Consider the following 144,179-nt stretch of genomic DNA (forward strand, 5'->3'; position numbering starts at 1 on the left):
ACCTTCTGCAGATGTGCAGTCGAGAGCATTCTAACCTATGGGTGCTCAGTGTCTGTCTGAGCACCATCAGGCGTGAGCCCCTCAGCAACCCCCCCCCCCCGCCCCCGTGGACAGAGACACACCACCTGGGCTATAAAAACTACCTCAATCCACATCAATACCTCCTCCAATGTACAAGTGATACCATCAGAGAGACAGAATAGTCTGTCTCTGTTACATGAACAATTACTAGGTTCTGCATAAGGTTGTCTGTCTCACACTGGAAACAAATAGGACTCAACTTTGAGGTGTATAGTGGTGACTTTCTCATTTGTGTCCAGCTGTATGAGCATGCTACAACTTAGCTTTTCATTCACATCCGATCAAACAGACACTCAAATTCTGGAAAGGAATAAAGGAAATGACCTTGGGTTACAGGTTTAAAATTTCAAAGTAAATTTATTACAAAAATACATATATGTCACCATATAGAATCCTGAGGTTCATTTTCTTGTGGGCATTCACAGTAAATCGTAGAAACACAATAGAATCTATGAAAAACTGCACACAAGATGAACAAGCGTCCAATGTACAAAAGACAACAACTGTACAAAATTACAAAAGAAAAAAACAAAATAATAATAATTTAAAAAATAAGCAATAAATATCGAGAACATGAGATGAAGAATCCTCGAAAGTGAGATAAGTAGGCCATCATAGGTTTAATCCTTTTGTGGGCCCTAAATCGTGTGACTTTTGGAAGTGTCATTGTCTTTGGACAACTGCCTCCAGCCATGATTTTACTGTATCTATGCAAGTGTTGAATGTCTTCTTCCCCCAAGTTTTAATTGTATGAGCTAATCCTTACTCTACAGAGTCAGATATTGGGTTTGGTCCACCACAACAGTTGTTGACTTATGACTCTGACCAACCTAGTGCATTACATCTATTATGGGACCTTCAATCTTCACCTAAGGGGTAGACTCAACCTCTCCTTTACTAAGGGTGTGCGTGGCTGAACTGCCTGACATGTGAATCCCTCCTCATAATGAGATAGTTGCAGCAGTCAACCTACATCACCTCCTTTCATCAGGTCTCTTGTCATTCCTTTCAGTTACTTGTAGAATAGTCACAGCACAAAGAAAAATGTGTGTTGTCTGCAGCATTTTTGGAGAGTCTCTCTTCCTAGTTGCTTTTTGAGAGGAAGGTTTCTTCTGTGCCTGTGTTGCATTAGAAACTGATCTGTTATGTGTTGCTCAGTACTATGATTTACAAACTAATGTTTCTGGCAAGTGTAGCTTTGAGACTCTTTGACAGCAGAGCTGCACAGTGAATGGCTGCATCCATAAGATAGACACTGGCCTTTCAATATGCTGGATGAACTCAGCAGGTCAGGCAGCATCGGTTAGAAATGATGAGTCGACGTTTCAGGCTGGAACCCTTCGTCAGGACTGAGGAATGAAAGATGGGGAAGGATTTGAAGAATGCTTGTAGCTTCAGTTGAAAGACCAGTAATTTGAAAGACAAAAGGGTGGGGGAGGGGAAGCATTGACATCATAGCCCTGAAAACAATGGGTAGTAGAAGAAGGAGGCGGAACCATGAGGGAGCTGGGGGAAGGGGCAGAGTGAAATAGGGATAGAGGAAGGGAGGGGGAGGGAATTACCAGAAGTTGGAGAATTCTATGTTCATACCAAGGGGCTGGAGACTACCTAGACGGTATATGAGGTGTTGCTCCTCCAACCTGAGTTTAGCCTAATCATGGCAGTAGAGGAGGCCATGTATGGACATATCCGAATGGGAATGGGAAGCAGAGTTGAAGCGAGTGGCTACCAGGAGATCCTGGCTGTCGTGGCGGACGGAGTGGAGGTGCTCGATGAAGTGGTCCCCCAATCTGCGTCAGGTTTCACCGATGTAGAGGAGGCCACACCGGGAGCACCAGATGCAATAGATGACCCCAACAGACTCACAAGTGAGGTGTTGTCTCACCTGGAAGGACTGTTTGGGGCCCTGAATGGTTGCAAGAGATGAGGTGTAGGGACAGGTGTAGCACTTACGCTTACAGGGATAAGTGCCGGGTGGGAGATCCGTGGGGAGGGACGTGTGGACCAGAGAGTCGCAGAGGGACCGATCCCTGTGGAAAGCAGAGAGGGGTGGAGAGGGAAAAATGTGCTTACTGGTGAGGTCCTGTTGAAGGTGACGGAAGTTACGGAGGATAATGTGCTGGATCCGGAGGCTAGTTGGGTGGTAGGTGAGGACAAGGGAAACTCTCTCCCTGTTGTGGTTGCGGGAGGATAGGGTGAGGGCCAAAGTGTGGGAAATGGAGGAGATGCGGGTGAGGGCATCATTGATGATGGTAGAAGGGAAACCGCGATCCTTAAAGAAAGAGGACATTTGAGATATCCTGGATATCTCTTATATACCTCTTCCCACCCCGCCACATGCAAAAATGCCATTCTCTATTCCCAGTTCCTCCATCTCTGCCGCATCTGCTCCGAGGATGAGGCTTTCCGTTCCAGGACATCTCAAATGGAACCGCTTCGTCGAGCACCTCCACTCCATTCGCCACAACAGACAGGATCTCCCGGTAGCCACCCACTTCAACTCTGCTTCCCATTCCCATTCAGATATGTCCATACATGGCCTCCTCTACTGCCATGACTAGGCTAAACTCATGTTGGAGGAGCAACACCTCATATACCGTCTAGGTAGTCTCCAGCCCCTTGGTATGAACATAGAATTCTCCAACTTCCGGTAATTCCCTCCCCCTCCCTTCCCCTATCCTTATTTCACTCTGCCCCTCCCCCAGCTCCCTCATGGTTCCACCTCCTTCTTCTACTACCCATTGTTTTCAGGGCTATGACGTCAATGTTTCCCCTCCCCCACCCCTTTGTCTTTCAAATTACTGGTCTTTTAACTGACGCTACAAGCATTCTTCAAAGCCTTCCCCATCTTTCATTCTTCAGTCCTGACGAAGGGTTCCGGCCCGAAACGTCAACTCATCATTTCTAACTGATGCTGCCTGACCTGCTGAGTTCATCCAGTGTACTGAAAGTGTTGCTTTGATCACAGCATCTGCAGATTATTTGGTGTTTATAGACACTGGCCATTGTCCCTGATTCTAAGGTACTGTTATATCTGTGTGGCTCGTGAAACATGAAATTCCCTGACATTTTTGCCTGCCATTTCCATGAAAGTTACACTTCTATACCTAAATCAAATCCAAGTTTTAGTGCTCAACAGCACAGGCTTTCAATCCTTTGTCCAAAGCTGGCACTTCTCAGTGCACTTACCAAGTTGCAGTACATTGATAGGCTTTTCAGCCCATTTACACTCCTTATTTTCTTTTTGTGCATTGAATATAATGCTCTTCACTATCTCAGTGGCTGTGGGTTGAAGTACTCTTTGAACTTCTGAAATAAAAATAGAAAATGGTGGAAACATTTAGCAGGCCAGGCAGTGCATGGAGAGAGAAACCGTTAATTTTCCAGGCCCGACAGCCTTTCTGATGAAGAACTGTTTTCAGGATCCTGGACCTCATATTCATCACCACAGATACAATGTGATTTTCTGCATTTTCTGATTTTACTTCAGATTTCCAGCCAGCATTTAGTTTTTTTAAAAATTTCTGTCTTCTGAGTTTGGTACTGCATTGCAAGTGGCTGTCTGCAGGGGTCAGTCCGTGTCCAGTGTGGTTGATTGCTGATTGCTGAAAACAAAATTGCTTTCTTATGCTCCCTCACTGCCTGCACACTCTCCGCACTGTCCCCCCACCTCAGGAATGTTATTGGCCAAGAGAAATATCTCCATCCTTTCCCAGTAGAGCGTGAATAATTCACACACTACTTTATACACCCCTAGGCAGTCTGTGGGGGTGTATCTGCTTGAACTTAAACAGTCATTTCCTTTCATTCCACACTGAAAGAATGCCACAACACCCAAGCCTCCTGTCTGTTTGGACTTTACACCCAATAAGTTCTCATGGTTGCAGACTAGTGTTGCCTGTCCTGCTTTAAAATGTACTTTAAAATGGAATAGAACCTCTTTAAGACAAAATGCTGCTCTCTACAGCTCTGTGCCTTTTTTTCTCTCTCTTTCTATTTCTCCTTCTCTCCTGGATTTAATATTTCATGAAGTACGTGAATGGTATACGTCAATACGCCACCAGGTCATATGTGAGCGCCTCACTAAAGTACACGAGTGTCCCAAGCTCCTGTGTTTTGCTTTCAATTAGTTTTTGGAGTTACAAACATAACATCCCCTCTGTCCCTTCTCTGTCTCCACCGCACCTCTCCCTTCCCCCCGATCTATCTCCATTTCTACCCATCTCTCTAAAATGGCAGCAGACTTGATCAAATCTCTCGCTGACCCGTACTCAAGAACCTCAATATTTGGGGCTGTATTTTGATACTTCTGCCACCTCCACTTTCAAATCACAGTTTTCCCAAAGCACCAAGTGAACGATGTAGGAGTGATCTTTGGTGGTTCAAAGCAATTACTTATTTAGCGATATAGCATGGAGTAGGCCCTTCGGCCCCTCGAGCCACACTGCCCCAGCAACCCCACAACCCCAACTAATCATGGGTACGTCTTTGGACAGTGGAAGGAGGAAACGGAGCACCTGCGGTGACCATGCACAGAGACTCCTCACAGGCAGTGTTGGAATTGAACTCTGAACTCTGGAATGCCCCGAGCTGTAATAGCGTCGCACTAAGCGCTATGCGCTGGCTGATGGTGCAGTGACATCAGCGCCGGACTCCGGAGCGAAGGTTCCCGAGTTCGAATCCAGTCGGGGCGCTCCCGGGCACGCTTTCCATCCATGCCAGGTTGAGTGTCGAGCTCGCAGCTCGGCCTCGTAAAAAAAACTGCGCTGTGCGAAGGACGTGGGGGACCACTCACAGAATCTTTCCTCCAGACACCCACTTGAAAAGTGGTTGCCGAGGCTCTGGCAGAGTATGGCACACACACAAAAACTGCTTTGCTACCATGGCACTAATTTTTCTCCAATTACTTTTTCCACTGATGCGTTTGGAATGGAAGACAATCCTTATGGTGGACTTAGACTATGCAGGAAGCTGTGTGTGTGCGTGTGTGTGTGGATGAGGGGCTCTGAAACCAGGAGCCTGGGCAGTGGTCTTTACTCTGGTCTCACAGAAAAGCTCCTCCTGTTTATCAAGACACTTATCTCAGTCAGTACATGATACTCTTTCATTTAAACCATTTGCCATGACAAAATTAAAACTCTGAAATTAGCCTGTTAATTCTCTGCAAGCTCTGTAACAGCTGAGTACTTCATTCTTCAGTAGGGTGAACCCTCACGGGGTGTCAAATGCTGATCAATGGCTAGACGTCTGCATTGACCAATTGTTTGGAATGTTCAGAGACATCTTTGACCTCTCACTTCTGGGATATGAGGTTCCCACCTGCTTCGAGATTACATTGATTGCACCAGTGTCCAAGAAGAGCCCAGTGACCTGTCTCAACAATTTGATTTAGTTCTTTGAAAGACTGATTATGGCTCCCATCAAATCTTGCCTCAGTCAAGACCTGGACCCACTTCATAGAAACATAGAAACATAGAAAATAGGTGCAGGAGTAGGCCATTCGGCCCTTCGAGCCTGCACCGCCATTTATTATGATCATGGCTGATCATCCAACTCAGAACACCGCCCCAGCCTTCCCTCCATACCCCCTGACCCCCGTAGCCACAAGGGCCATATCTAACTCCCTCTTAAATATAGCCAATGAACTGGCCTCAACTGTTTCCTGTGGCAGAGAATTCCACAGATTCACCACTCTCTGTGTGAAGAAGTTTTTCCTAACCTCAGTCCTAAAAGGTGTTGAGCTCCCATCCCTGGTCACCCTGGAGCCATGTCTCTGTGATCCCAACTATATCATAATCATTAATAACAATCTGCACTTTCAATTCATCCACCTTATTACGAATGCTCCTTGCATTGACACACAAAGCCTCAATTCAACAATCCCCATGCTATCCCACTGGCTGTCTATTCTGCTCTGGGCCCCTGGTCAACAGGAATGGATACATCAAGCTGTTGTTCATTGCCTCTGTAGAGGGTTACAGAGAGGCAGAAATCATGCGGCCTTTTCCCCTCAGGTTGGGCAAGACTAGAACTAGAGGTCATGGGTTTAGGGTAATAGGTGAAATATTTAAGGGAAATCTGAGGGTGGACTTCTTCACTCCAAGGGTGGTGAGTGTGGAACAAGCTGTGGATGCAGGTTCAAACACTTAAGACAAGTTTGGATGAGAGGGGTATGGAGGGCTATGATTCAGATGCAGTTAGATAGGATTTGGCAGAAGTCCAGATTGGCACAGACTAGATGGGCTGAAGAGCCTTTTCCATGTTGCAGTGCCATATGATTCTGACTACCTTAGCATTCAACACCATCATCCCTCAAAATGTATCATCAGACCCCAAGATCTGGGTTTCTGCAATTGGATCCTCGACTTCCTAACTGAGAGATCACAATGAGTGCAGATCACAAACTTCAGTGACCATCAACACAGGCACACATTAGGGCTGTGTGCTTAGCCCAACGCTGGTCTACTCTCTATATACCAATGAAGTTCAAGGGGATATTAGAGGAAGGTTTTTTACTCAGAGAGTGGTTGGTGTGTGGAATACACTACCTGAGTCAGTGGTGGAGGCAGATACACTAGTGAAGTTTAAGAGACTACTAGACAAGTATATGGAGGAATTTAAGGTGGGGGCTTATATGAGAGGCAGGGTTTGAGGGTCGGCACAACATTGTGGGCCGAAGGGCATGTACTGTGCTGTACTATTCTATGTTCTATGTTCTATGACTGTGTAGATATCTCCAACCTGATTTACAAATTGATTGATGACACCTTTGGGGTTGGCAGAATTACCGATGGTGAGGAGGATTGAGACAGGTCAGTCGGTTGAGTGACGTTGTAACAACGACCTTGTGCTCAGAAAGACCAAGGAATTGACTGTAGACTTTAGGAAGGGAAAGTTAGCAGAACACACGCCAGCTCTCATTGAGTGGTCTGCAGTGGGCAGCTACAAGTTCTTGGGTTTCAACATCTTGTAGGTTCTACCTTAGGTCATTGCATAGGCATAACCAGGAAGAAGGCACATCAGCGCCTCTACTTTTTTAGAAATTAAGAAGGTTCGGCATATCATCAAAGACTCTGAGCTCTTTCAGGAAAGCATTTTGACTGCATGTATTACAGCTTGGTATGGAAACTCCAGTGCACAGGAATGCAAGAGAAACTGAATTGTGGGCTCAGCCATTGCCATCATAGGTACAGCTCTTCCCACCCTCAAGGTTATCTACAGCAGAGTGTGATGTTTTGTAAGTCCAGAAACTAATCAACAGAAAAACACGGTAACGGGTGTACTAAGCTTAAGTTTCTTTTTCTTTAGCGAAGCGCTCACAATGACATGGCAGCGTAATGCCATTCACGTACTTCTTATATACTACCCATAATAAACAATGTAAATATCTACAATATTACTCAAATATTAAATACACTACACAGTGCGACATCAGAGGTAATGTCTCAGGAAGGTGACATCCAGCATCAGGGACCCCTACCATCTAGGTCATGCCCCCTTCTCGACGCTGCCATCAGGTGGGATGTACAGGAGCCTGAAGTCCCACACTCCAAGGTTCAACAATAGTTTCTTCCTAAATGCCTGAAAAACCTTAACTCCATCCTCAGACTATATCTTCCTTTCTCTCTCAATCTTGCATTATGTTTTTTGTTGGTAATTTTGCACTTGGCCACTTTGCACTGAAGTGAACTGTTTTCTTTGTTTAGTGGTGTTTTCTTGTAAACATTGTGTATAATTTATGCTTAATTTATATTTTTCTCATGAATGCTGCTCCTATGATACTGTGACAGTGAGCATGGATGAATATGGCAGCAGTTCTGTGATCACCTTTGGCTGCAGAACTGTTTCCTTGCTGTGGGACAACCTGTTCAAGGATGGTGGTATTTATTAACATTGGTATCTGCAAAATGCCGCATTTAGAATGGGAAAAGTGGAAAAAACCCAAGGATGCTGAATTTTGCTGTCACATAATGGGATGCAGTCAACTGTTTGATGCCCGAGAAGACTATAAACACCGTTATCACTCCTTCCATCAGATTGTCTGCAGCTCATGCAGCACTCTTTTCCACCAACTTTCTGGCAGCAAAACGGAACATGTATCAGGGAGTTGTACAGAAAAATTCAAGACGTCCAGTGGCCAGAAAAACCACTTGATCAAAGTTCATGATTATCCATCTGACTTTAGATTTGACACGCCAAGGATACTTCAACACAATCCAAAAATTCAGGACAGAAATTACGGAAGTGGACGTGAATGTATAATGAAAAGAAACTAATGATTTTTTTTAGCAGTATGGTTGAAGCCAGTCTGAGTGCTGTGTTTTACAGAGTACACCACACAAAGGGAAAGTTGATGTCATTCTCCAACAGGGATGGTGACAAAAAGCACACTTTGCATCTGATTGAAGGACAAGGTATGGCTGAGTGGCATTTTGTGAATGCATATTCGAAATGTAGCAAGTGAGTCAAGGGAACACATACGCAGCAGCACTCATCGGGGGGGGGGGGTCAGCAGTTTCAAGTTTCTGGGTGTCAACATCTCTGAAGATCTATCCTGGGTCCAACATATTGATGCAATGACAAAGAAGCCATGACAGCGGTTATATTTCATTAGGAGTTTATATATTGATATTGAGCCTGATTCTGATTCTATTTCTGTTACTGCTGCAAGTAAGTTTGTCATTGTGCCTGTGCAATGCCCTGCTTAAGATTTTGACTGCTATGCTGTGATGTATTTTATTTCAGTAATTCTCTGTAAAAGCATTGTGTCCTGCTGGTAGGTGTTTTGGCTTTGGTTAAAGATGAAGAAGCCATGCTGTCCAACTTAGGAATGTTGTGTCAGCCAACTGTAGCTTTCTGCCCAGTGGAAGAGTTGCAGGAGCTGGGAGGGATTAAATTTCTGAAAGATGTTACTATGGTTTGGGGGAGCTGCTGAGCAGGGCACAAGGGAAGATGCCCCAGAATCCTGTTCAAAGGAGAAACCCCACGTAAGAAGGGCTTTGTGCAGATGAATGGCTCCAAGGAGACTTGATGTAGATTGGGAGACCACTTTGCCGAGCACCTATGTTCTGTCCAAAACTTTGACTGTTTACTCTTTTCCATAATGCTGCCTGGCCTACTGAGTTCCTCCAGCATTTTGTATGTGTTGCATGGGTTTCCAGCATCTGCAGATCTTCCCTTGTTGTGCTTCAGGAAGGGGAAGATGAGGGAACGCACACCTGCCCTCATTGAGAGGTCAAGAGTGGAAAGGTTGAGCAGTTTCAGTTTCATCATCTCTGTGGATCTATCCAAGGCGCAACAAATTGATAAAATCACAAAGAAGGCACGTCATTGGCTGTACTTCATTAGAAGTTTGAGATGGTTTGATATGTCACCAGACTTTAGCAACTTTCTACAGATACACAGTGCAGAGCATTCTAACTAGTTACATGACTGCCTGCTACGGAGGCTTCAATGCACAAGATCAAAAGAGGGTGCAGAGCACTGTAGACCATCACAGGCACAACTCTCTCCACCATCAAGGATTTCCTCAAGGGGTGGTGTCCCAAGAAGATGGCATTCATTGTTAAGGACCATCACTGTCCGGGACATGTTTTCTTTCCAATACTACCGAGGAGGTACAGGAGCCTGGAAACCTACAATCAACCTTTTAGCAACAGCTTCTTCCCCTCTGTCATCAGATATCTGAATGGTCCATGAATGCCACCTTGTTTTGAACGGTTTAATTATTTATTTCTGCTGCTGCCTCAAAACAGGTTTGATGATATACGTCATTGATTCTGATTGTCTTTGCTCTGTGTAAGCAGCCCTCTTCTGTTCACTACCCCATCTCTTGTGCCCAGCTCCTCCTTCCTGTCAGCCTGTTCGCCACCTCTCCAGCCTTACTCTCCCAGTAAGACCATAAACATAGGAGCAGAATTAGGCCATTCAGCCCATCAGCCATTCAATCATGGTTGATTCAGGATCTCACTCAACCCTATACACCTGCCTTCTCGCCATATCCTTTAATGCCCTGACCAATCAGGAATCTATAAACTTCTGCCTTAAGTATATCCACACACTTGGCCTCCCCCACAGTCTGTGGCAGAGCATTCCACAGATTCACTACTCTCTGGCTAAAAAAATTCCTGCTTAAAAGGTCACCCCTCAATTTTGAGGCTGTGCCCTCTAGTTCTGGATACCCCCACCATAGGAAACATCTCTAAATCCACCCTATCTAGTCCTTCTAAATTCCAGTGAGTACAGGCCCAAAGCTGCTAAACACTTCTCATATGTTAACCCCTTAATTCCTGGAATCTCCTTGTGAACCTTCCCTGGACTCTCTCCAATGACAACACATCCTTTCTGAGACTGACAATACTCCAAGTGCAGCCTACTAGTGTCTTATAAAGCCTCAGCATTATCTCCTTACTTTTATATTCTACTCCCCTTGAAATAAATGCCAATATTGTATTTGCCTTTTTACCACAGACTCACCCTGTAAGTTAACTCTCTGGGAGTCTTGCATGAGGACTTCTAAGTCCCTCTGCACCTCTGATGTTTGAATTTTCTCCTCATTTAGATAATAGTCCACACTATTGTTCCTTTTACCAAAATGCATTATCATACAGTTTCCAACATGATATTCCATTTGCCACTTTTTTGCCCATTCTTCCAATTTGTCTAAGTCCTGCTGCAATTGCATTGCTTTCTCAGCATTACCTGCCCCTCCACCTCTCTTCGTATCATCCGAAAACATTACCACAAGGCCATCAATTCCATTATCTAAATCACTGACAAACAACGTGAAATGTAGCGATCCCTGAGGAACTGCGCCAGTCACTGGCCAACCAGAAAAGGCCCCTCTCATTCCTACTTGCTGCCTGTCAACCATTCCTCAATCCATGCCAGTATCTTTCCTGTAATGCCATACGATTTTTTCTTGTTCAGCAGCCTCATTTGCGACACCTTATCAAATGCCTTTTGAAAATCTAAGTAAATGACACCCACTGCCTCTCCTTTGTTCACCCTGCTTGTTACTTCCTTGAAGAACTCTAACAGATTTTTCAGGCAAGATTTGCCTTTACAGAAACTATGCTGACCTTGCCTTATTTTATCATTAGTCTCCAAGTACCCCGAAACCTCATCCATAATAATAGAGTCCAATACTTTCTCAACCACTGAGGTTAGGCTAATTAGCATATCATTTCCTTCCTTTTGCCTTCCTTCCTTCTCAAGTACAACCATGGCTGACAAGGGAAGTCAAAGTTAATGTGAAAGCAAAAGAGAGGGCATACAACATAGCAAAAGATAATGGAAAGACAGAAGATTGGAATGCTTTTAAAACTTTACAGAGAGCAGCTAAAAGAATCATTTGGAGGGAAAAAATGAAATATGAAAGCAAGCTAGCAAACAATATCAAAGTGGATAGTAAAAGTTTGTAAAAAATTGAGAGATGAGAGTGGATATAGGACCACTAGAAAATGAGGCTGGAGGAATAATAATGGGTGCCGAGGAAATGGCAGATGAACTTAATGAGTATTTTACATCAGTCTTCATTGTGGAAGACACCAACAGTGTGCCAGATGTTGAAGGATGTGAGGGTAGAGAAATGGATGCAGTTACTATTACAAGAGAGAAGGTGCTCAAAAAACTGGAAAGACCTAAGAGTACATAAGTCACCCCGACCAGATGAACTGCAACCTAGGGTTCTGAAAGAGGTAGTGGTAGAGATTGTGGAGGCATTAGTAATGATCTTTCAAAAATCATTGGATCCTGGTATGGTGCCAGAGAACTGGAAAATTGAAAACATCACTGCACTCTTTAAGAAGCCTCAGGATAGAGGGGTTTCCATTTAAAACAGAGATGAGGAGAAATCTCTTCAGCCAGAGGGTGAACTTGTGGAATTTGTTACCTCAACCAGGTCGTTGGGTGTATTTAGGAGAGAGTCTGATCAGTTCTTGATTGGACACAACATCAAAGGTTATGGGGAGAAGGCTAGGGAGTGGGGCTGAGGAGGGGAAAGATGGATCAGCCACGATTGAATGGTGGAACAGTCTCGATGGGCCAAATGGCCTAATTTCTGTTCTTATGTCTTAAAGAGTGGAATGACATTTGCAGTTTTCCTGTCCTCTGGGACCATGCCAGAATCAAGTGATTCTTGAAATATCATGACCAATGCACCCATTATCTCTTCGGCAACCTCTCTCAGGACTCTGGGATGTAGTCCATCTGGTCCAGGTGACTTATCCACCTTAAGACCTTTCAGTTTTCCTAGGCCTTTTTCTTGTGCAATAGCAATGGCATCCACTCCTGACCGCTGACTCTCACTGGCCTCTGGCACGCTGCCAGTGTCTTCCACAGTGAAAAATGATGCAAAGCACTGAAGTGCATCTGCTGTTTCTTTGCCCCCCATTACTACCCCCCTCACATCCTTTTCCACTAGTCCAATATCAACTCCCACTCCTTTTTACTCTTTATATACCTGAGAAACTTTTGGTATCCTGCTTTATATTATTGGCTGGTCTGCCCTCATATTTCATCTTCTCCCTTCTTATAGCCTTTTCAGTTGCCTTTTGTTGGATTTTAAAAAAATCCCAATCATCCAACTTCCCACTCAATTTGCCTCCTTATCTGCCCTTTCCTTGGCTTTTAATTTCCCTTGTTAGTCATGGTTGCCTACCCCTGCCGTTTGAGAACCACTTTTTCTGTGGGACACATCTATCCTGTGCCTTGTAAGCTATTCCCAGAAACTTCAGCCATCTCCGCTCTGACATCATTCCTGCCAGTATCCTCCTCCAATCCACCTGGACAAGCTCTTCTCTCATGCCTCTGTAATTCCCTTTATTCCATTGTGATTCTGATCCATGTGACTTACTGCTCCCAAGGATTCCTTTACGTTAAGCTCCCTAGTAAGATCTGAGTTATTACACAAGACCCAATCCATGATAGCCTTTCCCTGAGTAGACTCAAGTGCAAGCTGCTCTAAAAAGCCATCTCATAGGCATTCAACAAATTCCATCTCTTACAATCCAAGACCAACATGATTTTCCCAATCCCTTTGCATACTAAAGTCCCCCATTACAATTGTGACTTTAACCTTATTACATGCCCTTTCCGGCTCCCTTTGTAATCTCAACCCCATATCTTGGCTACTATTTTGAGGCTTATATATGATTCCCATAATATTTTTTTCACCCTTGCAATTTCTTAACTCCACCCACAAAGATTCAACGTTCTCTGACCCAATGTCACCTTTTTCTAAAGATGTAATTCCATCTCTTACCACCAGAGCCACACCACTGCCTATGCCTTCCTGCCTGTTCTTTCAATTCAAAGTATATCCTTTGATGTTAAGCTCCCAACTACTGCCTTCTTCTAGCCGTGACTCAGTGGTGCCCACAACATCACACCAACCAATCACTAATTGTGCCATGAGTTCACCCATCTTATTCCAAATGCTATGCTCATTTAAATACAACACCTTCAGTCCTGCATCCTTCATCCTTTTGAATTTTGCCACTGGTACAATTTAACTTTTTGCTCTGTCTGCAGTTGTACTCAATCATTGGCTTGTCCTTCCTTGCATTCATGTAACACCCATCATCTATCTGTAAACCTGCTGGCTCATCCTCAGCTCCACCACCCCCCCACCCCGCCATATTAGTTTAAACCGTTCCCAACAGCACCTGTAAACCTGCCCACAAGAATATTTGTCCCCCTTGGATACAAGTGCAACTCATCCCTTTTGTACAGGTCACACCTGTCCCTGAAGAGGTCTCAGTTATCCATAAATCTGAATCCCTGCTCCGTGCTCCAAATCTTCAGCCACGCATTTATCTGCACCTCATTCTATTCCTATCCTCACTGCCACGTGGCACAGGCAGCAATCCCAAGATTACTACTTGAGGTCATTTCTCATCATTCCCAACTCCCTGTATTCCGTTTTCAGGACCTCCTCCCTTTTTCTCCCCATGTCATTGGTACTAACATGGACCACGACCTCTGGCTACTCACCCTCCCTTTTCAGGATATTGTGGATGTGGTCAAACACATCGTGGACTCTGGCACCTGGGAGGCAAACTACCATCCATTTCTCCTTTGCACCCACAGAGATGCCAACCTTTCCCTCCAGCTACAGAGTTCCCTGCTACTGTTGCCCTTCTCTTCAGTTGCCGACCCTCCTGAGCCATGGGGCCAGACTCAGTGGCAGAGGCATGGCTGTTGTTGCTTCTCCTAGGTGGGTACTCAAAATGGAGTAGTTATCGTTGAAGGAGATGGCCACAGGGGTGTTCTCCATTATCTGACATTCTTCCTTCGCTCTCCTGACAGTCACCCACTTACCTGTTGCCTGCAGGCTTTCCGTGATTCCTCCCTGTAGCTCCCGTCTCCCTCCTCACTCTCCCTAACAAGCTGAAGGTCATCAAGCTGCAGCTCCAGTTCCCTAACACAGTCTCTGAGGAGCTGCATCTCGATGCACCTGGTTCAGATGTGGCCATCGGGAGGCTGGTAGTCTCCCGGAAATCCCACATCTCACACCTAGAACAGAACACTGGCCCTGTGGACATAACTCTATTCTCTCGAGTTAATTCAGAAAAAAAGAAATAAGGAATGAACTACTTTGCCTCCGCAATACTCCAACCACAGCCTCCCATTGGAAAATTTTCCTGCTTTTTAAAGCTTTTTCCTGGACTTGTGCTGGAACACATCTACAATGTCACAGCACAATATTCCACTTCATTCAAGCGGAATCAGAAACTCCTCCACCTGCTCCATTGATATAGCCATCTCTCAGTCCCACTGGCTTTTGTGCCCACCCCCCTTTCATCATATCATATTTTTCTCTCCGATTCCCACCCCAACCCAGTAGTCATCCCTCAAACTCAACCAGAGCCACATCTCTCTCATGACTTTTCTTCTGGTGCTGGGCACCTCCTATTGTACTTTATGGCAGTAGTGTCCAATATCAGAAGCATTTGCAGTCAATATCCAGCATCTGGAATCAGTTACACAGCAAAACATAGAATTATGCTGCATATTCTACACAAAGGTTCAGCTCAATGTGCCTGTAATGTTCGTTCTCTGTACAACTCCCTCCAACCCATCACATTCTTTCTATGTACAGTAACTTTTTATTCCCTCACCTCGCACATACTTCCCCACTTTCCCTCGCAAACTGTTGATTTTGTGCCACTTCCTCTTGCAGCTCTGAACCACACACCCTGCCTGCTTTGACTACAGAAATTCCTTCTAGGTTCAAGGGAATTTTTGCATTGACAGGATTTTGCCAGTGGAAATATCTTTTCCACTTTCACCTTTACATGCATTTCCTCCATTTCCCAGACATCTGCTCTCACCCCACCTTCCCCCAGATGGAACAGAGGTAAATTTTCCTTGCTGGTCACCTCTTATCTCACCAGCCTCTGTATTCAACACATCACCCTTTGTTATTTCTGTCAGCTCCAACATGATCCCACCACCAGCCACATCTTCCCATCACTCCTCTTTTCTGCCTTCTCTCTTGAAACTCACTAGTTCACTCATCCCTCCCACCCACTCCTCTGAACTACAACAACTACTTTTAAAAGACAATTGGATGCCCTTACAAGGTTATGGGCCAAATACATCAGATGGGATTAGCTTGGTTGGGCATCTTGACTAGTATGGTTGAGCTGGGCCAAAAGTCCTGACTCCATGACTCTTTGTCCTCAGGCATTTATTTCCCTTGCAACCAGAGGAGGTGCAACGCTGATCCCCATACCTCCTCCCCCTCCACCATTCAGGGATCTAACGAGCTCCTCAGAGCTCAAGACATTGGTTCTTCTACAATGGAGGTACCCACGTGTACATCACCACATTGTAAAGCACTGCACTCCGTCCGCAACAGCCATCTCAGGCTTCTGGTTCAGCTCTTCCTCTCACTTCCAACCGATCTGTCTGACCCATTGCAAAGGAAAGGCCAAACACAAGCTGGGAGAACATCTCACATTGTTTTGGTATGAACAATTAAGTTTCCATTACATTGCCTGTAATCTTCCTTCTCACACCATCACGGTGCACCTGGGCTTCTCCATTTGTTCCCCTTTTCCATCCCTTCACCACCTGGTAAAATTAGCCCATCATCCCTTCCCCTACCTCCACCTATCAACCTCTACTCCAGCTCACATGTAATACTATCATTCTGGCAATCTTCCCTTTCCCATTCCTGATAGAGGGGCCTCCCAGCACTCCAGATTCCAGCATCTGCAGTATCATCAGTGTCCTTTGTAAACAGGATTAAGTTTTCTGAGGGACAGCTTGAAGGTATTTGAGGGGGAGGCAAAGGATTTAGCCTGGTCTATGTTGAGCCAGAACAGGTAACTGATTTGGAGAGTGCCAGACGTTTGCTGTTTAAGTTAAAGGACCTGAAATTATTACTGGAACAACTCTGGGATGAGGCGAAGACTGGAGAGGTAAGTGGCTGAAGGAATCGTCAAAAGATAGGATCTGCACAGGATATTGGCACTGGTGCAGGAAAATTCACTATACTGTACTGTACCACTGAGCCTGGCAATGTGAGAGCAACGGGCAAAGGGATGCAACTATCATCGCTCACCAGAAACACGACACTGGGGAATGTTTAATTAAGCTTTTTGTCCAATGTGAGCCCTTTGCTTCAATACCCTTTAAACAGACATCTCTGATCCCAAACCCATCCCACATCAGCAAGCAACCAATGGGACCGTGCCATGTACCCACCCCCTGCCCCCGACAGCATTCTTATCACTGTAGAGGAGTTACAGACAGAGCCGACGTGGAGAGTGGGAGCAGTAGTTGCTTTTGTAACAGTCCCCTGACAGATTTTATTGACAAATCTGCGCAGCTATAAAGGGAAGGACAAGAATGCCAGCATTGCATGTCTCTTTTTCAAGGTCCTGTGATTCCCTGTGTTGGGTCTAGGAGGAAGTGTCGAGCTGCCAGCTATCTCCACCTTATCAACAGAGCAGCACTCCACAGACAGGCCTGCCTTTAATGCAGACATGACCAAGCCACAAGGTGTTTTACACCACTAACAGACCTTCCCCGCTTTGAGCAGGGTATGGGAAAGGATGGCCATGTTTAGGAATAAAACCAGGACATGCATTTCCCACAAGGGGAAGTAAATTTTGACATTTGAAATTTATTTCCAAGAAGGTGAAGATGCTGGTAGCCAGCAATAAACCAAGTGACAGCTGAACTTCCCAATTTTCCTAGCAACTGGGGTCAGGCAGGAGCTCTCTCTCTACTTGGGCTAAGTATCACCCAGTGTTACTGAAGCTACAAGCAAATGGACCAGTCAAACAAAAAAATTTGTATTTGGGATAAGTATTACTGATACTTATTTCAGTGTTACTGAAGCTACAAGCAAATGGACCAGTCAAACAACAAGGTTTCTTTAGCAGTGAGTCATTTTATTTGCTAATCAGTCAACATCACCAGTGCAAAATTTAGATCACATCATTCCCCAATTTTAATCCAGTGCTGTCCACTTTTGATGCAAATGGCATCTTGTTTCGGTGTTTAAGGTCAAGCATGTGTGGGATTTGTTTAAAACAGTAAAAACAAAATCTGTGTAGTCACAGCTTGTGCAGAGGGGAGGCATTCTGGTACTTTTCTAAAGGGGAAAATAGCTTTTGATTTTGCTTTGGGGCCACAGTTGATCAAATATTCTGATTTCTCTGAAGCAGAATGAGATGGTCCAGAGTGAAACCAAGGCTCATTGAACAAGGTGATAAGTTACTAGGGTAACCGACATGACTACAGAGCAACTCAAATCATTGACTGTTTTGATGATTTATACACAATTAAACACACAAACATGTTGAATAATGCCTGAGTGAACAGACTGGATGGGAACTCATTCAGCAACTGTCGGTTTTCTACAGTGCCTGACATGGGTTGCTTATTAACCTCTAAGATCTTGCTTGTAACAGACACTGGCCATTGAACAACAGACAACACAATTCTTCATGCATGGACTTGTATTGTTGCACCTGCTTACAGATGGGAAATTATGGGAAGGGGAACTGTGGCCCAGCCTAAGCTGTGGTGTCAGGGTGGTACCTGTCCTCAACCTCCAAATTGTTCTAGCTGGTGAGCGGCCAATTTCTCACACTGCAGCAAATCTAAATCAACAGCTACTTTCCTCTTTTTAAATGCAAATAAGCTTTCACCCACTGAGCAAAAGTATTATAGCATACAAGGTAAATGGTTACCTTCCATCCAATGGCACAGGGCAGTACATAACTACTCACTTGAGTGGTGGAGGTGACACTGACTGGGGGCTGGAATGCAAGATTCTGGTGAAGCTACAGTGGGCCAAGGCATTTCTCTAATTTTAACTAGTGTTTTCGATTACCCGACACAGGAAAAAGAGATAGATTACTTTAAAGAACATGATGTGAACATAACCAAACTTCTAATATTTTGACTTTTGATTCTTCCAATCACAGGAGATGTAGAATGACTACATTTTACAGACTGTGGTGCAGAACAAGTCAAAGAGCAACAACTTTGGCACTTGAGTTTTTCATCCCTGGTGATTGTGAGAAGGGAGACAAGTAACCTTGACCCACAAGTAACCCTTGAATAACTTGTTGCAAGAGTTGAGGAGATCCAGAACCACAGGAAGGAAACAGCCTGCACTGCCAGTCACCATCCAAGATCTACCTCACCCACTGAAACCAAGAACAAAGCTAGCGATTACAATAGTTGGCAGCACAATACACACAAAGAGCAACAGGCCAACGATATTTCAGGGTACAGACTTCACCTGAAGAGTTTAACAAGATGTGGAGCAGGTTTGTACCCCAAACCCTGCAGCTCCTGCCTCACATCCCAGGAGAGACACTTACAGAGCTCTGTGTAATGTAACAATAGGAGAAAGACTGTGTGTACATACATTGAGGGAGGAGGGGGAGGTGGGGAAGGGAAGGGAAGGAAAGGAAAGGAAAGGACTGAATAGCGTGATAAAAATTCTACAAAATACAAAATTAAAAACTTTGGTCCACATTCAGTGAATCGAGCTCAGTCGACACTTGAAGAAGAGGATGATATGGAAATGTTGAGTCATGAACAGTCGGATGCTGGGAGTTCTGTTGCGGAACTCTTTACAAGTTGTGCAGTTCCTGTAGAGTTTGATCGAGGACCTGGTGCATACCTATGTTCTCTTCTTTTGCTCGAGTAACTTGCTCTATCAAAGCGAGAGGAAGAAGTGGCAGACCGGTTAGTGATGCTACAGTGCAATGAATTTTAAGACCCGACGTTCACGGTGACCCTGTTGGTGCACAGGTGGGGATGAAGTGATCAGCCCAAAATAACTTACGGAGTTAGTCAAGTTTCGAATAAGCTGATAGGCTACAACATGGGGGAGGGGAAGAAGAGAGACAGAACTAATGAGATTCCTCCATTGGAAGCTGGAATGAACCCAGTCTGGGAACATGCAAATCAATGCAACTGACGTGGCCCAGTGATAAAGGTTAGTTAAGATAAGTGCTGCAGACCTATTGCTAATAATTAGGGTGAGGATCTTCAAATAATTTCACCTAAACCCAAACTAGCAGATAACATAATCCAAATCACTTTGAAAGCAGGCTCCCAGAGAGCGTCCTCATGCCGAGTTACCTGGGGCACTGGGGTAAGAGACAAAACAGCTGAGCAAACTGTGGTGACAACATTGGGAAGCCATGTGGAGCTGGGCTGGGCTGGGCTGGTCTAGGCTGAAGCAGGTGGCACCATTCCATGCGAGAGGCACCCGAAAAGGAACACCGGCTCAGGAACTTACCCCAAATACCAAACTTAAGAGAGGCTTTATCCGAATGCTGCAGAGCCAGTAAACCAGAGGGAAGGTGGAGAGAGAGAAGCAGGGAGGATTGGAGAACAGGGAGAGAGTTCTAGACGACAGCAGAGAGTTCTAGAGCAGAGGTCAGCAGGACTTGGAGAAAGCCGAGATTGTTAGGACTATCACTCATCTGATCCGAAAAACCCCTTTTGAATCTCTTCATACAAAATGTATCTGGTAACAAAAAGAAGGAACATGAAAAATATCACCCAGACCTCAGCTTAGTCATGACTCATACAGTCTGAGCTTTAAGGCAGAAAATCTATGAAATCACTGAGCGGAAACACCATTACTTGCTCTCACTTTGAACCGGAGTCAGGGGCTAGTGAGCTTGAGATTATTACCCAGATTTAAGTCAGCACCACCACTTATTAATAAATAACAGGACCATGGGAAAATTGGTTCAAACACCCAAGTGTTCACCATGGCTGTGTTCATCTCTCTGATACGTGGTTCCACTCCAGAGATTCGGACATATCATCTCGGCTGGTGTCCAGTGCAATTCTGAGGGAGGGCTGTCCAGTTAGGGGTGTCTTTTGGATGTCCAGGTCTGCCCTCTCACTGGACGTGAAAGGTGCTATTATTTATTTTCTTATTTAGCGGTATAGTATCCAGCAGTCCCTTCTGACCTTTGAGCAGCACCACACCAGCAAGCCCACAACCCCGATTAACCCTAATCTAATTGAGGGGCAATTTACCATGACCAATTAGAACATAGAACAGTACAACATAGTATAACCCTTTGGCCCACAATGCGCCGACCCTTAAACCCCCCACCTTAAATTCCTCCATATACCTACCCGGTACATCTTTGGACTGTGGGAGGAAACCAGAGCACTGGGAGAAAACCCAGGCATCCCTTGAGGACGTACAGCGATTCTACAGAACGGCAAAGTAATTGAACTCTGACCTCCAGAACAGCTGTGGCACCAATAATAGTGGAGAGCCCAATGGTTTGGTTAGTGCTATCCAGCAGATAATGAGACTGAACAGATACCCAACCACTGTCATATTTTGTGCAAATCCATGGACAAAAGTGACTATAAATCTAATTGATTAAAAGCTCTGGGGAGTATGAAGACCTTGGGTGGTGCCTTCTAAATGCACTGATCATAGGCTATTCCATTTCCACAGGCTCCAGCAACCCACTATTAACATAAGACAGTAAGACATAGGAGCAGTTAGGCCATTCGGCCCATTGAGTCTACTCTGCCATTCCATCATGGCTGATCCCGGAGCCCACTCAACCACATACACCTGCCTTCTCGCCATAACCTTTGATGCCCTGACCAATCAGGAAATGGTCAACTTCTGCCTTAAATACCACGGACTCTGCCTCTGCCGTAGTCTGTGGCACAGCATTCCACAGATTCACGACTGTCCCGTCACACCTTCCCTAGACAGAGTGCAGCTCCCTGTATACTGTCCTATCACACAGTCCTCGACACAAGAGTGAAGTTCAGTGATTACAGACAGCCTAACTGGGGGCCAACAACGTGCTCCTCATGGGCAGTACAGTGGCACAACAAATACGGTGGCAGAACCAGACCCAGGTTCAGTCCTGACCTTGAGCACTGTTATGAGTGGAGTCTGCACTTTCTTCTTGTGACTATGATGGCAGAATATCATATTAATGGTAAGACTCTTGCCAGTGTGGAGGATCAGAGGGATCTTGGGGTCCGAGTCCATAGGACACTCCAAGCAGCTGCGCAGGTTGACTCTGTGGTTAAGGCAGCATACGGTTTACTGGCCTTCATTAATCGTGGAATTGAATTTAGGAGCCGAGAGGTAATGTTGCAGCTCTATAGGACCCCGGTCAGACCCCACTTGGAGTACTGTGCTCAGATCTGTTCACCTCACTACAGGAAGGATGTGGAAACCATAGAAAGGGTGCAGAGGAGATATACAAGGATGTTGCCTGGATTGGGGAGCATGCCTTATGAAAACAGGTTAAATGAACTCAGCCTCTTCTCCTTGGAGTGACAGAGGATGAGAGGTGACCTGATAGAAGTGTATAAGATGATGAGAGGCATTGATCGTGTGGATAGTCAGAGCTTTTTCCCAGGGCTGAAATGGTTGCCACAACAGGACACGGGTTTATGGTGCTGGGGAGTAAGTACAGAGGTGATGTCAGGGGTAAGTTTTTTACTCAGAGTAGTAAGTGCATGGAATGGGCTGCTGGCAACAGTGGTGGAGGCAGATATGATAGGGTCTTTTAAGTGACTTTTGGATAGGTACATGGAGCTTAGAAAAATAAAGGGCTATGGGGAAGTCTAGTAATTTCTAAACTAGGGACATGTTCGTCACAAGTTTGTGGGCTGTAGGGCCTGTATTGTGCTGTAGATTTTCTATGTTTCTACGTGGGTTATCCTGGTTTCCTCATACATTCCAAAAATGTATGGTTTGGTGGGTTAACTGGCCGCTGTAAATTGTCTCTATTGTATAGCTGAATGGTAAAATCTTTGGGGCAGGGGTTGGGGCGAGCTATGGCAAGTTGGGGAGAATATAAAAATGGTCAACAATGTGTAACTGGATGGTTGATGGTCAGTGCAGGGATAGTGGGTGAAAGGGTCTGTTTCTGTACAGTACTGACAAATACAGCTATAGGTACCAATCCACTCTACAAGTTGCCAGCTGAGTGAAAGAAACACCTGCTTCTTGCTTCAGTTCAATTATTGTCTTCACTGCAAGGAGCTACCACCCAAATCAGTTGTAAACTTACCTATTTTCTGTTATTAGCTCATAATAGCTTAGTACAGCAACTGCTTTGCATGTGACCACAAGACACCGTGGAGAGTTATGGACACAATTCAGCACTTCACGGAAACCAGCCTAACCTCCACGGACTGTCTACAATTCTTGTTGCCACAGTAAAGCAGCATAATCAAAGACCCCTCCCACCCTGAACATTCTCTCTTCTCCCACTGGGGGAGAAGATACAAAACCCTGAGAGCATGGATCACTAGGCGCAAGGACAGTTCTGTCCCACTACGAGTAGTTCCCTAGTACAGCAAGTTGGACTCTTGACCTCACAATCAATGTTGTTATAATCTTCTACCTTACTGCTTACCTGCACTGCACTTTTTCTGCAAGCGTTACACTTATTCTGCATTGTTATTGTTTTACCTTGCACTACCTCAATGCACTCTGCAATGATCTGATCTGTATGAACAGTTCAAGACAAGGGTTTCACTGTAACCTTGGTCCATGTGACAATAATTAACCAACACTAATTCCATCCCTGGTTTTCAAAAAGAGGGGCGGCTTCACTGAACTAGTCTGGTTGGCACACACACTGCCATCTAATGGGTGATGGATGGCGCACTAACTAGGTGGGCTATTTTACTGAATGGTATTGGCTTAGTACCCATCCAGGCAAATGAAGGGAATTCCTTTGTGAATGTTGGCAAGATTCTGAGCACCTGGAAGTGGGTCACTCGCTACAGGATCTCCAGCTTCCGACCCACACCCAAAGCCACAGTATTTATGTACTGTAGCTGGATAACAGTGACCCCAGGATTTTGGCAGTGGAGGGAACACCACTGAACTTCATGCATCTTCTCTTGCAGGTGATGGTGACTCACTGTAATCATTCTCAGATCCATAGTACTGGGTCTCAGGATTCTTGCAATGCTGGGTTTCTTCTTCTTCATGTGCCTTGCGCGGTACACGCTTGGATGATCATGGCTCTCCACGTCGCGCGATCCCTCGCAGCGTCAATGATATCTCGCACACTTAGATCTGTTAGTTCTTTCACAGTGTCCGTATATTTTCCTCTTTGTCTTCCTCTTCCGCGTTTCCCAGGCGTACGGCCTTGTAATGTAAGGCATTCTATTTCTCCCTTTCTGATGACATGGTCCAGGAATTTAAGTTTCCTCTCATTTAATGTTCTCATTAAAGATCTTTTTGTATGGGCACGTTGGAGTACTGTCTCATTAGTTACCCTATCCCTATATGATATTTTCAGCATTCTCCTAAGAAACCACATTTATGTTGCTTCTAAGTTTCTTTGGAGTTCTGGTGTTTTTGTCCATGTTTCGGAAGCATACAGCAAGATTGACCAGATGTAACATTTCAGTAGCCTTGTTGTCATAAAAATATGTCTGCTGGTAAAAATGGGTTTCATTTTTTGGAAGTTGGTTTTGGCAATGGCAATTCTTTTTATTTCTACTTTACTTCTAGCATCTTGTGATATAAAGCTACCAAGGTAATTAAAGCTGGTCTTTTGTTCAATCTCTTGGTTACCGATGTACAATTGGCAGTTGGGAGTATCCTGCTGTTTTGATATTACCATACATTTGGTTTTTTTACATTTGATGGTTAGACCAAAATCTGCCCTTGTTTGTACTACTTTGTCCAGGAGGACTTGTAGGTCATCTGCAGCACTTGCTATTAGGGTGGTATCGTCTGCATATCTTATATTGTTGATGTTAACACCTCCAATTTTTATCCCATCTAGGTTTTCTATTTCTCTGACAATCATTTCACTATAAATATTAAATAATTCCGATGAGGCAGTGCATCTCTAACTCCTCTTTGAATTTTAGTCCAATTGCTTATATTATCATCAATTTTTACCGCCACCATTTGATTCCAATATAAATTTTGAAGCAGTTGTTGCTCCCTTCCACCAATGTTTAGTTTAGCGAGAATTTGAAATAATTTTTCATGTTGCACTTTGTCAAATGCTTTAGTGAAATCAATAAAACATAAAAAGTCATCATTTTGATATTCAATTGCCCTTTCTGAAAGCATTCGTAGTATGAAAATTGCGTTCCTAGTTCCTCTAACCTCAATATAAACCCATATTGCAGTTCAGAAGTTTCTGGCCTTAACCCGATTTTAATTCCACTCAGAACAAAATCTTTATTATGTGACTCATAAAACTGGTTGTTCTATGATTTTCAGTCAATAGCTCCAGGAATTTTTGGCAGAGTTATAAATACTGATTTCAAGAGATCGTCAGGTGATACACCAGATTCGTATATGCCATTAAACAATTCAAGAATATCTATGCCCAGATCTTCTAGGGCTTGTATCATTTCCAGTGAAATTTCATCAGGTCCTGACGAAGGGTCTCAGCCTGAAACGTCGACTGTACCTCTTCCTACAGATGCTGCCTGGCCTGCTGCGTTCACCAGCAACTTTGATGTGTGTTGCATATACTTCTTTCTCCTTTTTCCACGTTTCAGTTTAATTCTTTTTTTAAAATAGTAGTTATTACTGAATGGTGATCTGAACCACAGTCTGCTCCTGGGTAGGCTTTAGAATTTGTGATATTATTCCTAAAGCATTCATTGATGGTAATGATGGTAAAACTCTGGTTTTACCCAGCCCAAATTCACTGTATGCCAATATTGGAAACATAGCTGTTACTGCTCAGCCCAACTCTGAATTTCTCCAAACCACTCAGAGCTTATCCATCAAAAACTGCACTCCAAAGCCTCCAACTCTGCCCGAGACATCAGCCCACGTTAAAGGCGAATCATTTCTGGGCTGTTTTCCATCAGAGTCTAATAGCAGGCTGGAAGTGCCTGCTGTTCTGACCGTACCTGTCAGATACAGTACATCAGAGTTGTCACTGTCCCAGCACCATTTACATCTGCCCAATCAAACATGACCTTGAAAATTTCAACTGATCACAGGCCTCAGGCACGCTGAGCCCAACTGTACCCTGCAATAGCCTGGCACTGATCGGATGGTCCAAGGAGTGAGAGGTGGGGCAGATGGGTGATTAATGTTTATAAGGAGAATGCCTGCTGGGTTTATTGGTTCTGTCACACTCAGTATGAGGAAGTCCATTGTCACATTGGTCCCAATGCAGAAGCAGGCCATTCGGCACTTTTACCTGTCCTACCCAACACTGAGGTCCTACTGGAAGACCCCTGGAACATCAGGATTCAGGAAGGAGATTGCCAAGGATGATAACTGAGTGGGCCAGGACTTTTTTTTTATATATATATATATATATATATATAAAAAATGATCATATTGACTCTGGCTCTTGCAGCTCTGTAGTAACTCACTCACTTTAGAGTCAGAAGCAGATGGGCTCACAGCTCAGGGCAAGACTGCAGTGGACCGGCACTGTTGGAGGTCTCAATTTTCATCCGTCCCCTCTGGTAGAGACAAGGATCCTAGGAAGTTACTTTAAGAGCTGAGAGCTCTAAGTTCCTAGTATTTCAAAAAATATTTGTTCCTCAGCCAGCACAATGGGCATGACGCCAAGCAGACCCTACTGCACTCTAATTACAACAGCAGCATTGCTTCAGATCTGCTTCAATAGCTGTCAAGATGGTTGGAATGAGGCAATGACAAACATACAGATCTTTTTCTCTAATCATCTACAGGTTATATTGGTATGAGAGAGATGTAGCAAGGTTTGTATAACTGAGAACAAATTAGCTTGGTACTATATGGAAGGATGGCAGGTTAGTTATAACTAAGGCAACTTCAAGGCTACAGCTACAAAAATCACCATACATTTATCAGACTTAACAATCAATAGATCCAAAAATGTTGATTATGTACTAGAAATGTAAAAAAAAATAGGAGGAAACAATCTCAGCTTTATTCACATATCGAAGCTGAGCCGTGAGCGGGAGAGTTCAGAGGAAAAGCACTGGTGTAATTAGCCAAATAATTACCAATGAACATCACTAAGTTTAGATGTAAAAAGTGCACTGAGGCGAAGTTAGTGGAAGGAAGGGCTGGGGTGGTGAAGAAGTGAGATCATTGATGGCATGGTCTAACTCCTCAGTGACAGTTCTGATCTTCAGCTTCTGAACACAGAGTTCTTCTGCGGCTTTAAGGTGAGCAGAGAGAATGCAGTGATGGGACAAGTGAAATGTTTAGTGGAAAATCAGTATAAAAAAGGTGAAGTGGAAGTGAAAAGAAAAAAAAACAAGTAAAATTAATAAACAACATCTTTCAGCACTGACTTTTCAAGTAAATTGGATATCAAATTAAAATCAAACATTGTCCCTCAGTCTGAATAAGGCTGTTTTATACTGGGACTAAGCTCAACCTACATAAAGCTCCTTCCCAAAGATCACTGTGCCTAAGAGTGGGTTTTGTCACAGGTATCGCCGATTACAGTGTCGATGAAGATTGAGACATCGAGGTAAATACCAAAAGCAAGCGAGGGTTCAGCGCTGACTGCCTTCCTTTTGATTGCTGCCAAGAAGGAGTCTGCGAGTGGCCCATCACTGTGTGGCTTGCTGTGGCAGGCAGGTAGACCTCTGCACTTGTGTACTGTCTCTCTCTTCACTGACAAAGGAAGATGTTACTATGGTTCAGTGAGTATGGATTGGACTATTGCATTTATGGACTATGGACTTTTTCCAGACTTAAGGTTTTTATATTGCGTAGTTTTCACCCATTTCTTTCCACTTTGTTGTACGAGGGAAGGGGGCTTGGGGTCGAAATTCTTGCTTCATTTTGTACGGGGGGGCAGGGGGGGGTTTAGTGTGTGTGGGGGAGGGGGAGGGGGGAATTACACCCCTGTTCTTTATTGTGCAGGGGGTGGGTTTGATGTTTCTCAAACATTATGATGTTCTTTCTTTGTTTCGTGGCAACCTGGAGAAGACGAATCTCAGAGTTGTATACGGAAACCTACTTTGATAATACGTGAACCTTTGAAGCATCTTGCTTTGTTACTCAAAGTGTCTCTGAATGGCATCGACAAGCACTGGGTACAGACAAGGGGAGCCATTCAGCCCATTTATCTCATCTGCCCTACCTCTTAACATACAGGCCCTTTGCTCAGCCAGGGCAATGGCTGGCTGTTACCTGTCCTTTGCTGGTTAATAAGCTCAGTGAACTTGTGCCCTTCACACAGCCGCCCTGAATTTATTCTTCATGCTACTTTCTCAAATAGCTTGTATTTTGAGGCAGCCTTTGCTCATGCTTACTGGACTACAAGGACAAATCTCATTGGTCACCCCTGCACCACCTTTAGAGCCTGGAAAGTCACTTATCTAAGCACACTGACCTGTAGCCCACCCTGTGTTATGATACAGTGGTGAGGTTTGGAAGCCAGTTCCTCAGTACCGGGTTATACAGATCTGTACTGAGTGGAGGGATTTTCATGGCTGAACAGTGAGGCTAAACAGTATCCCACAAGACTGCTGTCGGCACTCATGAGAAGAGGAGCAATTGAGAAACAGTCTCTTCTCATAACCTCTGCTCCCTGATAATCCCAACAGCGTCTGTCCATTCAAAGAGAGGAAGGGGGACAGAGCCACAGCAGGCAGGCACCTGAGGGAAGGGAAAGGGTGCAGATCCAGACAAGTGAGAAATGAGAGAGAGGGCTGCAGGATGAATAAAAAAAATTAAAACTAGATCTTCATACCTTCCAGTTCATCGATGGTCTTTTCCAGTTTAGCCACAGACCTTTCAGCAAACTCCGCACGAGTTTCTGCCTGCGAATCACAGCCAATATTTACACATCACCATAAGCTTGCACAACATCTCTGAGACTACTGGTCCCTGTGAGGATGAGTGGGGCTGCAGGAAGGTTGAGCAACCTGGATCCATTCCAGGAGTTTGGGGGGGGGAGGGTGGGTAGGATGAAAGAGAAATGTAGTTGTAATTGGGGATAGTACAGTCAGAGAACAGACAATGAGGATTGAGAGTCCCAATAGCTGTCTGTCTGCCTGGTCCCTGGATTTGGGACATCTCACCAGACCTGCAGAGGAATTTGGAAAGGAAAGGAAAGATCCTACTACATGATCCATGTGGGTATCAATGTTGTAGGGAGGAGGAGGAAGGAGGATCTGCTGAGGGAATTTGGACAGCCAGGGACTAAATTAAAACAAAGAACTAAAAGGTAAACTCTGGATTGTCACCCGAGCCACATGCAAATTGACACAGGGTGGACAAGGTTAAACATGTGGCTCAAAGTTTGGTGTGGGAGAAGTAGGTTTGAATTCCTGGGACATGGCACCAGAACTGGAGAAGGAAGGTGATGTTCTGATGGGATTAACTTCACCTGAACCATGCAAGGACAAGGGTCCTTGCAAATCACATAACTAGGGCTGTGGATAGGGCTTTAAGCTAAATAGTAGGGGTCTGGGTTCAACAGCTTGGAAAATTATTAATAAAGTAAACTTTAGAAGAACACAGGAGAGGCTACAGAAGTCTCCAGAATAAAGAATAAGAAAAATAGTTTAGAAAGGCGTAAGAATTTAAGTTCAGGCAACATGGAGACAAAATTGAATATTTAAATACAGGCAGTATGTGAAATAAGTTAACAATCTTGTAACACAGTTAGAAATTGGCAGGTACGACGTTGTGGGCATCACAGAGTTGTGGCTAAAGAAGATCACAGCTGGGATGTAAACATCCAAGGATACACATTATATCAAAAGTACAGGCAGATGGGGAGAGGGAGAGGAAGTGGGGTGGCTTTGTTGGTTAAAAAAAAAACAAAATCAAACTCTTATAAGGTAACACAGACACAGAAAATGCAGTTTCTTAATCTATCCACAGGGATTACAAGGAGGTCTCCGAACAGTAGCCGGTACATGGGGTACAAATTACAGTGGGAGATAGAAAAGACATGTAAGAAGGGCAATGTTATGGTGGATTGGGAAAAATCAGGTTGATACTGGATCCCAAGGATTTTGTAGAATGCTTTTTAAGGCAGCTTGTGGTCAAGCCAACTAGGGGAAAAAGTAATTCAGGATTTGGCGTTGTGTAAGAACAAGTTTTGATTAGGGAGCTTAAGGTAAAGGAACCCTTGGGGAGCAGTGATCATAATATGATAGAATTGACTCTGCAGTTTATGAGGGAGAAGCTAAGATCTAATGTATTGGTATTACACTTCAGTAAAGGTAGCTACAGAGGCATGAGAAGGGAGCTGGCCAAAGGTGATTTGAAAGGGATGTTAACTTGCAGATTAAGTCAGCAATAAGGGAGGCCGTTGCAACATTAGTATTCATTTCAAGACAACTAGAATATAAAAGCAAGGATGCAATGCTGAGGCTTTATCAGGCATTGGTCAGCCCACACTCAGAGCACTGTGAACAGTCTTGGACTCCTTATCTAAGAAAGGATGTGTTGGCATTGGAGGAGGTGGATGAGAATGATCCCAGGAATGAAAGGGTTAACATACAAGGAGTGTTTGATGACTGGGACTGTTCTCCTTGGAGTTGAGAAGAATGAGAGGGGATCTTACTGAAATTGAATGGCCCAGATAATGTGGGTGGGTCCAGAGGGCACAAAGAAGGATGTCCTTTTAGACAGAGGGTGCTGAATCTGTGGAATTCATCTGTGGAGTCATTAGGTATATTTAAAGCAGAGGTTGATAGGTACTTAATTGGTAAGGGTGTCAAAGGGAGAAGGCAGAAGAATGAGTTTGAGAAGAAAATAATTCAGCAATGATGAAATAGCATAGCAGATTCAAAATGGGCTGAATGACCTAATTCTGCTCCTAAGACCTAAGACAAAGGAGCAGAAGTCAGCCATTCCGCCCATCGAGTCTGCTCCGCCATTTTATCAAGAGCTGATCCATTCTCCCATTTAGTCCCATTCTCCTGCCGTCTCACCATAACCTTTAACGCCCTGGCTACTCAGATACCTATCAATCTCTGCCTTAAATACACCCAATGACTTGGCCTCCACTTCACCACCCTCTGACTAAAAAAATTTCTTCACATTTCTGTTCTGAATGGGCGCCCTTCAATCCTTAAGTCATGCCCTCTCGTACTAGACTCCCCCATCATGGGAAACAACTTTGCCACATCCACTCTGTCCATGCCTTTCAACATTCAAAATGTTTCTATGAGGTCTCCCCTCATTCTTCTAAACTCCGAGGAATACAGTCCAAGAGCAGACAAACGTTCCTCATATGTTAACCCTCTCATTCCCGGAATCATTCTAGTGAATCTTCTCTGTACCCTCTCCAATGTCAGCACATCCTTTCTTAAATAAGACCAAAACTGCCCACAGTACTCCAAGTGAGGTCTCAACAGCACCTTATAGAGCCTCAACATCACATCCCTGCTCCTATACTCTATTCCTCTAGAAATGAATACCAACATTGCATTCACCTTCACTACTGACTCAACCTGGAGGTTAACTTTAAGGGTATCCTGTACGAGGACTCCCAAGTCCCGTTGCATCTCAAAACTTTGAATTCTCTCCCCATTTAAATAGTAGTCTGCCTGTTTATTTTTTCTGCCAAAGTGCATAACCATACACTTTCCAACATTGTACTTCATTTGCCACTTCTCTGCCCATTCTTCCAATCTATCCAAGTCTCTCTGCAGACTCTCCGTTTCCTCAGCACTACCGGCCCCTCCACCTATCTTCGTATCGTCAGCAAACTTAGCCACAAAGCCATCTATTCCATAATCCAAATCGTTGATGTACAATGTAAAAAGAAGCGGCCCCAACACGGACCCCTGTGGAACACCACTGGTAACCAGTAGCCAACCAGAATAGGATCCCTTTTATTCCCACTCTCTGTTTCCTGCCAATCAGCCAACGCTCTATCCACGTATGTAACTTTCCCGTAATTCCATGGGCTCTTATCTTGTTAAGTAGCCCCATGTGTGGCAGCTTATCAAAGGCCTTCTGAAAATCCAAATATACAACATCCACTGCATCTCTCTTGTCTAGCCTACTGGTAATTTCCTCAAAAAATTGTAATAGGTTTGTCAGGCAGGATTTTCCTTTAAAGAATCCATGCCGAGTTCTGCCTATCTTGTCATATGCCTCCAGGTACTCTGTAACCTCATCCTTGACAATTGACTTCAATAACTTCCCAACCACCGATGTCAAGCTAACAGGTGTATAATTTCCTTTTTGTTTCCTTGCCCCCTTCTTAAATAGCGGAGTAACATTTGCAATCTTCCAGTCCTCCTGAACCATGCCAGAATCTATCAACTTTTGAAAGATCATCGCTAATGCCTCCGCAATCTCCACAGCTACTTCCTTCAGAACACGAGGGTGCATTCCACCTGGTCCAGGAGATTTATCTACCTTTAGACTATTCAGCTTCCTGAGTACTTTCTCTGTCATAATTGTAACTGCGCACACTTCTCTTCCCTGCCGCCCTTGAGTGTCCGGTATACTGCCGATGTCTTCCTCAGTGAAGACTGATGCAAAATACTCTTTTAGTTCCTCTGACATCTCCTTATCTCCCATTACAATTTCTCCAGCATCATTTTCTATCAGTCCTATATCTACTCTCACCTGTCTTTTACTCTTTATATACTTGAAAAAGCTTTTAGTATCCTCTTTGATATTATTTGCAAGCTTCCTTTCATAGTTAATCTTTTCCCTCTTAATGAGCTTCTTGGTTTCCTTTTGTAAGGTTTTAAAAACTTCCCAATCCTCTGTCTTCCCACTAATTTTTGCTTCCTTGTATGCCCTCTCCTTTGCTTTAACTTTGGCTTTGACTTCTCGTCAACCACGGTTGCATCCTTTTTCCACTTGAAAATTTCTTCTTTTTTGGAATATACCTGTCTTGCACCTTCCTCACTTGTCGCATAAACTCCAGCCACTGCTGCTCTGCTGTTTTTCCGGCCAGTGTCCCTTTCCAATCAACTTTGGCCAGTTCCTCTCTCATGCCACTGTAATTTCCTTTACTCCACTGAATTACCGACACATCAGATTTCAGCTTCTCTTTTTCAAATTTCACAGTGAACTCAATCATGTTATGATCACTGCCTCCTAAGGGTTCCTTCACCTCAATCTCTCTAATCACCTCCAGTTCATTACACAATACCCAATCCAGTACAGCAGATCCCCTAGTGGGCTCAACAATAAGCTGTTCTAAAAAGCCATCTCGCAGACATTCTACAAATTCTCTCTCGAGATCCAGTGCCGACCTGATTTTCCCAATCCACTCGCATGTTAAAATCCCCCACAATTATCATAACACTGCCCTTCTGACAAGCCTTTTCTATTTCCAGTTGTAATTTGTAGTCCACATCCCTGCAGCTGTTTGGAGGCAAATAAATAACTGCCATCAGGGTCCTTTTACCCCTGCTATTTCTTAGCTCAACCCATAAATATTCTGCACCTTCTGATCCTATATCACCTCTTTCTAATGATTTAATATCATTTCTTACCAATAAAGCCATGCCTCCCCCTCTGCCTACCTTCCTATCCTTCCGATACACCGTGTATCCTTGGACGTTCAGCTCCCAGAGACAAGCATCCTTTAGCCAGGTCTCAGTGATGGCTACAATATCATACCTGCCAATCTGTAGCTGTATGACAAGATCATCCACCTTATTCCTTATGCTGCATGCATTTAAGTACAACACCTTAAGACCAGTATTTGATACCTTTCGCTTTGATTTCACTGCAACTTTAATGCACTGCAACTCATCCCAATGGCTACAAATTTGCCCCATCACCTGCCTATCTTTCCTGACATCTTTATTGCTCACTATCTTAGATTTATTTGTTTTCCCCTTCCTCTGCTCTATCATTCCGGTTCCTATCCCCCTGCCAAATTAGTTTAAACCCTCCCTAACCGCTCTATTAAACCTTCCTGCCAGGATATTGGTCCCCTTCGGGCTCAGGTGTAACCTGTCCTTTTTGAACAGGTCATACTTCCCCCAGAAGAGATCCCAGTGATCCAAGAATCTGAAACCCTGCCCCCTACACCGGTCTCCCAGCCACGTATTCATCTGCCTGATCCGACTATTCTTGCCCTCGCTAGCACGTGGCACAGGTAGTCTTATAGTCTTGAATTATTGGAAAGATTAGTCAACTCTATGGAACAGTAATAGATTCAGTCTAATGGAACTGGAGTTACTAACAACCTACAACTGGTTCTGTTAGAAACAGAAGCACGTTTTGATGCTGAACAGTGAGCAGAAGTGTCACTCAAGCAGAGCTGGACATACAGCTGGAGCCTGACCACTGCTGACCTGTCCATTAACTGTCTCTGTCTTTGTAAAATTATTCCTTAGTCTTCACAACCTCATTAATGTGGGTTACCTCATTCAACCCCTCCCGCAGGCTATTACAAAGTCAGAGCCACATCAGCATGAGAACCTAATCCTAATTGTGCAGCACAGCATGCAGAGGATTCGATCAAGTGTGCGGACCATTGGAATGGATTGTCCCACAGTCCCACTTAAACAACTCCGGGGATATTAAGCTGGACCTGACGCATGAAAAGAGAAAGATTGTGAAGAATGGCAGATAAGCATAACATTCAGTAAAATAGGGCCACTGTGACTAACAGCCAGCCCAGAGTTGTTACCGAATAACTTGCTAGAAGTGATAAAATTAGCTTATGGCTGATTTCAACAGAGCACAGCGGGCCTGAGGAAGTTAATTCACCCAGGCCCAGGCCCAATTGTGGATGGCACGAACATCCATTAGATGCAAAATCTGTGCTAGGTAAGTGTGCAATGTCAGAGGGTTTTACGAGGGACTTACCTCCTTGAGTTTGTCATTCAGGATCTTGATCTCATCTTCATACTTATCTTCTTTCTCTGAGTACTGCCAACAGAAGGACAAGTTAGTGAAAGCCAAACATCACTGTCACCAGTCCTGTCGTACTCCTGTTACGATCAGTTATCAAGGATCATGAAGAATAAAAGGAAGCTAGTCAACCCCTTAGATGGGATCTGCCCGTTAAATAGACCACAGTAGATTGATACTTCATGTCCATCTACTCAACACATACTTTTAAACACTCTTACAAAGATCTACAGATATCTCATTTCCAACTTTTGTGACAAGACAGTTCCAAATTTCTGTATCCTTAGAGTTTTGAGGAAAAGTAATTAGATGTTCCTCAAGACCCAGATGAGGGTCACACTGCTCACTGACTGGTGTGTTTGTGCCTCCTCACAAACCCCTGTCCAGTTTTACATCAAAGTCCCTTTCCCTGAGATTTCAGCCTATTATTACAGTAAAACACTGAGGGCAAGTGATGCTTTGGGGCTGAGTTATAGATGAGATAATGGACATCCATACCATTCCCTTCTCCGGGAATGAGAGGGTTAACATATGAGGAACGTTTGTCTGTTCTTGGACTGTATTCCTTGGAGTTTAGAAGAATGAAGGGGGACCTCATAGAAACATTTCAAATGTTGAAAGGCATGGACAGAGTGGATGGGGCAAAGTTGTTTCCCATGATGGGGGAGTCTAGTACGAGAGGGCATGACTTAAGGATTGAAGGGCAGATTCAGAACAGATGCGAAGAAATTTTTTAGCCAGAGAGAGGTGAATCTACGGAATTTTTTGCCATGGGCGGCAGTGGAGGCCAAGTCTTTGGGTGTATTTAAGGCAGAGATTGATAGGTATCTGAGGGCATCAAAGGTTATGGTGAGAAGACAGGGGAGTGGGACTAAATGGGAGAATGGATCAGCTCATGATAAAATGGCGCAGCAGACTCGACGGGCCAAATGGCCAACTTCTGCTCCTTTGTCTTATGGACTAAGATACACATAAAAGATCTCTTGGAAGAATTCAGAGATCTTTTGCATTGTTCTTAACAATATTACCCTTCAATCCCAAACCAGCATTGCTCCAGCAATGATCTGTGTTATCACACTGGACCTTTTTGACTGGATGACCATAACTTATTCCTATGGCAACCCTGACCTCACCCTACAGTTATTTTCTTTATCCAATCCATCCCATTCTGACTTTCTCTGCAGCTGGACTTTCAGTCTTATTCCCAGTATTGAATAGTCCAAAGCTAAAGGGCATAGGTTTAATGTGAATGAAGGAAGATTAAGGAGGATCAGATTGGTGAGTTGTTCCACATGGAGGCTGGTGGGTATTTGAAAAGAGCTTCTTGAGGAGGTGGGTACAATTTCAGTGCTTACAAGATATTTAGACAGGTTAATGGATAGAAATAGGGATTGGGCTAAACAAGGGCTAATGGGATGAGCATATGAAGGTGACCTGGTCAGCACAGAAGGGTAAAGGACCTGTTTCTGTGCTGTATAACTATGATTAATTTAAAACCCACTTTTGTCATCTCTTTCTCGGTTCTGATGAAGGGTATTCAACATGAAATGTCAACTCTTTCTCTCCACAGACACATTAAATGTTTCCAGCAGCTGCAGCTTTTAAAAAAATTTTCATGAACCATTTCCCAATTTGTCACCATTCAAACACTCAATTCACATCAGGAAAAAAATACACTGACTAATGGATCTGGTGAAGAACCTGGGATTGATTACTGTAGAGACAGCAAAAATCAAACCATTACTTCAAGCGTAATTCAAACCTAATCTCAGCAGGAATTGAATAAGGATCATAGACTCACCTTTTCTGACTGAGCCTCCAGTGACTTGAGATTGTTGGTGACATTTTTCAGCTGTTCTTCTAGGTCGCTACACTTCCTGTGTGAAGGAGATTGGAAATGCGTAAGTGTGGCAGAGAACACCAGTGACTGGTGGCAGTAATCTCTACAGGAGGTGGTGGGAGCCCACCCTTTCACACATTCAACTCAGTTCTAAAAGGGGAGTGAGTGATCAGTCATTATCGGAGATACTAACCCACTATAAAGTCTCACCCAAATCCCCACATATTCTTCCCACCAACATCATGGACAATCGCACGAAAATAATGTCGCAAGTAGAATTATGGACAGAACTCATTATGTTGGTACCCATCCTCTTAACTGCTTACTTATCTTTCCCCGACATTCATCTCCTTACATTGTTTATCCCATTCTTAGAAAAGTTGACTGTGATGGACTTTAGGAAGACCAAGCTTGCACTGCTCCCTATTACTACTGATGGTGAGAATGTGGATGTGGCAAGGACCTACAAGTACCTGGGGATGCACCTGGATGACAGACTTGGGTGGAGCACCAACAGAGGCTGTGTACAAGGGCCAGATCTGCCTCTACTTCCTGAGGAGACTGAGGTCCTTTGGAGTATGCGGGCCTCTCCTTCACATGTTCTACCAGTCTGTTGTCGCCAGTACAATCTTCTATGTGGTGGCGTGCTGGGACAATGGCATCAACATGGGTGAGGCCAACATGCCCAATAAACTGATTAGAAAGGTAGGCTCTGTTGTAGTAGTCAAACTGGACATAGTGGAGGCTGTGATAGATCAAAAGATCCTCTGGAAAATCCTAGCAATACTGGATAATGATTCTCACGCTCTGCATGCCACCTTGGCTAAACAGAGGAACACTTTTAGTAACAGACTAAGACAACTGCACTGCTCCAAAGAACGCTATACAAAGTTATTCTCACCCTCGGCCATTAGGCTCTATAATGAGTCAACCTATAGCCAGGGAAGTGATGCCCCTGCTGTTAGACTGTTTAAGGTTACTTTTTTTTTTATTTCTTCTCTTCTAATATTTCTATATTTGTGCACTTGTAATGCTACTGTGACACAGTAATTTCCTTTGCGATCAACAAAGTATCTATCTATCTTTATGCGCTACCTTGTCACATTGTCAGCAAATTGCCGTATTGAAATAGCGACGTATTGAGATGTTCAATACCAGTGCAACATTCTTCCTTTTTAAAAGTAGTCTACTCTGAATAGTTTTCATATACTTGTATTACTGTGGGTTGTTCAGCGCAAGCTCTTGTACAGGAGTTGTGGTCTGTATTTTATTGCCAGTGTTGTTCAGTTCTGGACTCCATACACCAAGTCGAGGCAATCTCACAGTATTGTGTCCAAATTCAGGACCGGAGCCACAGATCCCACTTACATTGCAAGAAAAGAATCTTCTAATTGATACAAACATCACTATACCACCAGTCATCTATGCAACAACTTGAAACAAAATAGGTCAATTTTCCTTTCACCTCACACTGATTTCATTTGCCAGCCCACGACATTTCTAGATTTTAGTTATATTGATCCAGGACTATTTCCCAAACAGTATCAAGAAAATGGCTGGCCTCTGATCCCCAGTTTTCTGAGTTTCCTTGTGTTAAAAGGGGTCACATTTGCAATTTCTCTGTCCTGGACACCCAAGATGACCAAGTAGTTCCAGGGGCAAGATCTGTTTAGGTCCCTATCTGGTGTTCTGGGATCAGGGAAGAGTTTACCCAGCTACCTTTTTCTTCTGCATGCAAGTACCAGTGGGGAAAAGACGTGTCACGGTCATGAAATGTAAACTCTCAACCAAGACTGGGTTAACAATGTAGAGCACAAAAACAAAGAAATCCTTAAACATATGCAAGAAAACAGCAGGGACTGTGTTCTTAGCTCATGAAGGAAGGCCCAATGCTGGGTCTTCCCATGGAGAGGACGTGTTCCAGCCGGAAGCATTTGAGAAACACAGATCAGACCACCATCAGGTCTGGACTTGCTGTGGAGAAGCTCACAGTACATGCAACCATAATAGCTAACTGAGCTCGTTCAGGGAGCCAAGAAAGAATCTGCAGCTGTTAGCTCTTACACAAGGATATCATCCTGATCAGGTGCCAATGCCCATCTGACTCCCACCTCAGAAAGGATCCCAATTCCCACCTACCAGCCTGACCATCGTACCCTTGATACCCAATCTATCATTCACCCACATCTCCGGACTGCATGCTCCCAACCCCAATCCAAACGATCCACATTTACATGAGATTGACTGTCTGTGAACCTTGCCCCCACCCCCCCCACTTTTATTCCATCATCATCAGCTGAGGAGTCAATGGCCATGCCAAGATCCTGAGATGCTTGGAGACCCTGGATAAGTTATGGCAAAGATGCAGCTCAGATAAAAAAATCTCAGCCTATGCATCAACATCAAAAGCCGGCACGTTCATACACTTACATCTCCGCCACTTCAGCACGTTCTTCGGCACGCTCCAGCTCTCCTTCTAAGATGACCAGTTTACGAGCCACCTACACAGGGAGATTTGAAGTCAGGATCATCACCATCATTGAACAAGCTCAGAGAAACCCCTGCTATCATTTCCTCACTCCCACTGCCCTGCCCTCCCCGCCTCATGGCATGTACCACCTCGGCAGCTCCCAAAACCGCAACTTCTACCAGCAAGGACAAGGACAGCACACAAACGCGAACCGCATTACCTGCAGAGCCCCCTCCGTCATGACGTGCTTATCATTTGACTCTCCCTGTCCTCTCAGCACCGAAGCAACACCTTCACCAGAACAGCAATGGCTCACATACGAAGATTATCACCACCTACTTTATGGCATTAAGGAACGGGCAACAAATCCCCACAGAGCAGAGCCCTGGAGAAACGAGACAAGTGCCGTGCCCCCACATAGACCTGCTGCCCTTGCCCTCTCCCTCTCCCTGGTGCTCTGGTCCCGGGTTTGGGGAGTCTAGAAGAGTTGTTTGGGTGGCAAGTTCTATAGGAGGCGGCAGAAGGAATGCCAATCACAGGGCTGCTCAGCCTGGAGTTTCTTTCACCGCTCAAGCCGCATTCATACAGATAGTGGGGAGCTCTCCAGTTTTAGAAGACCTCCGATGAAGTGGTTAGTGCACAAAATTCAGTCAATGAGCTTGCAAAGGTACAGATTTCACAGTGACAGTGTCATTGGCACGGACAGCAGTCAGGAAGCAGGAATAAAGGCTGTGGCAGATGGCGATAAGTGGGATTACACGTCTGCTTCTCTCAACGCAGGATCACTTTGAATGAAAGATCAGAATATAATATTCCCGAAAAGGCTGACAACTAAATCAGGAAGTGTTACGATTCATCAGGAGGAGGCAAAGAAGCCGCGAGGTGATTTAGTGGAGTGAGTGAGTGAGTGGCCCGGCCCTATAGCAGGTGCAGCAGTAACATGGACAATTGGGGCGCAGGTGTCTGACGACAAAACTGCCGGGTAGCTGAGGGACGTGCGCACGCTGGTTATTCACTGGCCTGCACTCACCTCTTCATACTTGCGGTCAGCCTCTTCAGCGATGTGCTTTGCCTCCTTCAGCTGAAGCTCCTGAAGTTCCATCCTCTCCTCGTCCTTCATTGCACGGCTCTCAATCACTTTCATGCCTCTGTTGAGTGAACGCATGGTCAAAGCAATAGGAGCAGAGTACTGGGTCAGTGGCATCTCCTAAGCAGGTCAACATGGTGACAGTGACCAGTGATACTTCACCAAAGATGGCTCCAGGAACGGGCTCAACCCCCCACACTATTTACATGCAGATGTAACTTCCAGTGCACAAATGCTTAACATCACTAACTGCCAGGGACAGATTCCACCACTGGATGGAGATGAATGGAGCCCAATCCAAAAGAAAGAACTTCGTAGATCTCCAAAAATAATTCATGTGGAATTAGTGACGACCCACAGCATAAAAATAGGTCATGCGGCCCCCCTGATTCATGCAGTCCATGAAGAACATTCCATCCTCCTCTCTCAGGACCTAGGATGACTTGCTTCCACTTAGACTTGAGCTGGTTGACAAGGCCACCGTAACTTACTGGTTCTGCCATCGGGGCAGGTGGGCAGTGCACTCACCCTACTGTTAGCACTGGCCTCTGTGGGCTCCCAGAGAGCCGCAGAGCTGGGCGACCTCCTGAAAGCTCTTCTTCCATTTTGATTGGTCAGAGCCAGGGGTTCACCAGTAAGATTTTGAGAGCATTTTTGAAAAAAAAAACTCAGTGATCAAGCTTAGAGCAGAGTGTCTGTCTCAGGGACGTCGACACTGCAGTCTCCTCACCAGTACGGGCTGAGTGAGTTTGATGCTGGGGATGTCAATGATACTGGCTCACCCACTCTGCCCACATATTTGCAAGATTGTATGGCGACAGGCTGCTCACCCTCTCCAGTGCTCCAAGGTGCCTGGTAGTCCATATCTGTGTAACTCACTGCTCTCCATTTCCATGTGACTGCAGGAGTGAAGAGAGCTCACCCGTGGTGACCACATACACACACACACACACACACACACACACAAAGTGGAATACGGCAGTGTAATGCTCACCTCTCACTCTCATCTGCTGCTTTCTCTGCCTCCTCCAGCTTCTGCAGGGCAGTGGCCAGGCGCTCCTGGGCCCGGTCCAGCTCCTCCTCAACCAGCTGGATCCGTCGGTTCAGACCTGCCACTTCACCTTCAGCCTGAGTGGGAAGCAAAGAAATCATTTCTTGGAATGCTGGGACCCTGCCCAGGCAAGCTGTCGTTACAGGAAGCACACTACAATAAATCATGGCCGGTCACGGTTACTGAGCTGATGTGTCTGTGTATAGATGCACCTTTGTCCACAACTCCCATTACAAGTAGTGCACAGACCAAGCTGGAACCACTGGGCAGAGACTAGTGCCTGATTCAGCATCCACTCTCACGTGGTTGACTAAATGCAGCATACAACATCTACCAACTGGTCCATGACAAGACTGTGTAGGGGTGGATTCTGGAAGTTAAAAACCTTATCACTCCTGTATCGGTCATCAACATTCCTGGAGTTGGTTACAGCTGGCAGATGTTTTTGAAGTGTACACACTAATGTACTGGAAGAAAAAAATAGCAACAGGCAAAGAAACTCCACAGACAACAATGGAATATTGAAAAGAAAAACCACAGGTGCCAGATATCTGAAATAAGAACAGAAAATATTGGAAACTCTCAAAAATTCATGCAGCATCTGCAGAGAAAAATAGAAGGTGAATGTTTCAGATCAAAAACCAGAAGTGACAAAATGATAAACTATGGAATATCAATCAGATAACCTGTTCTTGCAATTTCAATATAAGGTTGAATGTGCACAACAAGGTCAGAGAGTGCAGAGTCTGGGAAGAAGCAAAAGAATGGATTCCAACATCTTCCGGATAGAAATCAGAGACGGGGTGCAAAGGACAACTTCAAGTAAGATGGTGATGCGTGCGTTATCTCAGGCATTTCACTTGCAATCGCAAGATTGCGTTAGACAGTAATGATGCAAGTTACCACAGGCTTGTTACCCTTGTCTGGTGGAGGGACATGGCACACGGAAGCTGTGTAGCCACAGCTGTAGTGAAGACTAGGCCTCAGGCCTCAGGCTTGCCTGCTGCAGCACAGCAGGTGGAAGACGTACCAGTGCTGATGTCGTGTCTGAGCTGATCTGGGGCTGCCCGCTCCGGTCAGTGCTGCCCTCACATGTCAAGCAGTGGAATGACAGGCAGGATTGCCTGTGTCTCTGCAGTGCCAGACGACTGCAACATCGACTGCTGGATGTTGCTGCTCAGGGTCTCGGACTAGCTGCCTTTTAAACCAAAGTGAACATTTTCTTGCTCGCTGTTTTGAATGTTTTGCACCTTGGCCCCAGGGGGATGTGTCTCGCTCAGCGTTCATGCCACTCTCGTTTTCTGCCTAGTACAATCTATCTGCACCCAGACCATAGCACCCCCTGCTAAAAACAAAACTCTCAATGTACCCATCAAACCTTCTCTGAAATGTTACAATTGAACCCCTATCTATCACTTCTGCTAGCAGATCATTTCACACTTACACCATCCTAAGTGCCGAGGTTCCTCCTCAAAGTCCTTGAATATTCATCTTAAATCTATGACCTCTAGTTCTAGTCGCACCCACCCACCTCCAGAAGATATTAATAACTGCCAAGATTGGTAAATAACTGGCAAATGAATATTGATATGTGGTAGTAAGATCTTTAAAATGACAAGAAGTTTGGAGAGAAGATGCAGAGAGACGCTTCCACCACAGGGAAGAGCACAACCAAAAGATGGCAATGAAAGCTAATCACAGAGCGACTTACAGGAAATGTGTTCACCAAAGCATTATTGAAAATGTGGAACATGCCACCACAGGCAGTGGCTGAGTTAAAGAGTGGATGCATCAGAGTGACGAAACACGAGGCGGAGGGGAATGAGTCGGAAGAGAAAGAAGACAGGAGACACTGGAGTGGAGCATCAGCTCACTGCTTCATGGTGACATCTAGGCTGGTCCGAGGCAACTCCAACACAAAAGTGTTAAGCACAACAGACCAACAAAACTGAACAGACTAAACAAAGAATGAACTTCAAGAACTCTGCAAAAGCAGCACACGTGGATCACGGGCCTGATAGTGTGCTGACACATTCAGTGTTCACAAGAAGCCACAGGAATGTGAAGGGGTATGACTTGTGCCTGACAGAAGCCCCTCTCAGCACATGATTCACTGATTCTAATGCCATCGTGCCTGGCATTGGGCCAAGGGGCGGGGAGCCATTTATTCTGGGAGGAGACTGGCCAACTACTCAGGGAATAACAGCACCACAGAAGATTACCCAGGGAAAAGGGGTCCAGACTATATCAATACCAGATCAGCTCAAAAATACCTGCTACCCCACAGCCTTTTTAACCCAGACTGAGAGGTTACACCAAAGTTCACTCCTCATTCTTGGGCTGAGAAGGCTCCTGAGAACAAAGGGATGACCAAAAGTAGGCCAGGCCATTGCCTCATCCAGATACACCCACACCAATGAACTTCTCGCTCGCACCGTGCACCCCCCCCCCCCCATGTCACTCTTGCGCAAACATAACTGAAAACCCCAGAGGCTCACAACCACAGATCTCCGGAAACAGTTCCAGTCCCTGATCTCCAGAAATCTGCAGATTTCAAGGTCAACCTTTACCAGTGATTCAACTTAAGCTTTTAAGTTCTCTTAATTACATCCATCCACAAGATACCCAAGTGACCTTCATAACACACTCAAGCTTCCTTAACTTCTCCTCCCAACTTCAGTGGCCCCTGGTGTCCTGATGCCTGTAACCAAACACACTAAGCAGACTTGGTTTGGTCTATGCACTGAACTCGAGGCCAAGGTTCCTTACAATCTCACAATGATAATTCATCCCCTCTGCACCCCATTCATCCAACTGAACGCCAGTACACTGGGACATCAGAACCCTCTGATGCAGTCAAGCCCGGGGCCAGTCTGACTGACAAATGATAGAAAAGCATTTGTCACAATCTTAAGGATGGCATTAGGGATTCTGATCTTGGCAGGGGAGTGAGGGACATTGTGAGGAGAAAGATGATACCAAGAGGCACACTTTCAATTAAACAAACGACACGATTCTGTTTTTTATGTGAATGTCTGTTCTGACTCCTTGCCATAACCTGCAGACTTACAGTAGATCAGCTTTCAACCACAATCCAGGACTGCGGTGGTGATAGGGCATTAAAGGCATGGTAACAGAGATAGGCACGTGGAATGAAGGTGCATGACTCATCACACATATCATTCACTGATAACCAAGCTGAGTGTAGGAAATGGAGAAAGGAGGTGGAAAGGAAAAAAAGATAGTTGAAGAGGGCACAAAAAAGGCAGTGAAGTTCCTTGGGACTCGTCGATGGGCCATCACTTTTGTTTTTGATGCCTTAAAGAGTTGGGTCAAAACTGAAAATTTACAGAATGTGGAAAGCAACACTACCAGCGAGGAAATGTTTTGGTAGAAGGATGGAAGGTAGACAAAAGAGTTTACAGGGTGAGATGGACCAGGTGCAGATCAGGGGGCCACATTGCTACTCCTGCTTCTGTTTTCTGTAAGGAACAGAATGGTCAGTAAAGCAAATGAGTTTTGCTAACAGTAGCAGGGCACACAAAAACGGGCAAGTTATATTATTCAAAGCAATTCTCCCTGTTTCATCAATGACCTTTTCTCCACCAGGGTTTGATGTTAGTGAAGGTGGGGAGGGTGGGACACTCCCTGATGATTGCATTCAACTCCTCATTCAATGAAGTAGCCTATGTCTGCAGGAGCAAAGCCCGGAGAGTCTCCAGTCACACATTGACAAGCGATTATGTTTACACCATGTGCTAGACAATGAGAGAGCACTGCACCATCTCCCCTTGGCATTCAATGAAATTTCCGCTTTGAGTCCACCTATTGACCAGAAACTCATCTGGACCAAACATGGCTTGCTTGGTTATAAGCTATTTTACTCACTTTCTGACACCATCAAGCCTTTCCACCATCCAGAAACAAGTGATGGAATAGTCTCCACTTGCAATACTGCAGTAGACACTGGTCCTCAGTGACCTCCACATCTTACATTAGTGATCCACACCTCAAGTTCTTAGGAAGTGCCATTTCCTGGGAGCGGCTACCTGCCCGGTGTTAGAGCCTTGGATGTACAGGTGAATAGCAAAAGGTACTCCTTCACATAGGACTGTAGGATCTGTAAGGAGTGAAGAGTGAAAAATAACAATCAGCTAACACCTAAGCAGGCAGCCACTCTCAGGGAAACACTCAGATGATAAACGTAAAGCCCATTTTGAGTTGAAAGGAACACTTGTGACTGCTCCTGCACTGCCCGTGCCCACCCCGCAACCAGCGCAGGCCGCGCCGCTAACGGGCACTCCAGCGCAGCAGCTCCACAAAGGCAGGTAGCCAGATCCTATGAGAAATCCTCTCACTGCACAGCTGAAAACCAGAGGCAGGAAATGGCAGATACAAACTATCGCAGGGAGGCCTTTGATTTTAGATAGTCTCTGCCAATTAGTTATTTAGTGAGAGATATCATTAGCTTAATAGGATTACTCAGTGCTCTCAGCACAAGAACAAACTGCAATTTCCAAAAGATCAGGGTCAGGCCTGCCCCTTCCTTCCTCTGACTGTCTCACTCATTCCTTATATGGTAATACTCAGTTTAAGGAGGGAAATCAGATAGAAGACTTGCACTAATCTGGCACCCGCATGATAAAGGCGGAAAGAGGAGGCAAGAAGCCCACATACCACAGATACCAATGCTCTTACATCTGCAGGCTTGTTAAATTGAAAGATCTCAAAGGATCTGAGAGTATTTCCACTCTATTACTCAAGTAACATTCCCGCCAATACACCCATCTCTCCATCAATTCTGTAAATGACAGAGCACTGATGAATGGGGCTGCTTTTCCCAGGAAAGGCCTGCGTATCCAGCCAACACGTCCTGCTTTGATTGCATCATACTCTCTTTTGTTATGAATTTCAGACAAAGTAAAAGTGAACACGAGCTTCCAGCAGCCATGGAAACAGTGGAGCAGTACAACGTCAGGTCGGATTTCTGCTCTACTTTAAGCAGTCTTCACACGAAGAACATTTCCCACAAACAGTAGCGCAAGGATTTAACACTCAGTGCCCCACAGCCTGGGAGAGGAGAACAGCTGTTGTTCGGGTTCACACAATGGCCCATGCTAAACGACCAGGCCTGATGGAGATTTACCTTTACCCTATGTGGGCAAGGGGAGGAAGGAGAGTGAAAGGCAGGGAGAATATCTCCTGTTCCAGTGGACCTGATGATGGAAACAAGCAATGGCTTAAAATTCAGGCAAGATGTGAAGAGGAAGTTCCACATGAGCCAATCCTACCCAACAGAGAAAATTCTGGAGTGATGCAATTTCATCAGCTTCTTATGCAGAGGAGACAGTACTGTGGAATTAGCAACAGGAATGCTAACAAGCCACTCATCAACTTCACCAGAACTGGATGGAGCTGAATAACCAAATTCCTATACGATCTGGCAACAAGTAACAGAACCCTGAGTCAGTGGAAGGGATCGGGCTAGAGCCTCCCAGCTCAATATCCAAGGTCAGGTGTGTAAGTATTTGCTGGGTGACTAAGGACAGGCATGTAAAGGGTCTGCTTTCATTACTGCATATCTAGCAAATGATCCAGAAAATTATTACAGAGAACTTTGAAAAGCAGTGCGCTGCAGAGCGAACGGGGCTGACTGGAAAGTGGCTCACACAAGGTGTCTGTTGGCTACACATTCTAACACAAAGATGCTTGACCTCTTTGTAAGAGATGTAAGACCCTCTCGACCACATTTTTACCTCATTACTGACCCCCAGAAGTCAAGCCACATTGTTCAAATTCTCACCTAAATATTCTGTAAACAGTTACTCAGTTTTAGACTAGATCATGGAGCATAGGACTGTGGCTAGATTAGAGAAGTAAATAAGGGACCCTGTACTCATGAGTGGGTGGCTTGAGGACCAGGGTGTAGTTTGGACAATAGGTGCAGGGAAGAGCGAATAGGGAGCAGTGCTGGGGCAGAGCAGAGATAGATAGATATGACCTGGAAGTGGTGGGAACACAATCAAGTCAGGGCTTCCAAAGAGAACGGCACAGGTTTCACGAAGGTGAAACAATCTGTGGGTCTCAGGCAAGGTGGAGGAACGGGAGTGATGGCTAGGTTTACTGAATGCCTTTGCGTCAAATGGCCTCTTTTGGGCCACAGTAATTCTACAATAAATGAAACTGCAAAAGGTACTTTGGAAAAAGAAGTACCTTCTCACAGAATGTCAAGGCCAATCACCAATCCTTCCACACCACAGATTTGGGGAATAGCAGGTCCATAGATCTGCTATTCTTACATTTCAGAAGTTTAGCACTTTCCCCAAAAATCTACAGTGACTACAGCATGTCACTATAAGACTGGATACAAAGCATTACTGCCAAGACCTACAGTTAGCACAGCAAGATATTCAGATAAAGAAATCATGGAAACTCCCAAAACTGGAGCATGGTGTATGTAGGGATGGCTCTGTAACCTGCTTCGCTACGCACACCTTTATGTACTGGGTGCTCCCTCAATGCTGTTCTATCTGCAATGTTTACATTCCTTCAAGGATAGATGGTGCCCTTGGTTCAACTCTTCTGAGTAAAGCAACATTAGCTTGGTGTACATTATCTCTAAACTCTTAACGAATGCATAACAATCATATCAGCAGTCAATTTCCCCGACTGAGAACACAGCCAAGAACACGCAAGCCTCCTTTACTCCACAGTAAGAGCAAGAGACTGGAGATGTTGGGATCTGGAGGAACACAGCAGGTCAAGCAGCATCTGGGGCAGTGGGGGTGTGGTGCTGTTTCGCCTTTCCTGCTCTATCGCTCCTCTCCAACTCTGTTCTGATGCAGCGCTTCGAACTGAGATGTTGGCAATTCCTTCCCATCCTCCCAGATAGTGCTCAAGCCACTGAGTTCCTCTAACAGACTATTTGTTGTTTTGGAAAATATGACTGCAAATATCAAGGCTGGTGGCCTTCTCAGCATTGATTTGAACCATGAAATGCTGGTGTAAAATTGGAAACTCAAAACGCTGGAGGAACTCAGCAGGTCCTGATGAAGGGTCTCGGCCTGCTGAGTTCATCCAACATTTTTGTGCATTGCTCAAGAATACCAGCATCTGCTACGCTGAAAACTCTTTCTGCTTTACTCCTGTGTGATCCAAGGCCCCACCTACTTTTGCTGCCACTGGACCTAGCAGTTCCAATAAGCACCTGGCTGCCTGTCCCCCTCACCCCACTACCCACTACTTGTACCCGCACCCACCACTGTGCCTTCAGCAGCCAACCATAAAGCTCCAGAACTGCCCCCCCACCCCGAAGGAGAGCTCTGTACTATGGGCTTTTATGTCACTCTGCTCCAACACCATCCGAGCTGGGGCGGTGTGACTTATTTGATAATATTCCCAGGAGGTTTGAAGGCACCTGAATAACAAAGCTGCTGTATCAAGCCTTCAAACATTCAGGCCAAATCGTTTTCATCTTCACCAGTTAAACAGTTACAGTGAAACTGATGGATCTACCAAACTCACACGACAGCCGCAAGTCAAACACAGGCCTAGGATCCTCGGAAGGATACAAGGCAATCTAATTTAAAGTGTGTAATATAGGTCAGAGCAAGTACTGAACATCCGTTTTCTTTTAAAGTGAAAAATTAAAGTATTTTTTTTGTCAGAGACAGCCAGAGTCACTTGGTGTTCCCTGCTTTCATTGCCTAGGATTGGAAAGGAAACAAGGATGATTGGTTGAAGTTGGAGGCTTCAGGCACATAAAGCACTGAGGATGCGAACTTTACCCAATGATTATGAGGCTAGAGACATCTTCCATTTGTGGGGGAAATCAAAAATCTGGAGCCAAGGTAGAAGAATGTTGCTACCGATGGCATCTATAGTCTACATAATGGGAAATCTGAGTCTCAGTACTCTCTCGTGATGGTAGTTTGAAGTCTGGAGCTCTGTCCAGATTTGATATGAGCCAACTGCTCTCCCATAGGTTCAAGCCAGCGATCAGCCCACCACTCCTCCAATACCCATCGTACCCAGGCCAGACTCCAGGTGTCATCAGTTAGCCAGTCAGCAGAGAGAGTGATGAGCAGTGCATGGACAGGTACTGCCAGGGTTACCTCTTGGGTACATTCTGGTGGGTGTAAATACCTTACAACAGCACCTATACGCTTGACTGGCTGAGCACGACTCATCACAACCCCACAGAGGTTACGCAACAGCACTGAACTGAGGAAGGGAGCCCCCTCAACAGTTCTGGGGGCATTGGAGAGGATGTGGGCAGTTGCGTGGCTTTTGGTAGTCACGAGCCCAGGGAATGTCAGTGGAGTGTTAGATTTTCAACGTGACAGTTCGGAGAGGAAGTTCCTGTTCAGGTACGGGGGGCTGATGCTGGTGCCTCACTGACCCAGTCACCCTGTTCACCTCTGGGCCCCAGAGTTGTGCAGTGTTTACACGTCCTCTGTGTGCTTTCTTTTACTTCCCACAAGTGCGAGGGCTGTCTGCTGTAAATTACGCTGGTGTATGCGAGTGGTAGAATATTGGAGGGGAGGGGTGGGTGTTGAGTAAATGGGAAGGTAGGTTACAGGGGAGACTAGTACGGAAAAGGATTGCTGTGTGAGCCAACATGGATTTGTTGGCTGAATGGTCTTCATGGGAGGACATGGAAATGCAAATTCACTATAACACTGGTGTGCCTAGTAACGGCTGCCTCACACCCACAAGAAACTCCAAACAGATCGACACCAGCAACAGCCAGTAACACAATCACAGGAATCCACATGATCCAGTCTAATTTACCTGGGCCTCCCTTAGGGGAGAGGTGATATACTGGTCTCAGTTATAACCCCATAACCTGTACAATGATCACCGCCAACAGGCCCACACAGTCGAGTTTTAAATCAACTTCAGCCCCAGTTCTTAGCACCAGGACTAAGGGAAGGGGTGCATGTGGTAAACAGTAGAAACTGTACCTTGGGACAATGTGCCCTGGGCAGCGGCTGCTTGGTGAGCTCAAAGCCACTGTTTGAAAACTGTGGCCGGCTTATGGTCACGTTGCAGGGATGGTAAACTGAAGGCAAACAAGCCCTTCCCCCACCAGCCCAGAGCTCTCTGAAGTTAAACACCAAATATAAATAAGGAACAGGATGCCTGGTCAAGTCTTCCTCAACCAGAATATGCGGGAAACCTTAACAGCTGGGGAGTTACTCATTCTTGCTGCCATCGCAAGGCTTCCGTTGTAATAAATTTATCAAACAATGCAGTTTCCTCAGAGCAGATCAGTAAGATTAACTATTTTTGTTAAGTTTGGGCAGGGGATGGGGTAGAGTTTAACACAATCGAGCTCTCCCTCAATATGCAGGCTGCAATGTGTCAAAGCTGTCAGGCACCACCCCTCCCTGCTCACTATGGCCAAGGCCCTGGACTGGGAAGGAAGTGCCATTGTTTGAAGCAGGAAAAGCTCCCAAAGGGCGTGGATGCTTTGGAAAGCAGTGAAAAACACCCCAGGGTTCTGAAAGAGGTAGTTGAAGAGATTGTGGCGGCATTAGTAATAATCTTTCACGAATCACTTGATGCTGAATGATTCTAGAAGCCTGGAAAATTGCAAATGTCACTCTACTCTTCAAGAAGGGAGAGAGGCAGAAGAAAGGACATTATAGGTCAGTTAGTCTCACTTCAGTGGCTGGGAAGATGTTGAAGTCCATTATCAAGGATGAGGTCTCAGGATACTTGGAGGTGCATGATAAAGTAGGCCCAATTCGGCATGGTTTCCTTAAGGGGAAATCCTATCTGCCAATCTGCTGGAATTTGTTCAGCAAATAGTAGGCATGATAGACAAAGGAGAGTCAGTGGACGTTGTGTACTAGGATTTTCAGTAGGCCTTTGACAAGGTGACACACATGAAGCTGCTTAATAAGATAAAAGCCTATGGTACTCCAGGGAAGATACTAGCATTGATAGTTTGGTTGACTGGTAGGAGTCAGAGAATAAAGAGAATGTATTCTGGTTGGCTGCTGGTGACTAGTGGTGTCCCTCAGGGTTGATATTGGACAGCTTCTTTTCACATTGTATAATCAACAATTTGGAATACAGAATTGATGGCTTTGAGGCCAGGTTCAGCAGATGTACAAAGGTAGGTGGAGGGGCAGGTAGTGCTGAGGAAGCAGAGAGTCCACAGACAGGCTTAGATTGGGAGAATGGGCAATGAAGTGGCAGATGGAATATAGTGTATGGTCATGCACTTTTGTAGAAGAAATAAAGGATAGACTATTATCTAAACAGGGAGAAAACTTAAAAATCAAAGATGCATAGGGACTTCAGAGTCCTTGTGCAGTATTCCCTAAAGATTAACTTGCAGGTTGAGTCAGTGGTAAGGAAGACAAATGCAATGCTCACAACTGCACTGCTCCAAAGAGCACTATACGAGGTCATTCTTACCCTCGGCCATTAAGCTCTATAATGAGTCAACCTATAGCTGGGTAAGTGATGACTCCCTCCTGTTACACCGCTATTAACCTGTTTACCACAGCTGTTTACCGTACGCTGTTATCGCAGACACCCTGCGCAATACTACCATCACTTATCTGAATGGTGTGAATATGCACGCATTACTGTATAATATTACAGTAATTTTTGCACTACCATCTTATTAGTGTGAACTTGGAAATCTTGTACACCCTATTTTTAAGGTAACATTTTTTGTTCTTTCTTCTAATATTTGCATATTTGTGCTCTTGTAACTTGTGACGCTAATTTCCTTTGGGATCAATATCTATCAAAGGTATTGACCAGATTGTGAACATTGTGAACAATTCTGGGCTCCTTAGAAAAGATGGCTTTGGAGAGGGTCCAGAGGAAGCTCACCAGAATGTTTCCAGAAATGAAAGGATGAATGTATGAGCATTTGATGGCTATTAGCCTGTAACCGCTGGAGTTCAGAAGAATGCGGGGGGGGGGGTTAGGGGGAGGAAATCTCATTGAAACCCTTTGAATGTTACAAGACCAAGATAGAGTGGATGTGGAGAGGACATTTCCTACAGTGGGTGAGTCACAGCCTCAATAGAGGGATGTCCATTTAGAACAGAGATGAGGAAGAATTGCATGAGCCAATAGGTGGTGAATCTGTGGAATTCGTTGCCACAGGCGGCTGTGTATTTAAAGTGGAGGTGGATAGGTTCTTGATTAGTCAGGGTATCAAACGTTATGGGGAGAAGGCTGGAGATTGGGATTGAGCGAGATAATAAATTGACCATGATGGAGCAGACTCAATGGGCTGAATGGCCTTATTCTGCTCCTATATCCCCCCTCATTGTCTATGAGGGGGGTCTCCAACCTCAGCTTTTGGGCAAGACTAACTTGGGCACGCAGGGACTCTGCTGTGTCCGGTCATCCACTCCCAAGGCATTTCTCAGTATCACACAAGGCATCGTATCGGCTGGAGACAGGTTTCTGCAAAGCTGGGGAACTCAGGTCACCAACTCAGTACTCCCAGCCATTTCTTTGGCACTCATGTGAATGCCAAATAATTCACATGAATTCCGTTGAGGTTTGGCATGATTCTGGAACTTCCTCCCCATGGTAACCATTTAATTGTCTGAAGACCAGATGTCCATTTCTGGCTGGGTGTGGTAGGATTTAGCTCCAGTTGATGCACTGGTTACAAGATTGCTTAATTGTCTACAACAGGCTGTTTAAGAACGCACTCAAGCGTTCCTTTCCTCGTCTGCTAGCTCATGGTTTCAGGTCAGCCTGCCACTGCTGCCAGACTGATCTTCTGCACTCCCCACTGAACCAGAGTTAACCCCTGGGGTTCGGTAGCAATGGTAGGAGAAAGGAAACATTGGGCCATGTGGCCACACATCATGGTGGAGTACCTTCCAGCTACACTTGATGATTCTCACCAGTGCCAGCTCTGTACAGCCAGTGCCGTTCCGAGGCTGCTTCATCTAACATGGAGGGCACTCAGGATATAGATGGACTTTATTTTGACAGGTCACTTTCACCACATAGCCACAGCTAGATTGAGGTCAGGATTATCCTACGTATTATCTACTTCAGGCTCAGTCCTGACTCAACCAGTTCTGGTTCTGCCTTAGTAATGGGCAAAGACCCCACTAGGGAACACCCCGTGTCTGTACTATTCTCAGCACTTCATTCAGGAGTGGCACCAATTCAACAGCTGAAAGAGGACAGTGGGTCAAGAAAAGGCTCTGAGCTCTTGAAAGCTATTTGAGCACAACTTTAGTAGTGCAATACCGAATCTACGGGGAGACCCTTGAGCTCAGGAAGGCTGCGGAAGTACGATAAAGCCATCAACCTCTATTACAGTCACTGTCGTGAATAAAGTGCTGATCTTAATGGAAACCAATAAGTGGGGAACCGAACAGCACTGTTGCATGCTGGAAGTTCTGTATAGTGGGCCCCACTGTCCAACTCCAAGAAAGTTCTATCAAACGGATGGTGACAGTGGGAGAGAGCTGCTGATTACTTCATCCCATCTGCTTGGCCTGAATTCAGCTCCATACCATAGGGGCAGAGGTCAACATCCCACCTCCTATGCACTGTAGTTCCATGTGCCTCCTGCTCTGAGTTGTCCAGACTGACACAGCATCACAACAGCAGGGGGAAGCAAGAACTTCAGAACATCAGGATTCAGAGTTTTGAACCCAACAGATGAAAGATCATGCAATTACTGGCACACACCAGGCTATGGATTCTTGTTCTGCTTTGGAAATTGCTGCAGGACATTCCACATCAAACCAAGAGACTAATAAGTTTTGAATCTCACTGGAATGAGAATGTCTCCCCCTCAGGATTGCATTATTTACAGTACCTTATATAAAAATGCAGCCCCGGCCAGTGCTGGGACAACTGGTGAACCCAGAGGTAGATGACCCTTGGGACCTGTTCGGTTGCAGAATGGGGAGCGTCAAGCTGGGATAGGGAAGTCTTAGCTGGGAGTGAAGGTGCTGTGGTGTGACTTGTGAAAAGTCTGGCCCGGGGAAGTGCTATGTGTACACAACATGGGCTGGGATAAGGGGTGTTCAATGGCAACAAGTGGATGAGAATTCCACTTATTTCAACTTCAGAGTGACCAGTCACCAGCCTGATACCATGGGTCTGGCTCTGTGTCCAGACTTCCACATAGACTAACACAGGCGATTCTCCCAATGGTACTTTCCACACACTGCCTAAGAACTTTACCAGGCATGATCTTGCACCAAACGCTGCCAAGACTTTACACAATACAGAGGGGTCACATGGGTGAGCAAGAATGGGGCTAGCTCACTAAAGCACCAAGAATCTTCTGACTGATAGGACAACCACACCTCAGCTTTACTACCTGTCAAAATTCTTCCAACCATCCAACTTTCAAATTAACAACAATTTTTTCCCCCCAAGAGCTACAGCTGGCAGAGCTCATTCCGCAAGGTCAGGACATTCAAATGTTCGGAGTCCCAAATTTCCTGGGGCATGAGTACAAATATTAACACAGGCTCAATTTGGGCTTCAAATTCACCTACGAAAATATCCACCTCACTGTGTCCAAGAGTTCATGTCCCAGCAATTCACCATTCTAGCCTAGTAGCCCATCCTACTGTCTGCATTCCACAATCTCCTCCCACACTATTTCACTGAGTTCATTGTGTCAATCAAATGAATCTCTTTGCAGTGGTGAGTTGGACATGTAACCACTGAAAAGTTCTCCTAAACTCCTCATATCGGTGACTCATACTTTGGTCTGGATTTCAGCTCACATGCAGGCAGTTCTCCCATCTACCCTTTCAGAACATGGATCTGACCAGCCACCCTTCCGCCTTCTCTTACTTACTGGACAGAACCATAGTGCTTTTGGACTCGTTATTCACCTTTGCGGCTGCACACCACTCAGGGCCTAGTCAAGGCTCGGCACAGGACACTGACCTTCACTGTGATTATTGACATCAGAGCACCATGAGCCATCACTTCCAGATGGCTCCAAGCACAGGCTGGCTTCTTTATTCACAGCAGCATGAATCATCTCACATTCACTCCTGGTAATTTCTCATCCCTCTCCCTTCTCTCTTTTTCTATTTTCTGGTTCCTCTCCTATCCCTTCTCTACTCCACACCTGTCCATCACCTCCCTCTGGTGTCCTTCCTCCTTCCCTTTCTTCCATGGTCTAACCCTATCAGATACCTTCTTCTTCAGCCCTTTATCTTTTCCACCAATCACCTCCCAGCTTCTTACTTCATCCACCCTCCCAACCACCCACATTGTTGAATGTATATCACACACCATTTCGTACTCCTTCTCCTATCCCTCCATCTTATTCTGGCTTCAGGTCCTTTCCGGTCCTGATAATGGTTCTCCACCCAAACATCAACTGTTTATTCCACTCCATGGACGCTGCCTGACTTGGAGTTCCTCTGGCATTTTGTGTTTCTAGCATCTGTGGAGTCATGTCTCTCTAATAACAGACCTCTTTCTATCTTGCCACTTTATTATAATCTCCGAAACCATGTAGACTACAAATTTTGACACCCTACTTCCAAGTGAAGCAAGTTAATGAATGTAACTGGTGGAGTGACTCCAAGTGATTACTCTTCAAACTTGGACAATGGGAACATCTCACCCACCCACCGTCAAACTTAATCTTATAGCTTGCCATCTACCCATTCCTCTGCAATTTTCGATCTGAGAGGTAAAGCATTGCTGAAACCTTGAACAGCAGAGGCCTGAGGGCAAAACCACCTTTACTTCACCTCTTTAGTTTCACACAGAAAATGCTGGAGGAGCTCAACAGGTCAGGCAGCATTTATGGAAAAGAGTATACAGTCAACGTTTCGGGCCGAGACCCTTTGTGTGTGCTGCTTTGAATTTCCAGCATCTGCAGACTTTTTCGTGCTTGTCCTTTTAGTTTGACCTGTTACTTCACAAAGTGCATTTCACCTCCCTTATCTGGTCACCGCACACGTGTCCAGGTAGTTTCGGAAAACGCCCAATTTTGAAGATTTGGTAAACTTAACCAAATTATCTGAACCAAAATTATTTGCTGACCAAGATGAGCAAAGTATATCAGGTGCCCATTAGCAAGTTGGAGCTTTGGCAGGCTGCGGAATGTAAATTAACAGCCATGGGTATCCACTTTTCAATTGGCCCCTCTTCAGTAAGTCTCGCTCCCTTCCCATTCCTCCCTCTCAACGTAGGGAAGCCATGTTCCTTGCCCCTCTATCCTGTGTCTCTCCTTTGCAGGGAGATAATAGTTCGCCCGCCCCACTTCACATAAGAAATTGGACAGGCACTAGGACCCTAGGGCAGCCTCTGCCGGCCACCGCCCTTCTCCGTGAGCGCCGAAGCATCCCTGGTGCTGACGCCGTGCATTGCCCCGGTCCCCCCGCCCGCGCTCTCGATACTAACTTGCTCTCGCAGCTGGCGCTCCGTGTCCAGCTCCCGCTGCAGCCCCTCGGCTCGGCACTCCGCCTCATCCGCCTGCTGCTGCAAGGTTTGGATCTTCCTCCGCACCGAGTCCAGTGAGGTAGCTCCCGCCATAGTTACAAGTTCGAGCGACCTGGCGAATGCACGGAACGCAGCTGTAGAAGGTGGGTGAAGAGCCGGCGCTTGCCCGGGAGACGTGCACCAATCAATGTGCAAAGGCGGCCGCATCGGAGCCCGCCTCCCGATGATGTCAGCGGGGGGGTCCCAGGCTGGAATATGGAACGTTTCTCCTTATTTGGGAAAGAGTGGATTAAAATAAGGGCAGCGTCCCCCGGCCTGGGGCTGCAGGAGCCGCCTCCCACACATCTGGCCAAAGCCCAGCAGCAAATAAACTCATCATCCCCCCACTCCTGATTCTCTCGTTTCTTTCACTTTCCACAGATCCAGATGTATGGAAAGTACCCTGGATTCACCGCTTTAGACCTAGCTCCTTTCCCCAGGTTTTTTGAGGCAGAACAACTATTTTAGGGCGTGGTCAAAGTTTCGCGTGCCCCGCCAGCAGTTATTTAAAAACAAACTGCATCGTGATTATAACTCTAAAATTTTAAAACGTAAATCTGAAATAAAAAGGAAAGTACTGGAATCAGGCAGTATCTGTGAAGAGAGGAAAATAGGACACTTGAGCATCAGAACCGTGTGAAATTTGTTAACTTTGAGACAGCAGTACAATGCAGTAAATGATAGTATACAAAAACTGTGAATTACATATATATATATGCACGCTCCTTGAAGATGTTTTGGTTACTATGGAGGTAGTATCCAGTATAGAGCTACCTAATTTTACAGCTCTCAGCAGCTTGCTTCCATCCTGTGCAGTGGCATGCCCCCCCACCATACCAGTCAGAATGCTGTCCACCGCACATCTGCAGAAATTTTCGAGTATTTTAGGTGACAAACCAAATCTCCTCAAAGTCCTAATGAAGTATAGCCAGTGTCTTGTCTTCTTTTAGAGTTAGAACATAGAAAACCTACAGCACTGTACAGGCCCTTCAGCCCACAAAGCTGTGTCGAACATGTACTTACTTTAGAAATGCCTAGGGTTACCTATAGCCTTCTATTTTTCTAAGCTGTATGTACCTATCCAAGAGTCTCTTAAAAGACCCTATCGGGTCTATCAGGTCACCTCTTATCCTCCGCCGCTCCAAGGAGAAAAGGCCGAGTTTACTCAACCTATTCTGATAAGGCATGCTCCTCAATCCAGGCAAGATCCTTGTATATCTCCTCTGCGCCGTTCCTATGGTTTCCACATCCTTCCTGTAGTGAGGTGTATGGATATGCTGGGACCAGGTTAGGTCCTTGGAGATATTAACAACTAGGAACTTGAAATTGCTCACTTTCTCCACTTCTAGCTCTCGATGAGAATTGCTGTGTTTTCTCTCGTCTTACCCTTTCTGAAGTTCACAATCAGGTCTTTGGTTTTACTGACACTAAGAGCAAGGTTATTGCTGCGACACCACTCAATTAGCTGGTATATTTTGCTCCTGTACACTCCCTCATCTCCATCTGAGATTCTACCAACAATGGCTGTATCATCAGCAAATGCATAGATGGTATTTGAGCTGTGCCTAGCCATACAGTCATGGGTGTAGAAAGAGTTGAGCAGTGGGCTAAGCACATAGCCCTGAGATGCGTAGGTCTTGATTGTCAGCAAGGTGGAGATATTATTACCAATCCTCACAAATTGTGGTCTTCCGGTGAGGAAGCGGAGGATCCAATTGCAGAGGGAGGTACAGAGGTCCAGGTTCTGGAGCTTTTCAATCAGGACTGTAGCAATGATGGTGTTAAATGCTGAGCTGCAGTCAATAAACAGCATCCTGGCATAGGTATTTGCATTGTCCTGGTGATCCAAGGCTATGTGGCGAGCCAATGAGATTGCATCTTATTGTGATGATAGGCAAATTGCAATGGGTCCAGGTCCTTCCTGAGGCAGGAGTTGATTCTAACCTCGCAAAGCATTTATCTTTCAAAGTCAATAACGTTTCATCAGAACCTACATTAAACATTAATCTTGGGAGATTAAATTCAGCAAATTCACACCTGAGGCCATCAGAGGCCAAGTGCTGCCAGAAGGGGCTGGTAACAGTGAGTCTATCAGAGATTGAAGGGAGAAGATTTCAGCAGAGGGTATGAATGAACACAGCTCTGCATCTTCTCACAAATTGTTCCCTCACAAACCAATTATTGTGCTTATCCTGATCCTACTTGTGTGACATTTACTCTTTTAACTTATGCTATCTGCTCCCTTGTGGACTGCACTCTGTGTCGAAGGCTGCAGCAGTCCAGCGTAGTGATGTGTAATTCTGAGGTACAGCCTCTTTGTAATGCACTCATCTACCAGCATAGTGAGCTGCTGTCCAACCTGGAACTTGCGTGCAGGATGTCACAGAACAGAAACGTAGAAGAGTACAGCACAGGAACAGGCCATTCAGCCCACAATGTTGTGCCAAATCAACTAGAAAGCAAATCAAAGCCACCCAAACACCAATCCCTTCTACCTACACGATGTCCATATCCCTCCAGCCTCCTTAGATCCATGTGCCTATCCAAACATCTCTTAAAAGACTCTAATGTATTTGCCTCTACCACCATACCAGGCAGTGCATTCCCGGTATCAACAATTCTTTAAATAAAAAACTTACCCCTCACATCCCTCTTGAACCTACCCCCTCTCACCTTCAATGCATGCCCTCTGGTATTAGACATTTCAACCCTGGGAAACTGGTGCTCCCTGTCCACTCTATCTATGCCTCTCATAATCTTATAAACCTCTTTCGGATCCTGCCCCAACCCCCAGCCTCCAACACTCCAGAGAAAGCAACCCAAGTTTGTCAAGCAAGCCTCTCTGATAGCACATGCCCTCTAGACAGGCAGCATCCTGGTAAGCATCTTCTGCACCCTCTCCAAAGCCTCAACATGCTTCCTACAGTGGGGTGACCAGAGCTGACGTTTGAACTCATAGTCATAGTCATACTTTATTGATCCCCGGGGAAATTGGTTTTCATTACAGTTGCACCATAAATAATTAAATAGTAATAAAACTATAAATAGTTAAATAGTAATATGTAAGTTATGCCAGGAAATAAGTCCAGGACCAGCCTATTGGCTCAGGGTGTCTGACCCTGCAAGGGAGGAGTTGTAAAGTTTGATGGCCACAAGCAGGAATGACTTCCTTTGATGCTCTGTGTTGCATCTCGGTGGAATAAGTCTCTGGCTGAATGTACTCCTGTGCCCACCTGGTTCATTATGTAGTGGATGGGAGACATTGTCCAAGATGGCATGCAACTTGGACAGCATCCTCTTTTCAGACACCACCGTCAGCGAGTCCAGTTCCATCCCCACAACATCACTGGCCTTACGAATGAGTTTGCTGATTCTGTTGGTGTCTGCTACCCTCAGCCTGCTGCCCCAGCACACAACAGCAAACGTGCATTTCATAAGCCTTCTTAACCACCTTATCAACCTGAATAGCCACTTTCAAGGAGCTATGAACTTGGATCCCAAGATCTCTCTGCTCAGTTACACTGTTAAAGACCTTTCCCTTCACAGTGCACTGTCTCCTTGCATTTGCTCAACCAAGGTGCAAAACCTCATATTTATCTGGGTTAAACTCCATCTGCATCTCTCTGCCCATATCTGCAACTGGTCTATATCATGCTGTATTCTTTGCCAGTCTTCTACACTATCTACAATCCACAGAACTCCAATCTTGGTATCACCGGCAAATTTACTAACCCACCCATCTACATTTTCATCCAGGTCATTTATAAACATCACAGACAGCAGAGGTCCCAGCACAGATCCCTGTGGAACTCCACTAGTTACAGACCTCCAGCTCAAATGAGTCCTTCAACCACTACCCCCTGTCTTCTATGCACAAGCCAGTTCTGGATCCAAACAGCCAGTTCGCCGTGGACCCCATGCATCCTAATCTTCTGATTAACCTCTCATCAGGGATTTTGTCAAACACCTTACTAAAATCCATGTAGGCAACCTCCACTATCCTACCCTCGTCAATCTCTCTGGTCACCTCGTCAAAAAACTCAGGTTGGTAAGGCATGGCCTGCCACACACAAAGCCATGCTGGCTCTCTGTAATTAGGCCATGGGTTTCCAAATGCTCATAAATCCTTTCCATAAGAATTTTATCCAGCAATTCCCCTTCAACTGACGTAAGACTCGCTGGCCTGAACCCAAAGGGGTCCAATATCCTAGCAAACAGGTTTAATAGAGCTGTTTGGGAGGGTTCAAACTAATTTGGCAGGGGGATAGGAACTAGAGTGATATGCTGAGGAAGGAGGAAACAGAAATAAAGCAGATATAGTGTGCAACAGAGGTGATAGAAAGGACAGGCAGGAAATGAGGCATAATCATAGCCAGTGAGATAAGTTATAGGGCAATAGAGGTGTGGTGCAGTAAAACAGAAAGCAACAAATACTGGACTGAAAGTGTTATTTTTGAATGGACTTAGCATAAGAAATAAAACTTGGCTATAGAATGGCTGCATTGGGAGCTGAATGTCCAAGGATATACGGTGTATTGGAAAGATAGGACAGTAGGCAGAGGGGATGATGTGGCCCTGTGTATAAGAAATAATATTAAATCATTCAAAAGGGATGACATAGGATTGGAAGGTGTAGAGTCTCCATGGGTTGAGTTAAGAAATGACAAGGGTAAAAGGAACTTAATGGCAGTTGTATACGGGCCTCCAAACAGCAGACGGGATGTGGATTACAAATTACAGCAGGAGATAGAAAAGGCGCGTCAGAAGCGCAATGATCGTTGGGGATTTTAACATGAAAGAAGATTGGGAAAACCAGGCCAGTACTGGACCTCAAGAGAGAGAATTTGTAGAATGTCTTTAGATCAGCTTGTTGTTGAGCCCACTAGGGGATCGGCTGTGCTGGATTGGGTGTCATGCAATGATCCAGAGGTGATATGAGAGCTTAAGGTTAAGAAACCCTTAGGGAACAGTGATCACAATATGATCAAGTTCACTTTGAAATTTGAGAAGGAGAAACCAAATTCCAATGTGTTGGTATTTCAGTGGAATAAAGGAAATTACAATGGCATGAGAAGGGAACTGGCCAAAGAAATTTTCGAATGGAAGAAGGACAAGTGAAGTCAGAGCCAAAGTAAAAGCAAAAGAGAGGGCATACAAGGAAGCCAAAGCTAGTGGGAAGATAGAGGATTGGGAAGCTTTTAAAAACTTGCAAAAGGAAACTAAGAAGGTCATTAGGAAGGAAAAGATGAATTATGAAAGGAGGCTGGCGACTAATATCAAAGAAGATACTAAAATCTTTTTTAAGTATGTAAAGGGAAAAAGAGAGTTGAGGGTAGATATAGGACCAATAGAAAATGATGCTGGAGATATTGTAATGAGAGATGCAGAGATGACAGAGGAACTGAATGCGTATTTTGCATCAGTTTTCACAGTGGAAGACATCTGCAGTGTCCCGAACATTCAAGAGTGTCAGGGAAGTGAAGTATGTGCAGTGAAAATTACAACTGAGAAGGTGCTCAGGAAGCTTAATGGTCTGAGGGTGGATAAATTTCCTGGACCTGATGGAATGCACCCTTGGGTTCTGAAGGAAGTAGCTGGAGGGATTGCAGAGGCATTAACAATGATCTTTCAAGAATCGATAGATTCTGGCATTGTACCAGATGACTGGAAAATTGGAAATGTTACTCTGCTATTTAAGAAAGGTGGGAGGTAGCAGAAAGGAAACTATAGACATGTTAGCCTGTCATCAGTGGTTGGGAAGTTGTTGGAATTGATTGTTAGGGATGAGATTATGGAGTACCTGGATGCACATGACAATACAGGCCAAAGCCAGCATGATTTCCTGAAAGGAAAATCCTGCATGGCTAACCTACTACAATATTTTGCGGAAATTACAAGCAGGGTAGACAAAGGAGACGCAGTAGATGTGGTGTACTTGGATTTTCAGAAGGCCTTTGACAAGGTGCTGCACATGAGGCTGCTTAGCAAGATAAGAGCCCATGAAGTTACAGGAAAGTTACTAGCATGGGTGGAGCATTGGCTGATTGGCAGAAAACAGAAAGTGGGAATAAAGGGATCCTATTCTGGCTGGCTGCCGGTTACCAGTGGAGTTCCACAGGGGTCGGTGTTGGGATTGCTGCTTTTTACGATGTATGGCAATGATTTGGACGATGGGATTAACGGATTGGTGGCTAAATTTGCTAATGACACAAAGGTAGGTGGAGGAGTGGGTAGTGTTGAGGAAACAGAGAGCCTGCAGAGAGACTCAGATGGTTTTGGGAAGTGGACAAAGAAGTGGGAAATGAAATACAATGTTGGAAAGTGTATGGTCATGCACTTTGGTGGAAGAAATAAACAGGCAGACTATTATTTCAGTGCTTTAGAAGGGATAGAGAGGGCAGAAAAAAGGGGAGGAGGGGTGGCATTACTGGTCAGGGATACTATTACAGTTACAGAAAGGGTGAGTAATGTAGCAGAATCCTCTTTTGAGTCAGTATGGGTGGAAGTCAGGAACAGGAAGGGAGCAGTTACTCTATTGGGGGTATTCTATAGGCTCCCTGGTAGCAGCAGAGATACAGGGGAGCAGATTGGGAGGCAGATTTTGGAAAGGTGCAAAAATAACAGAGTTGTTATCATGGGTGACTTTAACTTCCCTAATATTGATTGGCACCTGATTAGTTCCAAGGGTTTAGATGGGGCAGAGTTTGTTAAGTGTGTCCAGGATGGATTCCTGTCACAGTATGTTGACAGGCCGACTAGGGGAATGCCATACTAGATCTAGTATTAGGTAATGAATCAGGTCAGGTCACAGATCTCTCAGTGGGTGAGCATCTGGGGGACAGTGACCACCGCTCTCTGGCCTTTAGCATTATCATGGAAAAGGATAGAATCAGAGAGGACAGGAAAATTTTTAATTGGGGAAGGGCAAATTATGAGGCTATAAGGCTAGAACTTGCGGGTGTGAATTGGGATGATGTTTTTGCAGGGAAATGTACTATGGACATGTGGTCGATGTTTAGAGATCTCTTGCAGGATGTTAGGGATGAATTTGTCCCAGTGAGGAAGGTAAAGAATGGTAGGGTTAAGGAACCTTGGGTGACAAGTGAGGTGGTAAATCTAGTCAGGTGGAAGAAGGCAGCATACATGAGGTTTAGGAAGCAAGGATCAGATGGGACTATTGAGGGATATAGGGAAGCAAGAAAGGAGCTTAAGATGGGGCTGAGAAGAGCAAGAAGGGGGCATGAGAAGGCCTTGGCAAGTAGGGTAAAGGAAAACCCCAAGACATTCTTCAATTATGTGAAGAAAAAAAGGATGACAGGAGTGAAGGTAGGACCGATTAGAGATAAAGGTGGGAAGATGTGCCTGGAGGCTGTGGAAGTGAGCGAGGTCCTCAATGAATACTTCTGTTCGGTATTCACCAATGAGAGGGAACTTGATGATGGTGAGGACAATATGAGTGAGGTTGATGTTCTGGAGCATGTTGATATTAAGGGAGAGGAGGTGTTGGAGTTGTTAAAATACATTAGGACAGATAAGTCCCCGGGGCCTGACGGAATATTCCCCAGGCTGCTCCACGAGGCGAGGAAAGAATTGCTGAGCCTCTGGCGAGGATCTTTATGTCCTCGTTGTCCACGGGAATGGTACCAGAGGATTGGAGGGAGGTGAATGTTGTCCCCTTGTTCAAAAAAGGTAGTAGGGATAGTCTGGGTAATTATAGACCAGTGAGCCTTACGTCTGTGGTGGGAAAGCTGTTGGAAAAGATTCTTAGAGATAGGATCTGTGGGCATTTAGAGAATCATGGTCTGATCAGGGACAGTCAGCATGGCTTTGTGAAGGGCAGATCGTGTCTAACAAGCCTGATAGAGTTCTTTGAGGTGGTGACCAGGCATATAGATGAGGGTAGTGCAGTGGATGTGATCTATATGGATTTTAGTAAGGCATTTGACAAGGTTCCACACAGTAGGCTTATTCAGAAAGTCAGAAGGCATGGGATCCAGGGAAGTTTGGCCAGGTGGATTCAGAATTGGCTTGCCTGCAGAAGGCAGGGGGTCGTGGTGAAAGGAGTACATTCAGATTGGAGGATTGTAACTAGTGGTGTCACGCAAGGATCTGTTCTGGAACCTCTACTTTTTGTGATTTTTATTAACGACTTGGATGTGGGGGTAGAAGAGTGGGTTGGCAAGTTTGCAGACGACACAAAGGTTGGTGGTGTTGTAGATAGTGTAGAGGATTGTCAAAGATTGCAGAGAGACATTGATAGGATGCAGAAGTGGGCTGAGAAGTGGCAGATGGAGTTCAACCCGGAGAAGTGTGAGGTGGTACACTTTGGAAGGACAAACTCCAAGGCAGAGTACAAAGTAAATGGCAGGATACTTGGTAGTGTGGAGGAGCAGAGGGATCTGGGGGTACATATCCACAGATCCCTGAAAGTTGCCTCACAGGTGAATCGGGTAGTTAAGAAAGCTTATGGGGTGTTAGCTTTCATAAGTCGAGGGATAGAGTTTAAGAGTCACGATGTAATGATGCAGCTCTGGTTAGGCCACACTAGGAGTACTGTGTCCAGTTCTGGTCGTCTCACTATAAGAAGGATGTGGAAGCATTGGAAAGGGTACAGAGGAGATTTACCAGGATGCTGCCTGGTTTAGAGAGTATGCATTATGATCAGAGATTAAGGGAGCTAGGGCTTTACTCTTTGGAGAGAAGGAGGATGACAGGAGACATGATAGAGGTGTACAAGATAATAAGAGGAATAGAGTGGATAGCCAGCGCCTCTTCCTCAGGGCACCACTGCTCAATACAAGAGGACATGGCTTTAAGGTAAGGGGTGGGAAGTTCAAGGGGGATATTAGGGGAAGGCTTTTCACTCAGAGAGCGGTTGGTGCGTGGAATGCACTGCCTGAGTCAGTGGTGGAGGCAGATACACTCATGAAGTTTAAGAGTCTACTAGACAGGTATATGGAGGAATTTAAGGTGGGGGCTTATATGGGAGGCAGGGTTTGAGGGTCGGCATAACATTGTGGGCCGAAGGGCCTGTACTGTGCTGTACTATTTTATGTTCTATGTTCTATGTTCTATTTAGATGGGGAGAGAATTCAAAATGCAGAGATGCAAAGGGACTTGGGAGTCCTTGTGCAGGATACCCTAAAGGTTAACGTCCAGGTTGAGTCAGTGGTGAAGAAGATGAATGCAATGTTGGCATTCATTTCTAGAGGTATAGAATATAAGAGCAGGGATATGATGTTGAGGATCTATAAGGCACTTGTGAGACCACACTTGAAATATTGTATGCAGTTTTTGGCTCCTTATTTTAGAAGGGATATACTGTACTGACATTGAAGAGGGTTCACAGAAATTGACGAGAATGATTCCAGGAATGAAAGGATTAACATATGAGGAACGTCTGGCAGCTCTTGGGCTGTATTCCCTGGAGTTCAGGAGAATGGGGGGGGGGGTCTCATAGGAACATTTGGAATGTTAAAAGGCCTGAACAGATTAGATATGGCAAAGTTATTTCCTATGTAGGGGAGTCTATGACAAGAGGGCATGACTTCAGGATTGAAGGACGTCCATTTAGAACAGAGATGTGGAGAAATTACTTTAGTCAAAGGGTGGTAAATCTGTGGAATTTTTTTGCCACGAGCAGCTGTGGAGGTCAAGTCATTGGGTGTATTTTAGGCAGAGATTGATAGGTTCTTGTTTAGCCAGGGCATCAAAGGGTATGAGGAGAAGGCAGGGGAGTGGGGATGAGTGGAAGAATTGGATCAACCCACGATTGAATGGTAGAGCAGACTCAATGGGCCGAATGGCCTGCTTCTGCTCCTATATCTTATGGTCTTATGGCCTAGAGTTCCCAGGATTTTCCTTGATCTCTTCTTAAGTAGAGGTGCAACATTAGCCACTTGCCAGTCCTCCGGGACATCACCCGTGGCTAGAGAGGATACAAGGATACTGGTCAAAGACCCAGCAATCTCATTTCTTGTCTCCTTCAATAACCTGGGGTAAATCCCATCAGGCCCTAGTGACTGTAGTACTCCTTAGGAGACCAACACTCCCTCCTCCTTGACCTCTCAGTGCCCTAACGTATTTATACACTCAGCCCTGATCTCCTGGTCCTTCATATCCTTTTCCTTGGTAAATACAGAAGCAAAGTACTCATTAAGTAGCTCACTCACATTCTCTGCATCCAGGCAATGTTACCCTCTTTATCCACGAGTGGTCCCGCCGTCTCCCTGGTTATCCTATTACTCATGATGTATGTATAGAGTGCCTTTGGATTCACCTTAATCCTATTTTCCAAGGACGTTTCATGGCCCCTCCTGGCTTTCCGAGTTCTCTTTCTTTAGTTCTTTTCTGGCTTCTTGATAATCCTCGTGTGCTTCACTTGATCTTAACTTCTGAAGCTTTACATACTTCTCATTTCTTTTCTTGACTAAATTCATCACACCTCTATACATCCAAGGTTCTCTTACCTTTCCATCACCGTCCCTCCTTCTAACAGGAACATACCACTCCTGTACTTTGTGCAATTGGTCTTTAAACACCCTCTGCTTGTCTGATGTGGACTTGCCTATGAAAAGGTGTTCCCAATTAACGCTTCTTAGCTCCTGCCTAATATCCTCATAATTTGCTCTACTCCAATTTAAAACACTCTCACAAGGACTATATCTACTCTTATCTATAACTATCCTGAAAGTTAAGGAGCTGTGGTCAGTGTTTCCTAACTGTTCATCCTCTGAAAGGTCAGTCACCGGGCCAGGCTCATTACTCAACACCAGGTCCAGTACGACCTCCTGCTCTTGTTCGACTATCCACATACTGATGCAAGAAACCTTCCTGGATGCGCTTAACAAATTCTGCCCCATCTAAACCCCTTAGATTAAGAAGGTCCCAGTTTATATCAGGAAGTTGAAATCCCCCATGACTACAACCCTATTATTTTTACCTATTTCCTTAATCTGATTTCATATCTGTTCTGCAATGTCCTGGTGGCTATTAGGGGTCTGTAGTACAATCCCATCAGTATGATTGCACCCTTCCTGTCCCCAAGTTCCACCCAAATAGACTCGGTTTCTGACCCTTCCATTATGTTCCCTCGGAGGGCAGCTATGGTATTGTCCCTGATTCGTAGTGCAACTCCACCCCCTCTTTTACCTCCTCCACTATCTTTTCTAAAACTTTGATAACCTGGTACATTAATCACCCATTCCTGCCCCTCTCTCTCAACCAAGTTGAACCATTTCTGCCCTGACTTCCTGCTCAACCCTACACCTTTTCACGAAGTCTGATCCACATTGGCATGAGAAACAGCCATTCTCTCTGACACTGGATTAGCTGGATTAGGTGCAGATGATATTGTGTCAAACCGTGAGTAGCTTCACTCTGTGTTATACCTTCTCCTTCATAAAAGGCATCTGCTTCCACCACGTACAGTGCCCAACTTTGCACAACTGTTCTGACATCCTCATCCTCATCCTTTGGATCTTCAGATTGACCAGGATTCCCAGCCTATGCTTTGTATACTTTGCCATTGATCCAATGCCCCACTGCCCCTATCCAATACCATGTCAGATTGGCATTTCTAGATCAATACCATTTTCTGGGACACCAAAATCGTATTGTGTTCCACTGCAGACTGCTGCAACTTTCATGGATGCAGGGATTTGGACTATATTTTTTGTGTGATTCTAGATTTACTGCTACATTATAAGTGCTATACATGCTGTGTGCTGTGTTTGACTGTTGTTTTGCACCTTGGCCCTGGAGTAACACTGTTTCATTTGGCTGTATTCAGGGATATTCATGTATGGTTGAATGACAATTAAACTTGAATTTGAACTTGTAAAATTTCCACCCTCCATGTTTATTGAATTACCATCTACCACTTGTCGCGTGGCACATATTGCAACCTAACAATGCACTGCTAGTTCATGCACTTATTGCTCTGCACCACGGTCCTTGTCTTCAGCAACTTTGACACGGTTACATCCAGTGAACTGGCTGATACAAGCCTGTTGCATCTCACTGCACAAGGACCACGTGGCCAGGGTGGCCAACGTCAGCACTGGGCACCACAAACTGCCCAGCTGGCTTTACCTGTGACACTGTCAGCAACCTTTGCTAAATGGGCTCCAGACAGATTGAGCCTGAAACATTGACTGTTTATTTCCCTCCATAGATGTTGCCTGACCTGCTGGGTTCAACTAGCATTTTGTGTGGGTTGTTGAGACAGGCAAGGCCTCCGCTAGCCTCCATATGACTCAGAGTGTTGCCAAGGCAATCCAAATTTCAGAGTAAATTTATTTTCAAAGTACATATATGTTACCATATATTACCTTGAGATTCATTTTCTTGACGGAGCTTTCCGATTTTTTGAATCTCCATTGGATGCCCAGAGTTATCCGGATCAACTTTAACCTTCAACATCTTAATCGTAATTTTTAACTATCTCTGTTTGATCGGAGGTTGTGAATCTGTCAGGTTTAATTTTTGTTTGCTTTATATGGGCAGAAAAGTTTATTTTTGATTAATTAATATGGTTGCCAAACTTTCTTTCTAACCGCGTCATTCCTTTCTTTTTCCCTGGGGATTATGGGTGGTTATTCCCTTAGTATCATTTTGCGTATTTCCTTTGAGGCCTTAAATTTCGTAGTCTTTAAATGTACTTTTTTTTGTAGGTTTTCCTAACTAGTTTATATTAATAATTTCGTTTCTTTTTTTTTGGTTAATCATAGGGTCTGTGGTCTGTTACGGTTTTCTTTATATTTTCTGGCTTTTTCTCTGTTTTACATTGTGCTTGTCTTAATTGATCTACCTTTTTTTATTCTTCTACTGTTTTATAACTAGCTGATCTTTTTTATATTCACACTTTTTTTAGTGAGCGTCTATCGGAAGTCATGGGGGTAGTTTTAGTGCTTGCTTCTTTCTGGCGGGTCTGTTTTAGATTTAGCCTTGGGGTCATGGGGTGGGGGGTGGTGGGAGGGGCTTCATGTTTTAGTTTTTTTCTTCTTGGGCTACTTACATTACAAAAGTATTGGTTGCGTTCTCCTTCCTGTTATCTCTGGTTTGTTCTGCTCCCTTTCCGGGTTCGTGGGTCGAACCTATCGTCAATCCTTTTTTTTGCGGGTTGACTCTAGGGTTTATGGAGTCTATTATTAATTTTGTCTCCTGGAATACTAATGGTCTTAATCATCCTATTAAAAGGAAAAAAGTTTTTAAAGTATTCCGGAGACCTAAAGCACATGTTCTATTTTTACAAGAGACCCATGTGCGGAGGGGGGACAGACTACGTTTTTTTAAATTCTGGAAGGAACAACGATTTCATTCGAACTCCAACGCTAAGATTCGAGGCGTCTCTATTTTTATAGACTTCTCAGTTACTTTTGTACAACATGATATTATCTCTGATCCGAATGGTAGATTTCTACTGATTAGTGGTCTACTATTTAATAAAAAGGTAGTTTTGGTCAATGTTTATGCACCCAATATGGACTGTCCGGAATTTTATAAATCATTATTTAATCAGTTCCCGAATTTGAATGAGTTTTCATTGATCTGGGTGGAGATCTTAATACTTGCTTATCCCCAGTTTTGGACCGTTCGGCTCCTTTACGGACTTTACCCAATAAATCTGCAACTTTGATTAACTCATTCCTCTCTGATTCTGGGTCGACGGACATTTGGCGTTTTTTGCATCCTCAGGAAAAAGATTTTTCTTTTTTTTTCACATGTTCACCATTCCTATTCAAGAATTGGTTATTTCTTTATTGATTCTTGGCTTATCTCTTCAGTGATTAAATGTGATTATGACTCTATAACCATTTCGGATCATGCTCCACTTAAGCTTTCTATTAAAATTCAGGTCAATGCACAAAATAATAGACAATGGCGTTTTAATTCCTTGCTGCTTCAGGACTCGGACTTTGTTAACTTTATGAATGAACAGATTGATCTTTATTTTACAATCAACTATACAGAGGATATTTCTGTGAACATTCTTTGGGATACTTTTAAAGCTTATATTCATGGTCAGATTATCTCGTATTCTGCTGCTTTGAGGAAGAATCTGAAGCAGGAGGAGCTGGTCATTGTGGACAAGATTAAGGAAATTGATAAGAAATATGTTACAGCTCCCTCTGAGGAGTTGTATAAACAAAGAACTGAACTTCAAATGGAACACAGTTTATTACTTTCGTCTTCGATTGTAATCCAATTAAAGAAAACAAGAAGTGAATTTTATGTACACAGTGACAAATTTGGCAAATTGTTGGCTAACCAGTTGAAGTCTAACTATACTAAATCTCAAATTAATCAGATTTATAATCAAAATGATCGATTGATATTTGATCATGCGGAGATTAATCAAACCTTCTTTGATTTTTATTCTTCCTTATATCAATCTGAGTCTTTATGAGACTCTAAATATATGAATGACTTTTTAGATAACCTAGATTTCCCTGCGATTTCACAGGATATGTCTTCTATGCTAGATACTCCCATTACCACTGATGAGATTAAGAATGTTATTTCCTCTATGAACCTGGGGAAAGCTCCTGGCCCTGATGGGTCTACCATGGAATTTTATAGGTTTTTTGCACCTTCATTAATCCCTTGGTTCGGTAGGGTTTTGGAGGCTTCATTAAAACTTGGTTAACTTCCCGAATCCTTCTATAGAGCCTCAATCTCTCTAATATTAAAGAAGGATAAAGATCCTGCTCAATGTGCATCTTATAGACCAATATCTTTATTAAATGTTGATTCTAAAATTTTTTCTAAATTATTAGCAAACAGATTAGAAAAAGTACTCCCTTTTATTATTTCGGAAGACCAAACGGGTTTTATTAAAGGTCGTTACTCTTTCAATAACATTTGCACACTGTTAAATATTGTTTATGTCCCCTCACAAAATGTTCCTGAGTGTGTTATCTCTTTAGATGCTGAGAAAGCTTTTGATAGAGTAGAATGGCCTTACTTATTTAAGGTGCTTGAAATGTTTAATTTTAGCTCGAAATTTATATCCTGGATTAAACTGTTATACCATTCTCCTATGGCCTCGGTCTGTACTAACTCTTTAAGCTCACCTTTTTTCCCTCTTTTACGAGGTACTGGACAAGGTTGTCCTCTTAGTCCTTTATTATTTGATATTGCATTAGAACCTCTTGCAATTGCCATTCGAGAATCTCCAAATATTACTGGGATAACTCGGGGCTTAAAGTCCCATAAAATATCACTCTATGCTGATGACTTACTTTTATATATTTCTAATCCTCAAAAATCTATCCCTGCTGCTTTAGATTTATTAGCACAATTCAGTCTTTTTTCAGGTTATAAATTAAATCTTAGTAAGAGTGAACTTTTTCCGATTAATAAACAACTTCCCTTGTATCATAACTTTCCGTTTAAATTGATTAATAATTATTTCTCATCTCTTGGGATTAAAATTACTTATAAACACAAAGATTTATTTAAGTCTAATTTTTTACCCTTAATTGATCATATTACTCAACTTTCATCTAAATGGTTTCCATTATATTTAACTTTGATTGGTCGTATTAATGCAGTTAAGATGTTTATCCTGCCAAAATTTTTATATATATTTCAGGCATTACCGATTTTTGTTCCAAAATCTTTTTTTGATAAAGTTGACTCTAAAATTTCTTCATTTATTTGGCAAAATAAAAACCCGAGACTGGGTAAAATACATTTACAGAAAGCTAAGAGAGATGGAGGTTTAGCATTACCTAACTTTAGATTCTATTATTGGGCAATTAATATTCGACATATGAAATTTTGGTTACTTGACCAAGATACACTCTCCATCCCTAAATGGGTAGTATTGGAATTACAATCTGCTCAGGGCTATGCACTTGGCTCTATTTTAGGTTCCTCTCTTCCTTTCGATTTGAGATGCCTCAAACTGGCTTCTAACCCGATAGTTAAATATATCTTACGTATTTGGTTTCAATTCAGAAAATTTTTCGATCTTAACCAATTTGGGCTGGCGATCCCTATTTTAGGTAACATATTTTTTCCTCCCTCTTTCACGGATCGTGCGTTTCAAATTTGGAAGACTAAGGGTATTTCACGGTTTTTGGATTAATTTTTAGATGGTTCCCTTATGTCTTTTGAACAATTATCTAATAAATATAATTTACCAAGAATACATTTTTTTAGATATCTTCAAGTTAGAAATTTCCTAAGTACTATACTTTCTTCCTTTCCAATGCTTCCTCCTACATACATTTTAGATACTATAATTAACCTTAATCCATGTCAGAAAGGTGCATCGGCTATGATTTATAATATTATTATGAAACTTAGGAAAGCTCCATTTGATAAGATTAGGTCAGATGGGGAACAAGAATTGGGTTCTATTATTTCCGTGGATGACTGGGGCCAGATTTTACAATTAGTCAATACTTCCTCTATCTGTGCTAAACATTCCCTAATTCAATTTAAAGTTGTTCATAGAGCACATATGTCCAAAGATAAATTAGCTCGTTTTTATTCTCATATTAATCCTTCTTGTGGTAGGTGTCCGGGGCAGATAGCTTCCTTAACTCATATGTTTTGGTCTTGTCCTACTCTGGAAACTTTTTTGAGAGACATTTTTAATATTATCTCAAAGGTATTGAATATAGATATCTCTCCTCATCCTATTACTGCTATCTTTGGATTACCTAAAATTTCCAGTAATCTTTTCCCTTCAGCCCGTAGAATGATTGCATTTCTTACTTTAATGGCGAAAAGATGTATCTTACAATATTGGAAAGAGCCTAATGCTCCAACTACCTTTTTTTGGTTCTCCCAGACGATATTTTGCTTAAATTTGGAGAAAATTAGAAGTAATCTTTATGATTCCTCATTTAAATTTGAACAGACCTGGAGATCTTTTATTCAATATTTTCATTTAATGTAATTTTTTTTCTCTTTTGTTTCACATTTATATTCCCTTCTTGCTTTTTTTAACTGTTTTTAATGGAGGTCAGGTTTGAGGACGTGATTTTAAGTTTTTTAACTCTACCTGTTTCCAAGTTAGCCCATTGCTTTGCTTTGCTTTTAGTTTAGTTGCACGGTGGGTTTTTTTGGGGTTTTTTTCCCTTTTCTCTATTGATATATATATATAAAATTAGTATACTATTATTTTACCTTATTATTTTATGTTTAAATTGCACTGTTTATATCAATTTTTTTCTGTATTAATATCTCCTGTAATTTCTAACAGTGTATTAGTGCTTATATGGTTTACCTTTTGTATACTTATTTAATAAAAAGATTTAAAAAGAAAAGAGATTCATTTTCTTTCAGGCATTTATAGGGAAAAAGAAATCCAGTAGAATTTTATGAAGAACTATACGTAACAGACAAAGTCTGACAAATAACCAATGTGCAAAAGAAGACAAACTGTTCAAAATAAAAACATAATACTGAGAACTTAAATTGTAAGGAGACCTTGAAAGTGATTGTCGAATCAGTTCAGAGTAGTATGATTGAAGCTTTCTTTGTCAGTCTGGAGGCCTGATGGTTGTGGGGTATTAAATATTCCTGAACCTGGTGGTGTGGAACTTCTTAAGGCTTCTGTATCTTTTTTATAGTAGTGAGAAGAGGGCATGGCGTGGATTGTGGGGGTCTTTGATGATGGATGCTAGTTTCTTGTGACAGCGCTCCATGTAAATGGTGGGAAAAGTTTTGTCTGTGATGAACTAGGCTGTATTCACCACTTTCTGTTTTTAGTCTGTTCCTGGGCATTGATGTTTCCATACCTGGCTGTGATGCAACTAGTTAGGATACTCTCCAATATCTTTCTATAGAAGTTTATCAGAATTTTTGGTGATATGCTGAATCTATACAAACTTCTAAGAAGGAAAGGATGATGGACATGCACTGGCCTAGGAGCTTCACTGGCCATAGACTACCCAGCACAGCTCAGCTGTTACTTACGCTCCAATTTCTCAACTTTACCATTCCCAAACCGTCCAGTGTCTGCCACCCCATCTCATCAACTACATTTCCTACTCATCCACAATTGCTATGCAAACAGTTGTCCTGGTTTCAAAACCCTTACTCTTGTGTTCTACTTTCTCCAAGATCTCACTGACACCTTTTCCCACAATTCTTGGTGACCACTTCCAAGGTTATATTACTGAACTCACAGATGTTGAATTTCCTCCTGGAATCTCTCTCTCTCCCTCTTTCTCTATACCTCCCACTCCTTTGTTGCATTTTGTTGCATCCTTTTTAGGCCAATCTTTTCATCATCTGCCCAAATAGCTCCATTGTGGTGCAATTTATTTGACAATGTTCGCATGAGTGCCTTGGGTAATTTGGTACATTAAGTGTGCTTTATAAGTGTGTTACTGTTGTTGTTATTTCTGATCAATGCAATGGTCCTCCCATCAATGGCAACAGGTTCTCCCTAATGTTGCTTTCAAAATATTCCATAATTTTGAGAGCCTCTATTACCTTTTGGCATTGCCCTCCTCCACCTCATGTGGGTAAACCTCCTCTACATTCCCTCCTCCAGCTTGAATCTTGCTGGATTCAGATCCTAAATCAACCGTAGTGGAGGGTTGAGTTTCTGTTCCAGGTTCCACCTGATCACCAGTCAAAAAAACGCAGAAACAGCTGGAAACACTTAGAAGGTCAGGCAGCATTCGTGGAGACATAAACAAAGTTACTGTCTTTGATCTGAAATGTTAATACTTTCTTTATCTGATGCTGATAACCTGCTGAGTGTTTCCAGTGTTTTAGCTCTTGATTCAGATTTCCAGTTCTTCTTTAACTTTTTTTTGATTTTCATTTTTTGATTTTGACCTTGCCGTAAGGACAACCTAGGCAAGCCTGTGACCTTTAATCTGTATATCATGATGCCCTGACGTTAGCTTCACCCATCACCCATGAAGAGCCAGCGATTGCAGTAAACCCTCACATCAGAAGCTGCCTTCTGGGATTGAGCCAGCTTTTCCTGAGCATTTCTGAATCTCTCAGACTATCTCTCCAGTTCATCCTCCCTGCTTTTCAGCTTCTCCTGTTGGACCATCAGCTCCTCCTCAACCTGCCCAGGAGAAGGACAGAAATGCTCAGATAACTGTTCAGCCTTGATACAACCTCACATTCAATCTATCACAATATCTCATTTAGATCTTTCTGCTTCCAGAGAAAGCTCTGAGAGCAGCTATTGGTTTTATTTTCAATTTTATTTTGTACTTTGGTTCATTAAAAGAATGTAATTTATTTAATGAAACTCAACTCAACTATAATGTAAATGACAAAAATCCATAATATGCAGTGCGAACACTATCCCACTATAATCTACACTGTATATCACCATTCCATCACAATCTACACTGTATATCACTATCCCATTACAATCTACACTGTATATCACTGTCCCACTACAATCTACACTGTATATCACTGTCCCATTACAATATACACTGTAAAACAATATCGCACTACAATCTACACTGTATATCACTGTCCCATTACAATATACACTGTAAAACACTATTCCACTACAATCTACCCTGTATAACACTGTCCCATTACAATATACACTGTAAAACAGTGTCCCACTACAATATATTTTACAATAACGGTCTCATTACAATTACACACCATATTAACAATATCCCACTGCAGTATACACCATGTTAACACTATCTCACCACAATGTACACCCTACTAACAATGTCCTACTCCAATATACTCTGTACTAACAATGTTCCACGACAATTACACACTGCAGCACTGTCATACAATGTGCACTCTATACTACACTGTCCCACTACAATGTTGAAAGTTCAGATTTATGATCTAAGTATGTACATCACATACGACCTTGAGATCCGTATTCTTACAGGCAGCCACAAAACAAAGAAACACAATAGAAACCATTAAAAACACTCACAAAACACAATATATTCAATTTGCAAAAGAGGAGCGATCTCAGATATAGTGAAAACAAGTAAACATGAAGCTGGATGGATGGTGAACTGCAGAGCCCATCCAGCACTGGAGCGACTGAAGCCCATCCAGGAGTCCAGTGACTGAAAGGCAACCACTGCCCCTGAACCTCGCAATATGGGACCCCAGGCTCCTGCACCTCCCACCCGTTGGTAGTAGCGAGAAGAGAGGGAGAGAGTGATGGCACTCTTGAGAGTCTAGCTCGCCGAATCCCCCATGAGAGCTCAAAAGCGCCAGATCATTTAGTCAGTTCAAAAGTACATCTTTAAAAGGGAATTTACAGGCTGAAGACTGCAGCGACAGTTCAGAAGAAGAAATATATCTACTTGAGTATCTAGTAGAGAGTGAGAGTGAGCAGTTTCAAGTTCCTGGCTGTCAAAATCTCTGAGGACCTAACCCAGTCCCACATATTGATGCAGTTATAAAGAAGGCAAGATAGTGACTTATACTCCATTAGGAGTTTGAAGAAATTTGGTATGTCAGCAAAAACACACAAAAGCTTCTATAGATGTACTATGGAGAGCATTCTGACAGACTGCATCACTGTCTGGTGTGGGTGGGGGGTGGGGGGGGGGCTATACACAGGACCGAAAGAAGCTGCAAAGGGTTGTAAATTTAGTCGGCTCCATCTTGGGTACTAGCCTACAAAGTACCCAGGACATCTTCAAGGAACAGTGTCTCAGAAAGGCAGCGTCCATTATTAAAGACCTCCAGTACCCAGGGCATGCCCTTTTCTCACTGTTACCATCAGGTAGGAGGTACAGAGGCCTGAAGACACACACTCAACGATTCAGGAACAGCTTCTTCCCCGCTGCCATTCGATTCCTAAATGGACATTGAACCCTTGAACACTACCTCACTTTTAAAATATATATTATTTCTGTTTTTGCACATTTTAATCCATTCAATATACATATACTGTAATTGATTTACTTATTTATTCATTTTTACTTATTTTTCTTCTATATTATGTATTCTCCTAAGTTTACAAATTCCACAACATATGCCAGTGATAATAAACCTGATTCTGATGGCAGCTTTGTGAGCTGTCTGCAAAACATAACTGTTGGTTACTGGTGCAATCTCACACTATATAACATAGTGCATTACTATATAATATGTAATATATGCAATACGGAAACATTTTAATATACATTATACAAATCCCACTACAATATACACTGTATTCCTTCACTCTAGTATGATTTTCATGCTGTTTTCTTGTTCCATTAATTATTGTTCTTTGAATTCCATGAATTCAAGAAATGGCAGATTTCTGAAATGGCTTATCAGTATGACAGGATCATTTTATGGTTAAAATTATCCATTATTGGTCGTGTGGTGGTGACCCAGCCTCAATATCTGTAAGGAACTCGTTTCCTCCCCATCACGAAGATGTACTGGTTGGTAGGTTAATTGGTCACATGGGAGTGATTGGGCAGTGTGAGCTCAGTGGCCCAGAAGGGCAGGTTACTGAGCTGGATCTCTAAACAGAAATACCTGCGTAGAAGAAAAAGCTAAAAATTAATCAAGGGACTTTATAACATGCAGTGGAGATAAAGAAATTGTTCTGATTGCAGAAATTACAAGTGGGATGCTAACAGGATGCACTGTACCAGGGGTTCCCAACCACGGACCCCTCGGTTAATGGTAGGGGTCCATCACATAAAAAAAGTTGGAAACCCCCAGTTTACACTCTTAAATTGCAACTTACTCATGACAACACCAAATGAGACTAATCAACCTATTGTGGACGTGCTTCAAAGTTCAAAGTACATTTATTATCAAAGTATGTATGCATTAAAACCTTGAGGTTCGTCTTCTTATAGGCAGCCACAAAACAAGAAACCTAAAGGAACCCATTAAAAAAGAAGGCAACTAAATAAAGCATTTAGTTGTATTTCTTGTTCTGGCAACCATGAATAAATTGTTGCTCGCACTCAACAACACCAGCTTCAAGTGTTGGGCCCCAGAGGAGCAATTCCTATCAGCCCCATTCCCTGTCCTTCTTTCTCACAATCCCATCTATTCCCCTATTATGGGGTAATTTGGAATTAATTGACATGCACTAATAGATTGATTATTTAGGCAAGCAAGACTCATTTGAGCAAATAAATTGATTTGTACAGAGCAAGTCACGTACAGCTGTTTTTTTGAGCTGGTAACTATTGTGATGGAGGGTTTCTATGGATCTTATTTGTGTAAAACTGCAAAGAGCATTTGAAAGGTTCCATACAGAGTACATGGAAAGGGAGAAACTCCTTCACTCAGACAGGCATTGGGTGGATGGGAAAGGCGACTGTCAGAATGTATTCCGATTGTTAGAGTGGGATTAGTAATGATGTTCTGGACTGTGTGGGTTATCTGTCTGATCAAAACTCTGGGTGACAGGTACACCAACCACAACCTTTCACTGTATTTCTCAATAACTTAGTGGGAGGACAGAAGATCTTAAATCAAAGCTGGTTGATGTGCTGGTTCGTTGGCTCAATAAATGATGACAAAGATATTATAAGGGGGTCAGTGTACAAAGAGAGACAGAATGGAGAGAATAGAGAAAAGTACAGAGACAACAGAGAAATATCACAGAAAAAGAAGAGAGAGCATAGAGAGAACAGAATCAGAGCAGAGAGAGAGAGAGAGAGAGAGTAATATTTAATACACAGTACTAGAGAATAAAGAAAAAACACAGAGACAACAGAGAAATTCCAAATGTTAAAAGGGCTGAACAGATTAGACATGGCAGTTATTTCCCATGGTAGGGGAGTCTAGGACAAGAGGACATGACTTCAGGATTGAAGGACGTCCATTTAGAACAGGGGTGCGGAGAAATTAGTCAGAGGGTGGTAAATCTGTGGAATTTGTTGCTACGAGTGGCTGTGAAGGCCAACTCATTAGGTGCATTTAAGACAGAGATAGGTAGGTTCTTCATTAGCCAGGGCATCAAAGGGTATGGGGAGAAGGCAGGGGAGTGGGTATGACTGGAAGAATTGGATCAAACCACAATTGAATGGTGGAGCAGACTTGATGGGCCGAATGGCCTACTTCTGCTCCTATATCTTATGGTCTTAAATATCACAGAAAGAGATGAGAGAGAGGGAGAGAGAGAGAGCATACAGAGAATAGAAACACAGCAGAGAGAGAGAGAGAAATAATATCTGATACGCAGGACTTAATTTAGAGTGTTTTCTGAAGAGTGAGAAGCTTTGTCTTCTGCACAATACAGAGGACCAGACATTCCCTCTGACTTTGTGATCTCGGGGTCTCAGAGTGTGTTTTGATGGAGAACTGCATCCCATCAATGGTACCTTCAATGATGTACTTGCCCATGGCTGTGCCGATACTTGGACCAATGCCTCCATTATAGATCCTTTTCTAGTTGTGAGCGCGCTGTGGTTTTATATTTAATCACATTCATCTCACTGGTGGGTGAACCTTCCCTCTGTGCTGTCTGTTTAACTGCTTCCATTGTTCGGATCTTAACCCGTACTGTCCCTCTCTGCTTCTCTGTGTGTGTGTCTCCGACTCTTTCTCTCTCTTTGTGCTCTCTCTTTCCCTCCCTCCCACTCTGTGCTTTTTCTCTGCTCTCCATTTCTCTCTCTTCATGGTCTCTGTGCTCTCTGTACTTTTTCTCCGTTCTTTCCGTCTGTCTCTGTTTCTCTCCCTGTGCACTCCCTGTTTTTCTTTCTATTCTGTCTTCACATGCCTTTTTGTGCTCTCTGTGTGCCATCTCTGTTCTCTCTCTCTCTCTCTCTCTCTCTCTCTCTCTCACTCTCTCTCTCTATGCTCTCTGTCTTTCTTTATCCCTCTCACTCCCTTTGTCTTATTCTGTGCACTCTGGTCTTGTGTATGAGAACAAGCTCCCTTGTTTGTGACAGTTAGGAGTATTTTACAGCTTTAAACTGAAGCAAGTGGTTCCCATGGCAATGGTTGCGGGGTTTACCACCTCAGCAGATTTTGGCACCAGCTGTGGTCACATGACCTGGACAGTGTCCAAGCTCCCATCACCAACCCTGCCTTTGGTCTATTTATGGTGTTAAAAGCCGGCATTGGTGGGGAGGTGTATAGGAAACTCCTTCCATCCCGTGGTTCCCCCATCCCATTTTGGGCCAGGTACATTGACCCATGGGTCCACACACAAACCCACCACTCTGCCCACAATCCCCATGCCCCAACAGGTCTCGCATCACAGCTGTGTGGCCACTAACTATTACCTTTCCTTCCTCAGCCATCCTTGTGTGGCAGCTCTGACTACCCTTCACCTGGGGGCAGGTCTGTGGGCTGAGGGAGCAAGTCGAGGAGATGGTCCAACAGAGACAGTCGAGAGAGTAGAGAATCCGGACAGAGGGCTGAGGGTGGAGGGAGGCGAGGGAGAAGAGAGTTGAGGAGGGAGCACACACCGATCCTCATCAGGGATCAGGAGTGGAGAGAGAGCAGCTTCAAGTTCCTGGGTGTCACGATCTCTGAGGATCTAACCTGGTCCCAACATATCGATGTAGTCATAAAGAAGGCAAGACAGTGGCTATACTTTATTAGGAGTTTGAAGCGATTTGGCATGTCAACAAATACGCTCAAAAACTTCTATAGTTGTACCATGGAGAGCATTCTGACAGGCTGCATCACTGTCTGGTATGGAGGGGCTACTGCACAGGACCGAAAGCTACAGAATGTTGTAAATCTAGTCAGCTCCATCTTGGGTACTAGCCTACAAAGTACCCAGGACGTCTTTAGGGAGCGGTGTCTCAGAAAGGCAGCGTCCATTATTAAGGACCTCCAGCACCCAGGGCATGCCCTTTTCTCACTGTTACCATCAGGTAGGAGATATAGAAGCCTGAACACACATACTCAGCGATTCAGGAACAGCTTCTTCCCCTCGGCCATCTGATTCCTAAATGGTCTTTGAAGCTTTGGACACTACCTCACTTTTTTAAATAAACAGTATTTCTGTTTTTGCACATTTTTAGTAATCTATTCAATATACATAATTGGTTTATTTATTTATTATGTTTTATTTTATTTATTATTATTTTTTTCTCTGTGCTAGATTATGTATTGCATTGAACTGCTGCTGCTACTAAGTTAACAAATTTCCATCACATGCTAGTGATAATAAATCTGATTCTGATTCTGAGAGCCAAGGAAGGAAGGAGAGAGTTGACAGCAGAAAGAGTCAAGGGAGGAGAGAGCAGAGGGAAGAGAAAAGAGAGATTTGAGGGAGAAGAGTCAAGGACGAGAGCTGAGGGAGGAGAGAATCGAGGGAGTAGAGACTCAAGGGAATAGAAAGCCAAGGGGAGGGTCGAGAGAGGAGTGAGTAGAGGGTAGAGAGTGTCAAAGGGAGAGAGTTGCGCAAAGAGAGTTCAGTGACGTATGGATATGGTAAGGGGAAAGACATGGCCATAGTTTTAGGAACATTCTGGGAGGGCGTTGAGGACAGACTGAGAAGGGGGAAGTGGTTCAGGAGGAGGAGTTGGGGGAACTGAGTGTAGGTGGGTGAGGAGGGTCAAGTATTGTGAGTGTTGAGGGAAGGTTTGCTGATGGTGACTGAGTTAAGATGAGAGTAGATATAGGACCGACAGAAAATGATGCTGGAGAAATTGTAATAGGAGATGAGGAGATGGCAGAGGAACTGAACAAGTATTTTGCATCAGTCTTCACTGAGGAAGACAGCAGTATACCGGACACTCAAGGGTGGCAGGGAAGAGAAGTGTGCGCAGTCACAATTACGACAGAGAAAGTACTCAGGAAGCTGAATAGGCTAAAGGTAGATAAATCTCCTGAACCAGATGGAATGCAACCTCGTGTTCTGAAGGAAGTAGCTGTGGAGATTGCGGAGGCATTAGCGATGATCTTTCAAAAGTCGATAGATTCTGGCATGGTTCCGGAGGACTGGAAGATTGCAAATGTCACTCCGCTATTTAAGAAGGGGGCAAGGAAGCAAAAAGGAAATTATAGACCTGTTAGCTTGACATCTGTGGTTGGGAAGTTGTTGGAGTCGATTGTCAAGGATGAGGTTACAGAGTACCTGGAGGCATATGACAAAATAGGCAGAGCTCAACATGGATTCCTTAAAGGAAAATCCTGCCTGACAAACCTATTACAATTTTTTGAGGAAATTACCAGTAGGCTAGACAAGGGAGATGCAGTGGATGTTGTATATTTGGATTTTCAGAAGGCCTTTGACAAGGTGCCACACATGAGGCTACTTAACAAGATAAGAGCCCATGGAATTATGGGAAAGTTACATACGTGGATAGAGCGTTGGCTGATTGGCAGGAAACAGAGGGTGGGAATAAAGGGATCCTATTCTGGTTGGCTGCCGGTTACCAGTGGTGTTCCGCAGGGATCAGTGTTGGGGCCGCTTCTTTTTACATTGTACATCAACGATTTAGATTATGGAATAGATGGCTTTGTGGCTAAGTTTGCTGACGATACGAAGATAGGTGGAGGGGCCGGTAGTGCTGAGGAAACGGAGAGTCTGCAGAGAGACATGGATAGATTGGAAGAATGGGCAGAGAAGTGGCAAATGAAGTACAATGTTGGAAAGTGTATGGTTATGCACTTTGGCAGAAAAAATAAACGGGCAGACTATTATTTAAATAGGGAAAGAATTCAAAGTTCTGAGATGCAACGGGACTTGGGAGTCCTCGTACAGGATACCCTTAAAGTTAACCTCCAGGTTGAGTTGGTGGTGAAGAAGGTGAATGCAATGTTGGCATTCATTTCTAGAGGACTAGAGTATAGGAGCAGGGATGTGATGTTGAGGCTCTATAAGGCGCTGGTGAGACCTCACTTGGAGTACTGTGGGCAGTTTTGGTCTCCTTATTTAAGAAAGGATGTGCTGACTTTGGAGAGGGTACAGAGAAGATTCACTAGAATGATTCCGGGAATGAGAGGGTTGACATATGAGGAACGTTTGTCCGCTCTTGGACTGTACTCCTTGAAGTTTAGAAGAATGAGGGGAGACCTCATAGAAACATTTCGAATGTTAAAAGGCATGGACAGAGTGGATGTGGCAAAGCTGTTTCCCATGATGGGGGAGTCTAGTACAAGAGGGCATGACTTAAGGATTGAAGGGCGCCCTTTCAGAACAGAAATGCGAAGAAATTTTTTTAGTCAGAGGGTGGTGAATCTATGGAATTTGTTGCCACAGGCAGCAGTGGAGGCCAAGTCATTGGGTGTATTTAAGGCAGAGATTGATAGGTATCTGAGTAGCCAGGGCATCAAAGGTTATGGTGAGAAGACAGGGGAGTGGGACTAAATAGGAGAAAATGGATCAGCTCATGATAAAATGGCGGAGCAGACTCGATGGGCGAATGGCCTACTTCTGCTCCTTTGTCTTATGGTCTTAATGAGATGTGTGGAGGTGGACAGGAGGAGATGGATGGGAAGAGAGTCTGGGAGCATGGTGAAGGTCATAGATGAGAGGGATAGGGGAAAACAGGCATAGGAGTAAGAGAATTGAGGGAGGTGGAAGAGAATGAGGAAGGAGAATGGAAGGGAGACAGGAAGAGGGGAGAGTTTTGGAGCAGAGAGTCAGGGATGGAAACAGATGGCTGAGAGGGGCAGAGCTGAGGGGAGGGACTATCACCAGGAAGTGTAAATGAGGTGAAAGGTTTGGGGGGAGAGGGTAAAAGGGAAGAGTATTCTGGGAGATATGTATGGGGCAGAGAAGATCGAGGGAGGAAGACAACTGTTGGAGAGGTAGGGGCAGAATGCTGTATTACTTTTTGAATCAATGACAATCGGGGGGATGAAATAATTGTGGAAGGAAATGGTTGTAGGTACTCTCAGGTGTAGGGGAGATGGTAGTGAAGGGAGTTGTGGTTATGGCGGTGATGTATTGAGAAAGGAGGGTCAGTGAGATCCAACTGGGAGAGTAGTTGGGAGGGATGAAGGAGGGGTGTATCAGGTACTAAGTTACTCACTGCCTGTATGTGCAGGCACTTACACATTGAGTCCATGTCCCACCAGCCTCCCTAATGCACTTCTTCAATGTCTTCAAATAAAACCCACTTTACAATGCAGTATTTAAAACAACTGTTTATCACTTTTGGCTCTGTACACCTTGCTGTGGATAAAGTGGTGAATGTCGCAGTCCCATGTGAGTTTTGATTAAACTTCACACTATGCTGCTGTACTCCCCTTGCTCAGGGGCCCAGCCATTGCCCGGTGTTCTCCTCAGAAATACAGATCCCTTGGATAGCCCAGCTAATTCCTCCACCACCCGATGAAGTCCAGTTTATGTGAGAGGATTAGACTAATTGAGCAGAGAGTCTCTAGGGTCTGACAAATGGTATTCGATGCCTTCATTTGCGTGGTGGCAGCTATTGATTGTGCAGAGCCTGGGCTACAGCCAGGAATAGAGATAGTTGAGGTTAATGTTCCTGGTCTTCCCCGTACAGAGCGTGGATCTCCACTTGCTCTCAGCTATCTGAATATCCTTTCAATGTGTGATTATCTTCCTCGTAAATGCATCCTTCATGAGGCCTCATTTGGTCCCATGTTAGTGAACTCCACATCCTGCAGTTGCAAAGAATTCATACCCCACCACCTAGTTTTGGCTTCGCCCCATCCCAAGTCTCTTCATGAGCTTAAACATCACTCCTCCTTCAACCCCACCTGTATCTTATCATCACCTCTACCCTCTACACACGCCCACATACACACGTGCGCACACACACACACACAAACACACACACACACGCCCACATACACACATGCACACGTGCACACACGCACACACACACGCCCACATACACACGTGCACGCACGCACACACATGCACACGTGCATGCATGCACACACACACACCCACATACACACGTGCACGCACACACACACACCCACACATACACACACACACACACACACACACACAGACACCCATACACACACACACACAAACACATGCGCACACAGCATACACATGTGCACGTGCACACACACAAACATACACACAGACACACACACACATGCACACACACACTCACTCACATACACTCATGCAGACACTCAGACACACACTCACACACTCTCATTCTCACACACACAGACACATGCTCTCACTCACACACGCATGCTCACACACACACACTCACACATTCACAGACACACACATGCATACACACTCTCAGACACAAACACACTCTCTCTCACATACACACTCTCTCTCTCACACACACACATACACACACTCTCACACACTCACACTCTCACACACCTGCTCACAGCCAACATTGCTCCAGATCCACAATGTATTCTTGCCCAGACAAGACCTGACTGATTTTTGCAATGTGCTCAGTGACTGACCTGGAAAAACCTAGCACTCGGGAATTCACATTGGAATGCCAAGAATGATATTCCGCTGTGAGGCTCCTTCCCATTTTCTCAGGGATAATTGCTCATCCCCTCACTGCCTCCCGGAGAAGCTGCTCTTCTCCTGTCAGTCCCTTAGAATGCAGGAGGCGACCAGGAGTCATTTGACCTGGTGGCCTGTGCTGAATGAGCCACCTAGTTCAGGTAAATAGCAGCAACAGTCTAAGAGGCAGATTCAGTAAATGCTATGTGAGCCACTGGAGGCAGCCCTGGCTCCATCGTCAGCATATTGCCTCCAGTCACGGCCCCTGGAGCCTCAGCATTCAGTGACTAGTGCACTAACATCTGGTCGTGACCTTGCACCCAGGGTAGGGACACACTGACTGTTCCCCTTGGACAACCCTCACCATGCCCAACCCACACACCCGGGAGTCAGAATCAAGGTGACTGAAGTAAATCCAACTGGAGATCCAGTGAGATACTTAAGCTGATGCCAGAGTTTCATAATGCTGTCCAAAGCCAAGCTGACCTCCATTTTCTCAAACTATGGGCAGGAACTCCTGTTACTGACGGGATTATAGTAACCCAGGTGGGGCCTTTGGATGCTGGGCTTCAGCTGGTGGTCACCCTGCACAATACATAGCTGGTGGATCAGCTTTAGAGGCTGGCTAATTGTTAGTTACTTTATTATTGTCACACTTTTACAGTGAAAAAACTTCTGTTTGTGTGCCACCCAGAGAGATTATTCCATATCTAATCACATCGAGGTATACAAAAGGAAAACAAGAGTGTAGAATATAGTCCTGACGAAGGGTCTCGGCCTGAAACGTCGATTGTACCTCTTCCTAGAGATGCTGCCTGGCCTGCTGCGTTCACCAGCAACTTTTATGTGTGTTGCTTGAATTTCCAGCATCTGCAGAATTCCTGTTGTTTGCAGAATGTAGTGTTTAGTTACTGAGCAAGTTCAGTGCAGGAAGGCAGTAAAATGCAAGGGCCCTGACAAGCTAGACTGAAAATCAAGAGCTTATCTTTGGCCAACAAGAGGTCTGTGCAAGAGTTATTTAACGTTGGGATAGAGACTGTCCCTGAGCCTGGTGGCATAGACTTTCAAACTTTTGAATCTTCTACCCAACAGAGGAGGTGAAAAGAGAGAAAGTCTGGGGAGGGAGGGATCTTTGATTATTTGTGAGGTGTTGGTGCCCAGACAGAGATGCAAAGGCTGTGTGATAAGGAGACCTGTTTTGGGTTTGTCGATGTATTCTGCAGAGAGAGGAAGAGTGATGAACTTGTACTCAGTGGTACCAAAAGCACAGGAAGATCAGGAATCAAATCCCAGAGGGAGACTTCCAGCAGCCTGGGAAGCGATGAAAAGGCACGGCGTTAAGGGCAGTAACCATTAGATTATTCCTGGTGCCACAGACCAGCAAGAGTGGAAACAGGAGATCGGAGATTGAGACATAGTATAGTACTGGTTGATGGGCCTCAGATTCTGAACACATTAAGACAGTGTGATATACCCCTGTGAGATTGGATCCCATGTCCTTGAGGGGAGGTTCACCGGTGTGGCCGGACAAATCTACCCCGAACAGCCAGGGTCTGGAACCAGCAGAGGGGGAGAGAAAGTGTCAGGGGGCAATGAAGGAGTGGGACTACTCACACTCACAGTGAGCTCACACTCAGTATGCTTACACTCACAGCAACCTCACACATTCTCACACTCACAGTAAAATCGCACTTGCAACATACTCACACACAGTGAGCTCAGCTCAGTATGGTCTCACTCACAGTGAGTTCACACTTACAGTAAGCTCACACCCATTATGCTCAGACTTTCAAAGAGCTCACAATCACAGTAAGCTCACACTCAGTATGTTTACATTCACAATGAACTCACACTTATTATTCTCACACTCACAGTAAGCTCACACTCTCAGTATACTCACACACAGTGAGCTCAACTCAGTATGGTCTCAATCACAATAAGTTCCCTCTGAACTTCACAGCTGCTTCAGTTTTCATGGCATCTCCCTTTACAATGTGGGGAAGATCAGGATTCTGCCTGGTATCTCTCTCTCTCTTTCTCCCTACCTCTCCATTTTTCACTATCTTTCTCTCACATTCACTCTCCCTCTTTCTCTATCTCCCTTTCACTTTCTCATGTCTCTCCCACTCTCTCTCCCCTTACTCTCTCTCTCCATCCCATCTTCCTCTCACATTCTCCCTCTCTCCTCTATCTCCCTCTCACTTTCTCATGTCTCTCCCACTCTCTCTCTCTCTCTCTCCTTACTCTCTCCATCCCGTCTTTCTCTCACATTCTCCCTCTCTCCTCTATCTCTCTCTCACTTTCTCATGTCTCTCCCGCTCTCTCTTTGTTTATTACTCTAATTCTCTTCTCCATCTTTCAAAGGCAGATGTTGCTGGCATCATCTGCACACGGTGGTCTTCCTGCTATGTTCTGACTGGGGGTGTGGAGATGCTTGTTTCCTCCCTTCTCTACTTGGTTTTCCCATCAATTTCAAATGCTTAATTTGTAACATCGATGACAAATTCCCTCTCGTCTCTGCTCTAGGTTAAAGGCCTGACTCTTCTCCTGTCACCGGCTAGTGATCAGCTCAAGGTTTAGTTCTTTCAGTGTCAGCCTTTAACATTCTGCTCTTATTCATCTCTTCACTGTTCTGAGACCCCAGAGTCACAAGTTCCTTCGATTGTGGCTGTCGGAGATGGGAAGGGGAAGTGTAGGGTTGTAGTGGCAGGGGGAATAGTGGTCTCAGTCTGAATCCTGCCTCAATTGAATAAGCCATAGAAGTCTGATGTCAGCACAAGACCTGACCTTTGTCCATAACCCAGTCTGGCAGTACCGAGGATCAGCCAATGTCTGCCACTGTGAACCAGAACCCATAGTTACATCACTCCCTCATCCCTCAGTGGCAGAATGAACTCTGGGTGCAGGGTCTGGATCTACCTGACTAATCACAGCACTGACACACACGAATACACAGTCCCAGTGCACACCTTTACACAGTATCGACACACGATACACAGTCCCAGTGCACACCTTTACACAGTATCGACACACAATACACAGTCCCAGTGCACATCTTTACACAGTATTGACACACAATACAGTCCCAGTGCACATCTTTACACAGTATTGACACACAATACACTGTCCCAATGCATACCTTTACACAGTATCGACACACAATACACTGTCCCAGTGCATACCTTTACACAGTATCGACACACAATACACAGTCCCAATGCACATCTTTACGCAGTATCGACACACAATACAGTGTCCCAGCACACACCTTTACACAGTATCGACACACAATACACTGTCCCAGTGCATACCTTTAACAGTATCGATACACAATACACAATCCCAGCACACACCTTTACACAGTATCGACACACAATACAGTCCCAGCACACACTTTTACACAGTAATCGAGACATGATACAGTCCCACCACACACCTTTACATAGTATTGACACACAATACACACCATTCATTAAAGGGTACTGACACACACTAGTACACAGTTCAAACACACACCATTACACAGTTCAAGCATAGACCAATTCACAGCTCCAACACTCACTTTTACATAGCAACAACACAACTAGATGTATGCATTTTATAGCCAAAGCATGCATAGTACCATCATATCCTTTCAGTCCACACCACTATGTCCGTTTACACACTTCAGCACTATCATTTTCCACCAGAAGCACACATCAATACAGCCCTGGCACACGTCACTTTGCGGCTCCAGAAAACACAGGATATTTAGCTCGAATGAACCCATTTACATAGCCCAGAGCACAATACACAGCTTCAATATACACCAACACACCATTTCACACTCCCAGAGCACAATAGACAGCTTCAGCATACACCAACACAGACCATCTCACACTCCCAGCACACAATACACAGCTTCAACATACACCAGCACACACCATTTCACACTCCCAGAGCACAATACACAGCTTCAACATACACCATCTCACACTCCCAGCACACAATACACAGCTTCAACATACACCAACACACACCATTTCACACTCCCAGAGCACAATACACAGCTTCAACATACACCAACACACACCATCTCACACTCCCAGAGCACAATACACAGCTTCAACATACACCATTTCACACTCCCAGAGCACAATACACAGCTTCAAATATACACCCACACACACCATCTCACACTCCCAGAGCACAATACACAGCTTCAAATATACACCCACACACACCATCTCACACTCCCAGAGCACAATACACAGCTTCAACATACTCCATTTCACACTCACAGAGCACAATACACAGCTTCAAATATACACCCACACACACCATCTCACACTCCCAGAGCACAATACACAGCTTCAACATACTCCATTTCACACTCACAGAGCACAATACACAGCTTCAATATGCACTAACACACCCCAATTACCACTCCCAGTGCACACCATTACATAGCCTTAGGCATGTTACAAGACCTTAATTAACACAAACAGCTCCAACAACATCAATATGCAGTCCCTGGACACCATCTTTGTCAAAACTCCAGCTACAGTCTCCACTGCACGCCCAACCCCTGCCCTGACAATGCCACCTGAACTAACCTGCTTGAACTTGTCTTCTGCTACCTGCTTGCCAGCCTCTGCTGCTCAGCCCAGTCGAAGGCATTCTCCATGTCCAGTTTCAGCATCTGCATCTTCCATAGCTGTGAGTTGTGGAGGAGTGCAGGCAGGGGCCTGAGGCAGAGTGAGTGTGAACAAACCAGGCAGACCTGATTGCCTGGCTTCCCATTCCTGAAAGGAAAGGAATTGAATCTCTGGAAGGCTCCCTTCTTTCCCTGATGGGCTCAGAGTCTTGGACTTGACGACTCTCTCTGGAATGAGCTAGTGTAATCAGCTGAACTTGGCTGATGCCTATATTTGGGGCTGAGTTTTCTGCAGCAGATGAGATTGCCATATTTAAACCTTACTGCCAGGTTGTGAGAGGAGGGTTCTGACATCCTCTGACAAACTTCGTCAATACTGCTCAGGACATTGGGGTGAGAACCTCCCTGCTTTCCCCGCAGGTGAGATTCAGAGGATCATGAAGCAGTTTGCAGAATGAAGTTAATCAAAATATCAATGTATATAGAAATGAAAAGTAGGTGGGCAGCAATTGTACAGGCAGATTGCATCATCACTAATCTTGAAGGATGCTCGAGACCTATCCACACCCTGTCTGCACTCAGGAACATGACCCTGTCACTCAACACCCCTGACTGCCACCCTAGTGAGATGCAGCACGGCCAGTGGACATGGGTATTGCATGACAGGCAGTAACACAAGGACATTCACAGCATACAATACTTCACCAGGGCAGATCCCACATCTTTCACACAAACTTTGAAGACAGGGTCCATGAAACCTCATCAGTAACAGGGACAGGGGTCTCCCCATGAGAAACTGTGATACGGGGTGGGAATCTGTGTGTGTATGTATGTGTGAGAGTGTGAGAGATTAGCCAAATCAGAGAATCCTTCTTCCTATTCTCTTTCTCGCTCTCCCACTTCCTGCCTGTCCCTCCCTCCTTTCATTCCATCTTCCCATTTCCTCCCTCCCTCTTCCACTTCCTTCCTCTCTCCCTCTTTCCATTCTCTATTTCCCTCTCCCACTTTCTCCCTCCATCCCTCCCTCCTCACACTCCTTCTCCCACTTCACTTTTTCTCCCTCCTCTGATTTCCTCCCTCCCTCCCTCTCCCATTTCCTCTCAGTCCCCTGTCTCCCCCTATTGAGTTTATATTTACTGTGTTTCTCCTGTAATATCTGTAAGGCAGTTGCTTGGCTTCTTTAATGTAGCTCGCTGGCTTGCCAAGAGCTCCGCAGGACAGTTTTCTGATTGGCCTGTAGTTCGTTGGTTGGTATTTGCTGTGAACTTTACAACAAACATTCCCTGGCGATGGATCTGAGACTTGAAACTGCTCCAGGTACCAGCCCCAAACAAAGTCCTCCCTCTCCCATCACTTCCCCCACAGAGGGCCTGCTGTCAGTGAGAGGCCCCTGATCACCGGCAGTATGGGGGTGGGGTGGGGGTGGAGAGACTAGTTTCAAGTGAGATAAGAGGATTCATTGCTCTGTGCAGACGGGCTATGGAATATGACGCCCTCCCAGTTCTTTGTCTGGGAGATAAATGGAATGACAACATCCTCTAACTATGCGGACCGATCAGTTCCTCTCTAACCACAGGAACTCTATATCTTAGCCGACAGGAAAATGAACCAATGTGCTGCTCGGTGAGCGCGGCCAGTGGGGCCACTGCCTGCGTGTGTTAATGCTGAGCTGTGGAGTTGCTGCAGTTGTGACTGGGTCTCAGCCATGCAGATTCGGGGAAGTGCTCAGTCTTCTTCCAGAGCTCTCCAGTTACAAATACTGTTAATTGGGAGGTTGTGAAACTCTATAAGGGTGCCTGCTGTAGTTCAGTACTTGACCATTCAGCACACCGTGTTTATGCTGGCTCCCTGTAGAGCAATCCCATCAGTCCCATTCATCCTCTGCTTATTCCATGTGGCACTGCATCTTATGACACAAGACCCAACTCACTTCCACGCCTACACAATAGGTATAAGACCCAACTCTCTTCTATTCCTACACCAACAGGTGTAAGACCCAACTCACTTCTATACCTACACCAACGGGTGTAAGACCCAACTCTCTTCCACACCTACACCATGGGTGGCTTACAGCAGGCTGCATCACCTTCCCACATCTTTCGGGTGTAGAAGAAAACCATAGAATCTGCGGCAACACAGAGAGAACGTGCAGACTCCATACTATAGGCCCCCTGGTAGCAGAAGAGATACAGAGGAGCAGATTGGGAGGCAGATTTTGGAAAGGTTGGTGTCATGGGTGACTTTAACTTCCCTAATATTGATTGGCACCTGATTAGTTCCAAGGGATTAGATGGGGCAGAGTTTGTTAAGTGTGTCCAGGATGGATTCCTGTCACAGTACGTGGACAGGCCGACTAGGGGGAATGCCATACCAGATCTAGTACTTGGTAATGAACTGGGTCAGGTCACAGATCTCCCAGTGGGTGAGCATCTGGGGGACAGTGACAACCGCTCCCTGGCCTTTAGCATTATCATGGAAAAGGATAGAATCAGAGAGGACAGGAAAATTTTTAATTGGGGAAGGGCAGATTATGAGGCTATAAGGCTAGAACTTGCAGGTGTGAATTGGGATGATGTTTTTGCAGGGAAATGTACCATGGACATGTGGCCAATGCTTTGGGATCTCTTGCAAGATGTTAGGGATAAATTTGTCCCAGTGAGGAAGATAAAGAATGGTAGGGTGAAGGAACCATGGGTGACAAGTGAGGTGGAAAATCTAGTCAGGTGGAAGAAGGCAGCATACATGAGGTTTAGGAAGCAAGGATCAGATGGGTCTATTGAGGAATATAGGGAAGCAAGAAAAGAGCTTAAGAAGGGGCTGAGAAGAGCAAGAAGGGGGCATGAGAAGGCCTTGGCGAGTAGGGTAAAGGAAAACCCCAAAGCATTCTTCAATTTTGTGAAGAAAAGAAGGATGACAGGAGTGAAGGTAGGACCGATTAGAGATAAAGGTGGGAAGATGTGCCTGGAGGCTGTGGAAGTGAGTGAGGTCCTCAGTGAATACTCCTCTTCAGTATTCACCAATGAGAGGGAACTTGATGATGCTGAGGACAATATGAGTGAGGTTGATGTTCTGGAGCATGTTGATATTAAGGGAGAGCAGGTGTTGGAGCTGTTAAAATACATTAGGACGGATAAGTCCCCGGGGCCTGACGGAATATTCCCCAGGCTGCTCCACGAGGCGAGGGAAGAGATTGCTGAGCCTCTGACTAGGATCTTTATGTCCTCGTTGTCCACGGGAATGGTACTGGAGGATTGGAGGGAGGCGAGTGTTGTCCCCTTGTTCAAAAAAGATAGTAGGGATAGTCCGGGTAATTATAGACCAGTGAGCCTTACATCTGTGGTGGGAAAGCTGTTGGAAAAGATTCTTAGAGATAGGATCTCTGGGCATTTAGAGAATCATGGTCTGATCAGGGACAGTCAGCATGGCTTTGTGAAGGGCAGATCGTGTCTAACAAGCCTGATAGAGTTCTTTGAGGAGGTGACCAGGCATATAGATGAGGGTAGTGCAGTGGATGTGATCTATATGGATTTTAGAAAGGCATTTGACAAGGTTCCACATGGTAGGCTTATTCAGAAGGTCAGAAGGCCAGAAGGCATGGGATCTAGGGAAGTTTGGCCAGGTGAGTTCAGAATTGGATTGCCTGCAGAAGGCAGAGGGTGGTGGTGGAGGGAGTATATTCTGATTGGAGGATTGTGACTAGTGGTGTCCCACAAGGATCTGTTCTGGGACCTCTACTTTTCGTGATTTTTATTAACGACCTGGATGTGGGGGTAGAAGGGTGGGTTGGTAAGTTTGCAGATGACACAAAGGTTGGTGGTGTTGTAGATAGTGTAGAGGATTGTCAAAGATTGCAGCGAGACATTGATAGGATGCAGAAGTGGGCTGAGAAGTGGCAGATGGAGTTCAACCCAGAGAAGTGTGAGGTGGTACACTTCAGAAGGACAAACTCCAAGGCAGAGTACAAAGTAAATGGCAGGATACTTGGTAGTGTGGAGGAGCAGAGGGATCTGTGGGTACATGTCCACAGATCCCTGAAAGTTGCCTCACAGGTGGATAGGGTAGTTAGGAATGCTTATGGAGTGTTAGCTTTCATAAGTCAAGGGATAGAGCTTAAGAGTCACGATGCAATGATGCAGCTCTATAAAATTCTGGTTAGGCCTCACTTGGAGTACTGTGTCCAGTTCTGGTCACCTCACTATAGGAAGGATGTGGAAGCATTGGAAAGGATACAGAGGAGATTTACCAGAATGCTGCCTGGTTTAGAGAGTATGCATTATGATCAGAGATTAAGGGAGCTAGGGCTTTACTCTTTGGAGAGAAGGAGGATGAGAGGAGACATGATAGAGGTGTACAAGATAATAAGAGGAATAGATAGAGTGGATAGCCAGCGCCTCTTCCCCAGGGCACCACTGCTCAATACAAGAGGACAATGCTTTAAGGTAAGGGGTGGGAAGCTCAAGGGGGATATTAGAGGAAGGTTTTTTTACTCAGAGAGTGGTTGGTGCATGGAATGCACTGCCTGAGTCAGTGGTGGAGGCAGATACACTCGTGAAGTTTGAGAGACTACTAGACAGGTATATGGAGGAATTTAAGGTGGGGGCTTATATGGGAGGCAGGGTTTGTGGATCAGCACAAAATTGTGGGCCGAAGGGTCTGTACTGTGCTGTACTATTCTATGTTCTACGTTCTGATAGAACTGAGGTCAGGATTTATAGAAGAGTACAGCACAGTACAGGTCTATCAGACCACAATGTTGTGCCAACTGATATAAGCCTATTCCATGATCAATCTAACCCTTCCCTCCTACACAGCCCATAACCCTCCACTTGTCTATCATCCTTATGCCTATCTAAGGGTCTCTTAAATGTCACTAATGTATCTGCCTCTACCACCACCTCTGGCAGTGTGTTACAAGTGCTCTCAACTCTGTGCAAAAAACATTCCTCTGACATTTCACTAAACTTTCTTCCACTCACCATAAAAGGATACCCTCTGGTATGAGTCATTGCCACCTCTCCAGTCCCGAGGAAGGGTCTGGGAAGAGATGCAGGCTTGTCACTCTGTGCCTCTTATTACCTGATACACCTTCCTCAAGATGCATCTCTTTCTCCTTCGCTTCCAAAAAGAAAAACTCTAGCAACTTAACCTTATGTCATAAGACATTCTCTAATACAGGCAGAATCCTGGTAAATCTCTTCTGCACTTCCTCCTAAGCATCCATATTCTTCCTATAATAAGACAACCAGAAATGAACTGAATATTTTATGCACATAAGAGATTCTACAGATGCAGGAGATCTAGAACTACAAATACAAAATGCTGGAGGAACTCAGCAGATCAGGCAGCATCTATGGAGAGGAATAAAAGCTGACCTTTAGGACCCTTCCTCTGGACTGGAAAGGAAGAAGGAGGGAACCGAATAAGAAGATAGGGGTGCAGTACAATCCCTTATCCCCTAGGGGAAGGAAGATAGGTACAAGCTGGCAGCTGATAGGTAAAGCCAGGTGTGGGGGCAGTTAGGTGGGTGGTGGGGAGGGGGAATGAAGTAGAGAAGCTGGGAGGTGATAGGTGGAAAAGGTAAAGGGCTGAAGAAGGAATCTGATAGGACAGGAGAGTGGACCAATGGGAGAAAGGTCAGTGGGGAAAATGAAGGGGTAAAAGGGGAACCAAAATGGGGCATTGAAAAAGATGGAGGGGGGAGAAATGACCAAGTTAGAGAAGACAACCGGGTGGCCCATTGGTGCACCCTTTGAGAGAAAGGTAGTGCAGTTTGATGTGACCAGAATGAACAGTAAATTTCCCTGAATGCTATTGCCTTGCTTTGGAAATTAAAGAAAAACTCAGTTTATTAAAAAAAAAGACACGTAGCAAGACAAATATAGCTCCTCCTTGTTTAACAAAGGACACTTTTGATGACAGCATTTCTGGTTGACCTGCCACCCTTCAAAAACACTAACGTTTTCATTTCTTTTCCCTCGGCTTAAAGCCACATACAGCTGACCATGCTGGAATACCGGTTTCTCCAGATAAGTCAGCACATTCTCCATGGTTTGGCCTTGCACCTTATGTGTAGTCATAACAAAGCATGACTGTATCGGGAACTGGCTCCGCTGAAGAGGGACATCTTCCCCTTCTGATAAACTGAGAGTAATTCTTGGGATCATGACAATGTCATTTTTGAATGCACCAATGTTTATCTTTGCTACGATAAGATTGTCGTGCAGTTCTTCCACCATCATTTGCGTTCCATTGCAAAACCTTCGTGGATCCAAGTTCCTCATTGAAATGATGGGAGATTCCCTCTTCAATTCCAGTTTATGTGGTGGCAATCCAGAGAGTTCGACCGAATCAAGGAATTCTGTTGGAAAATGAGTGGCGTTAGCTCCTTCACTTACAGCATTGAAGGAACAGTATTCTCTCATGATTCCAGGGAAGCATCTAATGCATGTGAAGTTTATTTTTCGCATCATTTTCTTGAGAGGAACCAAGATAGAATTCCTTGAGAACAGTTCTGTAGGATTGTCGAATGGCAGGTAGATGAAATCAATACATTCTTCCATAGTTTTTGCTGGCAGACTCATATCTTCAGGTAACTCAATTTCATCGTTTTCATTTTTCTCAATCTTGTCTTCTCCAACATCCAATAAGAACTCAGAATATCGTCCTTCTCCCTCACTCAATCGCATGTTTCTCTTCAATTGAAACTTGATGAAGCTTCTCCATAAGTAGGATTTTTTTATGCATGAATTCTCCACATCAGCATCATTTCTTCATTTCACAACTGCTAGAAGCTGATGGAAATCACCACAGCAAATGGTTAAAATACCCCCAAAGGCCTCATTCTTGCTGCATTCGTCACGAAGAGTCCGGTCCACGGCTTCGGAGCTCTCCCTTCTAATCATGGGGCACTCATCTCAGACAATAAGCCTCGCATTTAGGAGTAAATTGGTGTTTTTATCGATGTTACAAAGGGCATCTCCATTGACTTTGAGGGGTATCTTCAATCTTGAATGCACTATCCTACCACCAGGCATCAATGTTGCTGCAATACCGAATGATGCTACAGCAATAGCAGCACCTCCATCCCCCCCTAACTTTAGCGAGGATCAAGTTGATGATAGATGTTCCTCCTGGTGCATCAGTGAGAATCATTGAAGAGAGATTCCTTTCCAAGCAGTCGCACACATATTCATATACTTCTCTTTGCTCATTATTCAATAGGAGCTCCTTCTGTGAAACAAGTTCCTGTTGTTCATCTGTGTTATATTGCAGTTCACGCAGTAATCACAGATTGCCAGCACTTTGAGTAATTGTACCGTTTCTTGGAGTCGGCAAGTTATATTCTTCAAGTGTTTTGCCCAAGTTCTCAAGTTTCTCTTGTAAATACAGAAGAGCTTGTCCATGATGCCTCTCATCGATCATGATATGAGGATCACTGATAGTTCTCCTCTCCATTTGTAAGAGATCTTCAGACACTGCATTCTTGAACCAGTTCCATAATTGCTGTGGATTGTTGATTTCAGTGTTTGTTAGCAAGACGATAAACAAATCTCTCATTGCTCTGGGCATTCTTGTTCTCTCAGCCTCTTCCATAGTTCGCTGCCAATGATCGTCAGCTTGCAACAATCCTCTCTCTCTGCAGACGTCTTTGAATGATGGAAGGATATCTCCATCATGTGTTTTCAATGATTCAAAAGATACTGGTCCCTTTATGTGATGAAGAAGTCTCAAGTAGTAGAGGTCACTACTTCGTGGAGAAACGGTATACACTCGACCCAGAACGTTCGCTTTAGAAATCCCAGGGTAGTCCTCCATTCTTTTCCCCATTCTCCTTCTTTCCCATCTCTTACTAGTCCAAGTGTAGAATCTGGGAATATCCACATAGTACAGGATTTTTTGCAAATGGATCGCGAGTGCAAAGATCCATGAATTCCGTTAAAGTGGTTCTTGCCATTTCATTGTTCAGTTGCACAACAGCATTATCTCAAAAGAATACTTGATGCTGTTGGGGAAGGTGCACTTTGAAGGCAAACAATGGCTGGTTCCCTCTCGTGGATTAGAAATCCAAGTATTGATCTGACAGCTTCAGAGGGCCTGATATATCTGCTTGTCAAATACTGTGTGATTTCGTCTTCTCCATTCACTCCAAAAATTGTCCGATCACTCCCCTTCATGGTGTACTTGATCACGTATTTGATGGACTTGACAGGTGAGCATATTTCTACAATTAGATGACAATTGGACAGCCTCAATAGTTGGGCATTATAGGGGACCGCCCATTCGGAAGTTATAGTTCGACTTGATGACCTGTCCCAATCCTGCACATGCTGATGGTGATTAGCAGAATGTGAGCGCTCGAAACAGAGCTGCCCTGCCCTTTCGCTGCTGTGAGCATCGCGAGGCGCTGCTGAGGCTGGCCGTGCGCAAGCGTCACGGTTTCCATGAAAGCTGGGATTGGGTGTGGAAAGCGGGGCCTGTTGACGAGTGAGCAATTTTATAGGAATATGAGAATTTTAGTAATGTATGGATTTGGTAGCTTTTCTTTACTAAGGGCGCATCTGAGGTCTCAATTGTCAGCAAAAACATTCCCACTGCTGTACGAATAGCAAGGTCACAAAGACAGGGATCACTGGTCACCAGTACTAAGAAGGGACATATTGTTTTAGGACTGTCCTGCTGCCTAAGACCTATCTGAGAGAGAGGTTGGGTGGTTGACTGAGCCTCTCATCTGAAAGCAGCACGACAGTTCCTCAGCACTGGTTGGTCACAAACTGGAGGAGACCTAAACTCACCACCATCAGGCCAAGGGACAGAGCTGCTCCTCCCATACCCCTTTGCAAACTTTTGGAAAGATCTGGCAGAAATGCCTCAGCTTCCTCCCCTACAGCCAGGTTGTGTACTCACCTCACATTGGTTGGTTGGCGTTGGGATTAGTGGGCACATTGTGGAAATCACAAGGGTGTGCAGCAGGTGGATGAGGTGAGGGTCTCCATGGTCTGTGGGCTAGAAATAGTACAAGTGGAGAATTTGTGAAATGGAAGGGGCTGGGGACCTCTCAGCGGTACTCATTTTATCAGACTCTGCTTCTTGAGCAGACTGTCCCGTTATCACATTTACTCTGTGACAGGATCCACCCTGGTACTTCCGTGCAGAAGGTGGGGAGAGATGGGCACCTCACCCTGCACATCTGTGGTCTGGGACAGATGGAGACTCTGGAGATATCTAGGGGAAGGCTGTCGGTCTAGTCTGTATTTATGCCCCACACGTGTCCTCTCATTTCATGTCATAGAAACATAGAAACCTACAGCACAATACAGGCCCTTTGGCTCACAAAGTTGTGCGAAACATGTCCCTACCTTAGAAATTACTAGGCTTACCCATAGCCCTCTATTTTTCTAAGCTCCATGTACCTGTCTAAAAGTCTCTTAAAAGACCCTGGTGGGGCTGGGAGCCCATTCCACACACTCACCACTCTCTGAGTAAAAAAACTTACCCCTGACATTTCCTCTGTACCTACTCCCCAGCACCTTAAACCTGTGTCCTCTTGTGGCAACCCTTTCAGCCCTGGGAAAAAGTCATCGAAAGCACCATCCATTTCGATCTCACTGCAAACTCTCAGGTATCAGTCTAGCCTTCTCAAAAATACACACTCATGTCCTTTGTCTCAGCCACATGTGGTACATGTGGAACGGGTGCTGTTGGTTGTGGGGGGGTCTGCTTAGAGCAGGTCCAGGGGTGAGCTGTGTGGCTGTGTGTATGGAAGAGCTACAGGAGCCTGAAGACCCACACTCAGCATTTTAGGAATAGCTTCTTCCCTTCTGCCACCAAGGTTCTGAATGGTTCTTGAACTCATGAATGATTTTGCTCTCTTTTTGCACTCCGCTGGTATCCTTGACTGATTTCCCGTCCCGCTAAACCCGTGAGATTAAGACAGCTCTCCCATCCCAAATCCCGGTTTGTGTGGATGCTGTGCAATTTGCTACCCTGTCACATCTCAGAGTCAAGAAACAACAGACAGTACACAGCATACGATTAAAGGAATTATATTTATGAATCTTATCTAAAGAGTTAGTAAAGAAAAGAAAGTAGAAACAAAAAGGGCCCATTATAATTAAACAGTCAAATTTGCACCAGTTGGAGCTCAATTCACCGATCCTCAGTCAATCTTGCCGTCTGGCTCCGTCGAATCATGATCTCCCCACCCGGTTGTATCCTATGACGGGTTCTCTCCAGCATCTTCTCTCTTCATCTCAGGCCGAACAAAAGACCCAGCTCACATTCCAAAGCATCTGCTATCTCTAGCCATAACCCAAACACTACCTCTAGAGGAAGACCATTACGTTAGCAGTGAAACCTTTCCTAGGGTGCTACACTCTCCCCCCTACCCCCACCAAAATTAGTCATGTCCTCATGACATTGAGGTAATTTGTCACCCCTGCATACAAAGTGCAAAGTTCAACGCAGGTGTAAATGGCAGTGACGTAGCTCACCAAGGTGATAGGTGTCACACTCTGTTCCCTGGGTGCAACATAGGCCGGTCTGTCTGGGGGTCTCCTGACCTTTTGGGACTTCCTTACTCCACCATCTACTTCTCCAGTTTCAGAAACTTCCTGTCTGCCTGGGGAGGCCTCCCGACAGCTCACGGCCCCTCGTCACTCAGCTGAGCTCGCCCCCATGCCCAGTTATTTTAGGCTCCAGCCTCCTGTGATTTTCTAACCTGCCTGTCCACTGCTAGTAACCCCAGCACACCCCCTCCCCCATTTCATCCACCTTAGTGTAAGAAGGGTTGGGAACCTCTTCATCAATTTGTGAAAGGCAGCTTAAACCACACCCCCATATCCACATTCTGAGTCCGTATCACATACTCGTGTGCAGTGTGGTCCAGTCTAATCCTTCCTGCTACATTTCCTCATTAACTAAGTCCGTATCACATTCAGGTGTGTCACAATGGGTTGCTGGGAAAAGACCCAAGTGCGAGACACAAGACACTGAAGTACAAGGAACAGGACTTGACTGGAGTAGGGACGTGACAGGACGCAGACCAGGAGCAGGGACAAGAACACAGACTTGGGCTAGGGAAAGCAGGACCAGGACTGGGAACCATGGACTAGGAGACAAGGCTTGGACTCTGAGCCCGAGACTGGCCAAGGATCCAGAACCTGGGTCTTGCCTTGGGCTCGGACCCCAGAACCAGGCAAGGACATGACATGGCTTCAGGACAGGATGTGGCTGGGGTCTAGAGGCCTGAGCTTGGAGACAGGCTGGGGTCTTTGCTCTTGAGGCTTGAGGCTGGGGTCTTGGGTTGGTGGAGCTCGGCTGCGGGATCCTCGAGGCCTGGGCTCGTGGAGCTCAGAGACAGACTGGGAACTGAACATCAACATAGAGCCAGGACTTATCCTTCGACAAGCCAGGACTCATCTTCAACACAACACTAACATGAGACAGGACAGAACATAGACATAGAGCCAGGACTTATCCTAAGACAAGCCAGGATTCAACTTCATCTCCACACCAAGGTGGGACAGGTCCCTCTGTCAGGTAACGGCAGAACAGCCAGACTTACCCAACAGAGGCAAGGATAAGACAAGGCAGATCCCCTCGCAGGGCAATGGCAAAAAGGCCTGGCTTACCCCATGGAGGCAAGGACAAGACAAGACTAGTCAGGACCCCCCCAGGACAACGGCAGAACAGCCTGACTTACTCCTCAGAGGCGAGGACAAGACAAGACAGATTCCCCCCCAGGGCAACGGCAAAACAGCCTGACTTACCCCATGGAGGTGAGGACAAGGAGAGACAAACACCAAAGAACAACAGACAGTTCCATCTCTGCTCCAAGGAAGCTCCAATCTCAGTTTGGCCAGCAACCTCAGCTGGCTACGGAAACAGCCAGATCCCTACCTGGCTCGGAGTGACTGGCAGCCCCTCAGCTGGCCCAGGAAACAGCCGAATCCATACCACAAAGACAGCTCCAACTACCAACAGCAAGGCTCCATGAAGCGATGGTTCTCCAACACAGCCTAAAGATGACAAGTGGCTGCTCCAGCCTTCCACCGGCAGGTTGCTCCCAAAGGAACTGACAAGACAAACCAGCAACCCACACTCAATCCCAAGGCTACTTATATTCCAAGCCCCAAGGTGGGAATCAGGTGCCTATGCTTAACTCAATCAAACGAGGGACAGCAGGAAGACCCGGAGTCCATGGACCAGACCATGAACCAGAATGCGGACTTCACAGACTAGACCATGACAGGGTGTGGTCTGGTCTAATTCTTCCTGCTACATTTCCTCATTCTCTGAGTCCGTATCACATTCGGGTGGGGTGTGGTCCAGTCTACCCGACGGTAAGCCTAACTCCACTTCGTGGTCTTCCGGAGCACCCCCACGGATGGCGTCGGCTCGGGCATTCTGGGAAATTTAGGTTTCCCATCACTCTGGCTACTTCCCCAGGCTGTCACATGACTGGTTTGGACTGGGTGTACCACACGGTCCCTCGTTTAAGCTCATCATCATCCAGCCAAATGTGGCCACATACTTTCTCAAAAGCAGTTCGGAACACAGGGTGAATGGGCAATGTTTTCAGAAACCTCTCCACTTTCTCCTTGCAGGCTCCCACTAACCTCCTCACAATAGGAGTATTCATCCCCACGAGAATTGAAGTTTCGTCCCTCTCGACCGGGTCTGTACAAACCAACATTAAAGTATCAAGGGCCTCAGCTACTCCCACATCTGCCTCCGAAAACTCCAACTTCAATGATAAGTAACTATTGTATGGATAGTCATCCATACTAAGACCCCAGATCTCTAGCCCACTGAGTGGCGTCAATGGTAAATGCCTCAAATAGCAGTTGTAAAATGAATGGTACAGCAGAGAGCCAGTGTCAAGTATGGCTCTAACATGAATACCCTCAATCCATAGTGAGGCACTGGAGCTTGGCCCCACTAAGCCTTCAGGAACAGGGATTTTTTTTCTTTAAGGTGTTGCTTGATATATTGCTGGGAACACATTTCCCCCCAAGTTGCCAGGCCATTCCCTCACTGGGTCTCTACGCTTAGGTACCCGGGAGCTCACTCTCCAAGGGTTTTCCCGTTCTGTCCTTCACACTACCGCCTGAAGGGTCCCTCTTCACCAGTTATAACAGGAATACCAGTCGCTCCCCTTCTCCTGGGACCCCATATTGTGCAGGGTGGCTGCATCCGCTGATAACAACCTAGAGATCTCAGTCCAAAGCTCTGCCTGAGCTCCTTTACCACTTCCTGCAATGGGCTATCAGTGGTCACCTCAGCCAATTGGGCTACTACTGAAGACTGTACCCTGCTGATAGAGGCCTCCTGCGCCTCTGTCACATTCTCCTCCTCTCTTACTTCTGTGATCAGCTTGACAATGAGCACCAAGCGATCAAGTCCTGTGACTGGGCGCCTTTCACCACTTGGTCCATTCTTAACTGATACACCTCAGCCCTCCCACGATACAAGCAACTCAGCTGCCTCTCTAGCTGAAAAATGTAGGTGGAAAGTTTCTCCCCTTCTCCTGAAACATGATCTGAAACCCCGTCATAAGCTCACGCCAGAAGCATTTTCTAGTAGCCTGCAGAGGTAGCAAAGGGGTTCTGTGTCTTTAAGGATCTCACTACGTCAGCTGCCAGACCCCTCAGTCTCCCTACCACTCGCTGCCTTTTTATGTCATCAGAGCACTGCTACTCATCCAGCATCTGAAAGGTCTGGACGGCCGAAGTTCCCTACTCCTCTTCAATTTTCCTGAGAACAGGCTCCGCCTACGATAGCAGGGACTTCGAACCTGGACATTTTGCCACTTATTCGCCAGGGAGGTAAGGGCCGCTACCAACTCAGAATGCCCAGCCCTCACTGGAGGACTCATTAGCCCTTCTACATCAGACCACTCCTTCCTCTCGCTCCGCAGAAACGAGAGCAACTTGTCTTTAAAGTCTCCGCCCTCAGCTACAGGATTTGGCATACTCACCTGCACTACCCTCCTCCCAGAAGGTATGGACAGCCCACGGCCCCCCTCTCCCGGGGTCCCAGTAGCACCAGGCAGTTCCACTGCTGTTACATCAGCGCTAGTCTGAATTAAATCAAAGTCTTTGCCTGCCATTTTGTCAAACCTCCGCTCCATAATCATAACTGTTCCTAATGCTTTAATGGTACTTAAAGTCCGAATTAGCAATTCATTGGGATTATGAATGTCTACATCACTCAATACACACAAATTCATTACCGGTAACCCCATGGATCTGCACCACCACTCAACCCCTGCAGCGTCCATAACCACGTAGTGTAATCACTTTACCGGACAATAGTTCAACCCGTTCTTAAACACACAACTCACTGGATCAATGTTCAGGTCAATCACACAGCATCCAATGAAATTGATCTGGGACGATATCCCCACAAATGAAACCCCGCTGGTTTCCTTGACTGTGTAAGTCTGGGGAAGACACACTCTGGTTCCGCCAAACCCGTGAGATTGAGACGGCTCAAAAATAAAGACAAAAAGGGCCCATTATAATTAAACAGTCAAATGTGACCCAGCTGCAGCTCAAAAAAACTGATCTTCAGTTGATCTCGCCATCCGGGTCGTATCCTACAACGTATTCTCTCCAGCACCTTCTCTGTTCATCTCCCGCTGAACAAAAGACCCAGGTCACATTCCAAGGCACCCGTTATCTCTAACCATAACCCAAACAATCTTCTACAGAAAAAAACATTACGTTAGCAGTGAAACCTTTCCCAGGGTGTTACATATTTTATTTTAACTTGTAGTGATTTTCAAAGTATTGACTGCACTGCTGCAGCAGCACAACAAATTTCACAACATATGTCAGTGATAATAAAGCTGATTCTGTAGTATGTGTGTGCGTATGTGTGTGAGTGTGTGTATGTGTGTGCATGTGTGTGTGTGTGTGTGTCAGTGTGTGTCTATGTGTGAGTGTGTGAATATGTGTGTGTATGTGCGAGTGACTGTGTGTGTATGTATGTGTGAGTGACTCTGTGTGTGTATGTGTGTGTGTGTGCGTGAGACTGACTCTGTGTGTGTGTGTGACTGACTGTGTATGTTTCTGTATGTATCAGTGACTGTGTGTGTGTGTGTGTCTATTTGTGAGTGAATGTGTGTGTGTCTATGTGTGAGTTACTCCATGTGTGTGTGAATATGTGTGTGTGTGTATGTGTGAGTGACCCTGTGTGTGTGTGTCTATGTGTGAGTGACTGTGTGTGTGGGTCTACGCGTGAGTGACTCCGTGTGTATTTGTGTGAATGTTTGTGTATGTGTGAGTGAATGTGCATGTGTGTGAATGACTATAGGTGTGTGTGTGTGTGTGAGTGACTCTGTGTGAGGGACTGTGTGTGTGTGAGAGTGACTCGTGCGTGTGTGTATGTGTGAGTAACTCTGTGTGTGTGTGTTTTTGTGTGTGGGTGAGTGACTCTGTGTGTGTGTGAGTGATTCTGTGTGTATGTGTGTGTATGTGTGTGTATGTGTGCGTGACTCTGTGTGTGCGCATGACTCTGTGTGAGTGACTGTGTGTGCGCATGTGTGAATGACTGTGTGTGTGTGTGTGTGTGTGTGTGTGCGCGCGTGTGTGTGTGTCTATCTGTGAGTTACTCTGTGTGTGTTTCTATTTGTCAGTGACTGTGTGTTTGTCTATGTGAGTGACTCTGTGTGTGTGTGTGTGTGAGTGAATCTGTGAGTGTGTGCATGTGTGTGACTGTGTGTCTATTTGTGAGTGAATGTGAGTGTGTATGAATATGTGTGTGTGTATGTGTGATTGACTCTGTGTGTGTGTCTATGTGTGTGTGTGTGTGTGTCTGTGAATATGTGTGAGTGACTGTGTGTGTATGTGTGTGGGTGTGTGAGAGAGAGTGATTATGTGTCTGAGAGTGACTCTGTGTGTGTATGTGTGAGTGACTAAGTGTATGTGGGTGTATGTGTGAGTGTGTGTGAGTGACTCTGTGTGTGTGTGTGAATGTGTGTATGTGTGTGTGTGTGAATGTGTGTATGTGTGTGTGTGTGTCTATGTGTGAGTGACTGTGTGTGTGTGTCTATCTGTGAGTGACTCAGAGTGTGTGTGTGTGTGTGTGTGTGTGTGTGTGTGTGTGTGTGTGTGTCTGTGAATATGTGTGAGTGACTGTGTGTGTATGTGTGTGGGTGTGTGAGAGAGAGTGATTATGTGTCTGAGAGTGACTCTGTGTGTGTATGTGTGAGTGACTAAGTGTATGTGGGTGTATGTGTGAGTGTGTGTGTGTGAGTGACTGTGTGTGTGTGTATGAATGTGTGTATGTGTGTGCGTGTCTATCTGTGAGTGACTGTGCATATGAGTGACTGTGTATGTTTCTGTATGTATCAGTGACTGCGTGTTTAAGCGTGAGTGAATCTGTGTGTGTGTCTATGTGTGAGTGACTGTGTGCGTGTGTCTATGTGTGAGTGACTCCGTGTTTGTTTGTGTGAATGTTTGTGTATGTGTGAGTGAATGTGCGTTTGTGTGAATGACTCTAGGTGTGTGTTTGAGTGACTGTGTGTGTGTGTGTGTGTGTGTGTGTGTGTCTGAGTGACTGTGTGTGTGCATGTGTGAATAACTGTGTGTGTGTTTGTGAGTGAATGTGTATGTGTCTATGTGTGAGTGTGTGAATATGTGTGTGTATGTGTGAGTGAATGTGCATGTGTGTGTATGTGTGTGTGTATGTCTGAGTTACTCTGTGTGTGTCTATTTGTGAGTGAATGTGTGTGTGTCTATGTGTGAGTGACTCTGTGTGTGTGCGTGAGAGTGACTCTATGAGTGTGTGAGTGACTGTGCATGTGGGTGAATGTGTATGTTTCTGTATGTATCAGTAACTCTGTGTGTGTGTGTGTGTGTGTGTGTGTGTGTGTGTTTAAGTGTGAGTGACTGTGTGTGCGTCTATTTGTGAGTGACTGTGTGTGTGGGTCTATGCGTGAGTGACTGTGTGTGCTTGTGTATGTGAGAGTGAATCTGTGTGTGTCTATATGTGTGAGTGACTGTGTGTGTGTGTGTGTGTGTGTGTGTGTGTTTGAGTGACTGTGTGTGTGCATGTGTGAATGACTGTGTATGTCTGTGAGTGACTGTGTGTGTGTCTATGTGTGAGTGACTCTGTGTGTGTTTATGTGTGTGTATATGTGTGTGTTTGTGTGTGTGTATGTGTGAGTGACACTGTGTGCGTGTGCGTGAGAGTGACTCTATGATTGTGTGAGTGACTGTGCATGTGGGTGAATGTGTATGTTTCTGTATGTATCAGTGACTGTGTGTGTGAATATGTGTGTGTATGTGTGAGTGTGTCTATACATGAGTGACTCCGTGTGTGTTTGTGTGAATGTTTGTGTATGTGTGAGTGAATGTGCATGTCTGTGAATGACTCTAGGTATGCGTGTGAGTGACTGTGTGTGTGTGAGAGTGACTTGTGTGTGTCTACGTGTGAGTGACTGTGTGTGTGTGTGTGTGTGTGACTGTGTGTGTCAGAGTGACTCTGTATGTGTGTGTGTGTTTGAGTGACTGTGTGTGTGTGTCTATGTGTGAGTGACTGTATGTGTATGTGTGAGTGACTCTGTGTGTGTATGTGTATGAATCTGTGTGTGTATGTGTGAGTGACTATGTGTGTGAGTGATTCTGTGTGTGTGTGTGTGTGTGAGTGAATGTGTGTGTGTCTGTGTGTGAATCTGTGTGTGTATGTGTGAGTGACTCTGTGTGTGTGTGTGAATATGTGTGTGTGACTGTGTGCATATGTCTATGCGTGAGTGACTCCGTGTGAGTTTGTGTGAATGTGTATGTGTATGTGTGAGTGACTGTTCGTATATGTGAATGACTCTAGGTGTGTGTGTGAGTGACTCTGTGTGGGTATGAGACTGTGTGTGTGAGTTACTGTGTGTGTGTGTGTGTGTGTGTGATTGAATGTGTGTATGTGTGAGTGTGTGCGTGTGTGAGTGATTCTGTGTGTATGTGTGTGTATGTGTGCGTGACTCTGTGTGTGTGAGTGACTCTGTGTGTGCATGTGTGAATGACTGTGTGTGTGTGTGTATCTGTGAGTGACTCGTGTGTGTCTATTTGTCAAAGACTCTGTGTCTATGTATGAGTGGCTCAGTGTGTGTGTGTGAATATGTGTGTGTGTGAGTGACTTTGTGAGTGTGTGCGTGTGTGTGACTGTGTCTATTTGTGAGTGAATGTGTGTGTGCCTATGTGTGAGTTACTCCGTGTGTGTGAATATGTGCGTGTATGTGTGAGTGACTCTGTGTGTGTGTGTGTGTGTTTATGTGTGTGTGAGTGACTGTGCATGTGAGTGACTGTGTATGTTTCTGTATGTACCAGTGACTGTGCGTGTGTGTATTAGTGTGAGTGACTCTGTGTGTGTTCATGTGAATGTTTGTGAAAGTGTGAATGAATGTGCGTGTGTGTGAATGACTCTAGGTGTGTGTGTGAGTGACTATGTGTATGCCTGTGTGTATGTGTGTGTGTGTGTGCTTGAGTGATTCTGTGTGTGCATGTGTGAATGACTGTGTGTGTGTTTATCTGTGAGTGACTGTGTGTGTGTCTATGTGTGAGTGACTCCGTGTGTGTGTGTGAATATGTGTGTGTATGTGTGAGTGTATGCGTGTGTGTGACTGTGTGTGTGTATGTGTGAGTGACTCTGTGTATGTGTGTCTATGTGTGTGTGACTGTGTGCATGTGTCTATGCGTGAGTGACTCGGTGTGAGTTTGTGTGAATGTGTATGTGTATGTGTGAGTGACTGTGCGTGTATGTGAATGACTCTAGGTGTGCGTGTGAGTGACTCTGTGTGTGTGTGAGACTGTTTGTCTATCTGTGAGTGACTCTGTGTGTGTGTCTATTTGTCAAAGACTGTGTGTCTGTCTATGCGTGAGTGGCTCCGTGTGTGTGTGTGAATATGTGTGCGTATGTGTGAATGACTCTGTGAGTGTGTGCGTGTGTGTGACTGTGTGTGTATGTCTGAGTGACTCTGTGTGTGTGTGTGTGTCTATTTGTGAGTGAATGTGTGTGTGTCTATGTGTGAGTTACTCCGTGTGTGTGAATATGTGTGTGTATGTGTGAGTGACTGTGTGCGTGTGTCTATGCGTGAGTGACTCCGTGTGTGAATGTTTGTGTATGTGTGAGTGACTGTGCATGTGTGAGAGACTGTGTGTGTGTATGTGTGTGTGTGTTTGAGTGACTGTGTGTATCTGTGAGTGACTCTGCGTGTGTATGTGAGAGTGACTCTGTGTGTGTGAGTGACTGTGCGTGTGAGTGACTGTGTATGTTTTTGTATGTATTAGTGACTGTGTGTGTGTGTGTAAGTGTGAGTGACTCTGTGTGTGTGTCTATGTGTGAGTGACTGTGTACATTTCTGTATGTATCAGCGACTGCGTGTGTGTGGGTGTTTAAGTGTGAGTGACTCTGTGTGTGTGAATATGTGTGTGTATGTGTGAGTAACTGTGTGTGTTCATGTGAATGTTTGTGAAAGTGTGAATGAATGTGCGTGTGTGTGAATAACTCTAGGTGTGCATGTGAGTGACTGTGTGTGTGTGTGTGTGTGTGTGTGTGTGTTTGTGTGTGTGTGTGTGAGTGACTGTGTGTGTGCATGTGTGAATGACTGTGTGTGTGCATGTGTGAATGACTGTGTGTGTGTCTATCTGTGAGTGACTGTGTGTGTGTATCTATATGTGAGTGACTGTGTATGTGTGAGTGACTCCGTGTGTGTGTGTGTGTGTGTGTGTCTATTTGTGAGTGACTCTGTGAGTGTGTGCGTGTGTGTGACTCTGTGTATGTGTGTGTCTTTGAGTGACCGTGTGTGTGCATGTGTGAATAACTGTGTGTGTGTGTGTGTCTATTTGTGAGTGACTGTGTGTGTGTATATGTGTGAGTGATTGTGTGTGTGTCTATGTGTGAGTGACTCCGTGTGTGTGTGTATGTGTGAGTGGGTGAATATGTGTGTGTGTGTGTTTGAGTGACTGTGTTTGTACATGTGTGAGTGACTCCGTCTGTGTGTCTATCTGTGAGTGACTCTGTGTGCGTGTGTGAATATATATGTGTGTATGTGTGTGACTCTGTTAGTGTGTGCGTGTGTGTGACTGTGTGTGTATGTCTGAGTGTGGCTGTGTGTATGTGTGAGTGACTGTGTATATGTGTGTGGGTGTGTGAGAGAGTGACTGTGTGTGTATGTGTGTGTGAGAGAGAGTGACTCAGTGTGAGAGTGATTGTGTATGTATGTGAGTGACTGTGCTTGTGCATGTGTGAATGACTCTGTGTGTGTGTGTGTGTGTCTATCTGTGAGTGACTGTGTGTGTGTGTGTGTGAATACGTGTGTGTATGTGTGAGTAACTCTGTGAGTGTGTGCGTGTGTGTGACTGTGTGTGTTTATATGTGTGTGTATGTGTGAGTGACTTGTGTGTATATGTGTGAGTGTGACTGTGTGTTTGTGTGAGTGACTGTGTATGTGTGTGGGTGTGAGAGAGAGAGTGACTGTGTGTGTATGTGTGAGTGACTCTGTGTATGCATGTGTATGTGTGTGTGTGACTGACTCTGTATATGTGAGTGTGTGTATGTGTGTGTATGTGTTTGAGTGACTGTGTGTGTGCATGTGTCTATATGTGAGTAACTCTGTGTGTGTGTATTGATTTGTCAGGGACTGTGTGTGTGTGTTTATGTGTGAGTGACTCTGTGTGTGTGTGTGTGAGTGACTGACTGTGAGTGTGTGTGTGTCTATTTGTGAGTGACTATGTGTGTGTGGGAATATGTGTGTGTATGAATATGTGTGTATATGTGTGAGTGAGTCTGTGTGTGTGTGTGTGAATATATGTGTGTATGTGTGAGTGACTCTGTGTGTGTATGTGAGAGTGACTCTGTGTGTGCGTGTGCGTGAGGGTGACTCTGTGTGTGTGAGTGACTGTGTATGTTTCTGTATGTGTCAGTGACTGTGTGTGTGTGTTTAATTGTGTGTGACTCTGTGTGTGTGTGCGCGTCTATTTGTGAGTGAATGTGTGTGTGTCTATGTGTGAGTTACTCCGTGTGTGTGTGAATATGTGTGTGTATGTGTGAGTGACTGTGTGCGAGTGTGTCTATGTGTGAGTGACTCCATGTGTGTGTGTGAGTGACTCTGTGAGTGTGTGCGTGTGTGTGACTGTGTGTGTGTATGTGTGAGTGACTCTGTGTGAGATTGTGTGAATGTGTATGTGTATATGTGAGTGACTGTGCGTGTGTGTGAATGACACTAGGTGTACGTGTGAGTGACTCTGTGTGTGTGTGTGAGACTGTGTGTGTGTCTGTGAATGAATCTGTGTGTGCATGTATGAGTGACTGTGTGTGTGAGTGACTCTGTGTGTATGCATATGTGTGTGTAAGTGACTGTGTGCATGTGTGAATGACTGTGTGTGTGTGTGTGTGTGTCTATCTGTGAGTGACTGTGTGTATGTGTGAGTGATTCTGTGTGTGTGAGCGACTGTGTGTATGTGTATGTGTGTGTGAGTGACTGTGTGTGTGCATGTGTGAATGACTGTGTGTGTGTGTGTCTATCTGTGAGTGACTCTGTGAGTGTGTCTATTTGTCAGTGACTGTGTGTTTGTCTATGTGTGAGTGACTCTGTGTGTGTGTGAATATGTGTGTGTATGTGTGAATGACGCTGTGTGTGTGTGCGTGTGAGTGACTGTGTGTGTTTCTATTTGTGTGTGTGTCTATTTGTGAATATGTGTGTGAATATGTGTGTGTATGTATGAGTGATTCTGTGAGTGTGTGTGTGTGTGGGTGTAACTGTGTGTGTGTGTGACTGTGTGTGTCTGTATGTGTGAGCGACCGTGTGTGTATGTGTGTGGGTGTGTGAGAGAGAGTGACTTTGTGTGAGAGTGACTGTGTATGTGTGTGAGTGTGTGTATGTGTGTGTGTAGTTTGAGTGACTGTGTTTGTGCATGTGTGAATGACTCTGTGTGTCTATCTGTGAGTGACTCTGTGTGTGTGTGTGTGTGAATATATGTGTGTATATGTGAGTGACTCTGTGAGTGTGTGTGTGTGTGTGTGTGACTGTGTGTGTATGTCTGAGTGTGACTGCGTGTTTGTATGTGTGAGTGACTGTGTATATGTGTGTGGGTGTGTGAGAGAGTGACTCTGTGTGTGTGTGTGTGTGTGTGAATATGTGTGTGTACGTATGAGTGACTCTGTGAGTGTGTGCGTGGGTGTAACTGTGTGTGTGTGTGTGTGTATGTGTGAGTGACTGTGTGTATGTGTGTGTGAGAGAGAGTGACTCTGTGAGAGTGACTGTATGTGTGTGAGTGTGTGTATGTGTGTGTGTTTGAGTGACTGTGTTTGTGCATGTGTGAATGACTCTGTATGTGTGTGTGTCTATCTGTGAGTGACTGTGTGTGTGTGTGTGTGTGTGTGTGTGTGTATACGTGTGTGTATTGTGACAAAAGACCAAGTTATCAGAAGATTGATGCCGATAAGAGAGACAATGGGGAAACATTCAAAATGCTAATATGAGAGATGAGAGAGATTAACGAAAAGAGACACAGTCCCGAGTATTGTCAGACCGGTTGCTTTGAACCTGAACTGTTTGAAGTTTGATGGACAGGCGATACCCCAGCAGGGGGATAAAAGGAACAGGTTCGCTAAGGCAAGGGACACACCACGACACCACGAGATAACGAGACCCTGGAAGTGCGGTATGCCCCCCCCCCACAAGTTGGTGAGAGTTTTGGAGGTCTGGTCACAAGACCGACCATAGATGCACAGGGTGAAAAGGTACGATCGGCGGGAACCTGGTGTGTGTGTCCGCCCTTGCCTGGGTGCCGGGTTCACCGCAGAAGAACGATCGTATCTGGAACGGAGGGGTCACAGTCGGTGACCTCCGAAGACATTACAAAGGGCTCGCCCGAAAGCTAACTGCGAGGAATATCAAAGGTCTGTTTGAATCCGATTTGAATATCATCATTCGCTCTCTCTCTCTCTCCCCAACGGCACAACAGCGATTACTGCGAACTGAACTAAACTGAACTGAACTCTGCGTCACTTGAGACTGATCATTTTACCCCTAGACTGCGATAGAGCTTGATTGATCTTATTATCCTAGTTCTGTGTACATGTGTGTTTTATCATTGCTAACCTGTTGCATTTATATCCTTATGATTAGAGTACTGTGTTACTTATTTCTTTAATAAAACTTTCTTAGTTCCAGTAATCCAGAATCCAACTAAGTGGTCCATTTCTGCTGGTTTGGCAACCCAGTTACGGGGTACGTAACAGTATGCGTGAGTGACTCTGTGAGTGTGTGCGTGTGTGTGACTGTGTGCGTGTTTATATGTGTGTGTACGTGTGAGTGGCTTGTGTGTATATGTGTGAGTGTGACTGTGTGTATGTGTGAGTGACTGTGTATGTGTATGTGTGAGTGACTCTGTGTATGTGAGTGTATGTGTGAGCGTGTGTGTGACTGACTCTGTATATGAGTGTGTGTGTGTGTTTGAGTGACTGTGTGTGTGCACGTGTCTATATGTGAGTGACTCTGTGTGTGTGTATCGATTTGTCAGGGACTGTGTGTGTTTATGTGTGAGTGACTCCGTGTGTGTGTGTGAATATGTGTGTGTGTGAGTGACTCTGTGAGTGTGTGCGTGTGTGTGACTGTGTGTGTGTATGTGTGAGTGACTGTGAGTGTGTGTGTATCTATTTGTGAGTGACTGTGTGTGTGTGAATATGTGTGTGTATGAATATGTGTGTGTATGTGTGAGTGACTCTGTGAGTGTGTGCGTGTGTGTGACTGTGTGTGTATGTGTGTTGGTGTGTGAGAGAGAAAGAGAGTGAGTGTGCGTGTGTAAGTTTGAGTGACTTTGTGTGTGTGTGTGAGTGTGTGTGTGTGAATGTGTATGTGTGTGTGTGTGAATGTGTGTGTGTGAATATTTGTGTTTGTGTGTGTGTGTGAATATGTGTGTGTGTGGTGTGTGTGTGTAGTGTGTGTATGTGTGTGGTGTGTGTGTGGTGTGTGTGCGTGTGTGTGTGTGTGTGGTGTGTTGTGTGTGTGTGGTGTGTGTGTGTGTATGTGGTGTGTGTGTGTGGTGTGTATGTGGTGTGTGTGTGGTGTGTGAGAGTGTGTGTGTGTGTGTGTGTGTGTGTGTGTGTGTGGTGTGTGTGTGGTGTGTGTGTGGTGTGTGGTGTGTGTGTGTGGTGCTGTGTAATTTACATTCATCAATGTGATGAGACCTCTCTGTTGTACGTGGGATCTGGGATCCTTCTTCTCGCTCCAGAACCTCACTGTCCGTCACAGAGAAACTCCCCCACCTCCACACAGTACCCATGGTGAGAGTACCTTTAATGGCTGACATTCTTCTCTGACCGGTGTGCAGGAAGTTGGAAGAAAGTGGAAGGACGTGTCGGGACCTGCTCAGTTTCAGTGGAACACACCGAGACCCTGTTTCTCTGCACGCTACCTCCCAGTCCAGCAGACTCCTTGGTTGGACCTGTTAGGCCGTGAATACTTTGGGCAGAAACTTTGTGATGCAGTGGGAATGGTGAGACTCAGGTTTTAAACATCCAGATCCCTCTTCAGACGTTAGTGGAGGTGGGGGTGTGGGGGAGGGGGAGGGGGGAGGTTGTTGTTAATTACGAAGCTGATATTGCCAGACTTTCAACACCTGAAGGCTTTGAAGGACATTGGGAGCAGCTGAGACACTGAGCTCTGGTCATGACCAAGTCCCTCTGTCACTTCCTCTCTCCATTCCCTCCATCCTCTCTTCCAATGTGCTGCTGGAGCAGCAACCAAACTAAACCAAAGAGCTCATCCTGTCAGTTCTCAGCTCCCCAACTCTAGACTGAGCCCTGGACAGGGAGAAATCACAGCAACTACTGAATTCAGTTGGACATTGCCTCACTAACTTTCCTTTCTGGATAAGTTCCTTTGGGAAAAAAGACTCTTTTGACCACAAATCTGCCACCTATGTGGCCAGATAGAATGGAGAAGGACACAGTGTATTCTGGGCGATATTCCCTGGACTGATTGTCAAACCTATCAGTCAGAATGCCTCGTCTCCAGAACCCTGTCCTGCTGCTGCAAAGCGACAAATTTCAGGACATATGTCAGTGATAATAAACCTGATTCTGCTGGAAGATCACCAACTCAGTGAAAGAAAGCCTTTGCTATGCCTGAAAGTTGCTGGTCTCCTGGCAGAGTGAGATGTCTGTAAGGGAATGCTGCCAACGGACACATTCCAGACTGCAGGAGGACGTGCTAAGGGACGCCGTGAAGTTTGGTGCAGCCACAGTAAAGGCTTTGTGAGGAGGTACTGGAATCTAACATCCTGTCTGTGGACACAGAGGGGGTGGGCTCAGCTGAAACTCCATCAGACACAAGGAGGAGGCCACCCAAAGGGGTCATGTGGACAGAACGAAGTCACACTACAAATGTACAGAACCAATAACAGATTGAATGACATCATCTATGTAAAAAATGCTCTTTTTTTTGAATTTCTTGTATATATTTTTACAAATAAAGTTTATTTTGAAATTAGAAATTCACTGTGCCCTCAGTGGTACAGAAGCACCAGCAGTGAGCCTCCCTGTTAACTCACTGTGTTGCATAGCAATAGGGTTGAATAAACCATCAGGCATTGGATTGCTAACTGCCACATAGGTGGTATGTGAAGCAATCATGGGTTGGGCCATCAGCCTGAGCCTATCGTTTCCTGCCTTTTTCTGGGGTCATGCATGCTCTGTACTCAGTGCGTGACCAGAGGGCTCCAATGACCCATCTGCAGGCACCTTTGCACCATAGCTGGCAGCTGGGAACCCTTCTCTGTGTGAACATTGATGCTTGCTTGGGGTCAGAGGCAAAGGTCAGGATGCTCAGGGTTTCTGAACCTTCATTGGTCAGAGACACATGTTCCAAGAAGTGAAGTCTTAAGCCAGTTGGTTTACAAGTTGTGAATCCAAAATGCCTAAACTTAAATCATGCAGAAGATAGAAACCTGAAATAAAAATAGTATTTGCACAAAATGCTGGAGGAACTCAGCAGGCCAGGTAGGATCCATGGAAAAGAGTACAGTCGATATTTGGGGCTGAGACTGTTCAGAAGGACAGGAGGAAGAAAGATGAGGAGAGTTAAAAGGTGGTGGGGGAGGGGAGGAGAAACACAAGGTGATAGGTGAAACTGGAAGGGGAGGGGTAAAGTAAAGAGTTGGGAAGTTGATTGGTGAAAGAGATACGGGAATGGAGAAGGGAGAGTCTAATAGGAGAGGACGGAAGGCCCATGGAAGAAAGGAAAGGAGGGAGGAGCACAGAGGGAGGTGATGGGCAGACAAGGACATAAGTGAGAAAGGGAAAAAGTAATGGGGAATGGTGAAGGTTGGGGGTGGGGGGTGAGGATTACCAGGAGTTTGAGAAATCGGTGTTCACACCATCGGGTTGGAGACTACCCAGATGGGTGTGACCTTATAGCAACAGTAGAGGAGGCCATGGATAGACATGTCAGAATGGGAATGGGAAGTTGAATTATGGGTGGCCAATGGGAGATCCCGCTTTTTCTGGTGGATGGAGCGTATGTGCTCGGTGATGCGATCTCCCAGTTTATGTTGGGTCTCACCAATATACGGGAAGCCAGACCGGGAGCACCGAACACAGTATATTACCCCAACACACTCGCCAGTGTTGTGTCGCCTCACCTTGAAGGACTGTTTGGGACCCTGAATTATTACTTAGCAGTGGTCCAACTCATAGAGCTCTCGACAAGTGCTATGGCACCTTGTGTAGCACTATAAATGGTCATCATCCTGGTTCCAGTAGTTGCACAGGGAAATGCTGGTCAATATTACGAATATGTTAATAATATGGCAGAAATATGGGATAATACCTGACTGCTCCTTCAATTCAACATGATGAATATTTTATTCTTCCAGTCAGAGACTGGAATGATGAAGGGATAAAAGATGGAGTATGGATGCAGAACAGACAGACCCGACACCGTAGCACATCCTGCTGGACTCAGACCATCACAGTTTGTACCAGACCCATGTCTACTACCATCTAGAAGGACGAGAACAGCAGATACCTGGGAACACTACCACTTGGAAATCCCCCTCCAAGTCACTCACCAACCTGACTTGGAATCACATCGCCATTCCTTCATTGTTGCTGAATTAAAATCATGGAATTCCCTCCCTAACAGCACTGTGGGTGTACCTACGCCTCAGGGACTGTAGCGGTTCAAGAAGGCAGCCCATCACCACCTTCTCAAGGGCAGCTAGGGATGGACAATAGCTGGTGATGCCCACATCCAGTGAATGAATAAATTTTAAAAAAGTTGTGACTGGAAATAATGATTAGCCCCCGTGCAATGTCTGGGTGAACTGGAAAAATGAGGTTGGGGCTGGATTGCAAGTGGGGGAATTTCAAGAATGCCTACAAAATGGCTTTTCAGTGCAGTTCGTGGTTGAGCCCACTAGGTCTACTGAAGCTGTTGGGAGTGGGTTAAACCAAAGGGATGGGAACCAATACGACAGAGCTGAGGGTGAGCCAGCAGGTTTACAAGTAGATGATGGGTGTGATATGAATGTAAGGAAGGACAAGACAATGATTAGGTGCTAATAGTCAGCATGGATTCCTCTAGGGAAAATCTTGCCTGACTTATCTGTTGGAATTCTTTGAAGAAATATCAAGCAGGATAGACAAAGAAAAATCAGTTGATTCTTGAATTTTCAGAATGCCTTTGACGAGGTGTCACTCATGAGACTGCTTAACAAGCTACGAGCACATAGTATTCCAGGAAAGATTCTAGCATGGATAAAGCAGTGACTTATTAGGAGGAGGCAAAGAGTGGCAATAAAGCGAACCTTTTCTGGCTGCCTGTCGGTGACTAGTGGTATTCCACAAGGGTTTGTGTTGGGACCAATTATTTTTATTATCTGTCAATGATTTTAGATGATGGAATTGATGGCTTTGTTGCAAAGTTTACAGACAAAATGAAGATAGTGGAGAAGCAGGTAGTTTTGAGGAAGTAGAGAGGCTACAGAAGGACCTGGACAGATTAGTAGAATGGGCAAAGAAGTGGCAGATAGAATAGAGTTTCGGGAAGTTTATAGTCATGCACTTTGGTAAGGACTGAAAGGGTTTTCTAAATGGAGAGAAAGTACAATAAACTGAGGTGCAAGGGAACTTGGGATCTTTGAGCAGAGTTCCTTAAAGGTAAATTTGCAAGGTGTGTCTGTGGTGAGAAAGGCAAATGCAATGTTGGGATTCATTTCAAGAGGACTAGAATATTAAAGCAAGGATGTAATGTTGAGGCTTTATAGAGCACTGGTGAGACTTCACTTGGAGTATTGTGGGCAGTTTTGGGCCCCTTATCTTAGAAAGGATGTGCTGAAACTGGAGAGGGTTCAAAGGAATTTCATGAAGATGATTCCAGAATTGAATGGCTTGTCATATGAAGAGCATTTGATGGCTCTAGGCCTGTATTCACCTGAACTCAGAAGAATGAGGGGTGACGTATTGCTTGGTAATGGAGCAGACGTTTAGAGGATGTTTCCTATGGTGGGAGAGTCTAAGACCAGAGGACAGCCTCAGAATAGAGGGACAACCTTTTAGAACAGAGATGAGCAGGAATTTCTTCAGCCAGAGAGTGATAAATCTGTGGAATTTGTTGCCACAGGCAGCTGTGGAGGTCGAGTCTTTATGTATATTTAAGGCTGGGGTTGATAGTTTCTTGACTAGTCAGGGCATTAAGGGATATGGGGAGAAGGCAGGAGATAGGGGCTGAGAGAAAAATTGGATCAGCTACAATGAAATAGTAGAGCAGACTCGATGGGCCAAATGGCCTAGTTCTGCTCCTATACCTTATGGTCTTATAGCCTATTCACTGATCCTTAAAGGTTGCTCTGAAAGATGAGTGTTGGCACGGTCATCTCCCGTGGGTCCTGCAGGGGGTCACAATGGCCCCAAACGAAGATCTGCAGTCCCTGCAGCTGAGTTGGTGCCAGGTAATCTTATTCCTGACACCATGGTCACCTGGACAGTCTCTCAGCAGCGTTCTACCCTCCTCAGTAAACTCAATTCTTTTACACCTGTTCCTACTTTCCGTCATGGTGTACAGAACTGTTGGGTTCCAGTTGACCTACGCTCTACCTTGTTCATTTTTGTCTGCCATGATGCACATCAACAGCCCTTAAGCCCTGGTACAATAGTCTGTTCTGCTTTTTGGAATGGCACAAAAACACTCCTGTTGTAGATAGGAAGTGTAAGCTGGAATGTATTTCAATAGATCATCTTAAACTGGCCCACCAAGATCTGAATGGTTCCACTACCATATCCCCAGCATCACAACATGCCCATGTTGCTCTAACCAAGGCACAAAGACTCTAGCCAATGACCTGTATGAGCTCCAATCAGACTCCTGAGAATTCGGGGGGCATGTATAGGGTAATGTAATAGGTGACAGATGACACAGATTGTTCATAATAGAAATTGTTCTACATATTTAATAGAAACATAGAAACATAGAAAACCTACAGCATAATACAGGCCCTTTGGCCCACAAAGCTGTGCTGAACATGTCCTTACCTGAGAAATTACCTAAGGTTACCCATAGCCCTCTATTTTTCTGAGCTCCATATACCTGTCCAGGAGTCTCTTAAAAGACCCTGTTGTATCCACCTCCACCAATGTCACCGACGGCCCATTCCACATACTCACCATTCTCTGCGTAAAAAACTTACCCCTGATATCTCCTCTGTACCTACTTCTAAGCACCTTAAAACTGTGCCCTCTTGCGTTAGCCCTTTCAGCCCTGGAATGGGCCTAGGTATGCTCCACAATCCAGGCACCATCCTTGTAAATCTCCTCTGTACCCTTTCTATGGTTTCCACATCCTTTCTATAGTGAGGCGACCAGAACTGAGCACAGTACTCCAAGTGGGGTCTGACCAGGGTCCTATATAGCTGCAGCATTACCTCTCGGCTCCTAAACTCAATCCCATAATTGATGAAAGCCAATGCACTGTATGCTTTCTTAACCACAGAGTCAACTTGTGCAGCAGCCTTGAGTGTCCTATGGACTCGGACCTCAAGATCCCTCTGATCCTCCATACTGCCAAGAGTCTTACCATTAATACTATATTCTATCATCATACTTGACCTACCAAAATGAAGCACCTCACACTTATCTGTGTTGAACTCCATCTGCCACTTCTCAGCCCATTATCGCAGCCTATCAATGTCCCGCTGTAAAATCTGACAGCCCTCAATACTATCCACAACACCTCCAACCTTTGTGTCATCAGCAAATTTACTAACCCATCCCTCCACTTCTTTATCCAGGTCATTAAATCACTAAGGGTAGGGGTCCCAGAATAGATCCCGGAGGCACACCACTGGTCACTGACCTCCATGCAGAATATGACCCATCTACATCCACTCTTTGCCTTCTGTGGGCAAGCCAGTTCTGGATACACAAAACAATTTCCCCTTGGATCCCATGCCTCCTTACTTTCTCAATAAGCCTTGCATGGGGTACCTTGTCAAATGCCTTGCTGAAATCTATATACACTACATCTACTGCTCTACCATCATCAATGTGTTTAGTCACATCCTCAAAAAGTTCAATCAGGCTCGTAAAGCGTGACCTGCCTTTGACAAAGCCATGCTGACTATTCCTAATCATTCCTCTCCAAATGTTCATAAATCCTGCCTCTCAGGATCTTTTCCATCAGCTAATGAATCACTGAAGTAAGACTCACTGGTCTATAATTTCCTGGGTTATCTCTCCTCCCTTTCTTGAATAAGGGAACAACATCCACAACCCTCCAATCCTCCAGAACCTCTCCCTTCCCCATTGATGATGCAAAGGTCATCTCCAGAGGCTCAGCAATCTCCTCCCTCGCCTTCCACAGTAGCCTGGGGTACATCTCATCTGGTCCTGGTGACTTATCCAGCTTGATGCTTGACAAAAGTTCTTGTACATCCTCTTTCTTAATATCTACATTCTCAAGCTTTTCAGTCTGCTGTAAGTCATCCCTACAATCACCAAGATCCTTTTCTGTAGTGAATACTGATGCAATGTACTCATCTCCTATCTCCTCAGGTTCCATACACAGTTTTCCACTGTCACACTTGTTAGGTCCTATTCTCTCACATCTTATCCCCTTGCTCCTAACATACTTGTAGAATGCCTTTGGAGTTTTCCTTAATCCTGTCCACCAAGGCCTTCTCATGGCCCCTTCTTGCTCTCCTAATTTCTTTCTTGAGCTCCTTCTTGTTAGCCTTATAATCTTCTAGCTCTCTATCATTACTTAGCTTTTTGAACCTTTTGTAAGCTCTTCTTTTCTTCTTGACTAGATTTACAACAGCCTTTGTAACCACAGTTCCTGTACCCTACCATCCTTTCCCTGTCTCATTGGACCGCATCTACGCAGAATTCCACTCAAGTATTCCCTGACATTTGCCACATTTCTTCCGTACACTTCCCTGAGAACATCTGTTTCCAATTTATGCTTCCAAGTTCCTGCCTGCTAGCCTCGTCTTTCCCTTACTCCAGTTAAACCCTTTCCTAACTTGTCTGTTCCTATCCCTCTCCAATGCTATGGTAAAGGAGATAGAGTTGTGATCACTATCTCCAAAATACTCTCTGTAATGTTTCACTGCTAATGTAATGGTCTCTCTGTGAGTTACATACATATTGTGTCAAGAAACCTTCCTGAACACACCTAACAAAACTCCACCCCGTCTAAACCCCTTGCTCTAGGGACATGCCAATCGATATTTGGGAAATTAAAATCTCCCACCACGACAACCCTGTTATTATCTGTCTCCCTATCTGCTCCTCAATGTCCTTGTTACTATTGAGTCGTCTATAAAAAACACCCAGTAGAGTTATTGACCCCTTCCTGTTCCTAACTTTCACCCACAGAGACTCCGTAGACAGTCCCTCCATGTCTTCCTCCTTTTCTACAGCCGTGACACTATCTCTGATCAACAGTGCCATGCCCCCACCTCTTTTGCCTCCCTCCCTGTCCTTTCTGAGACATCTAAAGCCTGGCACTCGAAGTAACCATTCCTGCCCCTGAGCCATCCAAGTCTCTGTAATGGCCAAACATCATAGCTCCAAGTACTGATCCACAAGTGCCTTCACTGAGTTGTTGTGTTCACTTGGTGTCTGATCTAATTACTTTTGTGTAAGATGACTGCTTTTACTTTGTTCATAATGTAAGTAAAATGCTGCAGGTTTTGGTAAGCACATAAAATGACTTCTGCATGTTTTATTCATAAAATCCTACAATGCCACAATCGCAGCCTCTTACTCAATGTCAACAAGATCAAGGAAATGATTATTCACTTCAGGAGGAAGAAACTGGAGCTCCATGAGCCAATTCTCATTGGGGGAATCAGACATGGAGAGGTTGAGCTGCTTTAAGTTCCTTGGTGTTATAATTTCAGAGGATCTGTCCTGAGCCCAGCACATAAATGTCATTACGAAGAAGGCACTGCAGTACCTCTACTTTCTTAGAAGTTTTGAAGATTCAGCATGTCATCTAAAACTTTGCAAACTTCTCTTGATGTGTGGTGGAGAATGTATTAACTGGTCACATCATGGCCCAGTATGGAAACACCAATGGCCTTAAATGGAAAGGCCAATAAAAAGGTAATGGATACAGCCCAGTCAACCACGGGTAAAGCCCTACTAACCATTGAGCACATTAGCACAGAGCATTGTTGCAGGAAAGCTGCACCCATCGCCAAGGACCCCCAGAATCCAGGCCATGCTCTCCTCTCGCTGCTTCCATTAGGGAGAAGCTAAGAAGCCTCTGGACCCGTACCACCAGGTTCAGACCCAGTTATTACTCCTCCACCATTAGGATCTTGAACCAGACGGGACAGCTTCTCTCAGCTTCACTCACCCCATCACTAAACTGCACCCACTGAGCTGGATTTACCTTCAAACACTCTTCATCTCATGTTCTTGATATTTATTGCTTACTTATTTGTCATTATTTTCTTTCGTTTTGTATTTGCACAGTTTTTTGTACATTGGGTGTGGCCTTTCATTGATTCTATTGCATTTCTTGTATTTACTGTAAATGCCCACAAGAAAATGAATCTCAGGGTTGTATATGGTGACTTATGTGTAGTTTGATCATATATTTGAGCTTTGAAGCCAAGCACCCAGCTGGGGACCACATGCTTATGTAATAGAACCTGGTGACATATCTTAATCCCGGAGCAAGGGGATATCGTGTGTTCCTTCCAGGCACACACGAGCGGTATAAACCCTAGCGATATTAATGAAGCCTGGAGAGCAGACGCTTGGGAATATACACGACAATATCAAAGAGCATTGACTAAAGCCAGTAAAAGAAGAATACAGAGACCGGTTCCTGTACAGAGAGCTGCTGCTGCTTCCCTGCTACAAACTCCCCTTCAACTTTTTGAACCATTGACTATTTAGAGTTTGCAGGCAGTATGCACCATGCCGAAGGAATTCTGAAGTAGCTGCTCCAGAATGCCAGGAGGTTACAGCCCATGTGGGTCATCATAATCCCCAACACATTCAGCTACTCTTATTAATGTGCCTTGGAACCATCTCCACACAAGTGTGGAAATCCATTTCAGATTTATAAACAAATAAATGGTGGAGGTATATGCGGAGGACTTAGTACTGTATTGAGTAAAATAATCTAAATTCAGGGCTTAATCGCAGTTTATAAGATGGAGAACAAATAGCAAGGGCAGAATGGGACCTGGTCCATTCTATAATGTTAACCCTTTATGTTAGTGAAAATCTCCGCACCATGTGTGGAATAGTCCTTAAACAACACCCAATACATGAACAATTTCAGGCTGTTAAAGAGCTCCTGTGGACCCATAAGGTGGTAGCAGGATTATTGCTTGTTCTCACACAAGGGCAATGAGGTGCCGGCACAGGGTTCCACTCTTTTCCCACTAAACCTCAGTAACAACGTCATCAAACCAACCTCATTCCTCAGGTCCATCACGTTCATAGCATTCTCCTACATCAGCTCCTCAGCTTGGAAGACCAAATCAACAAATTAAACAGGTTTCCTGGAGACCACTAGCCTTAAGCAGAGATATTCACCCATGACCCAGATGACTAGATACCAGATATAGGCCAGGGCCTTTAGCTCCACCTCCTTTCATTGCGGAAGAAAGTCTTAGACCAAGATACTCCTCCGGGACAGAGGGAACATTCAGAGGCCCCATCGATATTATGGAGAGGAGTATGAGGCCTGCCTCACCCTTCACCCACTAAATATACAGAGGGACAGGGCTTGCTCCAAATGTCCACTCCCTCCCCTGCAGTTCAGGGAGAACAAAAAGTAAAGAAGGGAAAGGCCATGAAAAAACTGCACTGGAGAATTTCAGCAGCAACTCTAATCAGAATGCTCCATCTGACGAATAAGATACAAGCATATCTAGTCTCGCCTTCCCATATGCCAAACTCATATTTTTGACCAAATTTGCCCCTGCATTTTGATACAGGTGCAGCATTTCAATGCTAAGTTCTGATATTCAAGGCAGTAAACTGAGGAGCCGACAGGGACTTTTAAGTTTGTAGGAAGACATTGAAATGAGGTAGAATGCCTAGTTCATAAAGTTTCTGTGTAGTCATATGGGATTAAGCAAACCATAGAAGTAGCTGTAAAGTTTTTACACCAGCTTGGCCCAGATTGTACTAAAGTAGCACTTTATTCGGAACTCCGGATATTTCCTGTTGGATTTCTGCTGTAATCAACCCAACACCGATGCAACTGTAACAGAAGAAACAGGAAAATTGAAAACTATTTTGTAAAAAATATTATGAACACCTACATCAACATCCTAACCACTGTGGGATGATTGATATTGAACCAGCTAAATTGGGATGCTATCCTTTCCCATGCTAGAAATAGTGGCATATTCCCAAACACAGAGGAAAGCAATCTCCACAGGAAACCGTAGACTCCCTTTTAAAATAAGGTGTTATGATGAAAAAATGCCCACGTTTGATGAAGAAAAACCTCGTGGACAATGGTGATTCATCATTAACTATATTGTCCTGAATAACCTTATTGTGCCCAGCAACAGTTGGCTTGTACGGGAGAGACAGGAGATCATAGATCAGGGTTACAGGGAAGTGGTCACCCCTAAGTTGCAGGAGGTGGGTAGCAGAGTGACTGTCAGGAGAAATGGAAATGTAAATAGGCAGTCAGCGCAGACCCCCGCCTTTGGTCATTCCCCTAAATAATGAGTATGCCGTCTTGGATACTGTTGCGGGGGATGATCTGCCAGGGGAATGCCATGGAAACCAGGTTAGTGGCACTGAGCATGGGTCAATGGTGCAGAAGGGAAAGGGAGAGAAGAGGGGAGTGGCAGTGATAGGAGACTTAATAGACAGAGGAACAGACAGGAGATTCTGTGGGTGTGAATGGGACACGTGGATGGAATGTTGCCTCTCAGGTGGCAGGGTCAGGAATGTTTCAGATTACGTCCACAATATTTTGGAGAGGGAGGGAGAGCAACCAGATGTCTTGATACATATTGGTACCAATGACATGAGAAGGAAAAGCAATGATGTCCTGAAGAGAGAATTTAGGAAACAAGAGAGAAAGCTGAGAACCTCCAGGGTAGTAATTTCTGGATTGCTGCCTGTGCCACATGCCAGTGAGGGTAGATACAGGATGATCTGGCAGATAAATGCGTGGCTGAGAAGTTTATGCAGGGGGCAGGGCTTCAGATTCTTGGATCATTGGGATCTCTTCTGGGGGAAGTATGACCTGTACAAAAATGCACCTGAATCTTAGGGGGACCAATATTCTCATGGGTAGGTTTGTTAGAGCTGTTGGGGAGCGTTTAAACTAATTTGGCAGGGAGGTGGGAACCAAAGTGAAAGGACTCAGGATACGAGGGATGGTAACAAAGCAAAGATAGCAACGAGTCAGTCCGTCAGGAAGGGCAGGCAGATGATAGGACAAAATTGCAGCCAACAGGGTGAGTATCAGTGCATTAGGGATGCAGAATCAAAAAAGGGTAGCAAATATAGTACTCAGCGGGAGGAGAAAGAAGCAGCACGCGGCGCGTGCGCAGCCCTCCGGTGAAAAATGATATCGTATCCATTAAATAGGGGCCGTGGACAATTCAGATTTGATGGAGATGGACGTGAAAACACAGAGGAACACCTGGAAAAATTTCTGAAACGCTCATTCATTGCTGTCGTTACTGCGTGGTTGGGAATCTTTCGGAGGGAAGGCCTCAAAATCCCCGGCTTTGCCTGCTGTTGGCGACCGAGATGGAGGTCAAATCATTCGGATAGAGATGCCGCTCATTACTTGGTGTCGGAGAGCTGATCAGAGCTCGAAGTTTTCGGATGACTCGGAGTCGGACCGTGGTCAGCATGGCAGGGAGAGTTTTTCTTCTTTCTCCCGTCTGTGTGAGATGTGGGACATTTGAGAAACTTTGAACTTCACTGTGCTCACGGACTTTCTTCATCAAGTTATGGTATTGTTGCACTGTTGTAACTATATGTTATAATTATGTGGTTTTGTCAGTTTTTTTTTTCAGTCTTGGTCTGTCCTGTGTTTTGTGGTATCACACCGGAGGAAATATTGTATCATTTCTTAATGCATGCATTACTAAATGACAATAAAAGTGGACTGCATGTCTTCATAATCTAAAAAGTGTTATATCTCAATGCACGGAGTATGAGAAATAAGGTGGATGATCTTGTTGCACTATTACAGATTGTCAGGTATGATGTTACGGCCATCACTGAATCATGGCTGAAGGATGATTGTAGTTGGGAGCTGAATGTCCAAGGTTACATGTTGTGTCAGAGGGATAAGAAGGTAGGCAGAGGGGGTGGCATGGCTCAGCTGGTGAAGAATGGCATGAAATCAGTAGAAAGATGTAACATAGGATCCTTGTGGGTTGAGTTAAGAAACTGCAAGGGTAAAAGGACCCTGATGGCAGTTATAAACAGATCTCCCAACAGTAGCTGGGATGTGGACCACAGATTACATCAGCATATAGAAAAGTCATGTCAAAAGGGCAATGTTATGATAGTCATGGGAGATTTCAACATGCGGGTTGATTGGGAATATCAGGCTGGTAATGGATCTCAAGAGAGTGAGTTTGTTGAATGCCTATGAAATAGCATTTTAGAGCAGTCTGTTGTTGAGCCTACTAGGGGATCAGCTATACTGGATGGGTGTTATGTAATAAACCGGAGGTGATTAGGGAGCTTAAGGTAAGAGAGACCTTAGGAGACATTGATCACAATATGAATGAGTTCAACTTGAAATTTGATAGGGAGAAAGTAAAGTCTGACATAGCAGTATTTCAGTGGAGTAAGGGAAATTACAGTGGTATGAGAGAGGAGTTGGTCAAAGTAAATTGGAAGGAGATACTGGTAGGGATGACAGCAAAGTAGCAATGGAGTAAGTTTCTGGTGAAAATGAGGAAGGTGCAGAATGGATGTATTCCAAAAATGAAGAAATACTCAAATGCCAGAGTAGTACAACTGTGGCTGACAAGGGAAGTCAAAGCTATTGTAAAAACAAAAGAGAGAGCATATGGCAAAGAAAAGTTAGAAGGAAGATAGCGGATTGGGAAGCTTTTAAAAACCTACAGGTGGCAACTAAAAGAATCATTAGGAGAGAAAAGATGAAATACAAAAGCAAGCTAGCAAACAATATCAAAGTGGATAGTAGAAGCTTTTTCTGAAGTATGTAAATAAAAGAGAGATGAGAGGCAGGAGAAATAATAACGAGACAAGGAGGTGGCAGATGAATTAAATTGAGTATTTTGTATCAGTCTTCACTGTAGAATTCACTGCTGTAGAAGGGTGTGAGGGAAGGGGAGTGAGTGCAGTTACTATTACAAGGGAGAAGATACTCAAAAAAGCTGAAAGACATAAGGTACATAAGTCACCCGGACCAGATGAACTGCACCTAGGGTTCTGAAAGAAGTAGCGGTAGACATTGTGGAGGCATTAGTAATGACTTTTCAAAGATCATTGCCAGATGACTGGAAAATTACAAATGTCAGTCCATTCTTTAAGAAAGGAGGAAGGCAGCAGAAAGGAAATTATAGACCAGTTAACCTGACCTCGGTGGTTGAGAAGATGTTTGAGTCAATTGTTAAGGTTAAAGTTTGGGAGTACTTAGTGACACAGGACAAGATAGGACAAAGTCTGCATGGTCACCTTAAGGGAAAATCTTGCCTGACAAACCTGTTGGAATTCTTTGAGGAGATTACAAGTAGGAGAAATAAAGGGGATGTAGAAGATGTTGTATATTTAGACTTTCAGAAGGCCTTTGACAAGGTGGCTCACAGGAAGTTGCTTTCCAAGTTACGAGCCCATGGTATTGCAGGAAAGTTACTGGCATGGCTAGAGCATTGGCTGATTGGTAAGATGCAGTGTGTGCCTCCTATTCTGGTTAGTTGCCAATGACTAGTGGCATTCCTCAGGGGTCTGTGTTGGGACTGTTTTTAATGCTGTATATCAATGATTTAGATGATGGAATAGATGGCTTTGTTGCCAAGTTTGCAGATTAGTGGAGGGGCAGGTAGTGTTGAGGAAACAAGTAGGCTGCAGAAGGACTTATACAGATTAGGAGAATGGGCAATATAATGGCAGATGGAGTACAATGTTGGAAAATGCATGATCTTGCATCTTGGTAGTAGAAATAAATGTGCAGACTATTTTCTAAATGGGGAGAAAATCCAAAAATCTGAGATGCAAAAGGACTTGGGAGCCCTTTTGCAGAACACCCTAAAGGTTAACTTGCAGGTGGTGAGGAAGGCAAATGCAATGTTAACATTCATTTCAAGAGGTCTAGAATACCAGAGCAGGGATGTGATGCTGAGGCTTTATAAGGCACCGGTGAGGCCTCACCTTAAGTATTGTGAACAGTTTTGGGCTCCTCATCACAGAAGAGATGTGCTAGTCCTGTAACTGGGAATCTCAGCGTCTGCCTGCTGTGCCTCTGCCAGCGCTGCATAGTCCACCCCCCGGGACAGGGCCTGTATGGTAGGTCTGGAAAGTGCGTCCGCCACGACGTTGTCCTTTCCAGAGACATGCCGGATGTCCGTCGTGTACTCGGAAATGTAGGACAGATGTCGCTGCTGGCGGGACGACCAGGGGTCGGACACCTTCGTGAACGCAAAGGTAAGCGGTTTATGGTCTGTGAACACGGTGAAGGGCCTACCTTCTAAGAAGTACCTGAAATGCCGGATTGCCAAGTATAGTGCCAGTAGCTCCTGGTCGAAAGCACTGTATTTGAGTTCGGGTGGTCGTAGGTGTTTGCTGAAGAACGCCAGGGGTTGCCAGCGACTCTCGATGAGTTGTTCCAGCACTTCACTGACTGCTGTGTTGGATGTGTCCACCGTGAGGGCAGTAGGAACGTCCGTTCTGGGGTGCACTAGCATCGCGGCATTTGCCAAGGCTTCTTTGGTTTTAACAAAAGTGGCCGTGGCCTCTTCGTCCCAGGTAATGTCCTTGCCCTTACCCGACATCAGGGTGAACAGGGGGCGTATGGTTTGGGCTGCTGAGGGGAGGAAATGGTGGTAGAAATTCACTATACCCACGAATTCCTGAAGGCCTTTGGTTGTGTTGGGTTGGGGGCAGTGGCAGACCGCATCTACCTTGGCGGGCAGCGGAGTTGCCCCATCTTTAGTAATCCTGTGGCCTAGGAAGTCGATGGTGTCGAGTCCGAACTGGCATTTGGCCGGGTTGATTGTAAGGCCAAATTCGCTCAGTCGGGCGTAGAGTTGACAGAGGTGGGACAGATGCTCCGGACGACTACTGCTGGTTATGAGGATGTTGTCCAAATAGATAAATGCAAAGTCCAGGTCACATCCCACCGTGTCCATTAGCCGCTGGAACGTCTGTGCGGCATTCTTTAGACCAAACGGCATTCGGAGGAATTCGAAAAGTCCGAACGGGGTGATGAGTGCTGTTTTGGGGATGTCGTCCGTATGTACCGGGATTTGATGGTATCCCCGGACGAGGTCTACCTTGGAAAAGATCCTTGCGCCGTGTAGGTTTGCTGCGAAGTCTTGAATGTGCGGCACAGGGTAGCGGTCTGGCGTTGTAGCCTCGTTCAGTCTGCGGTAGTCGCTGCATGGTCTCCAGCCCCCCGTTGCCTTGGGCACTATGTGCAAGGGGGAGGCCCATGGGCTGTCGGACCGTTGTATGATCCCCAATTCCTCCATCTTCTTGAACTCATCCTTCGCCAGTCGGAGCTTGTCCGGGGGGAGTCTTCAAGCACGGGCGTGGAAGGGTGGTCTCTGGGTCGGGATGTGGCGCTGTACTCTGTGTCTGGGCATGGCTGCCATGAACTGCGGTGTCAGAACTGATGGGAAATCCACCAGGACCCTAGTGAATTCATCGTCGGAGAGCGTGATGGAGTCCAGGTGTGGGGCTGGCAATTGTGCTTCACCCAGGGAGAACGTTTGAAAAGTTTTGGCGTGGACTAGTCGCTTCCTTGCAGGTCGACCAGCAGGCTGTGGGCTCGCAGAAAATCCGCCCCCAGGAATGGTTGGGCCATGGCGGCCAGTGTGAAGTCCCACGTGAACCGGCTGGAGCTGAACTGTAGCCGCACCATGTAGGTCCGTATTGTGCTGCCCTCAGGGTGGGTCCCGGTTCTCTGTTGCGGGTGTCGTAATTCGTTGGAGGTAAAACGCTGATCTCCGCTCCGGTGTCGACCAAAAAGCGACGTCCCGACTGCTTGTCCCAGACATACAGGAGGCTGTCCTGATGGCCAACCGCCGTAGCCAACAGCAGCGGCTGGCCCTGGCATTTCCTGGGAATTTGCAGGGTGGTCTGCAGCGGCGGGCCTCTGTGCCCCACCGCTGGTGGTAGAAGCACCATTGTTCGTTGGGCTCCTCACTCCCGTTGCTGGGTTTTGTAGGCTCTGCTGCCGGGCCTGGTCTGGTCTGCCGTTGGGCATGCGGCTTGGTACCTGTGCGACGGACACCCCTCTCTCTTTCCTGGCATTCCACAGCACATCTGCCCGGGCCGCCACCTCCCGGACAGCAGCAGGCATATGTCCTCGGGCAGTTGCTCTAGGAACGCCTGCTCAAACATGAGGCAGGTTTTGTGTTCTTCAGCCAGGGCCAGCATTTCGTTCATTAATGCTGACGGCGGCCTGCCTCCTAAACCATCCAGGTGCATTAAGTGGCGTGCTCGTTCGCGCCGTGAGAGTCCAAAAGTCCTTATGAGCAGGGCTTTGAATGCTGTGTATTTGCCGTCCTCCGGGGGCGACTGTATAAACTCCCCAACTTGTGCAGCTGTCTCCTGGTCAAGTGTGCTCAGCACGTAGTAGTAGCGAATGGACTCCGAGGTTATCTGCCTAATGTGGAATTGTGCTTCTGCTTGTTCGAACCATAAATGGGGTCGCAGCGTCCGGAAGCTTGGCAGTTTTAACGAAACTGCATGAACAGATGCAGCGTCGGTCATCTCTGGTCCAAATATCGTTTGGGCCGTCGGGGTCACCAATTGTAGCAGTGTGCTACACACAGCGCTAGGATAACGACACGTAGTCGGTGAGTTGGATTTGTGATAAAAGAGATTTATTCTAACTTCGCGGCCTCCTTTAAAGCCTTCTCGTTCCTGCCCTCTCCCGGCGGGACTGCTGTGGGGAATGCATATTCCCAGACCCTTTCCGCGCGCGGGATTTTCCCCCTGCTGGTGAAGATGGCCAGGTGCTCTTTTTGGGGCCGGCCCTCTGCCTGCGCGCGCCGTTTTGTGAGCTGGTTCGTGTGTGCTGGAAAGTGGGTTGCCACAACATCTTCATCAGTATTTTCTAAAACCTGTGGCTTTACAGGTTTTTCAATATGCTGCACACAAGCATCTGGGACCACTTCTTTCTCTTTCCTTTTCAATCTGAAGCAATTAGCTACTACGTCCAACTTTCTTACAATAATTACAAATAATACCAAAATGTCTTTCCTTCACATGTCTCCCTTCATGGAGGAGGTGTGGGTGAGAGTAACATCAATGATGGTGGAAGGGAAACCCCATTCCTTCAAGAAGGAGGACATAGAATTATAGAAAACTACAGCAAGAAACTGTCCCTTCAGCCCATCTGGTCCATGCTGAGCCACTTAAGCTGCCTAGTCCCACCAGCCTGCATACATTCCCATCTAAAATTGCATCCATCAAAGATCACCTCAGACATTCTAGAATGGTAGGCCTCATCCTGAGAACAGATGTGGTGGAGATAGAGGAACTGAGTAAAGGGAATGGCATTTTTACAAGTGACAAGGTGGGAAGAGGTATTGTCAAGATAGCTGTGAGAGTCAGTAGGATTATAAAAGATATCAATAGATAATCTGTTTCTGCAGATGGAGACAGAGAGATCAGGAAAGTGGAGAGAAGTGTCAGTGAGGGACCAAGTAAATTTGAGGGCAAGATGGAAGTTGGAGGGAATGAGGCTGAAATTGATGAGCTTAGCATGGGTGCATGAAGCAGCACCAATGCAGTCATCACTGTAGCACGCAAAGTATTGTGCAGCATTACTGGTAAAGGCTTGGAACATGGACTGTTCTATGTAGCTGACAAAAAGTCAGGCATAACTGGGGCCCATGAAGGTGCCCATTGTTACATCTTGAGTAGAGAAAAAGTGGGAAGAGCCAAAGGAGAATTTGTTGGGGGTGAAAACCAATTATGCCAGATAGAGGAGGGTGGTGCTGGTGGTGGGGAACTGGTTAAGTCTGTTGTCTAGAAAGAAGCAGAGAGCATTAAGCACTTTCTAATGGAGGACAGAAGTGTATAGGGACTGGACTTCCATAGTGAAAATAAGATGATCAGACCCAGCAAATGTACAGTGATTGAAGTGAGCGAGTGCTTGTAAAGAGTCACGGATGTAGGTAGGAAGGGGACAAAATGGAGTTGAGGTACGTTCAGTGGGGCAAGAGCAGGCAGAAACAATGGGCCTACCCAAGCAGTCAGGTTTGTGGATCTTGGGTAGGAGGTAAAAACGAGCAATGCAGGTAGGGGAACTCTGAGGTTGGTGGCAGTGGATCTGAGATCTCCAGAATTGATGAGGTTGATGATGATGTGGGGGACAAAGGCCAGATGCTTCTTAGTGGGGTCCTGTCCAAAGGGCAAGGAGGAGGAGGTGTCTGAAAGTTGCTGCCTGGCCTCAGCAGGGTAGAGATCAGTCCATCAGACTGCAGCAACACCTTCCTCATTTATGGGTTTGATGGTGATGCTGGGGTTGGTGCAGAGAGAGTGGATGACAGCGCAGGCTGGGACCTGCACAGCTGAAGGTCTCCCTCTGCTGGTTGGAAACATGTTTATGGAATGACCCGTGGATGTCTGGGGAATTGGTTCAGAGAATTCCCCTTGGGCATAGACTCAGGGAACTCCTGGGAAATGAAGACACTTCCTGAGTACAGGCACAGGGAATCTCATGGGGAATGGGAACTGTTTGCAAATGGGCACTGGGAACATTCTGGGCAACATGGATCTGATGGAGAATGGGGAATCCCCCTTGGGAATGGCTCCAGGGAATCTCCCTGGGTAATGACACTGTGTGTGCATGTTAGAGAAGAGGAGGGTTCTATGGAATCTTCCTGTAGGGTCTAGAAACTGAAGTCTGTCCTCAGGTGGAGGTCCCAACAATCAAAGGAAGTTCAGCAGGATGGAGAAAATGTGCTGCTGTCTTTACCTAGCTCTGCTAATATCCACTGAAGGATTCAACAGATGGTAATTGGAAGCAGGTCTGTTGTCTGGCTGAGAAGACCAGGAGGTGTAAGGGTAGATACTGGGGAGGACCACAGTAAACATCGGAGAATAAATGGGTTGATGCACATCTCAGCACTCCCACTGGAGCGTCACTCAGTGGGAGAGAGGATGGGCACCAAGACCACTTCTAGATCCTGTTCACATTGTTCCAGGAACTGGCCTGTCACCCTGCACCAGTAACATCTTCCTGAGGTGCATCTGTTACTGTCCACCTCTCCACCCTTTCACAGCCATGTGGATCAGCTCCCACAAAGTTGGGAACCCAACCCTTCCTGTCTCCGTGGGCTCCTTTTTCACTTCCCAAACCCTACAGACCCCCATTAAGCTTCCTGTCCCTGAATCTGAGACCAGGCGTTGACATCTCCCACTACCTGCTCCTCACCCAAGCCCTCGATCTCCAGTGCACTCCTCATTCCAGATTGGGCTCACTGCCCATGTTCCCTCATTCCTTACTGATCCCTGGAGCAAATCTCTGGCTACATTACACTCTGTTGGGCCCCAAACTATGACCTCAATCCCATTTCACCCCAGTCTACACACACATTCCACCTTCACCAGGATGTCCAGGCATCATTCAAGAGGGATAATCTGCAAAAGGTGTGTGGTCTAGATGGCGAACTTGGCTGAGGACTAAAGATCTGTGCAGACCAACGGGCTGGACTATTTACGGACGTATTAATGAATGCTCAATGCAATGTACTGGGTGGGGAGAGAGCACAGCTGCAGCAATGGATCAGAGTTCATCTGCTCACCCAGTGGAAAAGCACCTGCAAAGGAGGCGACTGGCACTGAATTGTGGTGCAGTGAGAAAGTGTGTAGAGATCTCACTGGAAGGTGCTGGGGCCATGATCTCAGTTCGTAGAGTGAGGGATCAGCCAACTGGGACTGAGATGTGGGGAGCGAACCCTTGGCATTCTCCACCCCTGGAACATCATGGGTGCAGAGTTGTTCAGTACATTTGATAGATTTATGAGTGGCCCAGTGTACAGTGGCTGCCTCACCATGCCAGAGATCTGGGTTCAATCCTGACCTTGGGCGGTGCCTGTGTGGAGTTTGCACATTTCCCCTGTGGCTGTGTGGGCTTCTCCCAGGTGCTCAACTTTACTCTCACACCCCAAAGATGTGCAATTTGGTGGGTTAATTGGCTGTTTAAAATGTCCCCTGGCAGGTGGATGAGTGGGGAAGTGATGGAGAGAATAGATTACAAGGAATGATGGGAGTCAGTCTGTGAGCTGGCATAGGCTTGACGGGCCAAACAGTTTCTTTCTGCTTCAGGGAAAGAAGATGATACAGATGGTGGAATGCTTTAACAGTCGAAATGCCGACTGTACTCTTTTCCATAGATGCTGCCTGGCCTTCTGAGTTCCTCCAGTATTTTGTGTGTGTTGCTTGGATTTCCAGCATCTGCACATTTTCTCTTGTTTGTGATAGCGTATCTGTGTTTCATTTGCCATATCCCTTCTGCAAGTAGGGAAAGAAATACTGAAAGTAATCATAATTTTAAGTGAATTGGCACATACATATTCTCAGAAAAACGTTAATTATTTCCCCAGTTTTGTATAATTTTCTGAGTTACATGTTCATTTGAAACCATGGAAAAAAAGGCTGTTTTTACTCACGTGGCTGGTATGATTGAAACGTTAAAGTTGCATGGAGACAGTGCCATAAGCACACAGAATAATAATTTGGATGCAGAGTCTTGTTGATACCAGAAGGTGATAGTTTATTGGAGTATTTTTATATTTTGTGTTATATTTTTGATCATTCAGAATTAAAATGAGATATTCCCATGGAATAACAGAAATGATAGTTAAACTAAAACAGCCCTGAATGTTAAATGAATCAAAGTATAAACGGGAAAAGAATTGAACTTGATTTAATGTACATCTCATTGCCTATTGTTATACAGTTAACTGGATGTGTGAAACGTTGACTGTACCGCTTCCTAGAGATGCTGCCTGGCCTGCTGTGTTCACCAGCAACTTTGATGTGTGTTGGATGTACTGTCATTTACTTTCATTCCATAAAGTACTACACTAGTAGCAAAAGACATGCGTGCACACACGCGCACACTTTAGAGGAAACATTGAGTTTAAGCTCTGTATAATCTAATATATTTGGTTGGGAGATGCCATAAGACGGTAAGAAATAGGAGCAGAAGTAGGCCATTCGACCCATTGAGTCTGCTCCACCATTCAATCATGGGCTGATCCAATTCTTCCAGTCATCCCCACTCCTCTGCTTTCACCCCATACCCTTTTGTGCCCTGGCTAATCAAGAACCTATCTATCTCTGCCTTAAATACAACCCAATGAGTTGGCTTCCACAGCCACTCGTGGCAACAAATTTCACAGACTTACTGCCCTCTGATTAAAGTAATTTCTCCGCATCTCAGTTCTAAAAAGACTTCCTTCAATCCTGAAGTCACACCCTCTTGTTCTAGAATCCCCTACCATGGGAAATAACTTTGCCGTATCTAATCTGTTCAGGCCTTTTAACATTCTGAATGTTTATATCAGATTCCCCCTCATTCTCCTGAACTCCAGGGAATACAGCCCAAGAGCTGCCAGACATTCCTCAAGCATGGTATATACAGTAAACTTTGATGGCCTTACTAATCAAAAACCTATCAATCTCTGCTTTAAATATACCCAATGACTTGGCTACCAGAGCTGCCTATAGCAATGAATTCCACACATTCACTCGCTACCCTCTGGCTAAAGAATTTCCTCCTCATCTCTGTTCTTAAGGATGTCCTTTTATCTGACACTGTGTCCACTGTTCCTAGACTACCCCACGATACACTCAGTGGCCACCTTATTACGTGCCTCCTGTACTTAACAAAATGGCCACTGGGTGTATGCTCATGATCCTCTGCTGTTGTAGGCCATCACTTCAAGGTTTAGCATGTTGTGCATTCAGAGATGCTCTTCTGCACACTCTGTTGCATAGTGTGGTTATTTGTGTTACTGTCACCTTCCAGGCAGCTTGAACCCGTCGAGCCATTCTCCTCTGACTTCTCTTGTGTGTGTTTAATATTCCAATAATATTCGAGTAATTTTGTATATACAGTGCCTATAAAAAATATTTACCCACCCCCTTGGAAGTTTTCATGTTTTATTGTTTTACAACATTAAATCACAATGGATTTAATTTGGCTTTTTTGACACTGATCAACAGAAAAAGTCTCTTTTCTTTTAAAGTGATCTAAATTAATTACAAATATAAAACACAAAATAATTGATTGCATAAGTAATCATCCCCCCACCCCCTATAATTTGACACACCAAATCATCACTGGTGCAGCCAGTTGGTTTTAGAAATCACAGAATTAGTTAAAAGGAGATCTGTTTTTGGAGACCTGTGTGCAGTCAAGGTGCTTCAATTGACTGTAGTAAAAATACACCTGTATCTGGAAGTTCCAGCTGCTGGTGAGTCAATATCCTGGCAAAAACTACACCATGAATACAAAAGAATACTCCAGGCAACTCCACAAAAAGGTTATTGAAAAGCATTGTTTTCCAGCAAGACAACGACCCCAAGCATAAAGCCAGAGCTACACAGGAATGGTTTAAAAACAACAAGGTTAATGTCCTGGCAGAAGTAGAACGGTTCATCAGAAAGGCAAGGTCAGGCTCAGTGCCAGGACCTAATGGAGTGTCGTATAAGGTGTTCAAGAAGTGTGAACAGCTGAGGAAATACTTGTGGAGAGTGCTAAAGGTGGTGTGGAGCCAAGGTGTTGTTCTTTTGTCATGGAGAGAGGCTGACGGAGTATACATCCCGAAGGAAGAGAATTCTTCTACATGGAATCAGTTCCGACCAGTTTCACTCCTGAATGTAGAGGGGCTAGGTTCTGCTCTATCTCCATCTATAAGTTTGAAAACAATGCCACTGTAGTGGGCTATGTCTCAGATAATAATCAGTCAGAGTATAGGAAGGAGAGGGAGACATGATGTCAGGACAACAACACCTCAATGTTAGCAAAACAATAAAAACTGGCCACGGCCATTGACTTTGGCAGAGGGGGGAGAAGGTGTTACACATGCTCCGGTTTACATCAAGTGTTAACATGGACAGAGTTGAGAGTTGAGAGTTGAGCACAGTGAACATCACCGGTGGCCTGTCCTGGTCCAGCCATGTAGATGCCAGGACCAAGAGAGCTCAGCAGAACCTCTACTTCCTCAGGAGGCTAAAGAGGTTTAGTATGTCTCCTTTAACCGTCACTAAGTTTTACAGATGCACCTTAGAAAACGTTCTATCCTGGTGCATCATGGCTTGCTGTGGCAGTAGCTCTGCCCTTGACCTCAAGAAATCATAGTGAGTTGTGAACACTGCTCAGCTCATCACAGAATTAAGCCTGATTTTAATTGACTTGCCCACAGAAGGCAGAGGGTGGTAGTAGATGGAGAGTATTCTGCCTAAAGGACTGTGATTGGTGGTGTTCTGCAGCGATCTGTTCCGGAATCCCTGCTCTTTGTGATTCTTATAAGTAACTTGGATGAGGAAGTCGGTGGATGGGTTAGTAAGTATGCAGATGACACAAACGTTGGTGGTGTTGTGGATGGTGCAGAAACTTGTCATTGGTTATAATGGGACATTGATATGGTGCGGATCTGGACTGAGAAGTGGCAGATGAAGTTCCATCTGGAAAAGTGTGAAGTGATTCACTTGCTTTATATGGTTGAACTTGAAGGCAGAATACAATGTTAATGGCAGAATGTGGAGGAACAGAAGGATCTTTGGGTCTATGTCCATAGATTCCTCAAATCCGTAGATTCCTCAAAGTTGCCAGCAAGTTGATAGAATGGTTAAGAAGTCAGAAGGTGCGTTGGTGGTCATTTGTCGGGGGATTGAGTTCAAGAGGCACAAGATAATGTTGCAGCTCTATAAAATACAGCCAGCTAACCAACCACACTTGAAGGATTGTGTTCATTTCTGGTTGCCTCATTTTAGGAAGGATGTGGAAGCTCTAGAGAGGATGCAAAGGAGATTTACGGGAAGCTGCCTGGACTAGAGAGCATGTCTTATGAGAAAGGTTTGAGCAAGCTAGGTCTTTTCTCTTTGGAGCGAAGGAGGACGAGAGGTGACTTGATAGCGTGATAAGGTGAAAAGAAGCATCAATAAAGTGGACAGCAGTGCCTTTTCTCGAGGGCAGAAATGAATAATCCACGAGGGCATAATTTTAAGGTGATTGGAAGAATGTATGGGGGTATATCAGAGGTGGGTTTTCTACACCGAGGTGGTGTGCGCGTAGAATGCGATGTCAAAGGTGGCGGTAGAGGCAGATACATTAGGGACATTTAAGAGACTCTTTGTTAGGCACATAGCTGAATGAGGGAAGTGTTAGATAAATCTTGGAGTAGGTTAAAAGGTCACCATAATATCATGGGCTGAAGGGCCTGTGCTGTGTTGTACTGTTCTATGTTCTACCAGCAATGTCTGCATGTAACAGCAGAGGGCAGTGAATGCATTCTCAAACAATTCATGCAACACACACAAAATGCTGGAGGAACTCAGCAGCTATAGAATAGAGTACAGTTGACGTTTCAGGCTGAGACTCTTCAGCAGGACTGGAGAAGATAAATGAGGAGTCAGAGTAAAAGGGTGAGGGCAGGGGAGGAAGAAACTCAGGTGATAGGTGAAACCGGGAGAGGGTTAGGGGTGAAGTAAAGAGTTGGGAAGTGAATTGCTGAAAGAGATACAGGGCTGGAGAAGGGGAAATCTAATAGGAAAAGACAGAAGGCCATGGAAGAAAGAAAAAGGGAGAGGTGCACCAGGGGAACGCGATGGGCAGGCAAGGAGATAAGGTGAGAGAGTGAAACGGGGAATAGAGAAGGGTGGGCGGGGGGAGGAATTACTGGAGAAATTGATGTTCATGCCATTGGAATGGAGGCCGCCCAAACAGAATATAAGGTGTTGCTCCTCCACCCTGAGTGGGGCCTCATCATGACACTAGAGGAGGCCGTGGATAGACATGTCGGAATTGGAATGGGAAGTGAAATTAAAATGGATGGTGACTGGGAGATTTCTCTTTTTTGGATCTAAATTGGGTCTCACCGATACACAAGAGGCTGCTCTGGGAGCACCAGATACAATAGATGACCCCAACAGACTCACAGGTGAAGTGTTGCCTTACCTGGAAGGTCTGATGGGGCCCTGAGTAGTAGTGAGGGAGGAGGTGTAGCACTCGTTCTATTTGTTCCACAAATCAATTCACTCTGTTTTTACTCCACACCGACCTTTGCTGAGTCGATAATGAACTAGGAAGCCTCAGACAGGACTCTGCCTCCTTTAGGGACTTTGGACAATATCACTGGTTGGTGAATGTATAATTAATTATGCAATGTGTATTATGCATGGCTGTCTGGCTTAGCACTACTCTAATGTCATCTTGAATTCCAGCAACGACATTAGTGTTGTTAGATGAATTCTGGACGGTGATGAGTCAGAGTATGAGAGTGAGATAAGAGGTGCAGCAATGAAAACCTCTCACTCAGTGTCAGCAAAACTAAAGAGCTGATTGCTGACTTCAGGAAAGGGAAGGAGGGCGAAAATATACCTGTGAACCCAGCCAGTAGCGTTAATCACAAGGAAATTGTGCCAGCGTCTGTAGGAGGTTTGGCTTGTTACCAAACACTCTAACAAATCTCCAAAGATGTACTAGTGAGACTGTCCTGACCAGTTGCATCACTGTCTGGCATTGCAGTTCAAAAGCATAGGAATGTAAGAGGCTGCAGAGAGTAGAGAGTAGTGGACCACGTCCAGAAGATCCTTCCCCACCACCTGCAGTGTTTACAGAAGATGTTTTCTCGAGAGGCAAAATCCATCATCAAAGATTCCCGCCATCCGAGACGTGCCAGCTTCTTGTAACTGCCATCAGAATCAGAATCAGGTTTAATATCACCGGCATCCATCGTGAAATTTGTTAACTTTGCGGCAAGAGTACAATGCCATACATGATAAATATAGAGAAAAAAGCCTGAATTACAGTAACTGTATGTATGCATAGTAAATAGCTAAATTAAAATTGTAGTGCAAAAACAGAAACAAAAATGAGTATTGAGGTAGTGCTCATGGATTCAGTGTCCATTTAGAAATTGGATGGTAGCGGGGAAGAAGCTGTTTCTAAACCACTGACTGTGTGCCTTCAGGCTTCTGTATCTCCGTCCTGATGGTAACAATGAGAAGGGGGCATGTCCTGGGTGGTGGGGGTCCTTAACGACGGACACAGCCTTCCTGAGGCATTGCTCCTTGAAGATATCTTGAATACTATAGAGACTAGTACCCATGATGGAGCTGACTAAATTTACAACTTTCTGCAAATTATTTCGATCCTGTGCATTGACCTCCCCTCTTTCCCAACCCCCCCCATATGAAATGGTGATGCAGCCAGTCAGAATGTTCTCCACAGTACATTTGTAGTTTTCAGGTGCTTTAGGTGACAAACCAGATCTATTCAAACTCATAATGAAATTTACTGCTGATGCCTTCTTTATAGCTGCATCAATATGTTGTGGCCAGCTTAGTTGTTCCAGGTATTGACACCCAGGAGCTTGAATTTGCTTGCTGTCTCCACTTCTGATCCCTCTAAGAGGATTGGTTTGCGTTCCTTCATCCCACCCTTCCTGAAGCCCACATTCAGCTCTTTGGTCTTACAAACATTGAGTGCAACATTGTTGCGGTGACGTCACTCAACTAGCTGGCATTTTGCTCCTATATGCCCTCTCATCACCATCTGAGATCCTGCCGACAATGGTTGTATCGTCAGCAAACAGTTTCCGTGGGCGCACGCTTATTCACACAGGTTTTAATGAAGTCGGTGACAACTGTGGTATACTCAGCCAGACTCAAGCATGAATCTCTGAATACAGTCCAGTCCACCAACTCAAAGTAGTCCTGTAAGTGCTCCTGTGCCTCCCTTGTTCATATCTTCTTAATCGTCACTACTAGTGCTATAATCTTCAGCCTCTGTCTACACTCAGGGAGTAGAAGTACTTTATCAGACTTTACAAAGTGTGGACGTTAGATAGCAAGGTAGGCACAGAAGCCCGAAGTTCCACACCACTAGGTCAAGAACAGCTACTTCCTTTCAACCATTAAGCTCACAAGGCAGAAGGTCCCGATGGAGTACCTGGTAAAACTCTGAAAACCTGTGCCAACCAACTACTGGGAGTATTCAAGGACATTTTCAACCTCTCACTGCCATGGACAGAAGTTTCCACTTGCTTCAAAAAGGCAACAATTATACCAGTGCCTAAGAAGAATAACGTGAGCTGCCTTAATGACTATCGGCCAGCAGCACTCACACCGACAGTGATGAAATGCTTTGAGAAGTTGGTTATGACTAGACTGAACTCCTGCCTCAGCAAGGACCTGGACCCACTGCAATTTGCCTATTGCCGCAATAGGTCAACAGCAGGTGCAATCTCAATGGCTCCGCACACCTAAAGCCACCTGGACAACACAAACACCTACGTCAGGATGCAGTTTATTGACTATAGCTCAGCATTTTCAACATTTTCATATGATGTAATTTGACCTTTTCCGAATCTTTCTTATTAACTTAAAATATATGAATAGAGGAGCGGAGTTGATGACATTATTGAATGCATTTGATTGAAGATATTGGTCTAGCCTTGTTTTGTTCCGTTTGCTTTCTTTTTGGGTTTAGTATTTAGTTTTATTTTTTTCTTTCTTTTGGGGGGTTTTCTTTGCATTATTTTTTCCTTTTTATTTCTTTTTTCTCTATGATTAACTATATTAAGCGTTTGGAAGTCTATTACACCTGTATTATTTGAAGTCTTTTTTGTACATGTTTATTAACAATAAGATTATTCCAATCTCTCTGTATCAATATTGTTATTCTGTTTATAATTTTGGAAAATTAATAAAAAGATTTAAAAAGAAAGAAAGGAAGCTCAGCATTTAATACCATCATTCCCACAATTCTGATTGAGAAGTTGCAGAACCTGGACCCCTGTACCTCCCTCTGCAATTCAATCCTCGACTTCCTAACTGGAAGACCACAGTCTGTGCGGATTGGTGATAACATCTCCTCCTCGCTGACAATCAACACTGGCACACCTCAGGGGTGTGTGCTTAGCCCACTGCTCTACTCTCTATATACACCTGACTGTGTGGCTAGGTATAGCTCAAATACCATCCACAAATTTGCTGATGATACAACCATTTTTGGTAGAATTTCAGGTGCTGACGACAGGGCGTACAGGAGTGAGATATGCCAACTAGTGGAATGGTATCGTAGCAACAACCTGGCATTCAACGTCAGTAAGACGAAAGAGCTGATTGTGAACTTCAGGAAGGGTAAGACGAAAGAGCACATGCCAATCCTCATAGAGGGATCTGAAGTGGAGAGTGAGCAGCTTCAAGTTCTTTGGTGTCAAGATCTCTGAGGATCTAACCTGGTCCCAACATATCGATGTAGCCATAAAAAAGGCAAGACAGCGGCTATACTTTATTAGGAGTTTGAAGAGATTTGGCATGTCAACAAGTACACTCAAAAACTTCTATATCTGTACCGTGGAGAGCATTCTGACAGGCTGCATCACTGCCTGGTATGAAAGGGTTACTGCACAGGACCGAAAGAAGCTGCAGAAGGTTGTAAATCTAGTCAGCTCCATCTTGGGTACTAGCCTACAAAGTACCCAGGACATCTTTAGGGAGCGGTGACTCAGAAAGGCAGCGTCCATTATTAAAGACCTCCAGCACCCAGGGCATGCCCTTTTCTCACTGTTACCATAAGGTAGGAGGTACAGAAGCCTTAAGGCACACACTCAGCGATTCAGGAACAGCTTCTTCTCCACTGCCATCTGATTCCTAAATGGTCTTTGAAGCTTTGGGCACTACCTTACTTCTTTTTTAATAAACCGCATTTCTGTTTTTGCATATTTTTAAAAAGTCTATTCAATACACATAACTAATTTACTTGTTTATTATTATGTTTTATTTTATTTATTATTTTTTTTCTCTCTGCTAGATTATGTATTGCATTGAACTGCTGCTGCTAAGTTAACAAATTTCACGTCACATGCCGGTGATAATAAACTTGATTCTGACTTTGAGGTTCTTAAACTAATCTGCACAACCTTAATCACTAAAGTTTAGCAGCAGTCTGACCACTTTGATTACGTTGCTCTCCTGTAAATATGTTTATCTGATACCAGATACCATTGACAATAACCTAAGTGTGAATATGACC

General features: G+C 45.0%; 1 protein-coding gene across 1 annotated transcript; it reads right to left on the bottom strand.

Moving 5' to 3' along the window:
* Nucleotides 1–17,468: 17,468 nt before the first annotated feature.
* LOC140188327 (uncharacterized) lies at nt 17,469–90,285 on the bottom strand. The gene is made up of 9 exons (XM_072244468.1): nt 90,207–90,285; nt 56,214–56,500; nt 40,764–40,897; nt 39,713–39,830; nt 38,643–38,713; nt 36,174–36,249; nt 34,328–34,390; nt 28,272–28,341; nt 17,469–19,270 (listed from the first exon to the last, which is right to left on the bottom strand). Exons 1-9 carry the CDS (start codon nt 90,268–90,270, stop codon nt 19,188–19,190), a joined length of 966 nt encoding a protein of 321 aa, XP_072100569.1. The 5' UTR covers nt 90,271–90,285; the 3' UTR covers nt 17,469–19,187.
* Between the last annotated feature and the right edge of the window lie 53,894 nt (nt 90,286–144,179).

Source organism: Mobula birostris, chromosome 26 (genome assembly GCF_030028105.1).
Source record: "Mobula birostris isolate sMobBir1 chromosome 26, sMobBir1.hap1, whole genome shotgun sequence".
Lineage (NCBI taxonomy): Eukaryota > Metazoa > Chordata > Chondrichthyes > Myliobatiformes > Myliobatidae > Mobula > Mobula birostris.

What these genes read in the sequence shown, in the direction of transcription:
- LOC140188327 (XM_072244468.1), bottom strand. Translation starts at nt 90,270, where the DNA reads ATGCCTTCGACTGGGCTGAGCAGCAGAGGCTGGCAAGCAGGTAGCAGA. An exon ending in CGTGCTGAAGTGGCGGAGAT is followed by an intron (nt 36,250 to 38,642) that starts GTAAGTGTATGA and finishes TCCTTCACACAG; the next exon opens with GAAGTGTAGCGACCTAGAAG. An exon ending in TGAATGACAAACTCAAGGAG is followed by an intron (nt 28,342 to 34,327) that starts GTAAGTCCCTCG and finishes TGTGATTCGCAG; the next exon opens with GCAGAAACTCGTGCGGAGTT.